Source organism: Pseudorasbora parva, chromosome 1 (genome assembly GCF_024679245.1).
Source record: "Pseudorasbora parva isolate DD20220531a chromosome 1, ASM2467924v1, whole genome shotgun sequence".
Classification (NCBI taxonomy): Eukaryota; Metazoa; Chordata; class Actinopteri; order Cypriniformes; family Gobionidae; genus Pseudorasbora; species Pseudorasbora parva.
Genome location: NC_090172.1, coordinates 41,133,211 through 41,256,114, shown reverse-complemented (window position 1 = coordinate 41,256,114; position 122,904 = coordinate 41,133,211). Strand labels below are relative to the sequence as shown.

Genomic DNA, 122,904 nt, shown 5'->3' with positions numbered 1-122,904 from the left:
CAGTGCCACCGGCCCACGTCGCTGACGACGGCCATCAATCTGGCGGAGGACCACCTGGTGGCGTGCCCGGGGGTCGGCGAGCCCCTGTTAACCTCTCCCTCTCTCTCTCCCCCCTCTGTCTCTCCCTCTCGCCCTGTCCCTCTCCCTAGGTCCCGCCCTCCAGGGCCCCCTCGCATTCCCCCCAGAGGCCGGGGTGGAATGGGCCCAGGGCAGTACGGGAGTTCGAGGGCCCCGCCCAGGGGGGCGGGGCTGCTGGGTTCCACCCCCCCTCCGCGCAGGGGCGGCGGGCAGGCCTGGGCTGGCCTGCTGGCGGTGCGGCGACCCGGACCATTTTGTGGACCGATGTCCGATGATGGACATCGGGACAATGATCCGGGTCCCGGACTTCCAACGGACCACCCCCGATCAAGCAGGAGAGTACCAAATTCCTGTGAGTATCAAGGGGGGTACATATCAGGCCTTGGTGGATTCAGGATGTAACCAAACCTCGATCCATCAAAGCCTGATGCAGCCTGAAGCATTGGATACAAGCCGCATGGTTAAGGTGCGGTGTGTGCACGGGGATGTGGTGGAATATCCGGTTGTCCCAGTCACGATACAGTTTAGGGGAAAAAAACATAGTGTTGAGGTGGCGGTTAGTCCCCACCTCCGGCATCCGCTAATTCTGGGGACGAATTGGCCCGCCTTTCCGGCATTATTGGGGTCGTTATGCGCGGATGCCGCTTGGGAGAACAAGGCTAGGAACGGGGCGGCGCGAGTGCAGGTTGGCGAGACTGATACGGGGCCCTTGGGAACAGCTTCAGAGGAACCGAGCGGGGTCGAGAGACTGATTCTCTCGGACCGCGATGACTTCCCTCTGGAGCAGTCTCAAGATGAGACCCTAAAACATGCATTTCAGCAGGTCCGCACTATCGACGGTCAGTCTCTCCAACCCGCATTGCCCGTCACGTATCCTTATTTTGCCATAATTAAGGATCGGTTGTATCGAGTGACCCAAGACGCTCAGACAAAAGTGGATACAACCCAATTATTAGTACCAAAGAGCCGCCGGGAAATGCTTTTCCAGGCGGCTCACTCGAATACGATGGCGGGCCACCTGGGGCAGGCGGCCACATTGAATCGCTTAATGACCCGATTTTTTTGGCCAGGCATTCATGACAATGTGCGCAGGTGGTGCGCGTCTTGCCCTGAATGTCAGTTGGTGAATCCACTGGCCGCCCCAAAAGCGCCATTGCGCCCCCTTCCATTAATGCAGGTCCCCTTCGAGAGAATTGCGATGGACCTCATCGGGCCATTAGAGCGATCCGCACGCGGACATCGTTTTGCGTTAGTCATCGTGGACTACGCAACACGATATCCGGAGGCAGTGGCTCTCCGCAACATCTCCGCGAAGAGTGTTGCGGACGCACTGTTTCGTCTAATCTCCCGAGTGGGGATTCCGAAAGAAATCCTCACTGATCAAGGCACGGCGTTTATGTCACGCACGTTGAGCGAACTCTACGGCTTATTGGGCATTAAATCCATTCGAACAAGCGTCTATCACCCACAAACGGACGGCTTGGTCGAACGGTTTAATCGCACGCTTAAATCCATGATCCGTAAGTTCGTGCAGGAAGACGCCAAAAATTGGGATCGGTGGTTAGAACCCCTCTTATTTGCCGTGCGGGAGGTTCCACAAGCCTCCACGGGGTTTTCCCCCTTCGAGCTTCTCTATGGACGGCAGCCCCGGGGGGTGCTGGACGTCCTACGAGAAACTTGGGAGGAGGGACCTTCTTTGGCCAAAAACGAAATTCAATACGTGCTGGACTTGCGAACAAAACTCCACACCTTGGGGCAGCTATCTAGGGAGAATTTGTTGCAAGCCCAGGACCGCCAGAGCCGGTCATATAACAGGGGTACGAGACTACGCAAATTCACACCGGGAGAGAAAGTGCTCGTCTTACTCCCTACATCGAGCTCTAAATTAATGTCAAAGTGGCAGGGGCCGTTTGAGGTCGCACGACAGGTTGGAGACCTCGATTATGAAGTGATACGATCCGATAGGAACGGGGCACGTCAAATATACCACCTCAATCTCCTTAAAAAATGGAATGAGGTGGAATCAGTGTTGTTGGCGACGGTGATCGGGGGAGAGGATGATCTCGGGCCGGAGGCGAGCATCAAAGCACAATCGGTCGCACTGGCCCCTGGGGGAGATCACCTCTCACCGTCCCAACTCACTGATTTATCAAGACTACAGGCGGAGTTCGCCGACGTGTTTTCGCCCCTACCGGGACGTACCAACTTAATTCAGCACCATATCGAGACCGAGCCGGGCGTGGTAGTTCGCAGCCGGCCGTATCGCTTGCCTGAACACAAGAAAAAAGTAGTTCAGGAAGAATTAGGGGCAATGCTCGATATGGGAGTAATAGAGGAGTCCAACAGTGACTGGGCGAGTCCGATCGTTTTGGTCCCTAAGACCGACGGCTCGGTCAGGTTCTGTGTGGATTACCGCAAGGTGAATGCAGTGTCGAAATTCGACGCGTATCCAATGCCGCGGGTTGACGAGTTGCTTGATCGGCTGGGCACGGCTCGATTTTATTCGACATTGGACTTAACGAAGGGCTATTGGCAGATCCCCTTGTCTCCATTGTCCAAAGAAAAGACAGCTTTCACCACGCCGTTTGGATTGCACCAATTCGTCACGCTTCCCTTCGGCTTGTTCGGGGCGCCCGCTACCTTTCAGCGCCTCATGGACAGGATTTTGCGTCCCCATGCCGCATATGCTGCTGCCTATCTGGATGATATCGTGATTTACAGTCACGATTGGCAGCGGCATATGCAGCATGTCAGGGCGGTCTTGAGGTCGCTGAGGGGAGCGGGGCTCACGGCCAACCCGAAGAAGTGTGCGATTGGGCGGGTGGAAGTAAGGTATCTGGGCTTCCACTTGGGTCATGGACAGGTGCGTCCCCAAATTGATAAGACCGCCGCAATTGCAACCTGTTCGAGACCCAAGACCAAAAAGGAGGTAAGGCAGTTCTTGGGGCTGGCGGGATATTATAGACGGTTTATACCAAAGTATTCGGACCTCACCAGCCCTTTGACTGACCTTACTAGAAAGGGGCTACCAGATACGGTCCAATGGACGGAGCCGTGCCAGCAGGCCTTCACCCGAGTTAAGGCTGCTCTATGTGGCGGGCCGCTTTTACACTCCCCTGACTTTTCTCTCCCTTTTTATGTTGCAGACTGACGCGTCGGACAGGGGGCTGGGCGCAGTCCTGGCCCAGGAGGTGGAGGGGGGAGAGCGGCCGGTGCTGTACATTAGCCGCAAGCTCTCAAAGAGAGAGGCTAAGTACAGCACCATCGAAAAGGAGTGCCTTGCCATCAGGTGGGCCGTTCTCACCCTCCGCTACTACCTTCTGGGGCGGGAGTTCACCCTCTGTTCGGACCACGCTCCTCTCCAATGGCTCCACCGCATGAAGGATACCAACGCGCGGATCACCCGTTGGTATCTAGCTCTTCAGCCTTTTAAGTTCCAGGTGGTCCACAGGCCGGGTGCTCAGATGGCTGTGGCCGACTTCCTCTCCAGAAATGGGGGGGGGGGGGGCTGCAGGCCGGACTTTTGTCGTCTGTGAGCCAAGAAAGACGTTTATGCATCAGGGCCACGTTAGTTTTTAAAGAGCACTGGAGGACAGTCCTTGCCGCCCTATTTTGTGCCACTTGAAGCTTACGAAGATGTTTTAGTGATGTAGACGACCATATAATTGGACAGTTTTCTAAATGGCACAAAACAAGAGACTGGACCACCTGTCTAGCAATGGACATAGGAATATATGACATACATTTTCTGGACATTGCAATACCCTTCTCCATTTTAGCTATCATTCTATCAATATGAGCTGTAAAAGCTCATTGACTTTTCTGAAAAAGCTCATTGACTCATTGAGCTTTTGACTTTTACTTTTAAAACATTATTTTTTCCTGAATGCTTCAACTGTGTTTAGAAAAACAAACTTGTTGGTGCAAAGCAAGCACAGAAAAAAATGTCTTTAGGTGTCATTATATTTTTATATTGGCATAATCATCATGTAGTTAACTGGGACTATTCTTAGCCCAATCTTTGATTATATTTATGTCACAACTAGGGATGCACCGAATCCAGGATTCGGGTTCGGATTCGGCCGAATATTGGGCTTTTTGACTGGGTTCGGTTTCTGCCGAACCTTAGAATTTTTTCCCACCGAACCGAACTCGCTTGCACTACGCAATACTGGTCGAACATGATGCCGCGGTTGATTATGGCAACGTGTTTCCTAGGTGGACCGTTCGAATGCAGTAGGCTGTGAGAAAGTGAAAATGGAACTTGTGAACAGAAAATGTGTTGTTTGGCAGTACTTTCAGTCACAAGAAGGCAATTCAAGTCTAGCTATATGTTCAATTTGCAATGCCGATTTGTCTCGCGGTGGCAAGAACCCTAAACAATAGCCACTGGATGTCCGGTTCACGAACGAATCGTTCTTTTTAACCGGATCTTTTTAGTGATCCGGTCGAACCAGTTCACCAAATCGGACTGAATGGTTCTAAACTGAATTCGCGTCTCAAATCAGCGCTGATCTCACAAGTTACTATAGTTACTCACTTTCTGACATGAGTGACATTCCCTCAGACTAGAAATAAACTAATATCTCGAAGTATATGTTGTAACTCCAACTTTTCACTGAACTGAGACATGTTTTGCCGTGAGAACTGGTGAGCTGAGATACTGCACGCGTGATAGCGTCGTCTTGAACAGAACTGTTTCTCTCGGAGTGGAAGACTGCTGTTTCTCTCGGACAGCTGATGCTGATAATATATGAGCACAGGTGAACCAAGGCTTTGTGTAAGTTTATGTTATGTCAATGTAAGTTTCTTTAATCTGTGTAAAACATCAGTGTTTGCACGACAGTGGCTGTATTGAGTGCTTTTGCGAAACATGAATTAAAAAACGTATCCAAGATGACGATGATTACAATAATAATTATTACTATACTAAGTTTTAATTACAGATACTTTACATGAATGTGTTCGAATGTATTTTCATCTGCCGGTATAATAGAAATGACGTATGATATTACGTAAGGACGTAAAAGAAGCTGTGATCTGGTTTTTTTGTGCATGAAGAAATCTACAGACAGCAATACGGCACAGTCATCCTGGCATAATGTTGCCCTTTTTTTAAGCTTTCGTTTTATTTTATTTCATTAAAATTAAATATAAAATACACTGCTGTGGACATTGTTTATGTCATTAATGTGTTTACTGTGATAATGGACTGAGGATGGGAGTTGGATTCGGTATTCGGTTTCGGACTCGGCAGAATCTTAACCAGTGGATTCGGTATTCGGCCGAACCTTAAAAATGTGTATTCGGTGCATCCCTAGTCACAACATAACCAAAAACACCTGGTTTGGATACATTTTCTCTTGGTTTCTCACAGACAAAATCTTATATTAAAAAATAAAACTAAAGCAAACACTGAACACCATAATGGTGACCTAAAAAGGTGGCTCTTCTCTTCAGGGATTCTGCTTGTTAACAGCAGGTGTTCATCGCCGATGGCCAATCATTACTCAATTAATCACTTAATTATCTCTAACTTAAACACTGTTTCAGTGTTACTTTTAACACTCCTGGGTGTGGACTCAAACACTGAGGAGTGTTAATTTAACACTGGGGTTTTTGATGTATAGTGTTGGTGGTTTCTGTGGTTCATGCATTGGTAGTCCATGTGCCCTGCAACTGCATTGTTGCGTTCGGCAGACAGTTGTGCAATCACAGTGGATCATTTGCCAGCAGCCATAATTTCCAAAATTTCCTCCAATTTCCAAAATTTCCTCCAGCAGCCAAATTTCCTCCATTGGCCCTTACCAATCATGGACTCCTAAAAAAAACCATCCACTGAATCGGCTCTATCACACTCTCTCCTCTCCACATATTACTGGTGTGTGGTGAGCGCACTGGTGCTGTTGTACTGTGGCTGTCGTCACATCATCCAAGGGGAGCTGCCCACTGGTGGTGGTTGAGGAGAGACCCCTGACATGAGTGTAATGTGCTTAGGGTGTGCAGTAGTACATATAAAAGCGCTATATAAATGCCTCATTGATTTATCCGTAGGAGACTTTCTGGGGCAGCAGTCTTACTGGTCATAACTGGCAGCAACCAGTTGTCCACCAGTTTCCATCCCCAATCCACTGTGTTCATGTCACCTTCCTTTCCAATCCACACCATGATCTGGAAGTAAACTCTTTGGCAGTGGTATTTGGTTTAGGACTCAATTGGAGGCAGACATTCTGGGGTAACAAATTATTTAGTGGTAACTATTTTATTGCTAAAAAGGTTGTAGCGCAAAGAGGCAAGTTAATTGGTACCCCTTTTGCCAAACAACAATGCCATTTCCTTGGTCCCATGGTCCTCTATGACATTCCTTGCTTGATGTGGGAGCAGAAACCTGTTTGTCATGGTCCTTTTTTCACCCTGTGATTGCTACTATGATTCCCATTCAGTGGAAGGTCCCCTTACCATACATAGCAGAGGTCTTCAACCCTGCTCCTGGGGACAGTCCTGCAGAGTTTAGTTCCAACCCCAATCAAAGACAGGTGAAGCTAATCAAGCTATTCAGGCTCACTTGTTGAAAATACATAGGCAGGTGTGTTGAAGCAGGTTGGAAATTAACTTTGCAGGACAGTGGGTCCCCGGGAGCAGGGTTGAAGACCTCTGATCAATAGTAAGGATGCTGTGGTCAACATTGTCCAACATTGTCCCCAGCAAAAAGAAGTGTCATGTCCAGCACATCTATGTCATCCGGTAACATATCTGGAGCAACTGAATCTGCTACATTCTTTTCATCTTTTCAAAATGCCAAAATTCCTTGAATGATAAAGCAAATACGATTCCATGAAGGGTATCCACCAGGAATTGTGACCGATCCATATGACGTGCCTGCACTGCAAGGCCAAGTTGTAATGGAGCTACAACAGCACGTGGTTGTGCTGCCTGGACAATTGCCTGTCAAATTCCTGCAACCTTTCGGCTTGTCTCCTTACCCACAAAAAGATCATTCAAAAGTGTACGGAGTGTCTCAGGAACAAACAAAATGGCAGAGTCAAGCTCAAGGGACTTTGTGCTCAGATACTGATCCATAACGGATGGGACATTGGACTTGATATCACTTTTGATCAGTCGCACAGCTGTTTGAATGATTGCTTGTTTCTGGGATTCCTCATCCTTTTCTTGTTAGCTGAAATAAGATTGTATAATTTGTGATGTCTTCTCTCTTATTGGCACTGTCATAAAGGCCTTCCTCTTCAGTGAAATGTACCTTTGTACTGTTCTCTCAATTATTCTATTGCATCATGTCATGCATGAATCGGTGGGCGGAGCTAAACAGGCAGTGATGAAGTAGGCATTGATATTCTTCTGCAGAGGCAGTGCTTGCCTCCATTTGAGGTAATTGAAAAACCTGTCGTTTGCTGGTCCTGGCGTCAATAAAAGCTTTTATTGGACTAACAAGGAAGTTTTCAGTTCTGAAACTTATATTATATTATATGACTTTATATTATATTATATAGTTTGATGACCTCTGATATGTCAGATGCTCAAGGAAAATTTTATTTCTCAGTTTATGACCCCTTTAACCTCTTAAACTCTGTGGACCCTGTACAGGGACGGGAATGACATCGTCATGTATATACTTTCCATTTTAAATGTCTGTGGAGGATATATGATGTTATAAGTGGTACCATTTGCTTGCCAAAGCTTAGAGTCTGTACTTTCTGGAGATATGCATCACTTTGGCATTTGTTTTAAACAAAGTAATGTATTTACACTAAATTACTCTGGTGCCATTTCCGCCTGGATTTGGCCTACCCAAATTGAAAAGCCTCCCATACACACATACAGTGGTCTAGGTTCAAAATGTTGGTGTCATTTTACAGGAAACCCTTTAAAGTTACTTAAAACACTGCTAAAAGTGATAAACATGTAAGTATATGTTGTGTAAGATAAAATGCACTTCTGAGCAATTTAATGCATCCAAGTACTCTGAGTATTGTCCCTTTAGTACTTCCCAACCTATTATGTTGGCTGGTCAGGACAATCCGGCTTTGCTACAAAATTCAGTTTGCAAGATTCAAGATACAGCGGTGTTCCTTTCACCTCTGTGTGAGGCAAAGACGCTGCTGTCCTGTGTCAGGACACTGCAAAACTTCTTATGAAGAATGCGATAGAGTCTGTCCCCCCGGCTAAGTTTAAGTAGGGTTTTTACAGCACTTACTTTATTGTACTAAAGAATTGTGGTGGTTTGAGACCAATCCTAGATCTATGTGTTTTGAATTGGGCCCTGCATAAGCTCCCGTTCAACACGCTCATGGTCAAACATGCTCACATATGACAGACATCAGGATTGTTTGCGGTGATAGAACTGAAGGACATGCACTTTCATGTTTGCCTTCCAAGGATGAACATGAAGGTCGCCAAAGGTTGCACAGGTTGCCCTTATTCCTTTAAGGGCATTCGCATTCTCAACTACCTCGACGACTGGCTTATTTTAGCTTAGTCGCAGGAGTCTATCTGCAAACACAGGGATCAGGTCCTTCGGGGCCTAGCATCACTGAGACTTCAAGTCAACTGGGAGAATAGCAAGCTCTCCTCTGCACAGAGCATCTCTTTTCTCTGTGTGGAGCTGGACTGTGCATCTCTCTTTAGACTGTGCTCAGTCAATGCTGCATTGCTTGAACCTATTCAAGCACAAGACAGGGATTTCACTGAAATACTTTCAGAGTCACGCTACTTGGATACATATAAGACCAGTGCAGTCGTGAGAAGGGCATAGTGCCGCGGCATATATCGCATGGCCATCACACTGATCTGATGTTGTCTCTTAACTATAGGAGTTCCCCTAGGCCAAGTGTCAAGGCATGTTGTTGTCACAAAAGAGGCCTTCAAAACATCAACTGTCATCGCCACATGTCACACCATCTCCTCCTCTGGAGTCAGCAACGACTGATGTCACTGCACAGACATTCATATCCTGGGCGACCTCAATTGTGCAGCCGATGCACTCTCATGACAGGTCACACACTGCAAAAAATGGAGACTCCATCCCCAGACGGTCCAGCTGATATGGAGTCAATTTGGTGAGGACTTGTTTGCCTCCCACCAATCCTCCCATTGCACTCCCTAGTACTCCCTTTCTTGCTGTTTAGTATAGGGGACCCATATATCAGTTTTGACACACGTTAACAGACAGAAAGGGAACGTCTCGGTTACATATGGTAACCCTCGTTCCTAGTTGGAATGGTGTCCCTCATGCTACAACTCAGTATTGACTGTATTGATTTAAATTGTTCAGCAGCCTCTACAGGTCATCCCTTGATGAGAATAGGTATAATAGGTAACAGATAGAACCCATTAAAAATCATTAGCGCAGTATACAGTATACAGATGCCCAGTTAATTTCCGACATACCCTGCCTACGCGATTGAGCTACTCCTGACAACAGGACAAATGGAAGAGTAAAATAATATTTGTTTTGCTGCATCCTGTTTAAACAGCTCGACTGTGTCTCTGTACAGACGTCAGAAGGACCCCATCTTCTGGAACAATTTGATGGTTTATAAAATAATATTTTTTGTATATATACAGCCATCTGACATAACATTATGACTATGACCTCCTTCCTAATTTTGTGTTGGTCCCTGTCTTGCTGCCAAAACAGCCCTGACCCATCGATGTATAGATTCCACTAGACTCCTAAGGGTGTGCTGTGGTATCTGGTACCAAGATGTTAGCAGGAGATCCTTTAAGTCCTGTAAGTTGCAAGGTGGGGCCTCCATGGATCAGACTTTTTTTGGTCACACCTCCAACAGATGCTCATTTGGATTGAGATCTGGGGAATTTGGAGGTGAAGTCAACACCTCAAACTCATTGTTGTGCTCCTCAAATCATTCCTGAACAATTTTTGCTTTTCAGCATTATCCTGCTGAAAGAGGCCACAGCCACCAGGGAATTATTTTTTTATGAAAGGGTGTACATGGTCTGCAACAATGCTTAGGTAGGTGGTACGTGTCAAAATAACATCCACATGGATGGCAGGACCCACGGTTTCCCAGCAGAACATTTCCAAAAGCATCACACTCCCTCTGCCGGCTTGCCTTCCCATAGTGCATCCTAATGTGCCATGTGTTCCCCAGGTAAGCGACACACCATCGACATGATTTAAAAAGAAAACTTGATTCATCAGAACAGGCCATCTTCTACCATTGCCTACTTCCATTTCTCCATGGTCCAGTCCTGGCCTTGACTGAGACTTGGATCTGTCCAAAAGACTCAGCAACCCCTGGTGCTCTCTCTAGCAACTTCTCTTTTGTTCACAACCTTTGCCAGACTGGAAGGGGTGGAGGCAGAGGTCTTCTCATTTCTAACAATTGGAAATACTCAACCCACTCCTCTCTATGCAATAATAACTTATTTGAGTACAATGGTATTACAGTTACAACTCCTGTTAAGATACATATTGTAGTCATTTACTGCCCCCCAGGTCAGTTGGGCAACTTTTTATAGGAGCTGGATGTGCTGCTGTCCTCATTCCCAGAGGATGGCAGGCCACATGTAGTCTTTGGTGGTTTCAACATTCACCTAGACAAACGGCTCATCACTACACATTAGGGGTTGCACCGACTAGTCGACTAATCGACTAGTCGACCTTAATGCACTGTCATGGCGCTTTAAGCTTGACGTCGACTAGTCACTGGCCTATAGAGGGCGCAACAGGATGAGCATTTATATACTTGAAATCATTATTGTGTTACTTTATCTGTATCTGATTCAAAACGAGCAGAAATCTGTGAGAAATATAATGACCATTAGACAAAAGAACTGATACAAAAGCTGTTATGTAGGACCAATAACCTTATGGGCAGCGCTGTGTCATATGCTATAGCTGCACAAGAAGACCCGTGTTCGCGTCTCAGCTCAAGGTTCAGGCTTATTTGCTCATTAATGACGTCATCAGCGACTAGTCGACATCGATTCGACTTTCATCACATGAATGTCAACTTTAAAAAAACGGAAGTCGTTCAACCCCTACTACACATACCCACAAATCTGGCAACCAACGTGATGTCATCTTCACACTCAACTGCATTACAGATAACATTTATTGCGGGCGGCAGTGGCTCAGTGGTTCATGTAGGTTGTCTGACCAAGTGTCGAAGTGTCCATGAGCAAGACACCTAACCGCAGCTGCTCCCGACGAGCTGGATGGCGCCTTACATGGCTGACATCGCCGTCGGTGTATGAATGGGTGAATGTGAGGCAAAATGTAAAGAGCTTTGGATGGCCATAGGGTCTGTTAAAAGCGCTATATAAATGAAGTCCATTTACATTTAGGTGAAACCTCTACACATCTCAGATCATTTCTTCATCACATTTAATTTACAACTTCCTACTTGTGCACCACCAGTCCCTCCTCCAGTTACTTTCAGATGAAACCTGCGCTCACTTTCAGTTTCATGTAAATACTGAAACAGACACTTTATGTTCCACTTTAAATTCTTGTCTAGATAGTATCTGTCCCCTCTTCTATGTTAGCATGCGCTACTCCCTCTAGCCCTTGGTTGTCTGATGTTCTTCGTGAACACCGGACCAAACTCAGGGCAGCAGAGAGAAAATGGTGCAAATCAAACAACCCATCTGATCTAAGTAAGTATCAATCTCTATTTTCATCTCAGATGAAGTCCATGTGGCTAAATCTTCATATTTCCACAACAAAATCAACAGCACCTCAAACACGTGCACACTTTTCAGAACATTCAACTCTCTCCTCTGTCCCTCTCCACCACCTCCAACCACTTCTTTTTCTCCAAACAACTTTGACCATTTCCTCATTGATAAAACAACAACCATCAGAGGTCAGTTCTCACCTCCACACACACAGGATTTTAGATCAGCCAAATCCACAGCTAAACACCTCTCCTCCTTTTCTACACTCACTGAGGCAGAAGTATCCAAACTTCTATTTTCTAGTCATCCTATCACCCGTCCTCTAGATCCCATTCCCTCACACCTTCTACAAGCCATCTCTCCTACACTCTTACCAGCACTCACACGCATTATCAACACATCTCTCTGCACTGGCATTTTTCCTACCACATTCAAGCAGGCTCAGGTCACCTTACTGATTAAAAAACACACATTAAACACATCACTTAGCTGCAGACCTGTCTCTTTTCTACCATTCATAGCGAAAACACTTGAACGAATTGTTTTTAACCAGGTTTCATCTTTTCTCTTACAGTATAATCAGCTGGTCAACCAATCAGGTTTAAAAAGGGGCCACTCAACAGAGACTGCATTACTGTCAGTCACTGAAGCCCTGTGGATTGCAAAAGCTGATTCCAAATCATCGGTCCTCGTCCTCCTTGATCTGTCAGCTGCCTTTGATACTGTAAATCATCAATCTTTCATCTCTGGCCATTTCACTCCACTGAATCCTATATCACAGGCAGGTCTTTTAAAGGGGTACTTCAGCGCTCGGAAGATGAATCTGTATTTAAACTGGGTCATCAATGCAGTAGAAATGTGAAATTATTTTTGAATTTGGTGTCTTCTAGACTGAGAAAAGACAGAAAATGTATTTTTGTGCCATGGGGATGAAAGACTACAATTCCCAGAATGCTTCGCTGCCCTGTGCCATTCCCCAACGCCACCAACTTGATTACTTTGACTGAGTTGGAGAAGACACTACAATTAAAAACTGAACGTGTCTGTTCAATATAATGAGTGAGTCACTGCGCGAGTATCACAGCACTGAGCACTAAATGCAGGAGTGATGAGAGCTGAGGTAATCGCGACTACACTCGCGGCATACATTCACAACGCGAGTTCAGTCTGGCGTGTTTCAGTTCATGCCTTTGCAAGCTTAACTTTCATAGAAATTAATTTGAGAAGTTAAAAGACTTACATTGCTCCCCATAGCTCCGTTTAAATGAGTGCCTGTAGCTGTGGGCTGAGCTCTCTCCCTGCAAGCTGAGTGTAATCTCCCATCCCCCATGCGCGGGTTCAAAACATGCGGAAATGGCTCCCTCTGCTGGCTGTAGTCTTTAGCCTTTGGGCAAACATTCCTCCTATGATGCAAAAATCGTCAATTTGCATCATAAGAGGAATTTTTCCAGAAATAAAATGCATAAATCTCTTGTCTCAGGGGGATATGAGGGGGGAAAGCACAATCATTTGAATATACTCCAGGGTTTCTACTGATACAAAGCCATATCCTAATCGCTGAAGTAACCCTTTAAGGTTGCCTGGAGATGGGAGGTATCTAAAGCACATTAGCTGACCACAGGGGTTCCTCGTGGCTCTTTGTGCTTGGACTTCTCCTCTTCTCCATTTACACTACATCACTGGAACCCATCATACAGGCACATGGTTTCTCATACCATTGCTATGCTGATGACACACAGCATCTTGGCATGGATGAAAAAACATCTCCTGTAGCTTGAAAAAAGTTCCCTCTATCCCCTCCCTATTCTAGCTTATGCTTCTCTGATAATGTCCAAAACCTTTTGTGATTTTTTTTGTCTCTTTGTGATGGATCGCTTCCTGTATTCCTCCATGGTAAGTCGCTTTGAATAAAAGCATCTGCTAAATTAATAAATGTAAATGTAAAATGCTCACATGCCCACTGTTGGTGTGGTCTATGAGCATCAAAGCCTTGGCCACCCATGACCCTGTCGCCAGTTCACCACTGTTTCTTCCTTGGACCACTTTTGGTAGAAACTGACCACTGCAGACAAGGAGCACCCCACAAGAGCTGCAGTTTTTCAGATGCTCTGACCTAGTTGTCTAGGCATCAAAATTTGGCCCTTGTCAAACTCGCTCAAATCCTCACGCTTGCCCATTTATTCCAGTTTATTACACATCAACTTGGGGGATAAAATGTTTACTTGCTGAGTAATATATCCCACCCACCAACAGTGCTGTGATGAAGACATAAGCCCCGTTTCCACCACAGGAACTTTACCCAGGAACTAGGAACTTTGGGTGGTACTTCGTGTGTTTAGACCGCAGGAACCAGGGTATAAATGAAGTTCCGGGTAAATATTTCCCCCTCCAAACGGCCCTGCTCGCGAGGTAGTACTTTTTCAAAGTTCAGGAACTTTCGAGGGCGGGACTTGGGCGCTGAACATGCTGATTGGTTGAGCTCACGCAGCATTTCAGTTCAACAGGCATTTTTAAAGGGGGGGTGAAACACTCAGTTTCAGTCAATCTCATGTCAATCTTGAGTACCTATAGAGTAGTATTGCATCCTTCATATCTCCGAAAAGTCTTTAGTTTTATCATATTTATAAAAGAAATATGGGCTGTACCGAGTCTTTCCGGAAAAAACCGAGCGCCTGGAGGCGTATCGTGTGGGCGGAGCTAAAGAATGACGAGTGCAAACAAAGCGGTGACGTCCTCAAGCGTGGAGAAACCCATCGCTATCTCAGCTAATACAGATAATGATCCACAATCAAATCTGAGGCTGAAATAAATTGAACAGGAGAAACGGCAACATCAGGATGTCCGTCTCTGTGGTATGTACTGTATTTAGGGGCCTTTGTGTGTCTTTACTCGCAGTTTATGAGGACATGATTCGGTTTATGGACTATTGTATGTGACTAAACCTTAGCAGTAGCAAGCAAAACGGTTTTGCACGTCAGAGTCAGACTAGTGTAACGCAACAGAGAACAGCAATGGAGTAACCGTTAGCGCATTTGAATGACGAAGCACGAGATCGTGTCGTTTACTGATGTTTACTCACGCGACGATAAGCAACAGCACAGACATTTGAAGCCGTTTTACTCACCGGCTGCTTCCAAAGCAGGACCGAACTTTATCGCTGGGACCGCTCTGTCAAAAACACACTTCTTTGGTATGATTTGGTGAAGTCCTGTGACAGCAGTGACCGTGGAAATCCACTTTGCGACGCGACTGAAGCGATGCCTTGAAGCTTCCCGTCATTTCTGCGTTCAAATCGGTTCAAATGCAGCGCTGCCTTCCCGGAATGCTGTGCTGAAGCGCTGAAGTCGCTTGAAGTCACCCATAGGAATAAAGTGGAGCGCGGTGCAACCATAGGGCGCGTCAGAAATGTTCACGGACGACTGGATCTGCACCTGAGAGACTGTTTACAGCGTGCATTTCCTCTCTCTCCCTCTAGTTACGCGCGCGCGCACCCTACCGGGAGAAGAGCCCGTACGGCCCATACAAGGACCTTCCGATCTATTTAACGTCAAGTAGACCCATACTCGAAAAAAACTCGCCGAAACTTGTGAGAAACCGGAAGGAGTATTTTTAACACAGAAATACTCCATCAAACGTCCAACATTAGTTTTTGAAACTTTGTCTATGTTTAGGATGGGAATCCAAGTCTTTAACAGTGTAAAAAGCTCAGTATGCATGAAACAGCATTTCACCCCCCCCCCCCCCCCCCCCCCCCCTTAAAAGTCTTTTGCGAGGTTCGTTCTGCGTTCAATAAATATCAGTCTTGCTCTCTGTCTGGTGGCGCGCGGTCGTCTCAGCCATCTCACGTTCAATGTCCGTAATAGCTGATAATAATATACATTGTCATTTTAAATCTAGCTTTACAAGCTTTCTGAATATGCTGCATGCTGCTGAATCTGCATATTAGTGCTCTTTTCTGTCGTTGTTAATTACCTCTTTAGTAAACCTATACATAACCAGCAAAAGCAGGACAGCTTGAATCTCTTCCATACTCGTTATTCATTTTTTTTCACCATGTAAACGACCTGACCGATTACTTTTAAGTGTGTGTCCTTACATGACGTGACGGCGTCACGGCGCGCGCCGCGCTCATGTTGACAAGAGAGGAAAGTGAATTTTTCTGAGGGGTAAACTTTTTATTTCGTGAGTTATGAAGATAATGTTGGAGTAATGACACAGCGTATATTGCCCCAGGCAGTTTTTACTTTAACTGCGCCTGACAGAAGATTTTTTTCTCTGGGATGATTATTACAATTTACAGCAAATAGATATAAATAATACTGTATTAGTCCTGGTGGCCGTTAAGAGTTGCTATGGCTACAGTTAACACATTCAGCTGCTGGAGAAAACAGCGGTGACATTTTTGATGCGGCAGACAAACTGCATGTGACAAAATGATTGCGATTGAAAGTCATCACATGTAAACATCAGATCGGTTTAGATAACGTCTCATGTAAACAGTCCTTTCAATCGGTACACTTAAAAATGATTACATGTCCTTCACTGATTTGGAGGAGCAGTCGCGCGCAGTCCTACATCACCGGACTAATTTGCCTAATCTTCTCGGAACTTTATCGCGGTCGAAACGCAGACAGCTGCAGGTCTGGGGGGAGAAAAGTTCCTGTAAAAAAGTTCCTGGTACAAATTGTTCCGGGTAATTTTGGTGGAAACGGGGCTAAAATCAGTGTTATTCACTTCACCTGGCCATAATGTTATGCCTGATCGGTATATACTTGTTTTTTGTACAACAAAACTTAACATTATAAGTGAAGCTCAGAGTAGCCTGCATATTACAATAATAAACAAAATCTATGTCATGACCCATTTAACATTATGATATACAGGCCATAAACATTCTGTAATATCTATAAACTTGGTTAATCATAAATCAACCCCTGATAAGATAATTATATAAATACACATGATTTCATTATGCCTCTTTAGACATCACACACAGACACAAAAAAACATTTGCCACTGCCTCATTTAAATGGTAAGTTAATATGCTGTCTTGTTCAGATAATTTAAGAGTAAAAACAGATTATACATGGTTGGATCATTTATTGAATGTAATTAATTAAAAATGTGCTGTTAATGTGTGAAACAGATTTGTCATCATTGGCTTTTAGTAAATATTCTTCATACAAAAATGTTTTTGTTTGTTTGTTTTGTAATTATGAAGATTTTTTCTCTTTTGTTTGCAGGCTGTCTCTCTTACAAATATGTTTTTAGGGATTCTTCTCAGTCTTTCACTGAGGTTATGGTTCAGTGACGCTAAATCAAGTACGTTTTTTACATTTTTATTCTAGCAATCTGGATTCCAGATAATCAATCTGTCTTTCTGACTCACATTACAGCAAAACCAGCGTTTACTCTTTTTATGCTCTTTCTACAGTGTATGTCATACAAGAAAGAGAAGCACCATGTATTAATATCAGTGACACCAACAGCAACCATGAGCTTGAATAACTTCTGGACAGAATTAAATATGTTGCTCGAAGCTGCAAAGAAATTCTTGACAAATATCATGTTTATGAGGGTATGATCTTTTTTATTTATTTTTATCTAAAGGAATAAGTAATAATTTAGATGAATCAGCAATTCTTCTGTTCACGCAGATGGCCTTTACTATCTGATCTCATCAAGAGGGGTCCTTTACCAGACGTTCTGTGATATGACCACTGCGGATGGTGGCTGGACGCTTGTGGCTAGTGTTCATGAAAACAACATGTATGGAAAGTGTACTGTTGGTGATCGCTGGTCTAGTGAGCAGGGCAGCAATGCAAACCGGCCTGATGGTGAAGGAACATGGGCGAACAGAGTCACGTTTGGAACTGCAGAGGCCGCTACAAGTGATGATTATAAGGTACTTTTGTATGACATTCAACCATCAAAACATGTTTATCTTAAATCTGATTTGAGAATCTGTTTCCTTGCTGTCATAGAATCCTGGATACTTTGAAATTGCGGCACAGGATGTGTCTGTGTGGCATGTTCCTAATAAAATTGATTTTGAACATTGGACCATTGCCTCCATCCTGAGATACCACACTGAAAATCGCTTCTTAAGCCTCTATGGAGGAAACCTTTTCAATTTATTCAAGGTTAGATTGCACCATATTTGAGTTTTAAACATTCACAGAAATAAAGAAATATTTAGTAACTTAGTGTTTTTTTATGGATGAAACAAGCTGAGCTACACATTTAGAACTTCATTTTAGATGAATACAGAATTCTTCTCTTTATTTTCCCAGAAATTCCCTGTGAAGTTTGGAATCGGGGCATGCAAAATTGATAATGGACCTGCTATTTCAATTGTGTATGATATCGGAAATGCAGATTACAATAAAAATCTGTATGGTCCCAATATAAGAGGTATGGGGATATTTGTTCAGTAGTTTTCAGAAAGTAGTTAGATTGATTGACAGTCATAATATCGGTATGCATTATTATTTCTTCTTCAGTAATTGTGTATTATTTACATGGCATCATTGTTGAGATCTGATCACTGAATACAGTGAAGGTGTGCATAAAAGATTTATTCTGTATTTCTTTTTCAGCACAATTTGAGCCTGGATTCATCACATTCAGAGTCTTCAATAATGAAAAGGCAGCCATGGCTATGTGTTCGGGTGTTAAACCAACCGGTTGTGACACAGAATATGTGAGTTAAAGATTATTTAAAACAACTTTTTAATCAACAGCATTTGTAAGCTTCTTAGGCAAGCAGAGCAGAGAATTTAAAAACAGAATCATGAAATGTGTAAATATTCAGTGAAAATATTTGTTAGGTGAAACTACATTTTGAGCTGGATATACTTTTGGTTATATACTTGTACTTGATCAACAGAGCTTAAGGATAGTTGTCAGTAATATACTCATATTTTTGCAGTTCTGTATTGGTGGCGGTGGACACTTTCCTGAGGCGGCTCCTAGACAGTGTGGGGACTTCACAGCTTTCGACTGGAGTGGCTATGGCACTCATACACTCTAAAAAAAAAAGGTTCTTCAGTGGTTCTTCAGCGGTTCTTTAGGGTGGATAAGGTGCTATATAGCACCAATACCATATAAAGAACCTGTAAAGCCCCTGTGTGGTTCTTCAGCGGTTCTTCAGTGGTTCTTTGGGATGGTTAAGGTGCTATATAGCACCACTGTCATAAATTAAAAAAAGCCCCTCTAGGTTCTATCTCTCTTTTAGTTTCTTAATTTAGTTGGGGAATTGATTACAAAACAACATTAAATAAAATAATAATATTCACATGAAGTTAACATGGTTCTCAACCTTTTTGGCCCAAAGGCCCCCAAATGAAATATTTCAGAGCCCTCAAACACAACACTTTTTGACCCCAGCAAAGTGATTCAAAACAGCTTTTTACCATTGGTATTAAAAATTAAGCTAATGAATATGGGGCCTGCCCAACTTTTTAAAATTAAAACACAATAGGTATTCAATACACACAAATTATAACTGTAGGCGGCTACCAAATCAAATCCACACTTGAACCATTTTCAAATCATCACCCATACAATCGCTTATTATATTAATACCCAATACATTATAAATAAAAATAATAAAAAACCTCTTGGAAAAAAAATTCTCAGCTGGAAACTGATTTCACTTTATCACACCACTATAAAATGTTATTTACAGCGCCAAAACAAAGTTATCTTAACATTTATTTTATTTTAATTTTATGTTTTGTTCATTTGTGTAGTCTAGCTTTAATAAAATATTATGATGTCCATACATACATATATATATATATATATATATATATATATATATATATATATATATATATATATATATATATATATATATATATATATATATATATATATCTGATTGGCGCGTTTATATATATAGAGATATACTATATATATATAAACGCACCAATCAGATGTACGCTGTTTGTGCGCGAGCGGTCCTACTCGAGAAACTGCGTCATTTGTGTCGTTGCTCGTTGGACCTTTGGCTTTGGAGCCGGCGTCGTTATGAAGAGAGACTGAGGAGAGAGAAAGAATCTTGCCCAGGTGAGTGTCATACCTCCAACTGTCACATAAATATGCTATTAAAGTTGAGTTACTTGTTAGGGGGAAATTTTGTTGGTATTTTAAAATGTTGTACCGTGTTTTGAGTAATGTTAGCCAACTGTGTGGAGCCTGACCAACTGTGTTGACTAACGTTAATTTAACTTAGTTAACGATTTTTTTTCCCAATAAACAAAGCGAATAACATCCTAGTGACGCTCAAAAAGAAAAAAGAAAATAATTTCTTACACTCGAGCCAGAGTTGCAGCAGTAACGTTTTAGTAACGTTAAGTTATTTCAACCAAATACACTGAAACGTCTTTGGTGTAACGTCAACCGACAAAGCTCGAGAGACAGAGGGGGGTTTAACGTTAACGTTAAGGAGATGCGGTTAGGGATATTTGTTGCTTAACTAACACTGAAGTGTAACGTTAAGTAATAATTAAGGCTAACGTGGTCGTTCGTTTCGTGACTAACTATTTAATCTTTTTTTTTTTTTTATCGCTGATAGAGATGACAGCCACGGTCCTAGAGGTGGGCTTTATATAGCTGCACCGTTCCCATGGATGCTGTGTCTAGTAACGTTAGTGAATATGAAATAAAAATAACATATGCACAACTTCTTAACTATTAAGTTAAAATTAAATGCTAGCCTACTTATGTTAACCGTTTAAAGCTCAAATAATGTATTTAATCTTCCATGCAAGAGGTGTAACATTACATAGTGTAAGGTTACGTCAAAGACTTCTATGCAAATGTAACTGGAATGGAAGCAAACAACAAATTCTTTAACGTTAGGCTAAAAGTTAACGTTAGCTCTATTTATTTAGGCTATTTATCATTAGCTTAATTATTAACATTGGCCTATTTCATGTCATGCATATTTGCATGTAACTGTTAATGAATTGGTTTGAAGATCATTTTCAGTTAAGGCTGTGCATCATCAATGTCACCATACGATACACATCACGATATGGATCAATTTGTAATTACATTTCTTTTTGAGCAGAGTTTAGTAACAGTAATATCTGTTTATTGAATAACCAGTGCCAGTGTTTCTGTTATAACAGTTGTGATAATTGAAAAACTATTTAGTTTATGTCATTTAAAAAAAATTAAGAGTTAAATTAAATTAATTGTCACAAGAACAGCTTGGTTCAATATCGATTATTTTTGGCTACATAACAGGTATGCCACATGCATGGCAAATTTTCTCAAGGAATAGGATACACATCTCTTAACTGATGCTGTAAACTATGGGAGTCAGTTGAAGCCTACTATAATATTGAAGGTAAAATTGAACAGATTTGTACAAACACTTAAATTACACAATGATTTTTTTTATAATAATAAAGTTAAAATATTTGCTAAACAAATTACATATTTCTACTCAAATTTGTTTTTTAAAGTATAAACATTTAAATGGTGGCTGTCAAACAAACTTTCTCAATTCACATTTGGTGTAGCAGCAGAACTTTGGTGTCTGTTCATCTAAGACACATTTTATGAATCTTTATAGATTCCTGTGTAAGTGTGTTTTGTATTTGTACCCACATTTGTACCAATTTCAATACCCCTATAGGTTGATGCAGGAGAAGATGAACAAAGTATTAGGGGACATCTAGAGAAGCTTCAACCAAACATAGAGCTCCTCAAAGAAAGGATGGTGTGGAAAAATTTTGTGTCCAACCATAGCACAGAGGAGACTCGTTTCAGACTGGTGAAAATGGTAAGTACAGTAGTGTGTTGATTGCCTCCTTATGTATGACTATTTTTTAATATGTCTTTTTTTTTACTTTAGCCAACAAATTCTTACACAGCTCTCTGCAATGGAACAGAGGCCTTCAAGTTTCACGGAGTCCCCTTAAGGACAAGTTCAGCCGAAAGATTGGCGACTGTGAAGATGGCAGGCTAAAAAAAGGTAATTAGGGTGGTGCTATAATTCAACAAAACAAGAAATTGGGTCTACCTACAGTTCTGTTGGTCTGGAGTGCATTTCCCGTATAACAAAGTAACGCAGGTGGTGGAGTAATAACTGCTTTTAATTAATTATTTTGAGATAGAATTCATGCTAGATCTTTTGCTATAAATTATGGACATGGCACCTGAGGCCTAATTCTTATTTTTCTCAGTTATTTTGCTTCATTTCCTGATTCAATCAAAGGCTCTTTCTTACGTCCTAGAGCGCGTCCGCACATGCGCACTCTTCAAAAAAGGTCATTTAATATGGCCTTATACATATACATAAAGGACATTTGTATGTATTCGAAAAAAGTCCCGGCTGAAACATTGTCCCTCACATCACCCCCTCCCCCTCTCATTTCTGGCAATGGGGGGAGGGGGAGATGTGAGGTAGGATGTTTGACCTGGGACTTTTTACTGCGCTGAGTACTAAGTGCTATTCCGCCATACATTATAGTTCTCCTTTTTAATCGGCTTAGAAAAGCACCACATTTTATTTTGTGTCACTATACTTGATCGTTCAACTATTTGTGTAACTGTATTTAAATAGGGAAACCGTGGAGGTGTTTGGAGGCTTCTAACTTGATCTCTGTTTGGTACCATAGTGAATGAACTGGGCTTAGTGGGCTAAGCTAAATGCTATCAGATCGTCAGCGCGCGTCAGAGAGATTAAGTGCACGCACTCCGACGAGAGAGGTATGCGTCAACTCGTCTTAGTTAAGGGAATAACATAGTTTAATGTGAAAAAAGCGGTAAAGTATCCTTTTAAGTCCACGTCATGCAAACAAGAAACTATGCTTCTAACCAAAGGTCTAGAGCTGTCGTTCCAACCACACAAGTTTACGATGCAGTTTGCGAACGTTCATTGGAACAATGGTGTCGGGAAACACCAAATCGTTGAACTATGTCAGTAACAACGGAACTTGCGACCATAGTTGGCTAATGATGGGGAAATGCACCCCGGATTGACTTGAAAATTAACATGCAGTTTCTTTTCTGGGCCTGTTATGAAGTTTTATGTAGCATCATTTCTCAAAGCTAAAGTCTGAACATTCTGTTTTTGCTTCAAAAGAGAAAAATTATACAATCTTATTTTAACATCTTTGTTGGGATTGTGATTAAAATGCAGTGGTTGCCTATCATTTTAAATGGGTACAGACAGTTAAGGCAGATGAACTGGCAATGCCAGATGAACTGGCAATCGCAATGTGCAAACACACAGTTTCTTCCTAAATGCTGTTTCACAGTAGCCTTGAAGTCTAGACGCACCCTTGCAGCAGCAAATCTAATTTGCAGCGAGTGTGGTCTATTAACTCATAAAATTGTGAACTGGAAAAAATAAACTCTGGTCAGGCCAATCACATTGTGTTTAAAGTTGGTGGGCGGGCTTAACATATTGACGGCACTCCAGCAGATGTGCGGTCTTGTGTAGGTTCCGCATGCAACTTGTAAACAAAGAAGCTGGCGAACGGCGGTCTTTCAAATCGGCTTTGGCCACGGCTCTGGAAGATTTGGAGTTAAGCTTTTCTTTGAGAAAAGAACAAAGAACGGCACTGAAATCATCCTTTAGAAAGGGAAGATGTGTTCAGAGTTTTACCGACCGGATACGGCGAATGTTTAATCAACTAGTTCCACTTCACGTTGCTCTGGTTGGTTGTAGCACTATCTTATTGCGTGCAGAGGGAATTTGAAAGACAACCGTTTATCACGCCCCTTGGATTGAGCCCTGTCAACGGTGAGTCTGAGTCAACATCTTGATGTGGGTTTGGCTTGTCAGGCCAGTTCAAAAGGGAAGTGCAAGTAGATGCAAAGGGAGCGGTACACAGTCAATACTCAGGCAAGGACCCCCTCCGCTGGTGTGGCGTTACACTCCGTTTATAAAAATGCCAGTGAGCGTGTGGACTAGGCCTAAATTCACTATCCCTCATTCTTCACTGGGTTCAGTGGTTGCACTTGCAAGCTATCACCATCATTATCACTCATTAGCGCACCAAACGTCAGCTCTCTTCACTTTACCACTTGGTCTGGTCTCTTCAAAAAGGACACACAACAGACCCTACCTGGTTTTGCACTGGAGTGCTTACCTATTATACTCACCTGATAAACCTACCTGTTGTTCCTGATCTGTCATCCGTCTTCTTTTTCCTGCGTTGTCTATTTGGATCTTCTTATCACTAGTCATTTACATCGCACACCACCTGCACAGAGAACCACGTATCACCACCAGCTAAGTCTTCAGTAAACCAGCATCATTGTTGCATTGCCACTTTGTTATCCTATCTTTACAATAAAGACTTGTTGTTTCACTTATCCCCCTTGTCTGGCCTCTTGCTTGTGCATGACAGAAGACCAAACCACAAAAAGAAAACATGAGCTGAAAATTCACTGGAGAGCGTTGTTCCCCAGTATGCTTTACAGCCAGCCCCAGAGTCTCATCCTAAGATGGGTGCCTTGTCAGAACTCCCTTCTTAAAATTACTTCTCGTCTGAACTTGTGTCCTAAAATGGCCAATGATTTCAATTCACTTCCTTTTCTAGGATCCAGTAGCAACTACCTTCCTTGTCCAGAGGCTCTAGTCCATGAGCCCACTCTAGTTAGTGAGTTTACTCTTATCCCAGAGTACATTTCTGTGCCTATAATGCAGCTAGCATATGTGTCTTGGCCACACACACATCGGCTCCAATCCCTGCACTGCCTTGACATCCCGAACTACCTGCACCTTCATGGCTTCCAGAACCGCATTCACCGTCATGGCTTCCTGAACCGCCTGCCCCGCCATGATCTTCCAGAACCCCCTGCACTGCCATGGCTTCCAGAACCGCCTGAACCACCATGATCTTCCAGAACCCCTTGCACTGCCATGGCTTCCTGAACCACCTGCACCGCCATGGCTTCCAGAACCACCTGCACCGCCATGGCTTCCAGAACCGCCTGCACTGCCATGGCTTCCAGAACCGCCTGCACTTCCATGGCTTCCTGAACCACCTGCACCGCCATGATCTTCCTGAACCACCTGCACTGCCATGGCTTCCTGAACCACCTGCACCACCATGACTTCCAGAACCGCCTGCACTGCCATGGCTTCCAGAACCGCCTGCACTGCCATGGCTTCCAGAACTGCCTGCACTGCCATGGCTTCCTGAACCACCTGCATCGCACCACCATGATCTTCCAGAACCCTCTGCACTGCCATGGCTTCCTGAACCACCTGCACCGCCATGGCTTCCAGAACTGCCTGCACTGCCATGGCTTCCTGAACCACCTGCATCGCACCGCCATGATCTTCCAGAACCCCCTGCACTGCCATGGCTTCCTGAACCACCTGCATCGCACCGCCATGATCTTCCAGAACCCTCTGCACTGCCATGGCTTCCTGAACCACCTGCACCGCCATGGCTTCCAGAACCGCCTGCACTGCCATGGCTTCCAGAACCGCCATGATCTTCCAGAACCCCCTGCACTGCCATGGCTTCCTGAACCACCTGCACCGCCATGGCTTCCAGAACCGCCTGCACTGCCATGGCTTCCAGAACCGCCATGATCTTCCAGAACCCCCTGCACTGCCATGGCTTCCTGAACCACCTGCACCGCCATGGCTTCCAGAACCGCCTGCACTGCCATGGCTTCCAGAACCGCCTGCACCGCCATGGCTTCCAGAACTGCCAACTGCGCCCTGGTCTCCAAATCAACCGGCTCCCTGTACCATCCTGGAGACAACCTGCTTTGATGAACCATAATGAGCCCAGGATGCAGACGCCCTCAAACAACCCCAGCATTCCTCTTGTTCCACATCTACACCCACTCCTCATTATCACCATCGTTATCACTCATTAGCATACCCTACTTGCGCTCTCTCCACGCCACCATATTCTCTGGTTTCGACAAAGAGAAGCATCACAGACCAGGCCTGGTTTTGCACTAGAGTGCAAAATTATATTATATACTTTTATACTCACCTGAGAAACCTACCTTTTGTTCCTGACCTGTCATCTGTCTTCTTTTTCTTGTGTTGTCTGCTTGGTTCTCCTACTAACCAGTCATCTACATCGCACACCACCTGCACAGAGAACACTGTATCACCTGACATTCATCCATGCTTGTTTTGCATTCCCGATTTGTTCTCCTATCGTTGCAAAAAAGACTTGTTTCACTTACCTCCCATGTCTGTCCTCCTTTGTTCCCTATGGACCCCTGTAGGCAAAGAGGGGTATTGCAACTTGTCCCAATGTGCATGTGATGAATGCCTGTGTATTTGTACTAGTCAAATTAAGTATACTTTGAATGGATGTGCGTTCGACTAAGCGTACATATAAAAAACTAAATATACCTTGGGCATTAAACAGTAATGAAGGTTAAAACAAACAAAAAAAGTATTGGCTAAAAGCATCCCCCATGTTATGTTAATCTAATGATGTTATTTTGTTTAAAGGCCTACAGTTGGAACCAACTGTTTTGCTTATGCCTGCACTGTTGAAGGATGACCCGAGGTTGCTGTTTGAAGTTGAGGTGAGCCTTGAACAGTTTACTAGTGTGTAAAGCACAATCTAATCAAAGCACTACCCTATTACTTACACTCGCATTTTATTATGCAAATTATTTTAATTCAAACATTATTTTTTTTTGTTTGTTGGTCTCTTCAAACTATCTTATTAAATTGAAGAGACAATTACATTCAATATAGAAATAAATACGAGAAGATGGTTAATGCTATTATTTCCTCTCCTCCAGGGCCATGCTCAGACCAGCCCTTCTGACATCCCAACACCTAAGATGGTGCTTAAAGGCTGCAGGGAGGGTCATCCCCTGCAGTATGACCACATTTTTACTCACTTTGGATGGCCAGGGAATCACTGAGGAGAGTGAGGACATCTCAATGGCACTGGGGCCTACTCTTGTGTGTGTGTTGTGTTTGGAGTCCAGTATTCTACAGGACTCAAAAATACATTGACCTTTTTGGACTGTCGTTTTAAAATAAAAGGATGGAGCCGGACTTCCTGTCACCATAAAAGATGTGTACAGTTCAATCTGTGACCAGATTTAAGTGATATATTCTCTCTTTTTTCCAGTTTCAGTTCCAGTTTATGTATTGTTTTTAAAATCCTGAAGGACTTGCAAATGGCTTGAAAGCTTAAAGGGTTAGTTCACCCAAAATTGATTCAAGCTGATAGAACTTTGACTGAAATAGCCACTCGTTACAAATGAGGTATGCCGCAAAGCATTTGTGAAGCCACAACACGCACAACCTTGAGGCGGATGGGCTACAACAGCAGAAGACCCCACCGGGTACCACCCATTTCCACTACAAATAGGAAAAAGAGGGTAAAATTTGCACAAGCTCACCAAAATTGGACAGGTGAAGACTGGGAAACGAACAACATTAGGGTAAGTAATTAATGACAGAATTTTCATTTTTCGGTGAACTAACCCTTTAACTCTGATTGCAAATGGTTGTATAAGCAGTTTTCTTGTATATAATAAGCTATTATAAATTAGTTAATATGAATGCATGAGTGTATGTATCATACATCTGTATGTAGAATGAATTCAAATGGTGAAAAGTAATCATAAGAGGTCTATAATACCTGTAGAAGGGTTTACAACTACTGTCTTTGAGTAGACTCTAGGGTTCTATGTTTTCTCTCGCTTTCTGCCAGTGTTCCAGTTATGTATTTATTTTTTTCAGTTTGCATGTGATTGTATTAAAGTTTTTGAGCAATTCCACTCACTCATTAATCTGTTACAAACTCAAAATTTTCCAAATAAATTTTTTTTGTAAAAAACACAACAGGTCTCTTTTTCAAAAATGTACATATTTCAAGTGTGTTGCATTTTTTATATGTGTGTACAAGGTATATTGTAATGTTTATATATAGTCCCTGACTTGTCAGCACTGATTTTATTTGCTACTAAGATTAATCAATTAAATGGTTTTGAAAGTGTAATTTATTTTGTTTCTCAGAAAGCATTTAATACAGTATTTTAAATCTTTAAAACCACAATTTGGTAAGAATTATCATTTACCTTTTAAGTAAAAGTTGTAATTAAGAAGCTTATTGACATCAGAAGCGTGTCTGACATGATAATGGACCCTACTATCTAAAAAAAAAACAATATATATAAAAAAAATATATATATATTGCACCTCTAATTTGACAAATGTGCTAGAAAGCTACTTGATGAATAGGTGCTATATAGCACCAAAAAAGGTTCTTCTGATTACGAACCAAAGAACCACTCCTGGTGCTATATGGCACCCCTTATGGTTCTATATAGCACCAAAAAAGGTTCTTCTGATTACGAACCAAAGAACCACTCCTGGTGCTATATGGCACCCCTTATGGTTCTATATAGCACCATTTGACAAAGGTGCTATATAGCACCTTTAAAGATAGGTGCTATATAGCACTGAAAAAGGTTCCCCTATGATTACGAGCCAAAGAACCATTTTTAGTGCTATATAGCACCATTTTTGTTTAGAGTGTACAGGCAACAGTGCTTCCAGAGAAATAACCGAAGCAGCTGTACTTATTTTTTATCGCTGACATTCTGAAACCAAAATCACCTGCTTCTTGTCCTTCTCTCTTGATATCGAACCTGATCACATGAAATGTGTGTGCAGTGTTTGAGAATATATAAGTGTTTATCATGCACGCAAAATCTGCGTACAATATACATTATATGACATTGCACACTCGTTTTCTCATGTGGTCATGTTGGATATATCACATTATTTAACATCTGATTGTAACATGCACAAAATGTATTTCTTTACAAAATATTATATCATTCTGTAATCTATAAATAGGTGAAGTTTGTTTGATATATTAGGAATGTGTTTTTAAATGTGTGTAACTAATGAAAAATAAATTAATTTAACAAGCATTTCACTGCTCCTTTATAAATCCATATCCATTACTGTATACTTTGACACTCACAATGTTTATGTGTTGTTTTTTTCAAATAGAAACACATTTTGAAATAAATCCACTGGATTTCAACACATCCTTTTTCCAAATTCTTTATTTCGATATTTATTTTTAATATCATGGACATATCTATTTATATTTAAATATAATAAAGCATTGAAGAATAGGGATCCCTGACTACATCTGCAAATGATAAGGATGTTTCATAGCACTGTAAACACTCAACAACTTTTAACGTTAGGGAAAATTTGATCAATATTCTTAATATTTGAAATGAATAAATCATAAGTCTGGTTGACATACTGTATAGGAAGCATACCCTTTTACAAAGGCTACTTGTTGAGGTGTGAAGCATATCATGGAAGCTAAACTAGGGCTGATGTCTTGCTAAAGATAATGCCACAATCATTATGAAAGCACACATTTGAAATTTGTTTTACAAAGATAAACTGCATATTTACAAAATTCAAGTTTGTATCACTACAATATAAAAAGTGCATCAATGTTTTAAAAAAAAATCAAATATTAAATGTCCACCTCTATTGTTATTTGAGATTGAACAATGAGCATATAGAGAAAAAAATGTTTTTGTATAATTATTTAGGGTATTAGAGGAGGATAGTTCATAAAATGTAAAAAAGTACACATTTCATTTTCTATTCAATAAATTACGACCACTTAAAAAAAACAGAGCTCTAAACTCCAGTGCCTAATATTATATTACATATAATAACAATGGCCATTACAATAAAGTGAACCAACTTTTGCACTTTTTTCCTCCAAGATGTCCCTTTTTTCAAGAAATAAAGAAGAAGCACCAGAAAACATGGCTGTTTTATGGAGTTACAGCACTTTGAGGTTTCTCTTGTATATTCTCTTGTCAGACACTGGATTTGGCCAAGGATCAAAGGTATTGACTGTGATTCCAAATACTTCTTTGTGACAAACTTCTTTCCTTTGAATACATCAAAAGTCAAGCTTTTCACTTGAATACATCTTCCAAAAGTCTCTCTTTTGAATCTGTCTCACAGAAGAACATCCTTTAAGAGGTTGTGAGCATCGTGTCATCTGAGGGTTTTGATCTGGAGTGAGAAGACAGATGGAGACCCACCTATGGGGTCGGCTCAGTAAGCAGTGCAGGCATGATGAGGGTCATTGCAGTGTTTTTTTATGGTTTGAACAACAGGTCGTCCAGTGCGCAGAGCATATCCCTCTCCTTTATTCATTGCCTCAAGTTCTGTTTTTCTCTCTTTCTCCCTTTCTGTCTGTTTCAGAGACGTCTAATGTTGCTGTTGGTTGGTCCCTGAGATGTAGGCCTGTCTGAACCCTCTTGAGCAGCCTGCGTTATCGCTCTTCCACCATCTTGCCATTAGCCTCATTCTGAGCCTCCTCACGCCTTTTCTGCCTTTGGAAAAACCCCAACTAGTTGAGTGAAAAAATACAACAAAGAAACATAAAATAAGAAATATATTTAAGATTCACTAATCAAATAATCTATCCACTCGCTGTCTGTCTGTCTGTCTGTCTGTCTGTCTGTCTGTCTGTCTATCTATCTATCTATCTATCTATCTATCTATCTATCTATCTATCTATCTATCTATCTATCTATCTATCTATCTATCTGTCTAGCTGTCTGTCTGTCTGTCTATCTATCTTTCAGTCTGTGTGTGCTTATAAATGTACAGGACATATTACCTTCCAAAGCGCCAGGATGAGAAGAGAGAGGAGTAACAGGCCTCCAAGTGTGCTTCCTATGATAATCCAAAAAGGAACACGGTAATCCTCCTCTTTCCTTATCTCTAGGATAATCTGAAAACATACATACAAAAGAAAAATATAAACACTATACTGCTTTATCAGATATGCCTCACCGTGCAATTATGACATAGGAACTTATGATTAGGCTGCTGGTTAGCTCTGTATATATTGTCACTGACACATGCCATGCTTTATTATAACTTTCATCTGCTGGAGCGGAGATCAGATTTGCTGATCTTAGTAGTTATGTCTATTTTCTTTCCTGCCTATAGAGGGCAGCACCACACAGCAAAACAGAAAAGAACAGAACTCAAGTGTGCTGCTGGTCCTTTCGGTCCCCTTGGCTCCAGGTTCTTTTACTGTGGTGAAACAACTCACACAGTAGCTCACTAAAGGACACACTATTGTGTAAAGGGAAGGTTCTGGCATGAGAGAACCAAATAAGTCAAAATTGCAGTAATGTTAGCATGAATGCCTTTATGTTTCATGTCTGTGTACAATTGTTCTTAACTCTTTCTGACAGATGAATGAAAATAAATAATTTGTCAGTGTTTTTCTCTCTCTAAATTGCCTTGGATTGAAAAGACAAAAGCAACTTCTCAAACCAACCACATCTTCACGTATTCAGTCATGGATTTACAGTATATTTACCTATTCTAAACATGTTGTCCAGCAATCTTTCTTTAATGTGGATTTCTGTAAATGCTGATGTGTACAGAGGATGACTCACGTGTCTGACCGGCTTCTCTTCAGGCAGAAACATGGGGCTGGAAGGGTTCAGCTCCACTGAGGCTGTCGTCACCAGCTCAAGGGTTTTGAACTTCAGCTGCCATGACAAGAAAAACAGTTTTTAGTGTCTCTGACATATACTTGGTCCAGTGGACGTAAGAAAGTGAGAGAGGACCCAACACAAGAAGTGTGATGCTAGAGTGGTGGTAGAAAGAGTCAGTGTATTTGGACATTTAAGACAGATTTATCACACAATGTCTAGATTTCTTTACAAAATATAAAATCAACTGGAATCTACAAACAATTGATGCTAGCAATATTTCCAAACAAACTGATTTCAAGGAGATTTTTACCATTGTTTTGTAATCTAAAACAAACATTTTTATAAACATTTGAACATAAAAGTTATATAAAATGTAAACAAAGCCAGATTTAGTTACAGTATGCCTATATGTATCATTTCTCTAATTACTGCTCTAGTTATAGGTTTGCATTGGTTTTGGGAGATCCTCCTCTTGGCCAAAGCCTTCATGGTGTGTGCAAACACTATGCCTTGATGTCAAGTTCCCTTTTTTCCCATATTTTACTTCTTCATCTTCTCACTCACCGCATGCAGTGCATCAGTACGAAGGGATCCGCCGAGTTTCACGCTGACATCACTGTAGGAAGGCAGGTTGATGGTACACTGCACTGGCACTGCCAGCGTGTTGGAGTAGTTCTGTGCAAAGGAACAAGAAACATTTCTCTCACAAACAGACAATCTTACTGATGAAACCCAGCTGCTTGTGGTGGAAATCTGACATGCGTTAGAGTTGCATTACGAAACTCCCCACCTCAGACATATGAGAATCTTCAAAAACATAACATTTTTAGAACTGATTGAACTGATGAACCACATTTACCAATAATAAGCTTTATTTATGGCACACTTTATTAAACTCAAGTGGATTTATTCAGAGAGTATAAACCAACTATTTTGCAGAGAAGTGCTTTACTGCTGTGGCATTAAATCAGCACATCTCATATATGAAACCTTTTAAATCAGGCAAACTATAAAATGGCATAAAGCAGACTTTTATAAAGTTCTAAAGTGCTAGTCTGAAATGTGGCACAAACTTTGTCTTTGATAACATGCAGATATTATAAGCCTGTGCAGAAAGGGTCTTACCAGTCGTGATGTTCGTGAGAGGTCCTCTGGAGAGGCCCGACTGTGCGCCACATGCTGAGGGGGAATACATTGACTTCCACCTACCTGATGAAAAAATACTTATAATATTAATATCATTCCTGTAGCTCAAACAGTAGACCATGGGGTTTGATTCCCAGGGAATGCATGAACTAAAAAAAAAAATCTACCTTGAATGATATGTTGATCACTTTGGATAAAAGACTTAAAGTTCCCCAGTTATGCTATTGTAAAGGTATCCTGCAATAGGCCTGCATGCATCCACATTTTGTGTACACATGCACATCATGTACACAACACCTAATTTCTCAAACAGTCTGAAAATGGTTTGTTCAAAGATTCAGTCTCTCTAAACTCCACCTTTACGCTAACCTACTCGGCTCTGATTGGTCAGACGGTGCAGTCGTGAACAGTCTACCACTTAAAGCACATTAGAAACAAACTGCCTATTATCATATCAGAATTTCAGCTAAGAAAGCTTCCTCAGAACTTTATATACAGTGATGCAAATGATAGCATTGGTTTTTCTATATCAATTCCCGATCTCATCCTCATTCTCATTGAGGAGCGTCAAAATTAATTTGCAGCTCTAAAAACAGCATTTTCTCGACATGTTGAAAATACGAACCAAATTTTTCCGGGCCTCAGCTACAACAACAGTTTTTGAGAGCGGGTAAAGTTGACATTGTTCCTCGGCAGCCAATGAAAACCATAGGCTGGCAATATGCACGTGTTACATTGGTACTGTTATTTAACAGGAAGTAAGACTATAATTGCTGATGACTCATTTCAGTATTTCAGAACTGATTCTTGCTTTTAGAAGACAATAACTTTGTTGTGCACTTTGATCTTTAAAATTTTGCAGACCTTTTACATTTACAAACAGCTATATTATACACTGCATTAAATGCAATATTTGAAAAAGCATAATAGGGGAACTTTAATACTTAAAAGACTTAAGGCTTGAATACACTGTGTGACTTTTTAAAATTTGAACAGATTTTATAAAACAAGGTATCATACACTTGCCAACTTTGTAAATGCTTACAGAGGACAAACAGAGTCATCATACATTAAACGACTAAGGATTAATAACACAATAACAATATTTTTGTAGATGAATTTAATCTGGATTGAAATTGTCAGCCCATTATACATGATGTGATTTTCTGTGAAATCTGTCAACTCAAATCTACAGACTGGCTATGACTTTTAGTAAGTGGCTTTGACTTATCCACTTTTAAAAAAGGGCAAAAAAAAGTGAAAGGGCAAACCTTTTTTTTTTTTAAATCTAATAAAAAAATATGATGTATTAATATTTGGAGTAAAACTATAGTTGTGTTCTCTTTACCTGATCAATATGGAAATCTCTGATCTGCAGGAGTTGATTGCCATTTTTCGTGACCTCAGGGATTGCAATGTACATTTGCAAATCTTGGACTGGAAAATAACCAAGGTTCTGGATCTGTGATGCATAAAAGAAACTTGTTTTTTTTTGTTTTTTTGAAACATCAGTATTTGGGGTCCTGCTTTCTTTAGTAAAAGATACCTCACCTGAAAGGTAAAGTTGAATGGAGGGTTGAAATCACTCGGTTCTTCTAGAGAGAGGTCAGGTTTAAGCTCATATCGAGTTGGGTAAAAATCCCTGCGAGAATAAAAATATAATTTGTAAACTAATTTCCATAACCACGCATATTTATTAGAATGTTTAAACAAACACATCTATCTCACCTTGTGAAGAGCAGATCAGCCTCATATTTCAGAGTGTAGAAAATGTCATTGATGTTATCGCGTAGGACAACTTCCTCACCCTCACTGTAAAAACACAAGAACATGAGAAGGGAGGCATGAGAAACCTCCCAGGCAGAGACACTCACCCTGCAATCCACTGTGCAGTGACGCTTGGCCGTGCATATGAAAAGATGAACTTCCAGCTCAGGCATTATTGTTGTCCAGAATTCTTTATGCTCAGAGTTTCATAACAATTTTAAACCATCAGCAATGCTCTAGATACTTTAACTGCAGCCACATCTAGCTGATTTCAATCTGATTGTGGCCATTTAGTAATCCAGTGATCCATGCATATTTTCTTTTTCTTTCTTTCTTTCTTTCTTTCTCTTTCTTTCTTTCTTTCTTTCTTTCTTTCTTTCTTTCTTTCTTTCTTTCTTTCTTTCTTTCTTTCTTTCTTTCTTTCTTTCTTTCTTTCTTTCTTTCTTTCTTTCTTTCTTTTGTGGTCCACAGGATAAAAGTGATTTGATTTTTAAACAACAACATTTTTAAAACAAAAACTGAGATAGATGTTAGACGGGCTGACTGTTAGCTGTGTCCTACCTGTTAACCTCCAGAATGAGCCGTACATGATCCAACAACACAGAGTGACTGAATTCAAATTCCAAACGAAATGTTACCTGTAGAGAAAGAGTCAGAGTAATATTAAATCACAACAGACACATGATATTAGCACAAGTGACTGTCTACTGTTGGTAGCTTTCCGTCGGAAACCTGATGACAATGAACAGTAATACACAAGAACATACACTTCTTCACACATATTGACACACAATCATGGTTGAAAACACAAGCTCCAGGACATTCCATAATGGTGTTTTGATTAAGATTTTTTTTTGAAAGTTAGTCACTTTATATAATTTCCTGCATGCTACAGTGTAGTTTATCTTTGATTCATCTAACTACATTTACATTAATTTAGCCATCCCTAGATTCTGAGTTCCATTTACTCCAAAATTCAGATTTAACACCAGATCACATCCAAAAACTTGAAAATGAAGAAAACTAAAGATGAATCAATATTTTCCAGGGCAAACAGCCTTTCTGGCTATAGGAGAATGATACAAACATGCCAAGACCCTGTTAGCCTACCCCTAGCCTTATTCTACAGACCAATAACATCATTTTTGTGGGAAAAGGCACTTTATCCACTGCAGCTGGTTGTTCTTTAACCACCACATGAAGTATTAACTTCCATATCCTGTATATACATCACTTAAAAGTGACAAAACACAGATATACAGGCTCTCCCAAAGAAAATCTGCTCTAGTTCATGATGCATCTGATCTAGCCAACAGTTATGATGGGATCTAAGTCTCTATACAGTTAAAAGAATAAATACTTTTTTTTCTGATAATATACTGTATGTGTAACAACATCCACCTCTTTGTTGCTCCAAAACTGCATGTGAAACATCTTGAAATGTGAAAAATCTTCTGTGAAAAAATGCAATATTTGACTTGTCGATAAAATAAAAATCAGTGGGGTCTAAAACAACAGTGGACCACACCGACTTTCATGATATGGAAAAACAAAAACACAGGAACATTTTTCTAAATATCTTCTTTTGTGTTCTACAGAAGAAAAAAAGTCATATAGGTTTGGAACACATGAGGGTGAGTAAATTATGACAGGATGAATTATGACAATGTTTATTTTTATGTGACTGATCCCTTTAAAGGAAATAAATTGGCATTTAGTTTTATTCTTGCTCAGAGAAATAGAAGCACTTGGACACCGCTATAACTACGTGGGCAAACTCTTCATTCCCTCTCGGTGAGTAGTGGCACAAATCAGCATGGAAAATCTTTTTTTACGTTCTCTCCTCCTGAGTTCTACTCCTTTTATTCCACTTCTGCCCCATCTCAAACTGTTCTGAGCTGAACCAGGCTCCCATGTGGGCCCATAAAATCTCTCTCTGTAGCCACAAGTGTAGCTCCAATGACCCCCAAACCTCAAGAAAATGAATCAGGACTCTGTGAGAAGCTGTTGACCCGTTTCCTATCAAAGCAGTGCCCTAGCACAGGACAGACTTCTGTGGTCCAAGCCATGTGATTGATGGGCTTTGCTCTGTACGGAAGTAGTAACCGTATTGCAGTATTCTTTCATTACATTCCTGCCTCATGATTTTTTTTTCTAGAGAGGCCCGAACAAAATCTTAAGCAAAAAAGGACACTAAGTGAATCATTCTGTGACTTCAGGGTGCTGGTGACCTTGTGAGTTTGTATATGCCCCATGGAACATTCCAGACATAAAGATTTGGTATGTCTGTGACAGATTCTGACAGTTCTACAGATGGTTAATGTGAAGAAGTCTATAGGGTTTTTGGCTGTGTGGTCCAATATGTCCGCGTAAACCCTTATAAATAAAGGTGCCAGGAAGATCCAAAAATGGGTTTTCACAGTGATGCCACAAGAAGAACCATTTTTGGTTCCCCAAAGGAACCATTTTGTCAAAGGATCTTTAAAAAACTTTTTATTTTATTGTCTAAAGAACCTTTTTTGCACTACAAAGAACCTTTTGTGCAATGGAAAGGTTCTTTGGATATCCTACCAAAGAACCATTTAAGAACTTTTATTTTTTAAGACTGTAAGCAAGGTTTTTTGGAGCACTGATGGCTAGAGCTAACCCTGGCATAACCTCTAAATGTCTAATGTTGTTGAACATGGCCATAAAAAATTCTCACATAAGAATTATACATGATATATTTTCGCATTTATGATAATAAGCAGTCATTGGCTAATTGTTAGCCGTGTACATGGCTGGAGAGCACTATGCTTAAAGTATGCTAAAAGTATTACAATATTAGTTGCACTAAACATCACACAACAAACCCCAAACTTCTGAACTGTTGTGTAGTTACAGTAACCTCATTAGGGAGCTAGCTTAGCACAAAAAGTGATTTATTAATTTGTCAGTATTGATTTAAGAGTTCATACATAGTTGTTGGTAATAGTTTTAGGGCTAGAGGTTTCTGATGTGGTTCAATGTAAGTGTCTAACTGTATAAATGTGGCAATGACAACTCACCTGTGACTTTGCTCTCATAAAAGGTGCACTGATATTGCAAGATTTCTCATATTTTCGCTTGTTCTCACTGCGGCAGTCTATATGTATATCAGAGTTATCCTATAAATAAAGACAGAGAGGTCAACCTGATTTAACTTACAGATTCAATTACTATTGCAGATACATTTCTAAAAGGTCATTTGTGTCAATCAAGATTATGAAAGGACAATGGAACAAATCAATCAATCCTTGTCATGTACCTTCACCAACAGGCTGGAAAAGCGTAGATTTGGTGTGTAAGTGATGTTAAGCTGGGCTCCATATGCGTTCTCCCCTCTGTTTTCTAGACGTACATCCACTACCATTCTCCTCCTGGATCCTTCCACAATGCGTTCAGAAGGTTCTGCTGCTGTTTGACTCCGACATAACAGGCTGCCTGCTCGAAATGCCTGGGCACAGAACTGCCTGTAGAGAATCAGATTGCGTATGAGCATGTGAATAAGTGTGTTAGCATGTGTGTGTTTGCCTTCTCTTACTTGCGATGTATTAGATCAGTCTGAGATTGTAACACCAAGTCTGGAACACAATGGTCGTCTTCATCACAGCCGTTCCAGAAGGGAAGCTGGAGAAAACCAGGAAGAAAAACAACAACAATGCATTTATATGTATTATTATACATGCAAAGAGTTTCATACTGTGTGTTAATGTTGTAAACAAAAGCTATATATAGTGTGACAATGAAGTTTTCTTTGACCTTCAGACACTCACCTGTGTTTTCACAGTAGTTGCCCAGCCATCATCCAGAGCTGGGCCTTCATCCAGGTCCAATAGCTCAGTCTCTACAGTGAATATAATGGGCCTGGCGTAGTCTGTAGTCTCCTGTGTCAACATTCCAATATCATAAATCTCTATCTAAATAAATGGCTATAAAAGAGTAACCTGGAAGAATATAATCTGCTGCTGTAGTGTTAGAAAGTGAACTTAATTAAATAGGAATGCTGTTATTGCAATGGAAAATCTGAATGAACAGACATGAAAGTACATAATTAACAGAAGCGACAAAGACTTAGCAGTTATTGCAGATTTATTATGTTATCATTATGCAAATGTACACTTATGATACTGTGAGAGTAGAGGTGAAAGCTAACCATGACGTGGAAGTAGATGTGTTCACAGGTCTCCTCTCCAGGAAGCAGTGTAAGATTCTGAGGCTGCTGGCGATCTGGATCATCAAACACGGCTCGAGGGTTAAAGCGCTTCTCCTCAAAGAAAGCACTATAGCTAAGGGCTAAGAGAAATGGAAGGAATACAGTGAACATACATATTTACTTGAATTGAATTGAAATATTTACTTATCACTTTACACATTATTTGCAAATAATGCTAGATAACACTCATTTAGATAACATACCATTTAAAAGTGAAAGAAAAAAAGAATGCACACCAAATCCTTATTTTTTGGAACTAAAATATATAAAAATATTTTTATATATTTTAAAGAGTAGGTTTACCTGATCCTTCAGAGATAGTTCTAATGTGCATATATGGTGCTAAAGAAACATGTATTATTATCATCAATGTTGAAAGGTGTAGTGCTGCTTAGTATTATTTGTGATTTTTTTTTTTTCAGGATTCTTTGGTGAATACATTTCAAAAGAACCACATTTATTTTAAAACTTTATACATCATATTATAAATGTCTTGACTGTCTCTTTTGATCAATTTAATGTGTCCCTTCTGAGTATAAAAAAGTATTAAATTCTTACTGACCCCAAACATTTGAATGGCAGATTTAAGACACTCTAAGGGTAAAATTGATGATACTCCAGAGATCTGAGAACGATTTTGGAGTTCTAAGGCCTTAAAAGACATAAAATCTAAATCTTAAGGAAAACCCCCTTTAAGAGACCCGCATGACATGAGGATGTCCGGCTATCTGACAAGGTTCAAAAAGAGGTTTTAAGCTGAAAGATACTTTAAAATACACTCTATAAACCTAAAGTTATCCTATTTTCTAAAATCTCACAAGTGTAAAAAATGTATACACAATAAATGACACATTAAAGGCTTAACATATTTATAAAGCTCCTCGGCACATGTGAGGTGAATTAGACAAACAAAAAAGTCTCCTTTTATAATGTCCCAAAAAGTCTGATTTCCCAGATGATCAAAGAGCGATGACATGTCTTAGTCTTTGAGACCATTACATTGGTTTCACACCCATGGCATTTTTCAGGGTATATGGAGGAATCCTGAAGTTAATTTCAATACCTTTTTAAGACTTTTTAAAGACCGTCTCAAAATATTAAGACCTCCTCGCACTTCAAGTTGTAATCGACAACAAACCTTTAATAAACATTTGTAGTCGAATGTAGAATTAAAGTCTCTATCGTAGGCCAATTTTGAATCATTTATATTGCATATCTGTTTCGCAACGTATGGAGGGCAACACATTACCCAACTGCGCATTTTGCAAAATACATGACACCCGTAGACAGCGCTCGCCAGGGATGGAAATTAACTTTTTTCAAAGTCTACCACTCTGTTTTTACCAGCCACTTTTTTGTTTTTAACTGACAATGTGTAACTGCATGTGAAAATTAATAGTACAAGCTCTACGATGGCTTCCAGTTTTATGGTTTTTAGTCCCAACAATGAAACTATTCGTTCTGGCATCTTTGAAGCATGTTGACAACATATGAGCAGAACATTGTCATTAGGGATGCACAAAAAAATCAAAATTCTTGGCCGAAACCAAAAAAGAAGAAACAAAAGCCGAAAACCGAAAAATAAAATTCAAACTAAAATGTTTAACTCGACCTCACTCATGTGTTCATTAAATAATAATGTACAGGCCTACTGGCCTGCAGAAAGGTACAGAAATTTAATAAAGTAATCAAATGTAAAATAACTGCATATTTAACTGTTTAAATAAAAGATAAGTCCTTATTAAACTAACAAAAGCTATTCAATCAAGAGCATTGCTTAATGTCAAACTAAATATAAGGACATCACTCAGGCAGCAGTAAAGGCTACTGCACCTTTAAGACCTGATGCAGGGATATGCTCGTCTTTCTCGACTGTGCATCCAATACAGTTCACTTAAGGCATATCAGACTATGACTATGTCTGCTTGGATACTCATCAAGATGGACATCTTGACATACTTCTTGTGTGAGTTTGTCCGTTTAAGCGCAAGACTTCAAAGCAAACTTCTCACGCAAGTCTCACAGCGCGTCTTCACGCGAGTGATGACGGTGAAAACGACTGGTTATATGCGAACATACTGCAGCACTCGCATGCATTGAACAAAGTTTACAAAGAGGTGAAACAGCTCGGTAGGTAAAGCGAGTTTCCCTTCCACAACTCAAAATCAGCCGCATTTGGCCGGTGCTAATTTCCATCCCTGGCGCGCGCGCTCCGAGCCGATCTCAGACTGAGCGCCCCATTGTTTTTTAATACTTATGGGGATGAAAATAAATATATTCATAAATAATTTGTGGAGTCAAACTCTTTTGACAAAGCTTGAACAAAATACTTTCAAAATTTAAGACTTTATAAAGCCGTGATAAGACTTTTTAATACTTTATAAAGGTCTTAATTTTCCCAAAATTGATTTATCACCTTTTAATACTTTTCAAGACCCCGCGGATACCCTGTTTTTGATGAAGATGCTCTGGGGTCATAAAGGTCGTGCTGCTCTGTTGTCCCACACATTACACAGGAACCTGACCTTCCAGTACATGACTTTCAAAACAACCTATGACGGTTACCGTGGCCTTAAGTCAAACTGCATGTGTCAAACACAAATTAAACCTTTCCTGAGGGACTGAGGCAGTTTTCCTTTAACACCATTCCGGCTTCTATGTCTATGTTCATGGCAAGAGCCAGGTTTACTTATTCAAAAATAAAACTAAAGTGTCCTATCTGGCATTGTGTGTAAATGACTTGACTGATCCCAGCAATTATTAAAATGGAATATATATAATGTAATTTGTTGTTTAAGCACTGATCCCATTCAAATTGGCAATTCTTTGTTGGTGCATGTATTTAATGTTGGTTTCAGATCTGTGAAAGGTATAGAGCATTTACTGGTTCTGTAGACAATTCTTTTTTTGTAGCACTGTCTGCCTGCTCATGACCAGAGATTACTAAGTGGCATGCAGGTACCCAGTAGAAAACAATATTTAAATTATTTGATTCAAGAGATGAAAATTTGATTCAACTCTTCACATTTGTTGGGTGATCCGTGTTTATAGATTCCTAAGCTTCAAGACATGATTTTGAATCCATTATTTTAAAAAAAAAATCCCTTTGTGAAAAAAAAAATCTCAATGAACTTCAATGCCAATAACTGAACATTTGCCTCTGCAGTGAAAATTGAGCTTTGGTCAGGGATGCATGCGTATACTCAGGCATAGTTGATGTGTTGCAAAAGCCATGCCACTTGACTTCCAGATTTGATTTAATTTATTTTCAGTATGTTCAAAATATACTGATGATAATTATTTGGGTGGGTTTTTGATTTATCACTAAATCCAGATATATTTGCGGCTTTTCGAGATTCCATGGATGAATTCTGCAAAAATGTGTCTCTTCCAAAATGTTTAAACCCACTTTTTAGTTTCTATGGAATGATGCATAAACCATTTTGATGCATATACCAAATGAAGAGTTTGATTGCATAATTGTAGAGACAATTTTAATCATCTGATTTCCAAGGAAGGTTCAATGGCTTCCACATATAAACTTTGGACTGGTTCTGTAGGCTTCTAGGGCCAACCATACACAATATTTGTGTACAGTATCCAAAAGTCATATTTATGATTTCCTGGCTGATCCATAAATTATATTTCCATTGTCCAGCTTTGAGCAAATTTCTGTACAAATTCATAAAAATTAACTGTCTGCTTTTGGTTTGAAACAACTTCAAACCTTAAGACAATAATGACTTATGACTGAAATATTTGATTTTAAGTGGTTTAATGTGATGAATAAGAGACATTTTGCTGTCAAAGGTGAAACCCAAGAAACCTGGTTTGTTTTACAACTTTAATGGGAAATCCATACAGCTCCAGTTCACTGTGCAAAGAACGAAGCTGACACAAATGCATACAGACCATTCATGAAGCCATTCTGCGTCGACCAAAATTATTTTTCTTGTTATCTTCATTTGGATTTTTTGCTCCATAATATTCATGTACTTGCTTCTGTAAAAAATGTAGATATACTCTACATATAAGCTACAGTGAACATCAGGAACAATGTATTTTGCAATGCTGTCTATTTTAATACCAAAAGGATATACCAATAAATGGCTTCCTTGAGGTACTCTAAGTTCCTGTTCATGCAGGCTAAATGGGTGTTTGCTACCATGACTCTAAAGATTCTGTTCGATAGATATCTTTCAATGAAGATTAGCAAACAACCTCTAAAGTTCATTCGGTACAAAAATTGCCTTTAAAATGTAAAGGTAATGTTCATTTGGTACCTCTAAAATTTGTTTTGTTTTGTTCAGTCCTAATAAAAGCATCACAAATATAGCTTTTAAGACAGAAAAGATGGTCTGTAAAGTTTCAACCTTCTGAGGCATTTTAAATCAATAATGTAGTCTGCCACACTTTGTCACTTCTACATAAGTGTTCTTGCACAGCAATGACTTCATGTGTAGGACCCATAAAACACAATATTCAAACCATTCACATCTATTATATCTGGACCCATTTATGAACCCTATTAGTTTAAATTCTTTAGGCTCCTTGAAACAATATTACACATGTTAAAAAGGCTTTTATACTAACTTCAGTTGTTGTTTCAGCAAGAGTCATCATACAATGTGTCTACTTTACTTCAAAATTTCCAGAGCTTAAGCAGTTTTTCTTTTCCCCTCCCAAAGGCAAATCATGAATCAACAAAGCAACAAAGGAAAGATCAAGAGATTACTGTATGTTGAACAATTCATCACAACTGATTTATTTTTCAGGCTAATACGTGGCATGCTTAGCAGGGAAACCTTAAATGAACTACACTAAATATGCAGCTGGTTGGTGGTATGGGAACCTGCAAGCTTTCAGCTGTTTAGTTTACTTCTAATGAAACTGTAACTAACAGATGCTGCATGATGAGAGGAAACTGCTGCTTTCAAAGCACTTCCATAACTTCCTGTTCTTCATTTCCAGTGAAGAGTGTGTTTGGGTGAAAGCTAAGTGTTATGTCATTTTTTGACCAAAGAACTGTTGCAATCCGACACTACAACAGATGGATTCAGTGCAAAAAGAACATATTATTTACATAAGTAGATAAATGATCATCCAATTTCATTTAAGATCAACAATCTACACAGAAATTAAACTTTTTATTTACCTATTTATTAATCTTCAGAAATTTAAAAAAAAAACATACAGTACATCCAGAAAGTATTCGCAGCACTTCAATTTTTCCCAAAAATTTTTTATCATACAGCCTTTTTCCAAAATTGATTTTTTTTCTCAATTCTACAAACAATACCCCATAATGACAACATTGAAAAAAGTTTGATTGCAAATCTTTTCAAATTTATTTAATAAATAAATTTAAAAAAAGAGGAAAAAAATCACATGTACATAATATTGACAGCCTTTGCCAGTACACTCAAAATTGAGTTTAGGTACTCCTGTTTCACTGATCATCTTTGAGATATTTCTTCAACTTAATTAGAGTCCACCTGTGGTAAATTCAGTTGATTGAACATGATTTGGAAAGGCACAAACCTGTCTATATAAGGTCCCACAGTTAACAGTGCATGTCAGATCACAAACTAAGCCATTAAGTCCAAGGAATTGTCTCTAGACCTCCGAGACAGGATTGTTTTGAGGCACAGATCTGGGGAAGGGTACAGAAACATTTCTGCAATATTGAAGGTCCCAGTGAGCACAGTAGCCTCCATCATCTGTAAATGGAAGAAGCTTAGAACCACCAGGATTTTTCAAAGAGCTGACCGCCTGTCCTTACTGAGAAATCGTGGGGAGAAGGGCCTTAGTCAGGGAGGTGACCAAAAACCTGATGGTCACTTTGACAGAGCTCCAGCGTTTCTCTGTGGAGAGATGAAAACCTTCCAGAAGAACAACCATTTCTGCAGCACTCCACCAATTAGGCCAGTATGGTGGAATGGCCAGACACCACATGGACTTCACATTGACGCTACTTCCGCCTGGAGTTTGCCAAAAGGCACCTGAAGGACTCTCAGACCATGAGAAACAAAATTCTCTAGTCTGATGAAACAAAGATTGAGCTCTTTGGCCTGAATGGCAAGTGTCATCACCTGGCCAATACCATCCCTACAGTGAAGCATGGTGGTGGCAGCATCATGCAGTGGGGATGTTTTTCAGCAGCATGAACTAGGAGACTAGTCAGGAAATGGGGAGATTGATGAATTCAGCAATCTACAGAGACATCCTTAATGAAAACCTGCTCCAGAGTGCTCTGGACTTCATACTGTGGAGAAGGTTCACCTTCCAACAGGACAACAACTCTAAGCACACAGCCAAGATAACAAAGGAGTGGGCACAGGACAACTCTGTGAATGTCCTTGAGTGGCCCAGCCAGAGCCAAGACTTGAACCCGATTGAACATCCGTGGAGAGATATGAAAATGGCTGTGCATTGACGCTCACCATTTAACATGATGGAGATTTAGAGGTCCTCTAAGAAGAATGGGAGAAACTGTCCAAAAATAGGTGTGCCAAGCTTGTAGCAGCATACTCAAAAAGTTTTGAGGCTGTAATTAGTGCCAAAGGTGCTTCAACAAAGTACTGAGCACAGGTTGTGAATACTTATGTACGTGTGAATTCTTTGCAATTATTATTTTTAACAAATTTGCAAAGATTTTAAACAAACTTCTCTCATGTTGCTATTATGGGGTATTGTTTGTAGAATTGAGGAAAATAATAATGCATTTAATCAATTTGGGTATAAGGCTGTAACATAAAATGTGGTAAAAGTGAAGTGCTGTTAATACTTTCTGGATGCAGTACTGTAAATGTACAGTATGCAATATATATACTATATACAGCGTGTATATATATATATATATATATATATATATATATATATATATATATATATATATATATATATATATATATATATATATATATATATATATATATATATATATATATATATATATATATATATATATATATATATTATAAAAATATAAAAACTGACCTATTTCTTGTGAAGGTCTGATTGGAGTCCGAGCTGTGACATTCAGACATACAATAGCCGACATGCAGGTCACATCTTTCCCTCCTCTCCGACAGTCTTTATTGAATATGTTGATCTTGCTGGGCTCAAATCGAACCGTGGCATGGATTCGGACAACACTTCTAGACCTGTAGCACAGAAAATATTATTAAGGTATAGTGATCCCCTGGTGTTAAGACTTGTATGGCTTAATATAACATAAATAATGTCTCTTACTGAAATATGTAGTAGAAAACCCATGAAAGATCGTTATTTAAAAATTATTTTATATTTGGACCATGGGCGGTGCCATTTTGTTTGCGTTCTAGGTGATGATGTAGAATGGTTGTACTCGGCAATCAACAAACAAAACCAATTTTTTGCGTTGTAATTGTACTTAAAACTAGGGCTATCAAAATTAAAATTAAGGGAAAGCAAATTCATTTTAACGGCACTAATTTTATTAAAGGGGGGTGCTGTTTCATGCATACTGAGCTTTTTACACTGTTAAATACTAAGATTCCCATCCTAAATATGGACAAAGTTTCAAAAACTAAGCTGGACGTTTGATTTCTGTGTCAAAAATACTCCTTCCTGTTTCTCACAAGTTTTGGAGAGTTTTTTTCCGTTCATGGGTCCACTTGATGTCAATAAGGCGGAATGTCTTTGTATGGGCCATACGGGGCTCTTCTCCCGGAAGGGTGAACGCCCAATGACGAGAAGCGTCACAACATCACGCTTCATTCGTGTCGCAAAAGTGGATCTCTACGGTAACTACTGTCACAGGACTTCACGAAATCAACAATGTTATCAAAGAAGTGTGTTTTTGACGGAGCGGTCCCAGCGATAAAGGTTCACGGTCCTGCTTTGGAAACAGGCGGTGAGTTAAACTGCTTCAAATGTCTATGTTGTTGGCTATCGTCGCGTGAGTAAACATCAGTAAACAACTCGATCGTGTTTAGTTAATTTATCAATGGAGTATGCAATCTATGGTATGTGTTTAATACATTTGTTTAGCTGACCACTATATGTGTCAGTTTGTTTATTGTAAAACCACCCAAACATAAACCTAGGGGACGTTCTCACAAAGCGTGCTTCTTCATTCAAACGCCCTACTCCATTGTTTTTCTATACCCTAGCCTGACATGCAAAACCGTTTTGCTTGCTACTGCTAAGGTTTAGTCGCATACAATAGTCCATAAACCAAATCATGTCATCATAAACCACGAGTAAACCCACACAAATGTTGACAGGCCACTAAATACAGTACATACCACAGAGACGGACATCCTGCTGTCGCTGCTTCTCCTGTTCAATTTTTTTCAGCCTCCAGGTCAGATTCTGGATCATATATTTATTATATGAATCTGATTGATAGCCATGGTTTATTAGGGTAACGTTTTCTTTTCCATGCTTGAGGATGTCACAGCTTTCAGACGCTGTTCTTCAGAGTCCGTGTTCTTCACACTGTTTGCGTGAATCGGCACACACACACAAAATACCGGCAGTTCAATAGAGAACGCGCATCTCTTAAAGGGGCCGCACTATATTCCAGCTCTTAAAGGGGCCACACTATATTCCAGCTCTTAAAGGGGCCACACTATATTCCAGCTCTTAAAGGGGCCGCACTATATTCCATCTCTTAAAGGGGCCGCACTATATTCCAGCTCTTAAAGGGGCCACACTATATTCCTGCTCGTGGAATATGGACCTCCTCCAGGTTTGGTGTGATTCTGGTGCACTCACAGGTCCACATGACAGCTTTCACATTACCAATTTTTCATACGAGCTGTGCCCTGTTCTGAATTAAACTGCCAGTGTAAAAACTCCCTTTATTTATATTCTTAAAATGAGAGAAGTCACTGCTTATTCAGAATTGTTATGCTTAGGCTTAAGAGACATGAAAAAGTTCTTTGAAAAACATATATAACCACTATGACATCTCTCATTTGATGTCATAGTCTAGTCATGTCTAGTCTCCATGCTCTGAGTATGGTTTCACTAATAATAAATGTACATTTGTATAAAGCATGCATATTTGTCCATAGGCCTACCCATGTTGATTAGAGTATTAAAAACTTAAAAACATATTAATTTAAGGTACATTTAGAACTGATAAAAATGTGCAATTAAATTGCAATTAATCGCGAATTAACTCGTTCATGTATATAATCAATATAATCATGATTATATTTTAATCGATTGACAGCCCTACTTAAAACACACTTAAACATACATGTGAACACAAACTCACCCACACAAAGTCAGAAACAGATCGGTGTATGCACGCATCTGACAGACTGCTCTTTCTTAATTGAGGTGTTATGGGCTGCTCTCATCAGTCTCCACGACCGGGGCTGAATCCGAAATTGCCCCCTATACCCTGAAATAGGGCATTATTTGAAGGGGCAGTCATTTGTAGTGGTGTCCGAAACCATACACAGCGGCTGTCCAACTTCATGCACTCGCTTTCATTCACTCCTTCAAATGAACTGTATTAGTGAACTAAAGTAAGGAATGTGTTATTTGTGTCTTAAAGATGAGAGTTTAAAGATTGAGGTCGAACCATAGACTGTAAAAAAATAGGGGGGGGGGGGGGGTGAAATGCTGTTTCATGCATACTGAGCTTTTTACACTGTTAAAGACTTGGATTCCCATCCTAAACATAGACAAAGTTTCAAAAACTAATGTTGGACCTTTGATGGAGTATTTCTGTGTTAAAAATACTCCTTCCGGTTTCTCACAAGTTTCGGAGAGTTTTTTATCGAGTATGGTTCGGCTTGACGTTAATAGAGCGGAAGGTCCTTGTATGGGCCATACGGGCTCTTCTCCCGGTAGGGTGCGCGTGCACGTGACTAGAGCGAGAGAGGAAATGCACGCCCATAAACATTCAGGTGCAGATCCAGTCGTCCGTGAACACTTGTCGGTTATAGTCCGAGCCGCGCTCCACTTCATTCCTCCACTTTGACATTAAGCGACTTCAACGCTTCAGCACAGCATTCCGGGAAGGCAGCGCTGCATTTGAACCGATTTGAACGCAGAAATGCTTCAGTCGCATCGCAAAGTGGATCTCCACACTCCAAGAAGTGTGTTTTTGACGGAGCGGTCCCAGCGATAAAGGTTCGGTCCTGCTTTGGAAGCAGCCGGTGAGTAAAACTGCTTCAAATGTCTGTGCTGTTGGCTATCGTCATGTGAGTAAACATCAGTAAACGACACGATCGCGTGCTTCGTCATTCAAATGCGCTAACGGACTTCATTGCTGTTCTATGTATAACGTTACACTAGTCTGACGTGCAAAACCGTTTTGCTTGCTACTGCTAATGTTTAGTCGCATACAATAGTCCATAAACCGAATCATGTCCTCATAAACTGTGTAAAGACACACAAATGTTGACAGGCCACTAAATACAGTACATACCACAGAGACGGACGTCCTGCTGTTGCTGTTTCTATATCAGCCTCCGAATTAGATTCTGGATCATATCTATTAGCTGAGATCGAAATAGAGGGTTTCTCTACGCTTAAGGACGTCCCCGCTTTGGGCATTCGTCATTCTTTAGCTCCGCCCACACGATACGCCTCCAGCCGCTCGGTTTTATCCGGAAAGACTCGGTACAGCCCATATTTCTTTTATAAATATAATAAAACTAAAGACTTTTCGGAGATATTAAGGATACAATACTACTCTATAGTAGACATGTGCCTATTTTCAATAATGCGATTTATCACGATAATAAATATGCACGATATTGTTATCGTGGGCACTTTAAAATATCGTAAATAATAATTTATTAACAATTTATAATTTTTTTATAATTCACTCAAGAATACTTTGCCCATCAACCGTATAAATGCTCAACACCGCTGTATTCTTCGTCAAAGGGAAGCACTCAGGTGTAAATGAGAAGCACATGAACGAGTGAAGGAGACGCGCTGCTGAAGTGCCGCTCAGAGACAGCAGAGGGCGCTGATGAACTGCAGAATGCAGCAGTTACCCCAGAAACCCCGCAAACAAACAAAAACCGCCTGTAGTTTTTAAAACAGCCATTCGTTTTTGTGATCTCAGTGTTGTTCATCACAGCACCAAATACTTAATACTTAAAGACTTAATAGGGTATTTATTTTCAAACTTAAACATTTTTATGTTTTAATCTGGACTACAACATGCCCTAATGATTAGAACTGTTCTAATTATTTATTGTTCAGTAAAACTTTGAGACATACGACTTCATTAGTTAACATGTTAATTCATTATTACCAAACTAACAATGAAAAACACTTATAAAGAATTAATCATTCTAAGTAATGTTAATTTCTTGGTTACTGTTTAATTACATTAAAATCAAAATCAAAATAACTTTTTTAATGGACCTAAGATAAAACTAACAATGATCAGTAGTTCTTAACTAACATTAACAAAAACATTATACTTTCTATAACAAATGTATCTATTGCTCAATCTGAATTAATGCATTAAGTAATGAGACCTTGTATTAATTTGTTACCTGTTGTTCTTTATAGCCTAATTCTTTTGCACTTTAATCTGTTTGAATTTTTTTTTTTTACAGCTCTGGAAAAAAAAAAATCAAGAGACCACTTAACATTGATTTCTCATTGATTTTAAGTGTTAAGTGGTCTCTTAAATTTTTTTCCAGAGCTGTATATATGTTTGGTGCATTATTGTATTTAAACATTCAGTTATTTTTGTTATTACAAAAATAGTTCTTAAAGCTGTTATGCTGTTCAATATCGTGATAATATCGTATATCGTGATAAAACTTCAGCAATTAATCGCAACATGAAAAATTGATATCGGCACATGCCTACTCTATAGGTACTCAAGATTGACTGAAACTGAGTGTCCCCCCCCCCCCCCCCCCTTTAAAGTAGGGGCGAGCTGTGCGTTGCCATCTTGCGAGTCACTCCCGGATAACAGAAAATGGGCAAAAAGGCGGGATGTGGGCAGAGCTGAGGTGACGCAATTACTATAGACGGCGGATAAATGGCTATCCACCTGTCACTCAAAGTAAGCACGCCCTTAATTATGCAGAACTTTAAGGCTTTATATAATGTAAAAAAAAGACTTAAAAAAAATTCACCCCCCTCACAGTTGTCATGAAGGTCAAAATTAGCCATATAGGCTAAAACCACAATTTGTACCAGACAGTAAACATGTTTTTTTTTTTTTTTCTGCTGTAAAGTTGGGAATTTTAACATGGGGCTCAATGAGATTCTGCTCCCTTCTGGAGCCTGTTCCTAGTGGCCAGTCGAGGAATTACAGTTTACATTACTTCCGTATTGGCTTCAAGAGAGATCGCGGGAGGTTGCCGCTTGGTACAAACCAACATCATCACCAAAACATCCTGCCTCTGCTCTTCCTCATGTCCCCCTCTCCAATGGTACTATGCCTAGATAGTTCCCTCTGCTGGTCACATTAGGTATTACAGTTAATCCACTGCATATCAACCATAGATATTATCAACAAAGGGAATAGTGAATGAAGGTGATTTCAGATTCAGCCTTGCTGGCCTGCTGAATCGGAAGAGGTGACAATGAAATTAGGCAAGTAGCCTCATGTATAACATTACTCCTGTTTGATTGTGTGTTTGTGTGTGTATGCACGCATGCAGTGCGTGTGTTTGTGTGTGCTCGCGCATAGCGTGTGGATGTGTGTGTGTGTGCAGGCTGATTTGCGTGTGTGTGTGTGTGTGTGTGTGTGTGTGTGTGTGTGTGTGTGTGTGTGTGCGTGAGAGTGTGTGTGTGTGTGTGTGTGTGTGTGTGTGTGTGTGTGTGTGTGTGTGTGAGAGAGAGAGAGAGAGAGAGAGAGAGAGAGAGAGAGAGAGAGAGAGAGAGAGAAAGAGAGTTTGTGTGCACAGGCATGTTTGATTGAGTGTGTTTTAAGTACAATCCCAAAGCAATTAATTGATTTTGTTTAACTCTGAACCAATTTTCGAGTTGCGTTATGGTTAAAACCAGCTGATTGCAGAGTGCAACCATTCTACGTCATCACCCCAAAATGGCGCTTCCCATAGTCCAAAAATAAAACAGATTTTTTAAATAATGTAGATCTTTCATGGGTTTTCTACTACATATTTCAGTAAGAGACATCATTTAGGTTCTATTAAGCCATACGAGTCTTTACACCAGGGGATCCCTTTAAGGAGAAACTGACAGTGTAAAGAACCCTGTGTTAGAGACTCACCACAGAAGTACTGCTGCACCGAGGGAGCCCACAGCCAGATCCACCAGGTCATCTCCATTCATATCCATCTTCCCATGGATACTACGACCAAAGTACTGCAGACCCGGGGCCAGCTGAACTGCAGCAATTCTCTGACAGAAAAAAGAGAAGGGTTTAAAAATAACTATTCAATGCAAACACATTCAAATAATGAATACACAAGAGAACTGCTGGACACTTATATAGCACCTGTTGATATTTCCTCAGTATTCTGTTGCGTTGGCTGTGATAGATGTAAATGGCTCCTTTGTGATCGTCTTCCAGTGGAGCTCCCACCACCACATCATTAAATGAATCCCCATTAAGATCAGGCACAGGGGCCAGTGCAGAGCCGAAACGGGCATTCTGACCTTGATCTAAGATCTCCAGCGAGCCCTCCAATATGAAACGAGGCTGATGGGATAACAAGCATAAAGAGCTAGCGTGAGGTAGGACACAATTTAGATACACTATGAACCTGGGTGCTCCAGGTTGATGGATTGTATACTACACTCGGCAGAATGGGTTTCACAATGCAACAATGTACAGATATTTTGCCCTTTATTAAAGTCAACTGATGCCACAATGCATTGAAAATGCTGTCATGCACTACGCTGTACAGCACTGTACTATGTGGGTTGGAAACTAGTACTGAATGCTTTGTAAACTCTATTATAAAATCCTGTTTGGATTGCTCATCCAACCCATAATTCAATTGTGCTTTTACTTTATGCTGAAAATACATTGAGAATCGCGGCTATATACAGGAATAAATATTATTGTTTAATAGAGAAATAAAACAAGCCTATTTAGATTATATTTATATTGCTTTTTTTATATTTATTTCATACACCAACTATTTAAAAAAAAAAGTAGAAACTCTGAAAAGAGGCTGTTTATTATGTAAATATTCACTTAGGCCATGGACAAGGGCTAAACATTTCTGTAACCAGAAACAATGTTTTGTGGATTGGGTTAAAGATCCAGAAACCACGATGACAACCCACCGTGTGTTTATGTGAGAAAATTGGAAACAGAAAAAACGAATTCTGCAAACTAGACTGCACTACTGTAACATGATTTAGAAAATTTTATTTAGCCTTTAATAAAAAGCAATTTCCACATGATTAAAATAAATAGTTATACGCATAAACATTCACCATAACAGTCCAAACCAGACCTTCAAGGTCAAATTCAAGAACTGCTCCTGTATTATCACTTAAGGTGAGGTCAGCGAGAAGGCATTTGTGCCTCTGAAATCAATTAGTCTCAAATGAGTGGAAAGTTTGAGGGAAAGGTGCAATTTCTCAAAGCAAAGACTGTTCACATAGGCCAAGTATTTGGGAGAGTAATTAGCCATGCACATCACCCTCCTCCTAAATTCCTAAATCTTTCACTCTCACTGAAAATAAATGGCCATAGACGACAGACACAAGAAATCAATGGTTTTCTCACCCTTCCTAAAATAGCATCAGATTACGAGAGGAAAGGAGAGGAGAGGAGAGGAGAGGAGAGGAGAGGAGAGGAGAGGAGAGGAGAGGAGAGGAGAGGAGAGGAGAGGAGAGGAGAGGAGAGGAGAGGAGAGGAGAGGAGAGGAGAGGAGAGGAGAGGAGAGGAGAGGAGAGGAGAGAAGAGAAGAGAAGAGAAGAGAAGAGAAGAGAAGAGAAGAGAAGAGAAGAGAAGAGAAGAGAAGAGAAGAGAAGAGAAGAGAAGAGAAGAGAAGAGAAGAGAAGAGAAGAGAAGAGAAGAGAAGAGAAGAGAAGAGAAGAGAAGAGAAGAGAAGAGAAGAGAAGAGAAGATTGTTGATGTTGATGTTGATGCACTGTGTCTGGCTGCAACCTGAGGTATAACACAGATTGTGGTCCCCTGGTTACGGCCACAAGGAAATGGCTCATAAGAGCTAAATGAATAAAGATGGAGGTCTGCTTTTTTTTCACAGCATTGCACTTGCATGCACTCCAGCTTTTTCCATTTATTAAAGCAGCTCTCTCTCTGTGAGATTCACATAATTACATTTCAAGGGGGAAATATTTTCCTGCTGAGTTCACCCTCTACTGCTCTCTGATGTGAGGTATGGCAGGTGGCAAAAGCCTGTCAGTATTTATGTTAGACCATTAATGAGGAACTGCATTAATGCACAGGCACAGATTTCAGAGCTTGGATCCCTCAGCTTTAAGACAAAAGACAACATCTGTAGTGTTGCTTTCTTGGCAAGAAGTAAACAGGAGGTAATATAATAGCGAGTCAGTGCTAATTAACTTAAGAATATGCTGAATGACTGAAGAAACTTTACCTGCTCTGTGACTCTATATATGTAGACTTTTCCCTTTTCCCAGCCTCCACTGAAGAACATGGGCGCAGCCACCAGCAGGTTATCAGTCACTCCATCATCGTCTATGTCCACCGGCGCAATCTCACTGCCATAGTATGACCCTATCTGCACAAACACATCCATCAAAGCCAGACTGATTGCTACTGGTGCACAAGGACATGCATTTAGTGCCTATAAAGCACATCACTTGGATATGCACAAGCTGATATAAGCATAAAATCCATGAGCACATAGGGAAGAGTGAGTTAAGCTGTGTTAAGGCAGTTTACTGTGGTGATAATCACCTGTTAAATGTTTACCTCCTTTAAAAATATTTAATATCTCTGTGCTTTGTTTGTGAGAGTTATTTTATTTGCATGCTTTAGGACTGTGATGAGAAGCACATGGATTTGGGTTTTTAGTCTAGACAGTCAACTCATCACAAATGAAAGCCAGGAGAAATATGTAGCAAATTGAAAACATAATGACCAATTGATTATTGCCGGTTGTACATTGTAGCTGATTTTCCACTCACAGGTCAAACCGTTCTCATTGCTTAACCGTTCCATTTAATGCTGAAAGGTGGATTCTGAAATCCACTGCTGCTTCAATATACCTTTATATATCCTAATTAAAATCATAATCAAAGCCTTATTCAATATTTATCCTCCTATATTATTATAATAATTTGTAATGATTCTTTTAAGTTATGATATTACTTAATCAATTGGACACTGATTGTTTCTTCATATATATTTTCAAAAAATTATATCTGGTCTCTGAGTGGTGACTGGGAGTCTGTCCTAGGGATGTGTGATGTAAACACAAGTAAACACTTGATTTCAGTTATGTGTTTGGATTTTGGAGGGATTTCACACACCCCTAACCTGACAGGAGTGCAGTAACAGTGCTTGCTCACTTAGCTTCCAAGGATGAAATGTGGGGTTGTCTTTCATTTTATTCATTTTTTTATTCATTTTCTATTTCGTTTGACACAATACAGAATCAAAATGAATATTGCATTGCATGTACTACTGTTTGTATCTCTCACCAAGAGAAAGCATGCTATGCTAACATGCTAACTTTCTGGTCAGAACTGGAGCTCAATCAGCTCCAACCTTGGAGAGAATGTGTATCTGTGTATGTTTTCTATGTTACAGATCAGTGTTGAGAAGGTGTACAATGGGCATCCTAGGGAGAGTGACAGTTTGTTGTTCTGGACAAGCTGGTGCCTAATTCCAGGGTGAAAGCGTGATTTATGAACATGTGCATTTGATTTACACTTGAGTCAATCATAATCATTAAAGGGATAGTTCACTTTGAAATTAAATTTTGATATGTTTTAGCTTACCTCATGGGCATCTGAGATGTAGGAGTATTTGTTTCCCCAGTAGTTTCAATTTTGATCATTTTATGTCAAACCGTTCTTGTCTGTGCCTCACATAATGCAGGTCTATGGTCACCACCTCAAAGAGCATACACAGAGAAGTCCAAATTAAACAATACCCCATCATAAGTACACATTGACACATTGATGCTCTTTGAGGTGGTGACCATAGACCTGCATTATGTGAGGCACAGACAAGAACGGTTTGACCTAATATGATCAAAATTGAAACTACTGGTGAAAAAAATACTCCTACATCTCGGATGCCCATGAGGTAAGCTAAAACATATCAAAATTTAATTTCAAAGTGAACTATCCCTTTAAATTTGCAGTAATGACATGGATATATCTTGAAAACAGCATACTGTTAGGACAATTGTATGAACGATAGACGAGACGGGTAGAGAGGAAGCACAGCCTACTAACTCCTTGTGAGACTTGAAGCTGGCTTCTGCTGATGAAACTGCAAACTATTCTTTAGTTAATGTTTCTTTAATTAATTGCACTCCTGACTCTTGGTCTTCATTTTCCACTACCGGACTTGGGTCATATACTGTTAACCTCTAAAAGTGCCAATCCGGCCCTGCCAATACGGATATGGTTTCATTTTACACTGTGGGGCTGATAATGGACCTCTTTGGAATGTAATACAAATGTGTCAGTTGTTGCATTGGTAACACAAGGGTCTTTTGTATGTTGTATGTTGTAATTGGCAATCGCGTTATGGAGGATGATTAAATATTTATTTTTATTATTAACTTGTGTTTACGTTGTTCAAATTGCATGCCAGGCAAGCTACAGAAAAACTGGTAGCCAGGCAACAGACAAGTGACCAATCTTGAGTGGTGATGTCACCACACGCATTCTACCAGCACGGTTCAGCACAGCTAGCCAATCGTGCTGAGAAATCCAGGCAGAGAACGGTTTGTAATTGTGCCATGCCATACTTAAGTGTGAAAAATTGAGTCAGAGCAGCAGAATGCTATTGGAGAATGCATGAGCATTGTATACAAACACTGTGTGCTGCAAGTTTTTGTAAACTTGTTTTTAAGTGCTTTACCTGCTGTCCCTTGAGTGAGTGTAATATAGTGAGCTCTCCAGTATTTTTCAGGGTAAAGATGATGACCTTGCCCGTGTGGTTAAAACGTGGAGCTCCTGCTACATATAACTGGCCACTGCGAGCTGACACCACTGATGTCACTGTGTAACCTACAAACACAAAACGAGAAAGATGATCAAATAAAATGCTTATCACTTTTAAAACCAGTATACTGGATGTATCACTTTGCTTAAGAACACAGTGAAGTGGAGATACAATGAGACCAAGAAAGTAAAAAAAAATTACACAGACCCGAGAATGATTAAAAACAATAATAATGAATTTAGATGTCGACATATCACACTGGGTCATGAGTCTATCATTCAATGACAGCCACGGTTCAATGTATAGGGTGAATTACCCAGGTAGGCTCCATGGTTCTTCAGTTCATCTGGGAACTCTTGTTCATAGGAGGACTTTGGTGGGACCACTTTACCCTGACGAGTCTCCTTCAGAACAGCCCCATTCCAGTCATAAGCTCCCACAGCTCCCACTAAAATACCATCCTGCAGACAGAGCAAACAAATATATTCACTTTTACATCAAATTCTGGATTTTTACATTTACATACAATTCACTATTCTTCATTTCTATCAACTCTTAAGGCATCAAACTACAGACTTTGGGTATTTTAAAGGGATGAATGGAGGCATTTATTGTTTTAAGTTGCCAGTTATTCTGACTTCCAACTCTTTTTGATAAGACTCTAGAGCATCTGCAGTGGCTAATTTCACATTGATGTGATTTTGCTTCCAATGGCACTACATTAAACATTAGTCAAAAATAAAAAATAATACAAATATCAGAGCTCACAATCTCCAAACCCTCTTTATATATTATCCAATGCATCAATCATGCACGAGGGCAGTAAGACAACATTTAGATTAAAAGCACAGTTTCCAGTTGTTTGTACAGAACGTATTGTAGCTGCATTCGTGACCTCATTTAGCTCTCAGTAAATTCATAATACAGTGATTTACACATTTTTATTCATTCAGTGTCCATCCAGCTCCTTCATAATTTCTCTGGAAGTGCTTTGCATTCAATTGCCATGGAAACCTCATAAACAATTTATTTCCTTAGTGATGAGTTTATTCTGCTGTAAATTATGGACAAAATGCTTGGCATCCCACACTGTTAATTATGTAGACAGTAGTCAGATTGAAAACAAGTGGAACGGGTTCATGTTTAGAAAGAACTTAAATTCCCGGGCGGTTGCTTACATATAAACAAACAACAACGTTCCGAGCGATCCCAGCCCAGACGGAACATTCTTACCGAACTTACAGGCCACTGAGAATGCGCTGCTCAAGCTCAGTGGATACTTCAGAACTCAAACATAAACACAGAGAGCTGATAATCAGGACTTTCTGGTTTTTAATCAGAGAACAAAATGCACTGTGGATGAAACCACCAAAGTTTTCCAGAAAGCCTCCATTTGTGTGTGCCATTTTAGTGTGACCTCATCCTTTCAACAACTTCAGCTCTACTGCATCCTGGCTTTCACAGCATACAAAGAGTCACATCTGAATGGTACAGTGCTGGCTGTGTGTGATGTTGAGCACCTGGTGCCCATTGCTTCTTAACACAGCTACTATAAATCCATCATCGCTTTTCTTTTCTACTGAACCAGCTGCACATACGCAGGCAGAAGATGTGATAAGGGAGTGATGCCACCAAGACTGCAGTGCTTTACCTTTCTCCCATGGCCCATTTTATTATCTACCCCTGGATTTCATCACTTTAAAGGTCACTTTTACTGGACATTTTTTCTTTTTCTTTTCTAATTTTTACCAGTTAAACATTTGTTCATGCTAACACTATGCACTGTGCTAATACCCACACACACACACACACACACATGTTGGTCTATGTGGTTTACAGGGACTCTCCATAGGCGTAATGGTTTTTATACTGTACAAACCGTATTTTCTATCCCCTTACACTGCCCCTACCCCTAAACCTACCCATCACAGGAAACATTCTGCATTTTTACTTTCTCAAAAAAACATCATTTAGTATGTTTTTAAGGCCATTTGAATTATGAGGACATTTGATATGTCCTCATAAACCACATGTATAGTGTAATACCAGTGTAATACCCATGTAGTTATACAAATTTGTGTCCTCATAAACCACATAAACAGGCTCACACACACACACACACACACACACACACACACACAGTGGACGCTGAAATATGGCCAAAAGCACTGCAAGCCTGTGAAGCCTGTATGAACAGCAATTTGAAAGCGAAAACAACAGTGTCAAGAAAAACTGCAAAGCAGACTGACCGTGTATAACCAATCTGTATGTGTAAAAAATAAACTGCTGGAACTTGCAAATATCTAAATGACTTACTTACAGTTTTGTCACGACTCTCTCATTCATTAAAATGTATGAATATATATATATTTATCAACTCTAATGAATGAGAGGTCATATATTTAAACCTAGACACATCCTGCTTTGGAGAAAGAAGTACCATCTGGATTTTGGGTATGATTTTTTCCTAGAGTGCAAACATTCTTTCCAGCGACTTATCCCTCCTCTCAACACTCAGGATGCTTTTGTTGCAGATGCTCTTCCAGGCATCTAGAGGCCTGATGGACTGGATTTCCAGTCATCACAACGGCCATCTGGAGTTTTCCTATCCATTTCTTCCACAAAATAAGACTAGATATTAATAACTCTCATGGCAGGTTTTGCTTGCCTTCAGGGGACGGAGTGGAAAAATCGGAGGGGTTGCATCAACAAACTGTGCTGCCTGGACAGAAATGATTAGTGTTACAGTTGGGAGCAGGTTTGGGTTGGATACAGACCCACCAGGTACAGTTTAGGCTGATTTTTGGAACGACCGTAGCAGAACAGCAGGTACAGTAAGGGAGTGTCAGATGCTGAGTCTGTGCAAGCCTGTTCTAATATCGGCTCTGGGTTCAGACAGAGAAGAAAAAATGTTTCTTCTCCCATGAGGAGCAGCTCCTCCACACTTCTCACCACAATAATCCCTTCCCTGGGAAAGCCTTGACCTTATATTCATTTTTTTGGAATGAGAATCAGAAAGAGGCTTGATTTAATTATCAGGGAGGAATATTATCTGCTCACCATTGTAAAGGTATAATATTTGTGGTGTATCAGATTACTGACAGCGACATATAGAGATGACCTAAAGAAAGAGAAGAAAAGTGTTTAAGGAGACAGAAAGAAAGAAAGGCAGAAAGATAAGGTTTGAGTTCAAAGAAAGTAAACCGAAAACATTCACTGAACGTCTGACTTTTGGTTCAGACAAAGTTCTTAATCTGATCTCGGTTAAACTGTCTAGGTTTTCACTTTCAGATGAGATGAGATGAGATGGGGAGTTTTCAAACTGAGGAATAAGGTCAACAGAGAACTTACAAAGCACATTTGTATATTTACACCAATACACTGATAACTCGCAAAACCCGGCTTATTGAATTAACTCATTGTTCAGGTTTACATGCAGGTCACTAACCCGGCAAGGCAGGTAAACCATGTTTAGAAGACTTTATTACAAAATCTGGTTATTACTCAGTAAAAACTAACCATTTGGGTATCTGGCTCTGAGTACGGTTACACTTGTTATATGAGATGTGATGTACATGAATAAGCAGCAAGCAGTATTTTGACTGTATCATTTCTACTTCAGCTGCAAAAGATGAGAAAATTTTTATAATTTCTTGGGTCAAGAAATAGTCCGATTTTTTGCAATATTTCCTCCTCACCTACTGTGAAACGGTTCTCTTTCTGGATGTGCTTAAATCTGCAGGACGCTTTCCTGTCGCATATAACACATGCACAATTCAATAAGCTGACAGAATGCAGGCTAATGTGTTTACATCAGGGTATCGGTGTAAGGGTAAAAAAAAATATACCTGTGTCAATTGGTTTATGCTTAAGCCGTTTATGACCTTACTCTGTTTCCAGGTAAAAAGAGGTCAACACATTTACATTACCACATGTAAAAATGTGCATGTAAATGTGCTCACAGACAGATGGACACACAGACTCACCTCCACTGTGTGTGTGGAGAAGCCAGCCTGAGACATCTGGAGACCAAATGCTGTCCCGTTCTTGCTAGTCCCTGCAGACAAAGACAACATGAACATTGAACACACATGAGAAAAGAGTCCACCATTTCCTACAACAGAGCATTGCAGATTTCATTGATCTTAAAGAAAGAGTTGGCACAGAGAATACAGCAAAGAGACGTGGTATAAATTTGAAGATTTGGTCCAATGCAATTTACAGTGTGGTGCTGCGCAGAGATTTTACAGGCTGAGGTTTCGGGCTGTGTTATGGATATGATGCAATTTTGTGTGTGGTGCCATTGCGGTAAAATTGCCAACCCTCTAAACTGAAGATCCTCTCTCCGAGAGCATCCACAATGTCCTTTAATGCTGCCTCGTCTGTCACGTTGAAGAAATGCTTATCATCAGGGTCGCTAGCAATGTACTTGATCTCATTAAGGAAAGCTTCAGGGTTGATGCCTCTGCGGTTGTAGTAGCCCAGTACCTGTTGTGAGGAAGAACAACAAGAATCAATCAGCCTGAAGAGAGCTCAAACATAACACATTTCTCTTGAGAGCCCAAGACAACATCTCAAATCTAAGGCTCAATAAGGGAGAAAGCAATGGGCCTTTTTTACTGGTGTCAGCAGCTGAATGTGACCTCAATGACTGGTTCAATGCCCATTTTAAAATAGGTCATCAAGTATTTTCAGCATTAGAATGGCCATCAATGTAACAGCAAAGAAAGAAACCAGGAAAGAAAGTGAAGTAAACTGGAAGCAAGGAAGGCAATACTTACAGCGATGGCATATCTGGTGATGCCATCCTTCTCGCTGTCCTCAATGACCTGCTGCAGGTCAGCATTGTCATGTGATTCTCCATCTGTGATGACGATCATGACCTTCTTTGCTCCTCTTCTACCTCCCTGCTTAAAGGCCTCTGAGCTGTGAATATCCATAGATAATAACTTATGTTATAGCTCTGTAAATATTCTTGGACTCAAAATGTACAATGTCGTTCAAAAGTTTGTGCTCAGCAAGAAACTTTTTTTTAATTAAATCAATACTTTTCTTCAGCAAGGATGCATGAAATTGATCAAAGGTGATAGTAAAGACCTTTATAGTGATACAAAAATTTTTTTTTTAATAAATGGTGTGCTTTTGAACATTTTATTCATCAAAGAAAAAACATCAAATTTCCACAAAAATATTAAACAGCACCATTGTTTTTAACATGGATAATAAGAAGAAATGTTTATTGAGCAACAAAACAGCACATTAGAATGATTTCTGGATGATCATGTGACTAAAGACTGACATTTTTTACAAATGTCAGAAAACAATTAGTTTAAATTAATACAAATATTTCACAATATTATTGTTTCCATAAATGCTGTCTTGCGACTTCTTTCAAAATCATGAAAACAATCTTACAGATCCTAAACGTTTTCATGGTAGTGTACTTAAGTAGCAAGAGCTGGATGATTATTACATTTTTTTTGTTTGTTTGTTTTTTGCATTTATGTGCAGTACCGTGCAACACTGATTCCTAGCGCAGTGTTGGTCTCTTCTCCTCCTCGCTGTCCTATTTTACGGGCTGCTTTGACCACATCCTCCACAGAGCGGAAGTCATTTAGCTGAAATTCTGTCACCACCTTTTCTCCATATTGTAGTACTCCAACCTGAAAAGCACATAATCCGTTTCACGTGACAAAAAAATGAAGAAACATTTAATACTTCGCACTGACATTATTCAGAAAGTCTAAGACACCTGAATCTGTCCTGGTCCAACGTAGAATTTCCGCAGGATGTTGATAAGGAAGTCTTGAACTTCATTCCAGGGGTAGATTGAATTTGAACCGTCCAGGACTATAACTATGTCCATGTATGTCTCACACCCTGATAAGGGAAATTAGAAGTTTTTTATGCCTTTGGCAGATAAATCGCATTAATTGGAAGTGATTCTGTTTTAGGGATTTAATTATTTAGGTCTGTGATTCTTTTGTCAAAAAATATATATATTCTCAGATCTTTCTTTATGAGCAGTCATGATAATTTTCTTTTTAAAAAGAAGATTAATTCCACAATATATAGCCTATGACAGATCCAGAAACTGTCATGGCCAAATTCAGCATAAAAATAAAGTCAACGGTTAGGACAGAAAATGGAAACATATTACCGAAATGTCACTGCAAAAACTGTCCTAGTTAAATCAAGGGTGCAGGTGCATTGTGTTTACTTTGGAAGGCAGGAGCGATAGTACGGGAAAACTTGAAGCTGGCGTTGACTCTGGAGCAAATTCCAGTGCTGTAGTACGAGCTACCACATTCGTACGACCAAAGGGGACCACAAGCCTGTGAATTATCACAAAGAGTATTAAGCGCACCATTAATAAATTAATTTAGGAATTACATGAAGATCATGGGCTCATTTGGCATAAAGAATTATGATTCCATAGTGTTCCACAGGGAATGGATGATGTTTAAACACTTAACAATATTAGTGTTGTAGACCGTTTAAATGCCAGATTACTTTAAAGGGTTAGTTCACCCAAAAATGTAATTCATGTCATTAATGACTAATGTCGTTCCACACCCGTAAGACCTCCGTTCATCTTTGGGACACAGTCTAAGATACTTTATATTTAGTCCGAGAGCGTATGCAAGTGTATGCAAAGGTAATAAAAACTAGCCTGGATGACAGCCAAACTTAGCCCCAAATTCGGTCTGGCCTCGCTCCATAGAGGAGTAATTATCTCCGAACAGAAACTGTTCGGACCAATGAAATCTAATAATTTAATTTGTTACATTTTTCTAGGCATTCAAAGCGCTTTACATAGAAGGGGGAATCTCCTCAACCACCATCAATGTGTAGCATCCACCTGGATTATGCGATGGCAGCCACATTGCGCCAGAACGCTCACCACACACCAGCTAGTTGGTGGAGAGGAGACAGAGTGATGAAGCCAATCATTATATGGGAATTATTAAGAGGCCATGATGGACAGAGGCCAATGGGCAAATTTGGCCAGGATGCTGGGGTTACACCCCTACTCTTTATGGAAGGATCTTTACTCCCTGGTATTTTTAACGACCACAGAGAGTCAGGACTTCGGTTTAACATCTCATCCGAAAGACGGTGCTCTTTGACAGTACAGTGTCCCCATCACTATACTGGGGTGTTAGGACCCACACAGACCACAGGGTGAGCACCCCCTGCTGGCCTCACTAACACCTCTACCAGCAGCTACCTAGTTTTCCCAGTTGGTCTCCCATCCAGGTACTGACCAGGCTCAGCCCTACTTAGCTTCAGTGGGAAACCAGTCTTGGGCTACAGGGTGATATGGCTGCTGGTATTATCAGGGTGGGCTTTAGATGATGACGGACATATGATAAACAGTAACGTAATCATGCACGTCATCAAAGGAGCTTGGATTATATTTGTTCAAATCTTAAATGAAGAGCTTGTTTGTATATGCATTCACCTTCACAATTTCATTCACCTTTCCAGGTTCGGTTGAAACACGCCCCATAATCACAGCCCAATGGAGCAGTTTCAGACTCATATTCTGACTAGAATTGAGTATGACCACATCAGGCTAAATAAAAACATCATCAAAGTAGTCCATATGTGACATCAGTTAGTTAATTAGAACCTCTTGAAGCATCAAAAATACATTTTGTTCCAAAAATAACAAAAAATACGACTTTATTCAGCATTGTCTTCTCTTCTGTGTTTGTTTTCAATCCGCAAACAAAGATTCAAACGGTCATGAATAAGCATTTTGATTCATGAGTCGGATCGCCAATGTCACGTTGTGATTTCAGCAGTTTGGCAGTTTGACACATAGACATAATATACGTAGACGTCTCATAGACTGACGCTGCCTATTGGAGCGGACGTATCAGCGTGGCGCCATCTTGGATGGGTCCCCAATGCGCCACCCCCCGCATTTATTTCTACTGAGGAAGATGTATTCTCAACTACAATGATCATAACTCCCAGAGTTTTTACCGGATTTTCACACGGTTTGGTTTGTTACAAACTGCAAAGACTTAGTTATGATACAGGACACTGTCACACATTGAAAAATTCTGCACACACACACACACACACACACAGACATACACATACACATACACGCACACACACACACACACACACACACACACACACACACACACACACACACACACACACACACACACACACACACACACACACACACACACACACACACACACACACACACACACACACACCTTCTGTGACACATATACAAACAAACTCCTATATATACTGTACCAGCTCAGAATTATTATTTTTTAAAGGCCTAAAGTAAACGTTATAATTCCAGTTCATACCAGCATCTTCCTTTACCCTGTCAGGCTTGCAACTGGGACTCGGGAGTTGGGAGAACTGTTTTGCACAACTTCTTGCGTATGCTTGCACTCTGTAACTCCAGGGTAGTTAATTTTACACGTAAGTAATGTTAGTCACGATGACATAATTGTATAAATTGTAAAATAACCTAAATTATTGTTCAATCTTACTTGTGAAATGTAATCCCATGTGATCTGTTATCAATATTGCGTTATTGAAACCGTAAGCTGCACAAAATACGGGCATAATTGCTCGCTCTCCGTTGACTCCGATTGACTCTGAATGCTAGCGTTGAGTGGAGAGACCCAACTAATATGGTGGTTGGGTCACGCTCCAGCAAGTCATGAGGTGTCTACTTATATTATGTCTATGGTTTGACGTGCGATACAAATCATGAATCAATATGCTGATTCATGACCGTTTGAATCTTCATTTGAGGTTTAAAAACAAACGCGGAAGAGAAGACAATGCTGAATAAAGTCGTAGTTTTTGTTATTTTTGAACCAAAGTGTATTTTCAATGCTTCAAGAGATTCTAATTAACTAACTGATGTGATCTTATGGGTGTGGAACAACATTAGGGTGAGTCATTAATGACATAAATTAAATTTTTGGGTGAACTAACCCAGTAACACTGAATATGCATTCGTATCTAACCAGACATGCAAAACATTCAACTCACCACAAAGCTGTTGTCTTTTGGGTTGGACGAAAGGGTCATTCCAAGTCTCATCTTATCCTTTCGTTCAGAGACATTTGTCAAGGATATCCTTCCTTATGAAAAAAAACAAAACATTAACAAATGTTGCAAATGTGGAAGCAAAATAAAATGCTGTGCTGTAAAATCTGACCACAGTCCATATGTAGCATATGTACTTAAAACAGGGACTTCCTCTAACAGTAAACATATTTGTTAACTCTGTCTAGACATTCCTGACTTTATCTGCAATCCGCATCTGTTATGTGTGTGCATCTATAAGCATACACATATTGAAACTGACAGAGAGGTTGTATCGACACAGTTAACATTATATAGAACACATATGCTTGACATACTGTAGATGTTGTGCTCTGCAATGAAAAATCCAGATGTGTACGTGTAAACTCAAGATGCAGGGGTGTAATTGAATGAATCAATCTGCCTCCCTCTCCCTCTCCCCACCCTACTTTGCTTTTCACAAGGCATGCCTGGTAACACTCTGCCCAAACCACAACTCTTACCCGTATTGTTGAAGCTTTGTGAAGTAATTATTTGGTGCTGGTAAATAATTACAGTTCCTTTTTAAGTGTGTTTACAAAAGTATTTACGCTAAGTATATACCTAGTATTTATAATCCACAGTCATCCAGTGTTAATCTCATAAATGAAATTTAAAAAAAAAATTACCATACCAAGATTGAGTTTGGAGCAGCTGGGTCCTCCAGATCTCCTACTTAAGGGACATTTGTACACATCTCCTGTCTGATGCTGTCCATTTGTTTCCAGTGGGGCTCCTACCAGTAACCTAGGAACATCCACAATCCAAACATTTAAATATTATCTTTGACATAGTCATCTAACAGAAATGTCAGAAAAAAACACATAAGCACAAAGCAGGTGTGTGATCCACTTCCCTGTAAATAATACAGCCAGAAGCCTGTTGATTTAAGCTCCCTATGAAAGCAGGGGCATTTAAAGGAGGTTAAAGAGAAGTGAATCAATGAGAGATGGCAGGTGAGTGGAATCTAACGGCAAAGGAATGTTTAAACAGGTTTAAGCTGAATGTTGACGTCTGAGGTAATGTATCGATGGAAGCGCTCAGGGCGGTTAGGTATGTGGGACTCTGCTGAGATCTGTTTGTGTGCGTGATGAAATATGTATCCTATGACCCAGACTGACTAAACACATTGCTCCATTAACGCTGGCATGCTTTACACGTAATTCTGCTCCTACAGAGAGCAATCAGGGACACACACATCATTCAGGTGCAGTAGCAGTAGCACTGTAGGGAGCAGTACGTACTTTTCACGGCTCTTAGAAGCATGCAGCTTTTAAAAGCAAAGGCCGTCACTTTCCCTAAGTAGCCGTGGAGGACTCATTTAACTAGCCACAGATCACTTGAATACTAGGCGTCCTTAAACACAGCAAGATGTGTACTTTCAACTATGCAAGAGATGCAGAATTCTTTCATGCTGATAGTGGTCTGAAGGGAGAGAGAAAACTTGTTTTACTTCACATTTATGTCCCTGTTTCAGGTCATAATGGGCTCTTAAATGTCATTCAGAACTTCATAATTAGTTAATGGTGAGCTGGTACTATTAAATAGCCTATCAGATGTAAGGCAGTATTTGCATTGGGGTCAGAGAGTGAAAGTAAAACTAATCATGGGAAACAAACGTCTATTTATTACAACAAAAAAAAGCTTTTTTTACAATCCATGGGTTATTTGTCTGCCTTTTTAGGAGTAGCTCTCATGTAAAATGCTACATTTTCTCATGAGCTGCATAGCATTACAACTCAGTCCGTTCAAATACAATTCAGAAGAAGAAGAAAAGACAATTTATTTTTGATATTGACCAATAAAACACTTTTTTTTTTAAACAGCTATGCTTCACACACAAGACTGGTTCACAATCTTTGTGGGAACTCTTTAGAGATGTAATGGTTTTTATACTGTACAAACTATATTACACCCCTAAACCTGCCCATCACAGAAAACTTTCTGAATTTTTATATTTTCAAACACACTCATTCTGTATGATTTATAAGCGTGTTTCCTCATGGGGACCTCAATTTAGGGTCTTGCATTTAGACAGGGTTAATGCAGGAATCCTGAAGTTAATTTCAATACCTTTTTAAGACTTTTTAAAGACTACTCAAAATATTTTAAGACCTCACCGCACTTCAAGTTCTAATCGACAACAAACCTTTAATAAACAGTTGTAGTCGAATTTAGACTTAAAATCTCTATCCTAGGCTAATTTTGTATCGTTTATATTGCAGATCTGTTTCGCAACGTATGGAGGGCGACACATTACCTAACTGCGCATTTCACAAAATACATGACGTAACCCGTAGACAGCGCTCGCCAGGGATGGAAATTAACTTTTTTCAAAGTCTACCACTCAATGTTTTTACCAACCACTTTTTTGTTTTTAACTGACGATGTGTAACTGCATGTGAAAATTAATACTACAAGCTCTACAATACTTACGCAGTTTATTTAATCTCAAGTCTCAATGAAATACTGACATTTTCACGATGATTCGTGGTCTTTTATGGCTTTCAGTTTTATGGTTTTTAGTCCCAACAATGAAACTATTAGTTTTGGCATCTTTGGCAACAAGCCTGTTGATGACATACCGAGCAGAACATTGTCAGTATGGATGCAACGAAATCAAAATTCTTGGCCGAAACCAAAAAAGAAGAAACCAAAGCCGAAAAAACGAAAAATTTAATTTAAACAAAAATGTTTAACTCGACCTCACTCATGTGTACATTAAATAATAATGTACAGGCCTACTGACCTGCAGAAAGGTACAGGAATTGAATAAGTTCAAATGTAAAATAACTGCATATTTAACTGTTTAAATGAAAGATTAATCCTTATTAAACTCACAAAAGCTATTAAATCAAGAGCATTGTTTAATGTCAAACTAAATATAAGGACATCACTCAGGCAGCAGTAAAGGCTACTGCACCTTTAAGACCTGATGCAGGGATATGCTCGTCTTTCTCAACTGTGCATACTACACAGTTCACTTAAGGCATATTCAGACTATGTCTGCTAGGATACTCATCAAGATGGACATGTTGATATACTTTCTTGTGTGAGTTTGTCCGTTTAAGCACAAGACTTGAAGGAGAACTCAATATTTGCGCGCTGTGAGACGGGCGTGCGCGCTCTCGGATGATGCACAGCGTAAGATCTTCTCACAGAGCGCGCAAGTCTCACAGCGCGTCTTCCCTCGAGTGATGACGGAGAAAACGACTGGTCATATGCGCATATACGGCAGCACTCGCATGCATTGAACAAAGTTTACAAAGAGGTGAAACAGCTAGGTAGGTGAAGCGATTTTACCCGCCACACCTCAAAAATCAGCCGCATTTGGCTGGTGGCGGTGCTAATTTCCATCCCTGGCTCACGCGCTCCGAGCCGAACTCAGACTGAGCGCCCCGTTGTTTTTTAATACTTATGGGGATGAAAATAAATATATTTATAAATACTTTTTGGAGTCAAACTCTTTTGACAAAGCTTGAACAAAATACTTTCAAAATGTAAGACTTGGCGCCATGATAAGACTTTTTAATACCTTATAAGGGTCTTAATTTTACCAAAATTGATTTATCACCTTTTAATACTTTTCAAGACCCCGCGGATACCCTGCTAGAGTCTGCTAGGGGTATACTAGGGGTGCTCCGATCGATCGGCCGATAATCGCTTTGGGATGATTGATCGGCAGGCTCTAAAAAGGCCCAAGTCATAAAGCGATCTCTTACTGACAACATAAAGACGCGCGCCTGCCGTGAGAGCGGGCATGACATGCAGCGCCACAGTTCTCTTTGCGGCTTTCTGCCTCATTTATTTATTAACTCATTCTGCCTCATGAAATATTCAAAACACAAAGGCACTAACACAGCCTGCCACAATAAAAATATGTAGAAGCACCACATCTCACACACAATCACCACATCTAAAGCGGATTCTGACAAGTGCTAAAGGTTAATGCTCTGAACAGGAGCAATACCCACTCAGGGACAGTGCGATTCAGGGAGCGATATCTGACACTAGTTTACTGCAGATCCAGACCTCCATGAGTGTTCTGCCATAGGCCAGGGGTCAACATCATGGGCCCCTCGAGAAAATATTTCTCTGTTTGGCAAGCTTCTCCAGTGAAGCATTCCAACAAAATCTGGATCCATCTCCCCAAACAAATGGATTTTACATATTACAGTTAAAATATAATTATAAGACACCCACAGGCTATTTAGAGTGAAATTAGGGAATGCAGAAGAAATATCTCTGCAGATGTATGTTGTTGACTGCTACGCCTCACTTTAGGTCATTCAGTCAATACAGTGAAATAAACAAAATGAACTGACAGTGACAGTGTATCACTGTTTCTTATGTAAATATGAAATATAAAAGATATTTGGATAAACAAACCCTCTACGTTTGACATGGGTTTGAAATCAGCATGAAATAAGGAAATACGTTTAAACATAAAAAACAAACAAACCAGAGTCTCCAGTTAAAAGTTCATCTAAACATTTTCAAATGTCTCTGGAAATGGCTTTGCACAGAAGGAGCTCAGACTGTGTGCATATTTTCCCTGCTATTAATATTGTGAATATCACTGGTGTTATAGCCGCTTTTGGCACTATACTTTACACTTGAGTTCAGCTCGGGACACACTTACCTAAACAAAAAATTGGAAAGAAGGAAGTATGAAAGAAAGAGAGAGATGAGCATGAGAAAGAAGGCCATTGTTGCAGTGATTTAATAGTCTAGTCAAACTTCCAGGGCAATGACACAGTGAGCTGTTAAAACAATCAGGCTCAGACTCATTAAGTTCATACTTTTTTTCTCTGCAGCAGAGCTACACAAGGCTAATAGCATGAATGAAACATCCTCGCTAATACACAACCTTTACATATCCAATCTCCCACAAAACGTTGGACTAGCGGCCCAAGTCCTTTGGAAAAATCTAAGAGGAAAGGGTTTGACATTAATAGACAAATGTTTTTCACATTTGGAGAGTTAAAAAACTTTGTTCATGGTACCATGGTGCTGAGGTTTATGAAGTGCCAGTGAGTCCACTGATATGTTGTTTCATTACTTTTATATATAAGAGGACAGAAAAGCAGAGATGCTTCTGAAATCACAGCCTGTGTGTTACTGATTTAAAAAAGAACAAGTTAAACATCACGGAAACCTCAGTGTGACATTACCATTACCATGAAACACATTTGTGTTGTTACTTCTTCATTGTAAAGGTAGCAAAGCTACACTGTAAAAAATTATTTAGAAAAAAAGTTACCTGGTTGCCTTAAAATTTTGAGTTCATTGAAATTAAAATTTTGAGTTAATACAATGAACATTTTTTGAGATTCGACAACCTTTATTAAAAGATTTTGTAAGCATATTGGGTAATTATGTGTGTTTTATTTCTGATGACGCAGTGAAACATGCTAAATTGTGCTATTTTCATGATTTATCACATTTTTTATGTGGTTCAGGTACAAAAATATTTTGAGTTTCTATTTATTAAACTAATTTCCTTCATTGTATCAACTCAAATTTTTAATTTCAATAAACTCAAAATTTTAAGGCAACCAGGTTACTTACTTTTTTAAGTTAAACCAATAAAAAAACACCACAAATTTTTTATAGTGTAGTAACCTATAGCAACACACCTCACATAAAAACCTATAAAACTATACTGGGCATGTTGGTTTTATCTCATCCTTTCTGCTTTGATAACCAATACATTCTTGAACAGATGAAATTTCACAAGAAGTGTAAAAGATGGTTTGTGGTCCGTATTTTTAGTTTGAGTCTAGAGATAAAGAATGCTTCAACCCTCCTGCTGCTTGTGGAATTCACAGGTCACAGGCCAGACAAAAGTCAAAACTCAGCAAGAAATTCAAAAGGCAACTCTCAAAAATAAACAGGCTGTGCGTATGTGTCCACGTTTGTCTCTATGTTCATCCCTAGGGATCTGTCAGGTCAATTCTGTGGATGGATGTGCAACTGTCAATGGCCACCCAAGGAAAAATCTCACTGGCAGCCAGACATCAGAAAAACAACTCAAGTATAATGAACATCTTACGCTGAGAGATTTTTGCTCTACCAAAATAGAACAAATTCTCACTGATTGCATTGCAAATGTCAACCAAGAATGTGTGTCTGTTACATAACCACATTTCCGTTCATTTGATAAAGTCATTATTGTACGCTTTCAACTTTGTCCATAACCACAGATGATGGACCAGCACCCTCACAGACATTATAGTAATGCAAAAAAACAGTCATTCTAGTTGTTTCCTCTTTTGTATTGTCTTACAGTTGTAAATGTTTCCTCTCCATCTATGAGTTCTGACCATTTTTCTATCCAAAAAGCATTTACAATACTACAGCAGAAAGTGAGCGATGGTAAGAAATAGCAATTGAGAGTTTTTATAATATAGAATACTGTTCAAACGTTTGGGATCAGTAAATTGAAAGAACATTGAAAGAATACTTTTTCAGGCAAGGATGCATTAAATTGCAAATTACAAAAGTATTTCAAATAAATGCTGTTCTCTTTAACTTTCTATTCATAAATGGATACTGAAAATGCATCACGGTTTCAAAAAATATTAAAGGGGGCATAACACACTGCCAGCATGAAATAAGGAAATAAGTTTACACACATAAAAAAAAAAAAACTCAAACGGAGTCAAAAGTTAATCTAAACATTTTCAAATGTCTTTTCCATTGAAATAGAGGAAGCTGAACAAAGTGTTCTTTCCCTGATACACACTTCTTTAGTGAAACTCTGCTCCTGATGAATATAATCTCACCAGCATGCAAATCCTTCCCAGCTAATACAAGTAGTACAAAGTTGCTCTTTATACAGGTCCTTCTAAAAAATTAACATATTGTGATAAAGTTCATTATTTTGTAATGATAATGTTATGTAATGATAAAAATTCAAATTTCATATATTTTAGATTCATTGCACACCAACTGAAATATTTCAGGTCTTTTATTGTTTTAATACTGATGATTTTGGCATACAGCTCATGAAAACCCAAAATTCCTATCTCAAAAAAATTGCATATTTCATCCGACCAATAAAAGAAAAGTGTTTTTAATACAAAAAAAGTCAACCTTCAAATAATTATGATCAGTTATGCACTCAATACTTGGTCGGGAATCCTTTTGCAGAAATGACTGCTTCAATGCGGCGTGGCATGGAGGCGATCAGCCTGTGGCACTGCTGAGGTGTTATGGAGGCCCAGGATGCTTCGATAGCGGCCTTAAGCTCATCCAGAGTGTTTGGTCTTGCGTCTCTCAACTTTCTCTTCACAATATCGCACAGATTCTCTCTGGGGTTCAGGTCAGGAGAGTTGGCAGGCCAATTGAGCAAAGTAATACCACGGTCAGTAAACCATTTACCAGTGGTTTTGGCACTGTGAGCAGGTGCCAGGTCGTGCTGAAAAACCAAATCTTCATCTCCATAAAGCTTTTCAGCAGATGGAAGTATGAAGTGCTCCAAAATCTCCTGATAGCTAGCTGCATTGACCCTGCCCTTGATAAAACACAGTGGACCAACACCAGCAGCTGACATGGCACCCCAGACCATCACTGACTGTGAGTACTTGACACTGGACTTCAGGCATTTTGGCATTTCCTTCTCCCCAGTCTTCCTCCAGACTCTGGCACCTTGATTTCCGAATGACAAGCAAAATTTGTTTTCATCCGAAAAAAATACTTTGGACAACTGAGCAACAGTCCAGTGCTGCTTCTCTGTAGCCCAAAAGTGGCTTGACCTGGGGAATGCGGCACCTGTAGCTCATTTCATGCACACGCCTGTGCACGGTGGCTCTGGATGTTTCTACTCCAGACTCAGTCCACTGCTTCCGCAGGTCCCCCAAGGTCTGGAATCGGTTCTTCTCCACAATCTTCCTCAGGGTCCGGTCACCTCTTCTCGTTGTGCAGCGTTTTTTGCCACACTTATTCCTTCCCACAGACTTCCCACTGAGGTGCCTTGATACAGCACTCTGGGAACAGCCTATTCATTCAGAAATTTCTTTCTGTGTCTTACCCTCTCGCTTGAGGGTGTCAATGATGGTCTTCTGGACAGGGTCGGGTCGGCAGTCTTACCCATGGTTGCGGTTTTGAGTAATGAACCAGGCTGGGAGTTTTTAAAAGCCTCAGGAATCTTTTGCAGGTGTTTAGAGTTAATTAGTTGATTCAGATGATTAGGTTAATAGCTCGTTTAGAGAACCTTTTCATGATATGCTAATTTTTTTAGATAGGAATTTTGGGTTTTCATGAGCTGTATGTCAAAATCATGAGTATTAAAACAATAAAAGACCTGAAATATTTCAGTTGGTGTGCAATGAATCTAAAATATATGAAAGTTAATTTTTATCATTACATTATGGAAAATAACTAACTTTATCACAATATGCTAATTTTTTAAGAAGGACCTGTATATATAGGAACTGATGTATTGAAGGCGCTGGCGCATTTTTGCGTGCAATTGAAGAGTGTACACCACGAGCGCAGTATAACATCTGACAGGACAGGAAAGTTACAAAAACAACGTTAGAATAATGACCAACACATAGCCTGACAACATCAGCAGATACTGAATCAGGACAACACATTTTTCTCAGGCACTCTTTACTTAAAATGTGCCTGACAGAAGAGTCAACAGCTTTTAATGCACGTCTTTCAAAACAAAGTTTTCATTCAGTAAAAACATGTAGTTTCTTTGACAGCACACTCTGTGACCCTCCAGCACTCTAACGATGGTAATATCAGATCTATCTCTATACAGCATTGCACAACTCGCAGGGAGCATGTGGGTGTTTTGGGGCACAGGATATTTTCATGGGTGATGAATATTTGAACTATTCCAGGAATCTGTTCTGGTGTACACATGCCTCTTGGAGCTCTCAGAAATATGCAATTATGTGTGTTTGTGACTGTTTCATATTGACTTGTATGTGTTTTACACTTATTTTCCTTCCAGGGTTATTCAAAAGTTTGGGGTTGGCGAAAGCTGTTTTTTATTTGAATATTTTTTTTAATTGTAAGTTACTCCAGTGATGTTAAAGCAGAATTTTCAGCCATTGCATCCTTCGGACAGCTATTTAATAGCCTTATTCATATTTTTGGAATTAGGTAAAAAAAAAAAAAAAATTGGTTGCGGCCATGGGATAATGACCATGGGAAATGTGGGTCCCATGGTCAGACCAGTTGAGAACCACTGCTCTGTGATACTAGTAGTGTTCGAGGATTAAAGGGTTAGTTCATCCAAAAATGAAATTTATGTCATTAATGACTCACCCTAATGTCGTTTCACACCCGTAAGACCTCCGTTCATCTTCGGAACACAGTTTAAGATATTTTATATTTAGACCGAGAGCTTTTCTGTTCCTCCAATGAAAGTGTATGCACACTATACTGTCCATGTCCAGAAAGGTAATAAAAATATCATCAAAGTAGTCCATATTTCAATCTCTTGAAGCATCGAAAATACATTTTGGTCCAAAAATAACAAAAACTATGACTCTATTGAGGATTGTCTTCTCTTCCATGTTTGTTTTCAATCCTCAAACAAAGATTTGAGGGGTTATGAATTAGCGTATTGATTTAGAATTCATATTGCCAATGTCACGTGATTTCAGAAGTTTGACACGTGATCCGAATCATTAATCAATACGCTGATTCATAACCAACAAATCTTTGTTTTCACGTTATTTTTTACACATTGCAGCTATGCGCACACTAATGGCTAGTCTAAATTTAGACTACAGACAAGAGAGCGCAGTGCGGACAACAACACGTATTGGGCCCATTTGAATTCTACACAGAATGCTGCATTTTAAAGTGATATGGAGGAGATTATGATGATAATCAGTTAGAGGAAACTGGCTTTACCAAACAGAAAGGCTCTAGTCAAAATGTATATTAATGAAACACTATTGGCTGTTTCAAAAAAGCTGAGGAGCTGCTAACAGCTGGAGCCGTTTAAGGGGAAATGACGTCAACACATTGAATAATGACGTCAACACATCGTCAACACATTGACACATCGGCGTCAACACAAATGACGTCAACACATCGACGCATTCCAAAGCACTTCAGTGGGCCTTTAAGTCTGAACCTAAAGAGGAAAAAAAGGCATATTTTTTGTGACCTACCTTTTCAGGGGTCTCGGTACACTTGTTTGGTGCATTAACTTTTTTTCATAAATATTAAGATATACTGTACTGTCAGTTTTGGTGACATGAGCAGAGCCCCCCCCCCCCCCCCCCAAAAAAAAAATGTATAATTCTGATTTAAAATAAAATTAAACATGCTTGTTTAGCGGTTTACATGGCACGGAAATATAAGGTTTAAATAACTGCAGAAAAGTTGGACACTAATTTGTGGAACATAGGCTTGTTTTAACATGATAATTTTAAAGTTTCTAGCCTGTAATTATGTATCTGCTATTAAACATGGTAGGCAACTGCTGAAATTATTCCAATATACAGTATACAGGGCAATGTCTGTGTCTTGGAACATGTATAGTGAACATTTTTCCAAACAATCCTGGTGTATTGACCTAAAATAAAATACATATGTTAACAAAGTATTAAGACTCAGAGAGAAAAATATGAGAGAACAGCAACTATGTACTCCCTTTTAGTCCATGGTTTCAGTAACCACAGCTGATGTGATGTGTGTTTCCAGCCCCTTTACCCATTTTCCTACACCCCTAAACCCCTTCTGTGCCTATGAAACTGGGATAACACCTTTTTCCACGGCATGCTGCTGTGATAGGACCCTCACTGCACCCGAGAGAAAGAGAAAGAAGAGTGAATGATAATATAATACTCATTACATTTTTGCAGCCGACTCATTATTTTATATTTATATAAAAATATTTTCACATAACAATATTAGGTACTATATACTATGCAGTAATCAGTACACTATTATTCTATATCAAACATAGCCAAGATAAAAAGACAGGAATGCATAATTGAATGATAGTCTTTTGCTGTTATCATTATTCCATTCCCCTTTCCTGATTAGATTTCAGATATGAAATTATGTGGTATATTATACGATATTAAACCATAATGATATGCTAACCGAAGCCATTGGCCAAACAGTGACGCTTAATTAGTGCTTCATGCACTTGATGCATTTTGACCATGTTAGAGTCTATTTCTGCACACAGAGTGAATAAGCTACAACAGGTAAAGATGTCAGCTGTATGAACACACTTCACTGTGGCCAAATTATTTGGGCTCGTTGCTAAAGAGCTTTACAACTGGTTAAATGTATTACCTCCAAACATGACACCCTGAACAGCATTATTTTCAGTATAAAAAACAACAACAACAAAACACATGTTTTGTGTGCAACATTAAATTAAATTGATATGATATATGATAGATATGATATATGATATGATATATGATAGATGATATATGATATGATATATGATAGATATGATATATGATATGATATTTGATAGATGATATATGATATATGATAGATATGATATATGATATGATATTTGATAGATGATATATGATATGATATATGATAGATGATATATGATGTGATATATGATAGATGATATATGATATGATATATGATAGATGATATATGATGTGATATATGATAGATGATTTATGATATGATATATGATAGATGATATATGATGTGATATATGATATGATATATGATAGATGATATATGATGTGATATATGATAGATGATTTATGATATGATATTTGATAGATGATATATGATATGATAGATGATAGATGATATATGATGTGATATATGATAGATGATATATGATATGATATATGATAGATGATATATGATGTGATATATGATAGATTATATATGATATGATATATGATAGATGATATATGATGTGATATATGATCGATGATATATGATATGATATATGATAGATGATATATGATGTGATATATGATAGATTATATATGATATGATATATGATAGATGATATATGATGTGATATATGATAGATGATAGATGATATATGATATATGATAGATGATATATGATATATGATATATGATATATGATACATGATATATGATGTGATATATGATATATGATATATGATATATGATAGATGATATATGATGTGATATATGATATGATATATGATAGATATGATATATGATATGATATATGATAGATGATATATGATATGATATATGATAGATATGATTTATGATGTGATATATGATAGTTGATATATGATGTGATATATGATAGATGATATATGATGTGATATATGATAGATGATATATGATATGATATATGATAGATATGATATATGATTGATATATGATTGATATGATTGATATGATATGATATGATATGATATGATATGATATGATATGATATGATATGATATGATATGATATGATATATGAATGATATGATATGATATATGATATATGATATATGATTGATATATGATATGATATGATATGATATATGATAGATGATATATGATATGATATATGATAGATATGATATATGATATATGATAGATATGATATGATATGATATGATATATGATACAAATGATATATGGTGGATATGCTGTGATATATGATATGGCTGATAAGATATGATATTTGATATGACTGATATGATATGGTTAATATGATATGATATATTATATGACTTATATATGATGATATATGATATGACTCAGATTTGATAAGACGTGATATGGCTATGATATGGTGAATAGGATTTGATATAATAATATGACTGATATGATATGATAAATGTTATGGCTAATATATGATGGTATATGACATGACATGATTGGAAATGACATGATATTGATATGCACTGAAATTTCAAAAACATTTGTCGAAAAAAATGAGGTCAACGGACTATGACCCTGCCTCAGAAAGTCTCAGCGTACCCCGTCAAGCATCATGTCAAAGCTTTTGAGTCATTTCACTGAATATATGAAAAATACGTTAAACTGTCAGAGTGTATTGTGTGCTGTCCATGCTGAAAGGCTTGAGGGTTGTGAGAGAGGTGAGACACAGCTAGACTCCATTACTGTCTTGGACTAAAAATTCCCCTCTGAGGATCTGACTGTGCTAATCAAGACATTTCCTAACTCAAACTGTGTGAGCACCAGTACACACACGCACACACACACACACACACACACACACACACACACACACACACACACACACACACACACACACACACACACACACACACACACACACACACGTCGTGTTTCCATGTTTTATGGGGACTATCCATAGGCGTAATGGATTTCATACTGTACAAACTGTACATCCTATCCCCTTACACTGCCCCTGCCCCTAAACCTACCCATCACAGGAAACATTCTGCATTTTTACTTTCTCAAAAAAACTCCTTATGTGTGATTTATAAGATGTTTTCCTCATGGGGACCTAAAAATGTCCCCACAAGGACAAGGATTTCAGATATTGCCATCTTTGTGGGGACATTTTGTCCCCATAGCGTAGGGATTACCAGGTCACACACACACACACACACACACACACACACACACAAAGACACACATCTCAGATCCTGCTCAACCCTTTTCCTCTCCTAATGCCTAGTCATTCCATCATAAACAAAACACAAGTCTTTATCACATAAACACATGGGAATGAGAGAAGGCATTACTGGCATCAGACAACATTATATTAAGTTTGACCATGAGGTAGTGTTAGCTTTCCTATTAACTCAGCACAGGTATATGCTTGCAGTGCTGCTCAAAATATCAGCTACATCTAGCGACATTTGTTCATCGGGATTTCACTCAATGTATCTTGTCTTTATGTGTAGTTTTGTCTTGTGTAAGTGCTCATTCACAACACACATCTCCCAAAAACACAACTTCAGTATGATTTAAAAATAAAAATAGAAGTGACACAAACAAGAGCCAAGCCAGATACACGTGCCACACTGAAAATGTCCTCTGGCCTGTTAATGGTTTCCAGATGCTGTGTGGATGGGGCAGAGACAGAAAGGGGGTCTGTTTGGCAGCCGCTTAATTGAGAAAGTCTTTGTTGATATCACCCCACATCATTCCAGTTAAACTGACAACATACTCACATCTAAACTACAGACCATACCATTACCTAAGGAATGTGAGATAGAATATATCATTTTCACGATCTAATGTGAAAATGTCTTCATTACAATGAGAAGCAGATGAGCTTAATTCTCCTGCAGGCTTATACTAAACAAACATGAGGTCCTTAGTTCTTCTGTGGTATAAAGACAACAGGGTGAAAAAGGTTTTTCTTTGCAGGCACACACACACACACACACGCACGCACGCACGCACGCACGCACGCACGCACATGCACACACACAGTTATGTTTTTGTGAATTGTGGGGACAATTCCATAGGCGTAATGGATTTTGCACTGTCCAAACTGTACATTCTATCCCCTTACACTGCCCCTGACCATAAACCTACACATCACAGGAAACATTCTGCATTTTTTTTACATCATTTAATATGTTTATGAATCCATTTATATCCATTACAACGTAGGAGTCTCAGGTTTTTATTACATTCTGGGGACATTTGGTCCCCAGAATGTAATAAAAACAACACACACACACACACCTGGCTTGGTTTCAGGTGAGCTGTGGCCAAGCAGACAAAATGGGATGCCAGATTTGAATCAAATTGCCAAAGCAAAGAAAGATGATGATATCACAATGATGGACGACAAATGTTAAACTCCTTTCACTTCTCATAACCCCCTGAAAAGCATCATAGGTGGATTTTCCTTTTACAAGATACCTAAATTTACTTGTGAGTAAAACTTAATAAATCATGAGGAAATGAGATCTGAGTTTGGTTTGGGAGATGCAATGAAAAAAATCACTATTTTCTTGGACATCTTTCTGAATTACAATTCCTATGCTTCCTAAGAGCTGCACACACACAGTTTTGTTTTTGTTCTGACAGATGAATGTAAATAAGATTTCAGACTATGATTTTGATGCATGATGTATTTATGAGGGTGAGTAAATGATGACAGAATTTTCATTCTTTTTTTTCATTCTTGGGTAAACTATCCCTTTAAGATCAAGGAAAGAGGAACTCAATGAGCGCTTCTTACCACTTCTGTCCCCCGGCCATGTGTTGTTGTACAGTGTAGCCAAACTGCGTCTGCCTGGGGCCCTTTATGATCCTGTGATTTCTGGTGTCAATATTGAAACAGTCATGGAACCCTGTAAACAGACATAGACAATTCAAATATGAATATCATTCACAGCATGCTTGGAAAAAAGACTACACTTACTGGCAATGACAATAGATTCTGTGAGCCAAGAAGTCCAGCAATGACCCAAAAATAAGAAGCAAAATTTAATTGTGGCTAAATTGTGTTTCTGCCAGCACAAAGAGTCTTAAACAGTAGTGCTTCATGAGACCACAGGATGTAATCTGTTCTTACGGACAGTAAACAGAGAAGAAAGTAGACACAGATTTGCAGACAAATATGCACAAACTTAAGACGTGGTTGCATGCAATTTCACTTTTATTAACTTTAGTTAGTGTTTAATGCTGCTGCTTGAGCATAAACAGTATCTGCAAAGTAACAGCACTGAAAGTTCAATGCAAACGGAGATATTGTCTTTTAAAGTTACGGCAGTTTATCACCTACAAAAACGGCCGGTTTGGACTACAGCGAGCTTCTTCCCGGGTTGGTGACATCATAAACCCTTACTAGTCACCGCAGATGTGACTTCTGCCCGTAATGGTAAGGGACGTGGTGTTTCCGGAAAACCTGTGCTTGGCACTTCAGCCAATAAAAATACATGAACCTACATTTGGCCATCTAACCAATCTAAGACCATTGTGTTTTACGGAGAGATGGGCTTCATAAAAGCAGAAAGCAAACGAGCTGTTCAAAGGTCAGTGGAGACAGATATATGGCATTTAAAAAAAAAAAAAGTATTAAGACATGTTATACTGTGTCCCAGAAACACAACCAAGCCTAGAAAAAAAAAACACGGAACCACCCCTTTAAAGAAAAGTGTGGAAATGTATATTCAAATGTAAGTAACTTTATTCAGAGATGGCTTATTTACTGAATTCTGACTTTGTAGTGAGTATTGCCTATAATATAAATGACTGAACAGCAATGAGTAACCCTATTTATTAAAGTTTTGTTTTGTTTTCAGGATTCTTAAAGATGTGGTCCAGAAATCTTCCTTACATAGAAAATAATCACTTTTTTTAGACACTTTGGTGTTTTGAGGTTCCATCCCATTCTGAATACAGACTTGTGATAGCTTTTATCTCCATCCATCAAAGTTCAAAGGTGTCTCTGTTTGCACATGACAAGCCTGTATGGCTTATGCTTATGTTCTGATGGGCCTCTTAAAGACTACAAGAGCCTGGTCACTGGATTAGCAAACACCTTCATGGAGGTCCAATGCAGAAAGCCCTTCATAATCAGTCTAATGCAGAAGAAAGCCAGCATGATTTTCACTGCTTGATCTGACAATCTCCAACTCTGTCAACAGACTCCGGTGTGGGAGACACAGGACTATTGGAACTCATTATGGATGAGACTAAACAATAATGCTGTCAATCACCACAACAGTTTTGACTGTCTGTCAATCCAAAAAAAAAAAAAAGGAAAAAAAAGACATAAGTAAGGAAGGTACAGGCAGAGCCAATTTCAGTCAAAATCAAAAGACTATTTTGTCTGTTAAGATGCATCATCTCAGCATCATACGGTTTACGGTTTAACTTAAAGTAAATACAGATTTATATAGATCCTTTTTTTAATTAAAGGCAGTCCACCTAAAAAAATAAAATAATCTGTCATCATTTACTCATGCCATTCCAAACCTATAAGACTTACTTTATTCCCTGGATCAAAAGAGAAGGAATAAAATGAATAAATAAATAAATGAATGAAATCAAAAATCTTCAAAATACTTTTTTTTTTTTGTTATCCAGAGGGAAAATGATGACAGAATTTTCAGTTAAATATTCTATAGATATTATATATATATATATTCTATATATTCAATATTCTAGCATGTATCTTAAACTAAATTTAAAGCAGGTGCTGAATTGAGAAATATCTTCGATTAAAGTGTAAACGCAATGGTTAATTTATTTGAGAATTACATTGAATTACATTGTTAATCTTCACTCTGAACGACAACATATGGATGTCACAACCGAGTTGAGAGAATGTGTGTGTGTGTGTGTGTGTGGGGGGGGGGGGTAAAAGATACATTCTAAAAAAATATTTTTTTTATTTTTTAATAAATAAAAAGGCAAGGACACAGAAAACATTCAATGGGTTCTTATGAAAAGCCTTATTCTCTCTGGTGGCCTCAGGTCTCCTTGCCTCCAGTTTGGCCTCTGTACCCATGGAAAAAACAGAGGGAAAACATCCATCTCCTCTGGATTCAATTAAAAGACTTTTAAAGAAAAGGTCTTTCAAAAAAAAAATATATATATATATATATGTAGAGATTTTTTTTTTTCAGCTGTCACCAGTTAAAATGAAATAATGTATTGATGACAGTGCTGATAATGTCTGCTTCATGCAGGGATATAGTTATTCAGCATATTATATCTTGCAGAGGATTGATGGATAAGATGAAGAGATCTTCCTATTAGTAGAGGGGAGAGAAGAGAAGCAAAGTGCTTTCAGCATCTTTTCTCTCTCTCTCCCACGTTCTCTTTTTGTAGACAAAAGCAGAATGATGACAGGCTACTGTAGTACTAGGGATGATGTAAAAGCATTTTTGCACATTAATCTGCTCAGGCACAAGAATGCACAGGGAATAATGTGAACCACATGTCTTTCCTAGCCTCATTTTTGGTCACTGCCTTTCACAGAAAGTGATAAACAGTTGAGAGTTATGATGCCAGTTACTGATGTTTTATTCTGAGCAGCCGTACTGTATGTCCCACTGTGAACTGCAATGAAGGCTTATAGGGAAACTAAAAGTGACCTGGTTCACACACACATACTTATTCTCATCAGATCCTCTGTTCCATGCCCTTCTTTCTTCAAAAGAAAAAAGATAAAAATGTGTATTTGACAAACAGATATCCTAGTTATGTCAGGGCCACTATCATAAAAGATGATTGATTGACTATTAGCATATAGTTTGGATTGGCGCTATCTGGGCAAGAACTCCCTGCGCACCCATGCAGCTTATCATGGAGAAAAGAGCAGGGAGAGCAGCGATAACCCCCCTTAGGGTAAACAGAACAGAACCAACATAATGTATTGCAGATATCATTAATGTTCATATTAAATGTACAAAATAATTCAGATATTTAGTCTGATTCAAAGAGGAATAAGAATACAAAATCATGACTGACGAGAAGAGGAACTGGGGATGGAGGAGGGTAAATGAGCTCCGGAGAAGTGTGATAGCAGCTGATAATACTGAAAGAGCTAAAATATGTATGCTGTGATAGAACTCGTATTCCTATAGGTAGACGTGATCAGCAGACACTTAGCTGATGCTAGCTGAACAAATGTGACCTGTCAGACCTGAACTTGAATTTCAGGCCTCAATCGAATTTGAAAAGTGTAATGCATCTTATTATGTATATATATATATATATATATATATATATATATATATATATATATATATATATATATATATATATATATATATATATATATATATATATACTTTTGCACAAATTGCAACACTGTCCAGACATCCTTTTGATCTTTGTTTATGAATAGCCACAAAAAATTAGAACCTGCATGAATCTAAATATAGATCCATTGGCTGACCAGTGAAGAGGAAAAACCTAATAACACCTGTGACAGTTTTACTAAGGTCTGACATTTTTTTGCCTCACAAATTCCCTCCCAGTCATTGATCACTTTTTCCAAAGTGCTGGTTTAAATACAGATCTAAGCCATCCAGTCTGTTTCTGAAACCAAATTGTCCCAGACACCATCTGAGAACAGCTTTAACCTTGAAAAAAAGAAAGAAAAAAACCTAAGGGAAAAAGAATGAGAAAGAGAGGGGAGTAGAAAGGTTCTAGTTTCCATTTAAAATCCCTAACGTGGCAGACACTTTAATATTCTCTGTAATATCAGCAGGTCCTATAGAGTGGGTTTCCTGTGTGTGGATTTCTTTGCCCAGATAAATAAACCTCAATACAGTGGCTGCAAGGGTTGCGCTGTGTGTCCAGGCCAGGCCTGCGCTGTTTTGGACCACAACCAAGCTACAGGAGCCACACCACACTCATACTGACAGAGAAGCTCCAGTCTAGGAGAATGTCCATTCTATGCTCCAGTCTATGAGAATGTCCATGAATCCTGAAGTCTAGCAAACAGACCTTGAGCTTGACAGACCCATGGTATAGTTGTCTGGATGCAAAAAAAATCAAATAATAAAAAGCTGTTCACAGAGATGCAAGTTCGAATGTTCCAGTCTCATTCCCCTATTTCTATACATTTGTCTTTTAAATACCAATCTTTCACATATGAAGAACGCATCTTCACTGAAAACCTAAAATACATACTGAAGCAGAAATGTATCTGTTGATTATGAGCATTGTAAAAATACACACAATGTCATCTGGCAAAAATAGAGGCATTACATCGTGTTGATATTCTGAAGAAATAATTTGTATTATGGTACATGCTTAATGTTCACCAGACAAAAATAAGCAGATGTGCTTGAACTGAGTACAGTTTCTTAGAGATCATAAAAATATAAAATCAAGTTAAGTCAAGTCACCTTCATGTACAGTGGAGCAAACAATTGTTTAGTCAGCTACCAATTGTCCAAGTTCTCCTACTTAAAAAGATGAGAAGCCTGTAATTTTCATCAAAGGTACACTTCACCTATGAGAGACAGAATGAGAAAAAAATCCAGAAAATTTCTGTTTTTAAAGAATTTATTTGCAAATTATGGTGGAAAATAATTATTTGGTCACCTACAAAAAAAAGCAAGGTTTTTGGCTCTCACAGACCCGTAATAATTTCTTTAAGAGGCTCCTCTGTCCTCCAGTCGTTACCTGTATTAATGGCACCTGTTTGAACTCATTATTAGGGATGCACCGAATGTTCGTCAACCAAAATTATTCGGCCGAAAATAGCCAAAAAAAGCACTTTTTAACTTTGAATAAGTAAAAAGACCGAATCATTTTTGCCGAACAATGACGTTTTTAATGACGCGATCAAATAGTAACCCACGTAGAATGAGAGGCGGGCGCTTTATGCAGCAAACATATCAGCAGTGTGCAAGCACTGTTTAGTGCTGCATCTCATGTCATCGATGAGAAGAGGAACCAACTTTCATGTGAGAAAGCAGAGAAGCTACATTTCATAAAGAAGAACCTGCCAATTTTCCTGAAGAAGTAGGCTAAGTAGGCTTATGTCTAGGACAGTTATTTATTTGTTGTGGGTTCATCCACCTTTTTTGCACTATTCAATGCACATTTGATGTTGTAGACATACAGAGTGTATTTTTGTTATTTGATTTATTTCTCTAAAAAGCAACACAAAATAGTAAAATGCAAATTTTTACTATTTAATTATTGTAATGGTAAAAAAAATGGCCATTTTCATTTCGGTGCATCCCTACTCATTATCAGTATAAAACACATCTGTCCACAACCTCAAACAGTCAGACTCCAAACTCCACTATGGCCAAGACCAAAGAGCTGTCAAAGGACACCAGAAACAAAATTGTAGACCTGCACCAGGCTGGGAAGACTGAATCTGCAATAGGTAAGCAGCTTAGTGTGAAGAAATCAACTGTGGGAGCAATTATTAAAAAATGGAAGACATCCAAAACCACTGATAATTCCCTTGATCTAGGGCTCCACATTGAAATCTCACCCTGTGGGGTCAGAATGATCAGAAGAACGGGGAGCAAAAATCCCAGAACCACATGGGGGACCTAGTGAATGACCTGCAGAGAGCTGGGACCAAAGCAACAAATGCTACCAAAAGTAACGGACTACGCCGCCAGGGACTCAAATCCTGAAGTGCAAGACATGTCCCCCTACTTTAGCCAGTACATGTCCGGGCCTATCTGAAGTTTGCTAGAGAGCTTTTGGATGGGATGATCCAGAAGAGGACTGGGAGAATGTCATATGGTCAGATTAAAACCAAAATAGAACTTTTTGGTGTTTGGAGGAGAAAGAAAGCTGATTTGGACCATACCTGTGAAACATGGGGGTGGAAACATCAAGCTTTGGGGCTGTTTTTCTGCAAAGGGACCAGGACGACTGAGCCGTGTAAAGAAAGGAATGAATGGGGCCATGTGTGGTGAGATTTTGAGTAAAAACCTTCTTCCATCAACAAGGGCATTGAAGATTAAACATAGCTGGGTCGATTTTCTGGATTTTTTTTTCTCATTCTCATTCTCATTCATAGTTCAAGTCTACTTATGATGAAAATTACAGGCCTCTCTCATCTTTTTAAGTTGGAGAACTTGCACAATTGGTGGCTGACTAAATACTTTTTTTGCCCCACTGTATATAAGACAAAAGTCCAGCCTACAACCAGCAGCTGCAATATATTATAGTCCACTTCAAAACAATCAGTGCCACATGCCCAGACACTGAAATCTTGATCAAGTAGCTATCAGAATCACAACATTTCTAAAGAAACATTTAAGCTGGTGTTGGTGGCCACATCTATGGCACATCTACTGTGTTCATGGTCAAATCCCACATCGATGCCACCAATACTGAAGTATTAGCAGACTTTAGTCAGACATGCAGCTGTTTATAAAGCCCACATGTGACAAACACCCCCTTCTAAACATCTGCTCTCCCCTCATCATTCCTTCCCTCCTTCACAAATATTTGCGTGAGGAACTGCCCTAATGCTAATGAGCCTCACTGATGCCCACTGGCGAGGATTATGAGCCAGCAGATTGACTTTTAATAAATTCCACATGCCGGAAATGCATCTTTCAAACCATTGCTTTGAAATGCTATTCTGCTTAAGATCTCATGGACTTTATGCTTTTGCTATATGTGCTGCACCTCAGGGACTGATACATTCTGTTACACTCACAGATCAAGATTTAAATGACGAGACATTGCACATTTCATGCTGACTTTCCAACTGTGAGCTCTGTGGTCTGGAAAGCTCATTGAAGGGCTGCTGAGAGATGGCTAGCAGGGGATGAGCCTGGTGGCCTAGGACTGGGTTCAAGGCCAAAGAAAACTATTCGTGAGGCACGTGGCATCAGCAGACAGATATACACCACAGTCAGTCATTACTCACTAGCTCTGGAGTTCCTCACACACATAAACTAACCTTCTTCCATAATTATTATTTCCTAAGTAGTACTCCAGGTAGAAGCATCTGAGATCACAATATTTCATCTTTAATCTCAGCCTAAATCAGCTGCTACTAACATCAAAGCTCTAAAAAACTACAATGATAAATAGATAACAGCTGTTTCTTTACACCATAAATCTGCCAGGAAACAAACATTTACCAAAGGACAGCTATTCAAAAGACATTTTCACATATTGTTCCTATAATGGAGATCTTCAGCATTAAAGGAAAACAAATCATATTTAAAGGGTTAGTTCACCCAAAAATGAAAATTCTGTCATTAATTACTTACTCTAATGTCATCCCAGACCCATAAGACCTCCGGTTATCTTCGGAACACAAATTAAGATATTTTTGTTGAAATCCGATGGCTCAGACAGGCCTTCATTGACACCAATGTCATTTCCTCTCTCAAGACCCATAAAAGGCCCTAAAATGTTGTTACAAAGCCTATTTCACTACAGTGATACTACAATAATTTTATGAAGTGACGAGAATAGTTTTTGTGCGCAAAAAAACGAAATAACGACTTATATAGTAATGGGCCGATTTCAAAACAAAGTTTCGAATGGTTATGAATCAGCGTATTGATTAATGATTCAGGTCGCGTGCCAAACCGTTAAACTGCTGAAATCACGTGACATTGGCGATCCGAATCATGAATCGATACACTGATTCATAATGTTCAAAACTTTGTTTTGTAATTGGGCCTATATTGTCACTTTGCAAGTTATTTTTTGCTTACAAAAACTATTCTCGTCTCTTCATAAAATTATTGTAGAACCACTGTAGTAAGATGGACTTTTTAACTAAGTCTTTAGTGCCTTTATGGGTCTTGAGAAAGGAAATGGCATTGGTGTCAATGAAGGCCTTTCTGAGCCATCAGATTTCAACAAAAATATCTTTATTTGTGTTCCGAAAATGAACACTTACGGGTGTCTTACGGGTGTCAAATGACAATAGAGTAAGTAATTATTGAAAGAATTTTCATCTTTGGGTGAACTAACCCTTTAAATCATATTAGTAGTGAATGCTAGCCTGGGAAAACCCAGACAACTTCCAGCAAATTTAGATTTGCTCTTCAAGTAGTCTGGCAAAGAACTCATTCAAGATCATTTCTAATCCCTCGAAATCGAAGCATCAATCAGAAATGTTGGGGCAGGCTTTACACGATGACGACAGCGCAGTGATGCTGAAGCAGGATACCGCCTGCTGTTCGAATCAGCTATCGCCTCTGTTTTAAGCGATTTAAACTTTTTCTTTTTGTTAAAACCCGAGCAAAGAACAACACTCGGCTACCAGATGTGGATTACACTGGCTACTTTGATAAAGGGGATGGGGAGTGTGATCATGTGCAGCTCTGTATCTGGCCTTTCTGTGCTTGTTTCCTCTATATCTGGTAATCATGACTAGACATGGTAATCATGTAAAAAAAAAAATAATAATTGTAAATTAATAACTTGCGTAACTATGCTCAAGTCTGAAAATATTCTAACACATCTGAAATGACTGAATTTGAATAAGATTTGTGAGACACAATGTTCCAAAGACTCATCAAAATTAATGTATTTCCAAAATATTGCAAATCGCGTTCTAATCGCAATACAATGCCTTACAAAGGGGGCACATGCAAACAGAGCTTGATGTTTTCTGTTCGACCGTCAATCCGAGATGTTTCAGTCGGTCTGAGATGCTATTAAGGTTTTCAAATTGTGAAAAATGTTGATGGAGTGGTGGTGGTCACAAGCTATTATCATATTTCTTTTACAACAACGGCAAAAGTTGTCAGAAGCCACTGCTACATCTTCCTCGAAATCACAAACAGAGAATTGCTGTCTGAAATGTTTCTCCGTGCTCTGCATAGGCTACGTCATCGTCCGTTGGTGACGCCCCTTTGGAAATTATTTGTTTATGAAGCTTTGCCAGACCATAACTCAGTTACTACTGAGAATGGTCTGGTTTTAACCAGGCTAAGTGAATGCAAGTTTTTTTTTAGTGTGGGGCAGGGACTTGATACAACAGCTCCACTCCAAGATGTCAGCACATATTTGAACGTTGGGGGCTTCACTTTTCCACAATGGTAGAGAGTGAAGGTGCGTCTTTTTTATAGTCTATGGCTTTCCCTGTCAAACATGAAGCCCTAATCAATCACACTTGAATTAATTACCTCAAGAAATTTAATTTAAATTTAATTTAATTTAAATTCCAGATAAGAGTATTATCTGGATTAACCAACCTTTTCTGTCATAGTCAGAAGGTTATTCAAACATGGAATTATACTATTAATTGGATGGAAGTGTGAACAGATTAAAGGGGTGGTTCTGTGTTTTTTTTTTCTAGGCATGGTTGTGTTTATGGGGTGCAGTATAACATGTCTTAATACTTTTTTTTTTTTTTAGCGCCATATTTTTCTTATATTTTACCTTTATTCCACACTGCTGTCTCCACTGTCCTTTGAATGGCTATGAAGTTTGCTATGAAGTATCGTTTGATATGTTTCTGTGAAGCCCATCTCTCCGTAAAACGCAATGGTCTTAGATTGGTTAGATGGCCAAATGTAGTTTCATGTATTTTTATTGGCTGAAGTGCCAAGCACAGGTTTTCTGGAAACGCCACGCCCCTTACCATTACGGGCAGAAGTCACTTCTGCGGTGTCTAGTAAGGGTTTATGATGTCACCAACCCAGGAAGAAGCTTGTTGTAGTCCAAACCGACCATTTTTGTAGGCGATAAACTGCCGTAATTTTAAAAGACAATATCTCTGTTTACATTGAACTTTCAGTGCTGTTACTTTGCAGATACTGTTTATGCTCAAGCAGCAACATTACAACATTACACACTAACTAAAGTTAAAAAAGTTAAAAATGCTTTAATATTTCCTTTCAGTATGAACAGGTTGAATTTCATGCGGTTTGAATGTCCTTCCACCATTCCATCCAACATTTGTCACGATTGTCCACCTCTCTTGAGTCAGAATGGATTTGAGTGCAGCTCAATTTAGGAGCGTCTGATGAGCCATATTTAAAAGGTCATGAGAACTGGTTTGAGCAACAACAGCAAAACAAAAAAAATCAGGCTACATTCAGCTGCAAAAGAAAGGTTAAATGTGTAACTGCATGTGTTAATGTAATGTGAACAGGGAAGCACTGAAAGGAGTACAATAGACAGTAGTTTTACAGTATTGCCTAGTGTAATGTTTACTTTGCTGGACTTAATTAAAATTGGCCTGGGTCACAGCTGGCTTACTGGCAAATGGTCAAGATGAAAACAAAAAAAGCATGTTTGAACATACCAACACACACACACACACACACACACACACACACACACACACAAACACACACACACACACACACACACACACACACACACACACACACACACACACACACACACACACACACACACACACACACGTTGGTCTATGTGGTTTACAGGGACTCTCCATAGGCGTAATGGTTTTTATACTGTACAAACCGTATTTTCTATCCCCTTACACTGTCCCTGCCCCTAAACCTACCCATCACAGGAAACATTCTGCATTTTTACTTTTTCAAAAAAACATAATTTAGTATGTTTTTAAGGCCGTTTGAATAATGGGGACATTTGATATGTCCTCATAAACCACATTTATAGTGTAATACCAGTGTAATACCCATGTAGTTCTACAAATTTGTGTCCTCATAAACCACATAAACAGGCTCACACACACACACACACTTTCTTACACATTAGTCCTTCATCAGTATTAGTTCCATCAGCAGTTACACAATTATTAGCCAATCAAATTACATGAAATAAATATTTGGATATTCTCATTTATCGCATTCTTCATTTTGCAGATGGATAGACAGACTAAATTAAATGAGACCTAAAACACGACAGGACTGGGTAGGAATGGAATTTTGATTTCAATTTTCCCAGGGACACTTGACCCATGACAGCAGTGAACTGCAAAAGTCCTTGAATATGCTGTCAAGAGTGTCATTTCATAAGTGAACTTTAATCTGGCTGCTCACCAGATCTTTCCCAGACACTGCAAACAATGAACTCCCAATATATTCCTGATAAAATCTCTTTGCATTTCAAAGTATGTGAGTGCTAGAATGGAAATTGGAGCAAGGGTAATCTTCAACCATTCCACAGCCAATCCAGCATCCCCATCTATGACAGGAGGTCAGTGTAACAGCGCCTGACATTGGAAAGCAAACGTGGGAGATGCACGGTACTGGGATATTATCCCATGCACACAAATCACATCCATGGCACTTATTCAACTCTCAAGTTGCAGAGTATTTAATTCCATTTGGTAGTATCAATGGAGTGTTTACTTACCAATTTGCCTCTGAAATGGTTTTTTAATTGAAAACAGGCAACACGTGCAAACACACTCACCTGGCATCACGCTCCAGAGAATCCAGAGTAGGTGGGTCCAGTAGTACTCCATGTGCATGTGCGTGACGGAGAACGTGGCCGAGTGTATGTTAGTGTATGTGTGTGTGTGTGTGCGCGTAAGTATGGAATATCCTGACAGTGTGCTCTCCTGTACACCCAGCTCTGATTGACTCTGCTGCTCCTAAAAACACTCTATATCTGAGGCAAAGAGGAGGAGACTGTGGCCAAACTAAAAGGAGGTGCTCATGCAGCCAACAGACAGATCTTCACTCTTTTTCTCTCTCATTTCCTACTTTTTTTTGTCTCTTCGTCCATCTATACTTGATTTGGGTCACTTATGAGCTCAAACATTGCTCCTGGAAATGCTTTTTTTGGTGATGAATATGGAAATTCAAGTTTCAGGGATCATTGTACATCACCTCTACGGCAAAAAACCAACTTCCTTAAGCTTCTAATTTGCTTAACATGCAGTTTAAACTGCATACTTTCGGATAGATGCCCTCCAACTTGATTGATGCAGAGATTTGTGGTTAACATAGCAGCATGTTGCCTTATAAAGCCCACTGACAAACTCTCAGCAGAACCTCAGACACCATCCAAACCACGCTACACAAGCATATAATTACAAATTATATAATAACTAATACTGACGTTCTGACTGCTCTAATAGTGAAATATGGCCCACCTCCATTTTAACTTGACCTTGAAAATAGCAAAACCACAGTTACTGAGTTTCGGTCAAAATGAACATGCAGTGTAAATGTAATTGTACACATCACTAAAGGACCAATAAAGTTCACAATGGCAAGTTTAAAATGAGCAATATCTTCAAAATTGTGCATCGAAGAAAGTATATGATACTAAGAAATGCATTGATTTATGAACTTATGATTCACTAGTCTGTATTATCCACAATAATAATAACAATACTATTTTTGGGGCTTGTTGCTAATACACACATCTTGTTTAATTAATTAATCATGGTGTGTATTAATACATTTCCATGTTTTTTGGTATAAGAGTTAAATATATAATTTGGCTACCAAAGAGATGGTAAAACATCTGAGGAACATTGAGCTGATTTTACTTTAAACATAAGTGACCAAAGTAAAGGGTGCTGCTTTCATTAAGAGTACTTAAAAAGCCATCTTTCTTTTCTTTCATCAAATCTTTCTATCAAAGACAGGCATACAACTTTGAAGTATAATTCACAAAAAAGGCAGCTGGGAGTTTTACGTTATTTAAAATTCTGCAGAGAACTGCATTCAAACCATTGACCTTAGTTACTCCAACAGACACAGGCACAAAGTAAGAGAAAGAGTGAGACAAAGAGATGTGATTTTTCTGAACTGATTCATCCTCCAATACTGACAGCAGTGGGCAGACCAGAAGCCAGTTGCATAAACATAGCAATGTTAAGACTCTGTCTTAAAGGGGTACTTCAGCGCTGGGAAGATGAACCTGTTTTTAAACTGGGTCATCAATGAAGTAGAAATGTGAAATTATTTTTGAATTTGGTGCCTTCTAGAATGAGAAAAGACAGAAATTGTATTTTTGTCTCATGGGGATGAAAGACTACAATTCCCAGAATGCTTCGCTGCCCTGTGAGGCCATTCCCAAAGCCACCAACTTGTTTACAGTGACTGAGTTGGAGAAGACACTACAATCAAAAACTGAACGTGTCTGTTCAATAAAATGAGTGAGTCATTACATCCACAACGCAAGTTCAGTCTGGCACGTTTCAGTTCATGCCTTTGCAAACTTAACTTTCATAGAAATTAATTTAAGAAATTTAAAATACTTACATTGCTCACCATAGCTCCGTTTAAATGAGCGCCTGCAGCTGCAAGCTGAGCTCTCCCTGCGAGCTGAGTGTAATCTCCCATCCCCCATGCGCGGGTTCAAAACATGCGGAAATGGCTCCCTCTGCTGGCTGTAGTCTTTAGCCTTTGGCCAAACATTCCTCCTAGGATGCAAATATTGTCAATTTGCATCATAGGAGGAATTTTTCCAGAAATAAAATGCATAAATCTCTTGTCTCAGGGGGATATGAGGGGGGAAAGCACAATCATTTGAATATATTATTCAAATCCAGGGTTTCTACTGATACAAAGCCATATGCTAATCGCTGAAGTAACCCTTTAAGAACTATGACCAACTAGCAGAGTTAGGCCTAATCAGTCTCACTTTTCGATCTCCATTTTTATGTAACTGGGCCAGATTTACTAACAGCTTGCCCCAGCACAAGCCCTCTTTTGCCGTTAAAAAACTGTTAGGATTTACTAAAGAGACACCTTATTGCATTATGTATTTGTAGGAGTTTCCCTTTCAGACGCAAAATGTATGGGAGGAGAGTATTTAAATTAATTATGCAACGTGATTTACTAAGGTTTGCACTGGTCAATTTACTGTTATTTGCACCATTATTTAACAGCCAAAAAAAAGCATGTCTGAAACCAGACGCAATTTCACACTGCTCTTGGTAGAGATTATTGGTCATCATGGAAATTATCTGGCAGTGTTTGTGTTCTTTAATTTGCACGTCATAGACAGTTGTCAGTAGATCATGTGCAAAACTTTCCCCTTCCATTTGTGCTTTTTGGAAGTCTTTTGAGTCAGCAAAAATAATCATCTGTTGTTTGAGATTCAAACTACACTGGTCAGACTGTCTGTTCCGCAATGTAGATTCAGCAGCAGTGTTACAGCGCCACTTAATAGCACAGGAAAGCTCTGTCAGAATATGTTAGTGCAATATTATGTCCATATCTGCTGAATAATGCACATGAAAGAACACATTTATTTATTTAAAAATAGGAATTCCCTATCCCTACTATCTATGACCATCAGTGAACATAAAGTAGCTAACTATAGACTTTATCAAAAAAGATACGGATTAACTCTCTTCTTCTTGCAATCTTCTGTCCTCTATAAAAATGGATAAAGACAAGCAGACGAGGAATAAAAAAGTGGATAAATGGATAGAAAAGAGGCTATTTGGTTACACAACACAACATAAGGCAGCTTTTACCAGTATTGTGAGGTTGCAGCTCATAGCTAAAGAATCCCCACTGTCAGTTTGTAAAATGTCAACAGTCTAAACAAATGATAAATCGTAGAGTAACCTGCAATTAAAATTTAAGTCTGATTCTTTCGCTAAAAAGAGAAGAGGGGCCTGAGAAGGAGCTGGTTGCTTCAGTCACTGTTTCCACATGGAAGGAAAACACTTTCGACCAAAATTGCCATGCCAATACTTAAACTCAGAGAAGAATTTAGTAAAGAGAGAAAGAGACTAATGCACAGAATGAATTGCAATAATGAGTTTCATTCCTTCCTTCGAAAACATTCCTTCATTCTTTCCACCAAAATGTAAGGGTTCTATAAGCTCCTTGTTGAGGAGAGTTTGGAAATCAATACATATACTCAGCAGGAGCAACACTTACCTCATGACCACAAACCCTCTAACAGCAGTAGCAACTGCAAACAATTACCCCAGTAACCTCCACATTACCTGCTGCATGATGTATGACTGACCCTTTAGAGAAACACAAGCCAAAAAACAAATCTAGCAACAAATTTTGTTAAACTTATAATGAAAATGTCATTATTCAACAATATGAGGCCATTCACATCTCCATCATGTAATGGAGAAATAATGGACTTGCACAATCTAAAACAGCAGTAATAATAATAATAATAGCAATACTTTTGAATAATGGCTCTAATCACGATGGAAAGTAATTAAATAAAAAAGTGGTGTGTAATTTTCCAAAGTCCTTATTTAAAGTTTTTTTTTTTTTTAAAGAAACATTTAAAGAGACATTTAATTAGAAAATAAAGCATACTATATAAACAGATTCTTTTTATATCTATCAATAAAAAAACCAATACATATTTTTATCGTCATATATTTTGGGAGCTGGAAAAAAAATCCTATTTTCCTTGAGCTTTCAGCCAGGTTGTGTTGGCAAGGATTTATAGAGCAATGTCAGTGACAGCTCTGCTGTGGTCAAACCCAGAAGTCACCACAGTGTCAAGTGCCAGTCAGATCATCCAAATTCTGGACCCTTCGACTGTTGCTCAAAACATGGCAACCACAATCAAAATGCTGAACTGTGGTAATATCTAAATGCCAACTCCTGCTTTGTTGTGTTGCCTTTACTTTCCACTTCCAGAATTTCAAATAGAAACTGTTTGAGTGCAGATGATGGTTGACCTATAAAACTCCATGTTCAAATGTAAACGTTCCACAATTCTGGCAAATAACATTGTGAAGTTACCAGTATGGATATAGACAGTTGCCATAAAGGATTTTTTTAGAACCAGTGCTATTAAAATAGGTTGTTCTATAGCTTTTATATAAAATTAATGCTCCTTCATTCAATTAGTACACATTACTTTCATCTCTATGACATGACCCTCTAAGTCCCAACATAAATGTGTTCATGAATCATATGAAATCATCTTAGGAATCATAGATTTTGTGGTTAGGCCATGGAAGCATGAGTCAACCAATCAGACAAGAGTGTGATGTACTTGGCCGCTTGACTGACAGGCAACGTTCAACTGGAGGAATTCAGTGGTTTGGGCAAAGACGCCGGTGTCCTCGCACTCACTAGCAAGCTGTGATGAAAGCTTTGCTTTCCCAATATACAATATTTTACCAAGAGCTCAACTTGTGTAATCTCGGTATGCTAAAACCCGAATCAACACTCGCTGTGTTGAAATCCAGCGGTTTGGACTGTAAATTGTGATCTCATAGCCATTTACATTCCAGCTGCTCTTCTCTCTCCATGAGATCTGCCATGAAAGGGCTATTTTTGCTGGTTATGCTGTTCAGTTCAAATAAAAACTATCATAGAACTATACAAATAAACAGGTAAATAATATTCTTGAAAAACAATGTCAGAATTTCATAGTTTCTCATAGGGTCAGAGTTCCTTTGAGAACGCAGTATTCAATGTTATGTTTGATGGTTGAATTGTGGCTTTGTTCTTAATTTAGTTTACTGAACAGAAACATATTTATTTTGATATGTTGTTCTGGAAACCAGGCAAAAAAGATACAAATAATCATCTCAGCTGTGTGCTACTGTTCCATTAACAGTAGTGCTGAACTGGACGTCATGCACACTAAAGTTAAAAATAGTAGCTTAGATGCTTTATGATGTGTGAGAGATTGAATTGCACCTGCAGGATTAAAAGGGAATTTAGGGTTTGCAGGACCCAAGATTTTCCAGCAGAACATTGCCCAAAGCATCACACTGCCTCTGCTGGCTTGCCTTCTTCCCATAGTGTATCCTGGTCCCATGTGTTCCCCAGGTAAGTGACCCACACACACCCGGCCATCCATGAGACGTAAAAGAAAACGAGATTCATCAAACCATGCCACCTTCTTCCATTGCTCCGTGGTGCAGTTCTGATGCTCACGTGCTGTTGTCGTTTTCAGAGGGGGACAGGGGTCAGCATGGGCACCCTGACAGGTCTGTGGCTTTGCAGCCCCATATGCAACAAACTATGATGCACTGTATATTCTGACACCTTTCTATCAGAACCAGCATTAACTTCTTGAGCAGTTGGAGCTACAGTAGCTTGTCTGTTTGATCAGACATCATGGGCCAGCCTTCGCTCCCCACATGCTTCAATGAACCTTGGCCGGCCATGACCCTGTCGCCGGTTCACCACTGTTCCTTCCTTTGACCACTTTTGATAGATACTGACCACTGCAGACCAGGAACAAGCCACAAGAGCCACAGTTTTGGAGATGCTTTTGGGACCCAGTTTTGTAGGCATCACAATTTGGCCCTTGTCAAACTCGCTCAAATCCTACGCTTGGCCATTTTTCCTGCTTCTAATACATCAACTTTGAGGACAAAGTGTTCACTTGCTAGCTACCTAATATATCCCACCCACTAACAGGTGCCGTAATTAAGAAATAATCACTTTGTGTTATTCACTTTACCTGTCAGTTACTGCTATGTCTTATCTTTTGATAATGTGGCAACAAAAATTGTTAGAAAAAATACGTCACTGAGTGCATCTTCAGGACAAAAGTTAAAAATATGTTAGAATAGGATACTGCATATAAACTATGAGTATACAAAAAATAAATATTGAAAAAGAAGATTATTTATAACGGCATAATAATGATGTCACATGCCTGTCCTGTCTTGTGTGCACGTGTGGGTTTTGTCATTCTGAGCATGTGCTCCTGTAATTGTCTGATCCCCCTCTTCCGTTCCCCTGTGACTTCTTCGTGGTATGTGTTCAGTTCCAGTTTATGTATTTTCTAGTTTACGTTTTCCCCCTCGTGGGTTTTGTTTTGCACTTATGTTTTGTTTGTTGTAAATAAATATTATTTCTTCTTGCACTTGAGTCCTCACACCATCTTCCCTTGTCTGTGACGTGACAAATGATTGATACAAAAATAATATGTTTAAAGAGATTAATTATATAGAGACAACCATAAAAAGATAACAATAAGAATAATCTAGTTTTTTTTTTTTCTTACACCATATATACAGTATATTTGGGTTTAGTGGGTGCAGAAATTAATTTTAAGAGAGGCAGAGAGGACGTTGCTAACTTATTATTTTGGATCCTGTAGATTAATACACACTTTAAAAACTGGAGATTAATGTTATCTTAAAGCTACACTGTGTAACCTTTTAAGTTTATTCTTAGCTAAAAACATTTAGTTCTTTCAAAAATATATGTGCTCATTAATGTATATTTACTTCTTTCTAGTAATAAAGTATTCTCGTAAGTTTATAATATGCCATTGAAAATACATACGGGTGAGGGGTTCGAATGCTGGTCGCCATGTTGCCCCTCCATCTTGAAAGTATATTAGCCAAAGAGGGACATAACCGTAAATTCAAGCTTCGCCTTTTGCATTTTAACACTCGATCGCACCGTGTCGAATGTGAAGAGGGGGATTGCCATGTTAATCTTGGACTAAATCGGCCACCGTAGGATTTAAAACGAAATCGGAATTGAGAGGAACAGAAACTAATATTCACTGGATGGTCATATACCTTATTTAAAAAAGTTATTTAAAAAATATTTTTAATTTTTGATGAAAATTACAAAATATTTTCTGACTTAATGTAAGTTATCATGATACAGTTCAAAACCATCCTCATGAGAAAATATAATTTGTCATTCAGTTTGATTCACACATAAACTTTTTTTTTCTTAAAAAAGAAAAAGCATGAGCAAGAAAATGCCTAACCCAATCAATCCTTAAACCAAGGATTTCTACACTGTAGAAAGAAAAAAATAATGTCTCCAATTGAAAATTGTCTAGTGACTGATCATCACATTTAAATTTTTCAGTTGGCCAAATTTAATTTCTGTGAATTAAATTGCACCAATTCACAGAAATTCAATTTGGCTAACTAAAAAATTTAGATGTGATGATCAGTCACTAGACATTTTTCAATTGGAGACATTCTTTTTATTTATTTATTTTTTTACAGGCATCATCTAAGATGTATTAATGATAACGAGGAATGTTAACAATAAAACAACTTTAACAATAGCAACAGCAAATTTAAGGTTGGCGGTATGGAACTGTTCTGGGCAAAAACTCCCCGCTCATTCAAGCAGCCATGCCTGGACAGAGCAGAGAGTACAGCGATACATTCCCATATGCTATACACTTGATTGGGGTGTAATATCATATGAGACTGTATGAATCTACCAACAATTTGCCAAACCGCAAAATATTTACAAATTGCTATGAGATTGTGTTACCATTCTTTAAGGTTACAAGAAGGTTACATGAAAAACATCATTCTTTTTTAAAATGAAACTTGCCAAAGTGTAAACACATACTGTAAGCTTTGAAAGCAACAATTTGCTACAGCACAGCACTGACAATTAGCTCTTTCCTCCATGGAGGTCTGTTCTACTCAAGGAGCACCAAATTGTCAAAAGTGTCATAAAATCTCAATATTTCTGATGGAACGCCTCCATGTTTCCATGTTCCAAGACCCTTTAACGCTCTAAGCCCTCGCTTGTTTTATTATCGCACATGATGTGGTTATTCACATATTGCTGAGAGAATGGAGCGCGGTTTAATTGTAAGCAAGGCAATAGTGTACCAATAGAAATGCTCATATAAAGTGAAAGATGGCAGAGGCCTTTAATATAAATACTGAAAGCAAGCGAGCAAATTGTCTCGCCTGAGCAGTGACTCATTCTTACTTTTCCAGATATCTGGCAGCTGAGCTGACTGGCGCTAAGAGCCAGTAGCAACATCGGGATATGTGGAAACTGAAACCGCACACCACAGCAGGAATAGCCGCATGATTTGCACCCCGTAACACACACATGCACACGCACAAAGTACTCAAACATGCAAACAAATGCAGAGACATGGAGACACACAACCAGAAACCGACCAGGGACAAAACAGCTCCGTTCAACCTTGCGATTTACAACCACTCACCTCGACAAATTATACACTCAGGTAAACTCAGGGTACACTTTAAACCACTAGACTAACAAAATCCCTGACACCATCAATTCAGAATTCCACACTATAATCTACAGCAAAACACGGAATTTGTGGACTGAAACAGTCCTTCGTAACCTTTAAGTTGCAATGACTTCTGTGCCTGAGCTTCGGCCATGGTTTGTTCCCGCTTGAGTCAGCCCTTCGGTGACCGCTCGAACACAGGCAGTTGTTTCAACTTTGACCAATTAGCTCATAATGTGGTCTAAAATCACCCGATGCCTTGTGCGTGCCTGCTAAAGGGAAATGCTCCTGTTTCATAGAGCTTCCGCATCACTTCATATGAAACGGAATGGAAAAATGTAAGAGAGGGGGAAAATCGTATCTTTCTTTTCTCCTACATCACCATGGAAAACCCAAAGCTCCGTCATTTCCAGCATGTAATTATTAGGTTTGAGGAGCCTTATACGTAATTATTTATTTCAGGGTTGACCGCTTAAACGGCGAACTGAGCCCCTGTGAGCAGGCCCTGTAAATGCATCCCATATGATGACATATTAGCAGGAGAAAGAATAATACTTTTTGCGGCTGAGAAGATTTTTGCAGCAATAACGCAGAGTCATTTCTTTCTCGTATAAATGTTTTTGTTGTCCTCTTATTTCCTAGCAATACAGTCATTTAAAGGGCATTTCACTCAGTGGCAAGTGGAAACATTGTGATCCCAGCATACATTTTCAAGATTTATAAATAAACTGTTAACACTTTAGAAAAATGGTTATTAATAGATAACTATGCATGAAGTAATGCAGGACTAATAAGTAGCACTACATTAACACTTCAGCTACTACTATTAACTAATATAGAAACAAGCTGAACTAATCAGTAAGTAATATTGAATTTAGGACTAAGATAGTTCCTTATTAGGGTAATTAATAGTTACTGAATGAGACTGGCATCACTAATACCTAATACGTAACAAGGAAAAAATATAAAGAATTACTAATTAATTACTAATCACAATATTAACATGTCTGAGATGAGAGAAATTGTCTTCTTTTGACTCTCATTGTGGTCATAAAATGCTTCACTAACTACTTAAGTGTTACCTATTCATTATTCAGGAACTTCTAGTGATCTGGACCATTGTTTTAAAGTTGAAAACATTTTTAGATCACCATTAGTTCTTAAAAATTGTCCTTTGTTACTCTGAATAAAGTAATACAATGCATCACTAACAGTTAATAGTTATTAATGAGACTAATCTCAGTCAGTAATTATTGATTACTTAATAAGGTACTATCTCCTAAATTCAATATTACTTACTGATTAGTTCAGCTTGTTTCTATATTAGTTAATAGTAGTAGCTCGAGTGTTAATGTCGTGCTACTTATTAGTCCTGCATTACTTCCTGCATAGTTATCTATTAATAACGGACTATTATTCTAAAGTGTTACCAATAAACGTTACTTTGAGATACATGGTATATGTTAACATTTCAAATATTTACATTAAACATAAATTTGTTAAACATTTTTTAAATAATATAAATTAGCACAGTAAATTTAGTTTTAACAAAAAAAGTTTAACTGATTATAAAATAGAAAATCGAAATTTCAACTATAATAACCCTGGTTTAAGCATTAAGCACATCTCATTCCCACAAACACTGTAACTAATAATAATTTCATATACTATAAAAACTTAAACAAAGGCAGTTATTCTCGTGAGAATCTAAAAAAGAGCTATTTGAGAAGATGGGAAGTAAACAGTGAGCACTTCCCTATTTACCATTTGTTTCTCTGATGTTTGGCCAGGTCAGGGGTTGCTGGACAGTCTTCAGAGAAATTAGCTGCCTTACAATAATAAGGCATTGTCCATAACGTGGGCAATGTCACATTTTTAAACTGCAAATGCAGTTGCCTTTTAAGGAAACTATAAAATGGAAAATATTAACAATCTCAGATTTTTTCCTAAAGTAACTTAATCCCTTAAAACTGATTTTCACTTTTTGCTTCATCAGCTTGTATGATAATCACACCCAGAAAATTGTATTTCATTGCAAGGCATTTGTTAGGAATGAACAAGCCAGGGATTAAGCACTCAACAATATCAGTTTCCTGGACCTAAGGCACAGACACCGCAGAAATTGCAAATATTCTATGGACAGAAGTGAAAATAAACACATAATTGCTCTACAAATGGGTATGACTCACTTCCTAAGTCTTTGAAAAAGATCTGGAAAAATCGCATGGGAATCTTTACAAAGCATACTAAAATATAGCTGGACGGCTAGGTTTGGGTCTGGCCAAACAGCTGGGGACCTGGAGCGAGTATTCAGCTGGAAATACCAGCTCAGATTTTCAGCTGGTTGATTTTACATACTGCTTGGTGAATTAGAGGTAAAGATTATTCCAGACGCATAGAAGCACCACTCCATGGAAAGAATGGAAAATCCCACAATGCCTGCATGTATCAAATAACGGTGATCTATATCTCAAAGTATATAATCTGGCATATAAAGACAAAAAACTTTATCCAGCAGAACAAAAGTCAAGCACAACATAATGATTAATTATTTTCAATCCGTCTGCCCTAGTGAGAGAATCATCCGAAATTTAGCAATTCTTCCTGTCACACATTCCACGAATAATAAAACAGGAGCTGTTTAGAAAAGACATCTGAAAGTATATTTACATTTTTTAAAACATTCATGAGGTTCAAATATCAAATATAGGGATTTTCCCAACATTTTTCCACAGGTGTAATGGAGGATAGATTTGAATATAATAATAAATACTACTACTACTAATAATAATAATAATAATTTTTAAAGTGGTTAAATTTTTTTCCTCTTAAAGGTGCACTATGCAACTTTCCGTCCACTAGAGGGCGCCTATTCAAAACAAATACGTAGTTTGATGATGCAAAGGGACATGTGGTCTTCACCTCACAGCCGGTGGAAAATAGGACTCGGGCAGAAATCATGTTCATGCATGCGGTTATTAACGTTATTGTAGTGTGAAGCAGAGCAGGACCGAGTGTTGTGGAGCTGAGTAAGGCCACTGGATCGATTGTTGGACAAATACCCGCCTTGCGAACACCGGGACATTTATTATGACGGGACGGGACACATTCGCCGGGCGCCTGCACTGATCCGCTCTTCCGGTTATGATTATGAGGTAATGCAGCTCTGTTTATCATATTAGATACATTTAAGTGTGTTGAAAACGATGTTATGACGTTACTCCGTGCGTTCACTTGTTCACACTGCTAAAAGTAAAGCGCTCCTGCCAAATAAAACCCGAAACCGAGGGTAGCGCAGATATGACACAATTGACAGGCGACTTCCTCAAACGCTATGCTGAAACGTCCCAGTCCTCTCACAATTTACAAATAGTTGGAAACATTTGGGATATTGTAGGTACTCAACTGAACAAAATATATAACACTGGCCTAGTGGTTTTTGGATATTTTACTGCAAAAATACTACATAGTGCACCTTTAATGAGTTCATTATCTGGGGTAAATATACTGGATTCATCAAAAAACATAGGCAGCTGCCTCGCTGCCTTATCAGGCAATGACTTATAAGGCAGTTTTTTCATACGACGTTACCTCAAAAAACTAATTTTGGGCAGACTTCTTAGGCAGTGTAACAGTTTAAAACTTTAAATGATTCATAACAAATACAGTTTCTACTAATCTTATGCTAATGTTGAGTACATAGAGCATTCTACACTCTCGAAGAAGATGTGTCTTTTTTTACACATTTTTTGTGTTAGGGCTATTTTAACCTTCACACTGGGATATTTGGGAAGCTGAAAAAGGTTATTTTTCCCTCACAACCAAAAACATACTTCTTTAGTGACATAGTTGATTTTGTGGTCTAAAAATTAAAATTACAGTGCTGCCGACAGCTTTCATAACCAGAACGAACCTAGCTGATGGGAGCGCTCTGCATGCGGTCACCGGGTAGAAGTGACCATACAAGGAATTACGCCCTTAATGAAGTCATACAGGGCCATACTCGGAAAAACTAAACTTATACAAATAAGTATACTTTGAATCTTTCTTTTTGTAGCTCAACTATCATGGAATGGAATGCATAGGATTGTGTGATAGAAGGCAGTGAATGATAAATTTATACATGTTTCGATCAGATGAAGTTATCTCCCGAGACAGGACGTGAATCTAACATTAGGCACGTTTACATGCACACTTTTTTGTCATTCCGATTAAAATAATTCCGACTGAAAGATCCAATGGACTGTTTACATGAGACGTTATCTAAACCGATCTGGGGTTTACATGTGCTGACTTTCAATCGCAATCATCACAGAGCAGTTTTTCTGCCACATCAGAAATGTCGACTCTGTCCTCTCCAGCAGCTGAAATGTTTTCACGGATGCCTCGACGGCCACCAGGACTTATACGCTTTTATAAAAGCTATTTATTTGTTGTAAAGTGTAATGATAATCTCAGGGGAAAAAAACTCTTCTGTCAGGCGCAGTTGAAGTAAAAGTGCCTGGGACAAACGCTGTCAAGATGAGAGGATGTAGCCATGCTATGTCTGTGTCATTATACCAACATTATCTTCATAACTTCTTACGAAATAAAAAGTTTACCCCTCAGAAAAAATTACTTTCCTCTTAAAGGTGAACTATGTAGTATTTTTGGAGTAAAATATCCAAAAACCACTATGCCAGTGTTATATATTTTGTTCAGTTGAGTACCTACAATATCCCAGATGTTTCCAACTATTTGTAAATTGTGAGAAAATTGCTATTGTAACTAAGGACAGGGACGTTGCAGCATTGCATTTGAGAGAGTCGCCTGTCAATTGCGTCATATCTGCGTTACCCTCGGTTTCAGCTTTTATTTGGCAGGAGCGCTTTACTCTTAGCAGTGTGAACAAGTGAACGCACAGAGTAAAGTCATAACATCGTTTTAAACACACTTAAATGTATCTAATATGATAAACAGAGCTGCATTACCTCAAAATCATAACCGGAAGAGCGGATCTGTGCAGGCGCCCGGCAAATGAGTCCCGTCCCGTCATAATAAAAGTCCCGGTATTAGCAAGGCGGGTATTTGTTTAACAATCGCTCCAGCAGCTTTGCTCAGGTCCATAACACTCGGTCCTGCTCTGCTTTAGACTACAGTAACGTTAATAACCGCATGCATGAACGTGATTTCTGCCCGAGTCCTATTTTTCACCGGCTGTGATGAGAAGACCACATCACCCAAGATGCTGCGCTCACACTTTGCGTCATCAAACTACGCATTTGTTTTGCATAGGCGCCCTCCAGTGGACAAAAGCTGCATAGTGCACCTTTAACATTATAGCTTGCGTGTGAGCGCGGCACGTGGTCAGTGGTGAAGGCGCGTGCTGTGTATCACGTCATATAAGGACGCACACTGCAAAGTAATCAGGTCAGGTCGTTTACATGGTTAAATTTTTTAGGACAAATATAAAAGTCCTTCGGATTGGGCTTTTAAACCGATTAAAGTGCTCCATGTAAACGCACCTATTGATTCAGACATACCTTGATACCTTCCTAACTTGAAATGTGTCCTCTGAAGGCAGCATTTTCCAGTTTTTGGTCATAGCCAATGACTGCACTATGGTATCAACAGCTCAACAGTAAGATTTTTAGCGCTTGTTTTTACTTTTTTACTTTTAGCAAGGTATTTATACCCCTTACAACTTTGACATTATACAGCAACGGTATAAATACAAGATCATCAACACACTTGATGGAAAACAATGCCATATGATTCAAAACATTATTGATTGGTTTGTAATTTCCAATGCCTTCCTATTTATCACATCCTTTTTATTGTTTTGACAAAGCCTCACATTGGGCTTAGGCCAGCAGACTATATCGTTATTTTTCACCCAATGCTATTTTATTTTATTTGTTCATTTATTTTGTATTGTACCAGATTCTGTCAACATTTCAACATTTATATATTAATGTTTCTTTATAAACTGAATAACCTCATGAGATTTTTCATTTTTCTCTGGTCTTTGTTTGGCACAAGTACTCTTTTCCCACAGACACACACACACACACACACACACACACACACACATAATGGTGAAGGAAACACCATCGTGCTTTGACAGCTTGACGCCTGCACATTTTTTATAGACTTAAGTAGAATTTCCTCTTCTTTCATTCTAATCTCTGGTGTATCAATAAAGCTTTGCAGTCCGAGTGCCATGCACCTCTGTGAGAGGTGTAAGCGGCTCACAGCACTGTTATAATTGAAGCAAGACCACTGGACTCATGGTTAAAGCTTCATTGTGCTTCAGAGGTAAGGTAGCAGACAGACCACACACATACACACACAGGCATGTCCTCGCACATATACACAGCACATATTGTTCTTTGGACTGTCAGTCCCACAGAAGACACACACACACACATCCAAGTGCTGACCTGTGACACACATTACCTGGCACTGGATCAACCAAGCATACAAAGAGCTTAACCAAACATCAATGCATAGATAAATGAATCCCTGACCACATCAAAGCATTTGTGACCACTGAGTTCAGTGCAACACTAAACTATTACAATTTACTATCGCATTTAAAAGCAATGTCACACTTTGAAATATGAACAGCGTATCCATAAAAATCATCTATATTTTATACTACCACAGCAGACTTAACCCAATGAATACATCCAAAAAGACATAATTTAGCTCTTGTGTGTCACTGTTATTTCTCTGTAGTTATTCTTTCAATTATTCTAAATATTTTTCAGTAGAAGATACAGTAGATCGTTTATTTTTAATGATACCCTGAGGGACACATAATGGGATAGCTTGAACTCACATTTATTTATGGGTCAATGACGTGGCGTGTCAATTCTGGTGTCCCAAGCATATTAATAATATAAAAAATTTATACATTTTTTAATGCACTTGATTACATGACTCAGCTTCCCCCTCTTTAATTACTCATGTGATAATTCATTATAAATCATTAATCTTTAAGGAACTATTGAGCTCAAAATCCCCAAAATGTCATTCCGGGTAACTGTCCCGGCTTAAAATCTGAATACAAAAATACAACAAAAATATACAAAAAAAATTAAAAAGTATTTAAAATCTTCTTGGGCATAATTGTATTGATGTTTTCAACGATTCCTATAAATATAGTGATAATACTAAGCTTATTTACATTTTTATGGCGGAAAGACTTTTGTCCCCAAATTGTGATTTCTCTAATGTCATTCCTGGATAACAGACATCAATGACCATTTTGGACCATAATGCACTTTGGTATGTCATGTGACATAATATTGTATCAAAAAGAAGACCCTGAAGGAGCACCAGAACATGTCCAAAGGTCAGTAAGCGTCTCTTAAAATGTTGATATTTTTACCTTTTCGGTCACTGGTGCACTTTGTAGTAATATCATGTGTCTTTTTGGATAACACCAATAAAACATTTATGATGTTTTTATATTAAAAAACTATCTATTTAATCTAAAAGATTACCTTAAGTGATGATAGCTAAGTAGTAGTTTTCCATAGGTGGTTAAGTTAGTGCCTGATTATAAAGAAAAAATATTTGTTTTGTCATTCCTGGATAACAACTTGTCATTCTTGGATAACAAAAAAACTCTGTTAGCCAGGACATGTCATCCGTTATCCAGAATGACATATGCTTAACAATCTAGTTTTTAATTAACATTTGTAAACTTTTAGGCATAGTTATTATAGTTATATTATTAACATTAACATTATTTACATAATTAAAATGTTTTTGCCATATTTTTGCTGTCATTCATCTTGATTTCATGATTCAATGAGTCAAATGGGTCATTATCATTTAATTGAATTTTGTAATGTTAATGGTCAAATCATGAATAATGTAATCATATTTATTAATATATCAACATTTTATTAAAGCTTTAGTATAGCTTCTGATGTTTTAAGGTCAATTCTGTCCTTCCAGATGCCTCTGTCTAATAAAGAGAGGCAGAGACGGTTCAGAGCCAAGATAAACGGAGATGCAGAAGCAAGGGCTGAGTATCTTGAAAAAAAGAAACCAAGGTATTATAGTGATGACTCAGTGGAATGATAATGTGTCAGTAACAAGCATTGTTTATGATGCATTATAATTTTACAGATTTACTGTAATATTTAGAAAATATGATTGTAAGGAAATTGGTGTGATTACAACCTGCATCTAATACTCATTATTATTGTGTGTAGCTACAAATCAAGGCCAGTTCCCAAAAAGCCTGTACAGCAGATGACCCCTTCTGCTGTAAAGAAGAAAAGGGAGCAGTGGAGGGTAAACCAGAGGAATCGGAGGCAAAGATTAAGGGTGCTTTCACATCTCTAGTTCGGTTCATTTGGTCCGAACCAAGGGCAAACAATTATACATTGTTGCATTTTTCAGCTTTTTTGGTTCCTTTTCACACCACACGGATTGCTTTGGTCCGAACCAGTTGAAACGAACCAAAACGCACACACGTGACAACATCCACATCACTCATTGGCCATGGCGTATTTCCTAAACTGCTTTTCGATTGGTCAGAATTTACGTGTGCGAAAATTCCAACAGAAGACGCAAAGCCAGCAAACAATAATAACTCTATGGAGAGACGACTGCGTGGGCCAGTTTTGTCCCTGGCCATAATCTACTACACTGTGTGTATTTACCACAGTATGCAAACAATACATTTCTATAATGAAGCGCGGATGCGACGTGAAAACAACGTTCTAATGCACTGCAGACGGCGACCGCGCATCGCTCGTCACTTAAAGAGGAGCCGTGCATTAATTATTAACTCTTGACATGCTCATCTTCCCAAAAATATTGCCAACGATTTATCAGGTAATAATATCATGCACACAATGTCAGCGCAGCCGACTACGGCAGCTGGTTCAGTCCAAAAATGATCAGTACTTTTACAGTTGGTTCTGTTCGAGGTCGGATCACGTTATCACCACAAACAAATCGCTCCAGAGTTCGTTTGAAAGTGTACCAAGACCACCTCTTCAAGGTCTCGGTACGCTTGTTTGGTCCGCTTTTGGTGCGCACCCGAGTGCGATTGCTGCTTTCAGACCTGACCAAACGAACCGCACCAAAGAGGGAAACGAACTCTAGTACGATTCAACCGAACTAAATGAGGCAGGTGTGAAAGCACCCTTAAGCAGATTAATGAATTAATGAACGACACTCCAGTCTCGAGTCTAATATAAATTAGTCTAATCCTGAAGAACCCCAACCCAGAGAACCAGATAACCCTCAAGAGACAAATGGTTACGTACATGCTTACAGTTTCTAATGTTGGTAATGTTATTACCAAATCAAATGTACAAAATGTATGAAAAATGTTAAGTATTAAATGTTTTATTACAAAATGTATGAAATGTTGTTGCATTTAAGTGTTGGCTGAATTAATCAATTTACATAAAAAATGTTGATTAAAACTTTTTTAAATCATTAAAAACTTGTCAGTGTCTTTTACTTTGTTTCAAGTTTGAGTGTTGGAAAGAAAAATGATACTGAGGATGGTTTTTATGGTAATCCTGAAAAAAATTGCAGAATGTCCTTCCGTCTAACAGCATGTCATTCCGGCTAACAATGACATAGGTAATTAATTTAACACATATTTGTATGTTAGATTACACAATTCTGTTTTTTGTTGAGTTCATGATAAAACAAGTCTTATTTACTTTATTGGAAGACATTTTTAAACAATTTCCAGCTTTTTTTAAAATTTGGTTCTGAATTTTGAGTTATCAGCTGCCAAAAATGAGTCCATGTCTATATGAAATTCTAAAATTAATTATACTCATTGTGATTAAAATGTGGTTTCCTGAGCAATAATTGTTTGTTTAGCTCCAATTATGGATGTCAGTACATTTGTATATGCCAACAATAGTAGAAATGTAATTTATTTAAGAATTCATTACGTTACCCAGGAATGACATTTTCATGGGGAAAAAGATCTGATTCACCAAAAAAATGGTTAATTACATTTTTTAAATGTGTACATGTCATTGCATTACATACCCAACACGCTAATAAGTATAGAAAGTCCTAAAAATTTTACTTTTTGCCAGTTTAATTTTTTTTCACATTTTAAATCCTTATCCGTCATTCACCCTTATATATTATTCATATGATTCCCAGTGATCTAAAAACTACATCTAAAATCTATCTTTTGCTTACACTTTCACACATATGCAATGAATCAGTCAAATATGACGTGCAAAAGCTTGTAATTCTTTATGAGAATTTTACATGATGTTTTAAACTTGTTTAAAGTTATCAGCTAGTGAGACGGCTCTATTTCCAGAAAGTCAGTTAACCCTCTGGACAGGAGAAGCGGCAGTAACTCACCAGAGTAAGCCTGTAATGATGTGAGGGGGTTAACAGGCTAATGTCTTTATGAGGGGAAAATGCCACGTATGCAATGCAAACCTTAATGTATCACTCTGAGGAAACATGCAGAGAGCGTTATGGTAGATGTGGGGGGTGGAGTCACACGGTTCCTTCAACTTCTCATGTTTTGAAGGAGCAGCTCTATGGACACTAGGTAAAATCATAGTTGGGAATTAAACCTTATAAACAAGACTACTGCAGCTAAATACAAAATTATTTAGAGCTAATAAAAATACATGAACTGTGTTTATAACTGTGCATATCAACTTGTAGGGCACTTAAAATCTTAAAAGTATTTAAAAAATGTACTTGCATATTATATAATTATGAAATAAAAGGCCACTTAAGTGAATAGTTTTATGATTGTTTCTTATATTTAAAAGTATACTTTAAAAAGGGCATGTTGTAATTGTCTCAAATTAAACGTTTACTTTAAAGTATATTTTAAATAATTGTTTTATTATTTAAAGGGTTACTTCAGCGATTAGCATATGGCTTTGTATCAGTAGAAACCCTGGAGAATATTCAAATTATTGTGCTTTCCCCTCTCATATCTCCCTGAGACGAGAGATTTATGCATTTTATTTCTGGAAAAATTCCTCCTATGATGCAAAATAACTTCTCAAATTCATTTCTATGAAAGTTAAGCTTGCAAAGGCATGAACTGAAACGCGCCAGACTGAACTTGCTTTGTGAATGTATGCTGCGAGTGTAGTCGCGATTACCTCAGCTCTCATCACTCCTGCAGTTAGTGCTCAGTGCTGTGAGACTCGCGCGGTGACTCACTCATTATATTGAACAGACACGTTCAGTTTTTAATTGTAGTGTCTCTAACTCAGTCACAGTAATGAAGTTGTTGGCGTTGGGAATGGCCTCACAGGGCAGCGAAGCATTCTGGGAATTGTAGTCTTTCATCCCCATGGGACAAAAATACATTTTCTGTCTTTTCTCAGTCTAGAAGACACCAAATTCAAAAATAATTTCACATTTCTACTGCATTGATGGCCCAGTTTAAATACAGATTCATCTTCCCAGCGCTGAAGTACCCCTTTAATAATACACATACCATACCATACATGCACAGTACTTGATTATAATTTTAACTCTAATGTCATTAAATATTAAAGAGTACTTCAGCACTGGGAAGATAAATCTGAATTTAAACTGGGTCATTAATGTAGTAGAAATGTGAAATTATTTTTGAATTTGGTGCCTTCTAGACTGAGAAAAGACAGAAAATGTATTTTTGTCTCATGCGGACAAAGACAACAATTTTGTCTCAATGACAACAACTCCCAGAATGCGTCGCTGCCCTGTGAGGCCATTCCCAAAGCCACCGCTACTGGATTACTGTGACTGAGTTGTAGCCTGACAAGCTCACCATAGACAGGGCTCAATCCGAGGGGCGGGATAAACGGTTGTCTTTCAAACTCCCTCTGAACGCAATAGAATAGCTCTACTACCAACCAGAGCAACGAAGGGGAAGCGGAGCTAGTTGACAGATTAAACTTTCACCGTATCCCGTCGACAAAACTCAGAACACATCTTCCCTTCTTAAGAATGACTTCAGTGCCGTTCTTTGTTCTTTTCTCAGAGAAAAGCTAAACTCCAAGTCTTCCAGAGTCACGGTCAAAGCTGATCCGAAAGACCGCCGTTCACCAGTTTTTGTGTTTACTAGAAGCACGCAAGTGTCATTATGTTAAGCCCTGCCCACCGACTCTATACACGATGTGATTAGCATCCAGAAATAAAATGCATAAATCTCTTGTCTCTGGGGGATATGAGGGTGAGGAAGCACAATCATTTGAATATACTCCAGGGTTTCTACTGATACAAAGCCATATGCTTATCGCTGAAGTAACCCTTTAAAGTTAATTAAGTGTAGGGAAAGATGGGGGAAGAAATCACAAATTTAGTTTTAAATTGTAACATATTTTTATGAAAATCGGTTTTCTCTTTAAAATCCGCCGACGCTCCCTCTGGGCTCCCGTAATGGCTCAGCCCTCCCCCGTGCGTTTGCCAGTGCCACAGAGATACACAAACAACAAGGATAGCGTATAACAACATACAGTGTCATTGGTTCAGTTTTTCACAGAACAATTTGCAATACCCCACTGCAAAGTGTGTTTGAAGTCTGAACGGAACTGCGCTTATTTGAGCTGCGCGAACAACGAATGCAGCGCGAGCTCACACACAGGCCGATCTCATGACAGACACGATACACAGCGCTGGAGATCCAGTGAGAGAGAGTGTTTAAATTCACCACAGAATTAATAACATCGCTACTGTGATCAGCGTTCGCCGCAGAATTCTGTTATAAACCACAGATATCAGATCAAACACAAGCTGACATGGAGACAACATGAGCGAAGGTCAGGGGTTTCAGTCACAAATCACCAACATTCACCATGATTTACTGTAGTAAAACCACATGGATTTAATGTTGTTGTCATTATCTCAGGATTCGTACAACCTTTTGAGATTGAAATCCAAGCGCTTTCCATTGGTTTCGTACACTTATTTGTACACTTACAGCACTTCAAAGCTCTAAATATCCAAAATAAGCTATTTTTAATGTGATGGTTTGTAAAAGTTTAAAGGGGTCTTGTGAAAGAAATAGTCTTTCAGTTTATTTTTTTAAATGTTTAATCCATTTTGTGGCAAACAAGCATTTTTTATTTATAAAAGCTATGCAGTGCCTACCACTATAACCAGCAGAAGAGCACTTATTGATTTATTAGCCATTTCCACTCCCTGATATAGTGAGAAAAGTACGATGTCACCAAGTCTCAGGAAAAACTAAATTACACAGAAAGCAAGTAAAGAGCTCATTTTATAATAACTGAAGCTGTCGGTCAGTTCAGTGTGAGAATATTGAAGAACAATGGTAATCTATATTTAATAATATCATTAGCATATTATTAAATAGCATAACATTTAAAAATTTCCCTATACTTTTTTTGCACATTACTGTTGTTAATAAAAGTTAATTTGATCTGCATATCAATTAATAAACCTTTGATATGTATACTGTATATTGCAAAAAAATATGGTGCTCTACCAAGCCGCAAATATTTTACCTAAACAAAATAAAGTTAAAACTTGATTTGAACAATTTATTTGTCATGCAGATTGATTTTAAGTAGGAGAAAAAAAAGAAAGTAATCGGTTAAAATCGTAAATCGAATTTTTTGGAAAAAAATATGGGATTTTATTTTTAGGCCATATCGCCCAGCCCTAGTTGTAAGTGCTGCTTCAAAATGCCAAAAGAAGAAACAGGAGCAAGCGACAAAAAATAGAGAGTAGGCAATTTATTGAAAACTGCATTTAAACTCAAACAGGCCGTTCATCAGCTGATCAAAAGTTTAAGACCATAGCCATAAAAAGGTCAAATCTGCACAAAAATATGGCTTTCATGGCATTGTCCTTCAAGCAGTCATACTGTCAAGATCTCTTAATGGCAAAGGCAAAAAGGCGTTCTCTCTTTGAATGTGGTAGGATTGTTGAGCTGCACAAGCAAGGCCTTTCGCAACACGCCATCGCTGCTGAGATTGGACGCAGTAAGACAGTCATTTTACATTTCTTAAAAAATCCTGAGAGTTATGGGACAAAAAAGTCAAGTGGTAGACCCAAAAAGATTTCACCTGCACTGAGCCGCAGGATCCGACGGGTTGTCGGTGAAGACACAGGTCGATCCTCAATCCAAATTAAGGCCCTTACTGATGCTGACTGCAGCCCAATAACCATAAGACGTCATCTGCTAGAGAAGGGCTTCAAGAACAAAAACATCTTCAAAGGCCACGTCTCCTCCCATGACACAAACTTGCCCCATTAGAATTTGCAAGGGAGCACCAAACATGGGACATTGAAAAGTGGAAGAAAGATTTATTCTCTGACGAGAATTTTTTTTACCTGGATGGTCCTGATGGCTTCCAACATTACTGGCATGACAAGGAGATCCCACCTGAGATGTTTTATACGTGGCACAGTGGAGGAGGCTCCATCATGATCTGGGGTGCTTTTTCCTTCAATGGGAAAATGGAGCTTCAGGTTGTGCAGGGGCGTCAAATGGCGACTGGCTATGTGGATCTGTTGCAGCGGGCATCCCTCTTGACCGAGGGCCCCCGTCTGTGCGGTAATGACTGGGTCTTTCAACAGGACAACGCCTGACGAAGGACTTCTTCCAGGAGAATAACGTTGCTCTTTTGGACCATCCTGCGTGTTCCCCTGATCTAAATCCCATTGAGAACATTTGGGGATGGATGGCAAGGGAAGTTTACAAAAATGGATGTCAGTTCCAGACCGTGGATGCCCTTCGTGAAGCCATCTTCACCACATGCAGCAACGTTCCCACCAGCCTCCTGGAAAAAGTCGCAACAAGCATGCCGAAACAAGTTTTTGAAGTGATCAACAAGAACGGTGGGGCTACTCACTACTGTGTCCTTTTTTGACACTTTTAGTACTGTTGTGCATTTATTTTTGGACTATGGTCTTAAACTTTTGATCAGCTGATGAACGGCCTGTTTCAGTTTAAATGCAGTTTTCAATAAATTGCTGACGCTCTATTTTTTGTCTCTTGCTCCTGTTACTTCTTTTGGCATTTTGAAGCAGCGCTTACAACCTGGTTATGATCCACAAGTGCGAAATATGTAAAACTTGCAGTGCATCCCCTGGAGTGTATTTATATATTTTAAATGTGTACATTTCTAAATCAACTATTCTATTTAAAATTGTGGTTGACAATTTAGATGAACTAAAAAAATTATGACAGACAAAGCTAAATCTCAGTAAAAAATATATACACACACACTGAACAAAATTACAAAGACAATCCTTTTGTTTCTGCCCCAATTTTTCTGTGTAAGTGAGCACTTCTCATTTGCCGAGATAATCCATACAACTCACATTTGAAATATCAAGTTGATTATTGCACAGGTGTTTTAGGCTTAGGCTGGCAACAATAAAAGGCCACTTTAAAATGTTATCACACAGCACAATGCCACAGATGTCACAAGTTTTGAGGGAGCGTGCAGTTGGCATTGCTGACTGCAAGAATGTCCACCAGAGCTGTTGCCCGTGAATTGAATCCAATTTCATTGGACCCATTTCTGCACCATAAATCATCTCCAAAGGCGTTTCAGAGAATTTGGCAGTACAATCCAACTGGCCTCGCAACCGCAGACCACGTGTAAGAACACCAGCCCAGGACCACCACATCCAACATCTTCACCTCCAAGATCGTCTGAGATCAGCCACCTGGACAGCTGCTGCAACAATCGGTTTGCATAAGAATTTCTGCAAAAACTGTCAGAAACTGTCTCAGGGAAGATCATCTGGCATGCTCGTTGTCCTCATCGGGGTCTCGACCTGACTGCAGTTCGTCGTCTTAACCGATTTGACTTGGCAAATGTTTATGAATCTCGGTTTTCACTGTACAGGGCAGAGGGCATGTGGCAGACAGTGTGTATGGCGTCCTGTGGGTGAGATTTGCTGATGTCAAAGTTGTGGATCGAGTGGTCCTTGGTGGTGGTGGGGTTATAACATGGAGAGGCATATGTTATGGACACGGAACACAGGTGCATTTTATTGATGACATTTTGTATGCACAGATATACTGTGATGAGATCCTGAGGCCCACTGTTGTGCCATTCATCCACGACCATCACCTCATGTTACAGCATGATAATGCATGGGCCCATGTTGCAAGGATCTGTACGCAATTCTTGTAAGCTGAAAACATCCCAGTTCTTGCATGGCCAACATACTCACTGGACCTGACACCCACTGAGCATGTTTGGGATGCTCTGGATCCGCGTATACGACAGCGTGTTCCAGTTCTTGCCAATATCCAGCTTCGCACAGCCATTGAAGAAGAGTGTATCAACATTCCATTGGCCACAATCAACAAACTGGTCAACTCTATGCTAAAGAGATTTGTTGCACTGCCTGAGGCAAATGGTGGTCACTGGTCACACAAGATACTGACTAGTTTTCAGACTCCCCCCCCCCCCCCTCATGTCATCAAAAAAATTGTATCAAATATTTGTTTCCATACATTTGTGAGACTGAGAGAACTACCCCTTTAATACTTTAAAGTTTAACTATAATTTTCCATATCATATGTTACACACTTTATTTCTTATGTTTTCTATTCCATAAAGCCATCAGTTCATCAGCTCCTCTCCTGTCTCCTTCCTGGAGGCCCTTACTTTTTCCCTTGTCCCCTGACTTCAGAGGAAGTGGTTTCTGTGCAGACAGCGTGTAGCTGGAACATTGTGTCATGTACATGGGGATCTGTAACTAAATAACTGCACATTAAAAATTCCACTAGAGTAACACTTTCTCTGCAGACAGATCTGGTGGACAGTCAAGCCAGAATTGGGGGTCTGCCTTGAGTATGTGCTCTGGTGTATAATACTCCCCCCTGGTGTTAACATTCTGTTAGTGAACAGAGAACTGAGAAATATTACTGAACATGCATAAATTCACACCCAAAGAATACATTGTTAAGTTAATGCACAACCGCACTCTGTAATATTATAAAACAACAATTCCAAGAAGTTCATGTAGAACTTTGCTTCCAGATCCAGTCAAAATTATAAAGGCCTGTTAGGAAGAATTTCATGAGCAGGTAAGATATTTAATTAATTTTGTGTTCGTATCTCTGCTTCTTTTGTAGGTATAATTCCAGTATCTCTTTTTGAAGTTCAAAACCATGACTTATCTCAGTCTTGTCTCTTCATTGTTTTAATGAGCATACAATGTATACTCTGTCTTTATAGTTCAATTATAAATAATTTTGTCCAACCATGCAATGTTGGATTTAAATGGATCATGAAGTGGCTTTTTAAATATGTTATACTGTAGACTGAGGTCAACATATGATGTTTATGTGGTTTTTACATTCAAAAACATCATAATGAATAAGTAATATATATTTTCTTCGCTGTTTTGAGCCTCTTTCCTGAACGATTGGTTCTTATGGGCATGCCACACTGAAGACTGTAAACACCCTCTTCTACGGTTGGATTATATGCATATTTAAAGCTACACTGTGTGATATTTCCCCCCATCTAGTGGTGAAAAGGTATATGACCATCCAGTGAATAATAGTTCCCTTTCGAAAGGGAACTCGAGCTGCGTCAGCTGACGCTATGGGGAACGCCTCCAGCGTGACCGGTGTCTGAGCTACTATCAAACCACAGCAATCCTATTGACCGGCGACAGCCTATGATGTCATCAAGGTGCGACCAGGAAGTATATAAGGGCGCCTTGCAAACATGACACCAGCATCTTTGTCTTCAGGGACTGTTTTTGTCTGAATGCTTCAAATCAAAGGTAATCCAGATTCATTTATTTTCTGCCTGGGATTAAGAGCATGCACAGTCAAGCTCTTGTGGAGTCATTTGTTCGATTGTGTGTAATGTGAGCGAAGTTTTCAATCCGAGATCGCTCCGTTCTCGTCTAGCGCTCTTCCTGAGGGAAGAGCGTTTTTGCATCTGAGATTAGTGATGTGATCCCCGCTCACGCTGAGGCTGAGCGCGGATGCACGTCACATTCCCTCGGATGGGGTCGCCGATCGCCGCGAGGGGATGTTTCCCTCCGGCGATCTAGCGACTGACGAGACTAATCACGAATGCTCGTAGGGATGGCTGGTGAGAAGGGAAATTAATTTCTCAGCCATCCTGACTGTGTATGCTGAGCCGATGGCTGTTATGAGCGCGCTGCATGCAGGCTGCGGCCGTCATGTGGGCGCATTAAAGGAGAGATCGCTCGTTTAAACGGAACGATCGATTTCTCCCCGGCCATAAAACCGTCGGCTCAGTTGAGCTTTTCCATTCCTTCCTGATCTCCTGACTGAGATCGTGAGGGTATGGAAGAACCCATATTCAGTGTATTCACGGACATCAGCGGGTGTTAAATGCTGATGTTTGGAGGATGGGTGTTCTAGCTCCAACCCTGCCATCTGAGCTTCTTTCAACTATGTTTCAAGAAGTTTAGATGGCGGGGCATACACGGCAGCGGGTCAGCCTGGTGCTACTTTTACGCCGTGTCGGTGTTGCAAGTATACTGGGAAGACCTGCTGAGGGATCTCAATCAGGGAAAATACCCTGACCAGCGGCGCAGCTGTGCGCCATATCAGCGATAGCAGGGCCTGAGGGCCAGTGTCACAGAAGCGCGGGTGGTGGTGTCCGAGGACCCGCACACCGCTGAGATCCGGGTCCCAGGCAGGCGGGAGGCGTCACGGTATACGGACCAGTGACGGGGCCTGAGTGCCAACATTGCCTCTCATGCTCCCCGCGGTTAAGGGCGGGGCGCAAAGAGGCGGACTCCCACATAAGAGGAATAGTATCACAACGCTGTTGGCGTGAATGAAATATCCCTCCCTTAGGTGGGTGAGTTAAGAATTACATCTCATTTACTGCTCTTCTTCATTTTCTCCCCAGGCGCTTCTTACATCCGGCCCTGAGGGGGGCCATGACGATGATACTCTAGACCCCGCCTGGCTGGGCTGTGAGAAGCGCACCCTCAGGCGGTTGCGCTCCCAAACATGCATACTGTGAGTAAAACTTATGTGTGGATATCGTCGCGCAGGAGGCGAGCTGGTAAGTCCCCCTTGCGAGGGAAACATTTATTATTTATGTTGTGTGAGACTTCATGCTCCCCGCCAAGGGTTTGGGGATCACGGTATCGATGGAGGACACCATAGGGCCCTGTAGTTCCCCTGTCCGGTGGCTAGAACGATTTTTTAGATGCCGTTATGTGGTATGTCTAGAGCTAGCTTTGCTAGGAGAGAATAGCCGCCATTGTATGTACAGCTGTGCGAACAGTTTTTTTGCCTTCTCTCTGTGTGATGAAGCAGTATTGAGGCAACCGCTCATTCTTGTAGGAATGTGCTGTTGTTTTAGGCGAGTGTGCTCTCCTAGTCAAACAGGAAGCTCTTAGCCACCCCAGGGTAAAGCGGTCAACGTTGCCCCTCGTGGAATTTCATAGACGGGAGGGTGAGTTTAGGCTTACGCACGAACTACAGATTTATGTCTAGCCTCGCAGGGCTTAGACGGAGTATTATTGAGGTTTTTTCGCTTCCCCGAGCCGCGTATAATACTCTTATGTAGGCTGGCCCTCTCCGGGCCACTGCATCGGTTGGCCTAGGCTTTTGCGGGATGGGGGGCATTTCTTTCCAAAGAAGGAAAGTAATTATCGCCCGAGGCCCTCGGTTTGAATATTGCAGGGCATTTTCTTTCGCATCCCTAGTCAGCCTCCTCTTACATTAGAGTCGTCCGGCCAAGGCCCGCCCCCTTCTCTGCGTTTTGGGGTTTTTAGTAATGCAGGTTGGTGTGAAGCAGAATGAACAGCGACTTAGCCAGTGGTCGTGGGGCGGGGTTTGGCGTCCCACGCTTGTACGCAGGTGGGCTATTTTTGCGAAAACCCCGCTTTCCAGAGCTTGTTGTGGCTGCCACCTTCTGGCGGCCCCTGGCCCCATCCTGGAGGATGTTGGGCCGGTGGGTAGCATATTTGTGAATTTTTTTTTGCCCTCTGCTCTGTGTCTTCTGCTCCACCTTTTAGGGCTCAGGTTGAGCTGCACTCGCAACCTGCGTGCTTCTTAATGGTTCGGTCGGATGCTCCCCTGGAAGCCGAAGCATTGCCATGGCTGACGCCCTAGCGTGAACGGTAGGCCGCTGCATGAAGGAAGAGCGGCCGCCCTGACGCAGGTGACGTAAGTTGTACTCCCCTCGCTTTGAGGGTCTAGGTACTTTCTGCTGAGTACACTGCTTTTGGCAATGTGTTTAGGCTATGTCTGTAGGCACTGCCGGATGGGACTACGTCATCGCATGGAGGACCCCGTGAGCCTCCGGGATGAAGCCAGCCCCGGGAGGGGCATGGGCTACCAGCTGGCTGTGAGCAGCCAGCTTGGGCAGTCCTGGCAGTGGACTCTGAGCAGGAGGCCTCAGCAGGCCTCCTTGCGGGTGAGTCGCGACATCGGGCCAATGTGCGCCTGGGAGGAATATCCCCGACGATGTCGGCTTCAGCAGTACCTCGTCGACAAGCAGGACCATCATGGCCTCCCTGGGGTGATTCCCCAGGTGGTAACTGGATGTCTAGGTCTTCGTCAGCCAAGCAGACAGCCACTGTCAGCCCGACTTGGAGCGGCCAGCATTCATCCGACCTGCCAGCGAGCATTCGTCGCTGGCATGGCTACAAGCCCAGTTAGTAGGCCTCCCTAGGCCTCCCTGAGGGCCTGCTTGGGTGCAGCAGGCCTTGCCGGGCTTCCCTTGAGGGGGTATTCCCGTGCTTCAGGTGTTAGACGGCAGGTAGTAGGCCTCACCAGGCCTCCCTGAGGGCCTGCTGTGGTAGCAGTAAGCCTCGTCTGGCTTCCCCCAAGGGGTCGTTCCTGGGCTTCAGTCACTGGATGATAGGTAGTAGGCCTCGCGGGGCCTCCCTGAGGGCCTGCTGGGATGCAGCAGGCCTCATCTGGCTTCCCCTGAGGGGGTACTCCAGGGAACTAGCGCTGGATAACAGTTCCTGGGCTCCAGTCACCAGATGGCAGGTAGCAGGCCTCCCGGAGGGCCTGCTGGGTTGCAGCAGGCCTCATCTGGCTTCCCCTGAGGGGGTGGTCCAGGGCCTCGGCCACTGGGTGACAGGGATTAGGCCTCGCTAGGCCTCCCGGAGGGTGAGCCCCGGTTCCCGGTTCCTATGACAGTGAGCATGGTTGCTAGCCAGGGCGGCTAGCATGATCTGCTATCAGGTAGCAGGCCTCACCAGGCCTCCCTGAGGTCGTTCCCTGGTCTCAGTGCCGGCTACGAGTAGCCTGGCAAGTAGTAGGCCCTGCGGGGCCTCCCAGGGGGAATGAGTTCCTTGGACGGAGACACATAACTGGCTCAAGCTGACAGCTAGTGGTTCCTGCCATCAGGCTTCGGTCCTAGCCGGCAGCACCTGATGGCGGGCGCATACTCTAGCACGACGAGTTTACACTGCTGCTATGCGGTCCTTACAGGACAGGGACTTGCATAGGTTGCCTACAGCATGGTACCTACCAGGCAGGCTTAAGAGCTCCCCTCTTAGGAGGGTTGTCTGTGAGCTTACGGCCGCCTGGGCCTGGTCAGTTGGTCGTAGGCCCCTCGGGGCCTCCCTGTGAGATCAGCCTGTAGGCCTTCTCAGGCCTCCTGAGCACCCCTGTAATGTATGTGCTCGGTAGATCCTAGGATCGAGCAGCTGACTCCCCTCGCTAGCAAGGGTGGGAAAGCACTACGCTGAGCGCTGTTCTCCAGGATAGCCCGTCTCTGAGTTCCGGCCTGAGGCGGACACTGCCAGTTCGCAGTCCCTCAGCTTGATGCCTCTCCAGAGGCGAGTTTCCAGAGGCTCTGTTGTTAACAGACTGGGCTGGCAGACGGAAGCGTCCCGCATAGTGACGCCAGGTCAAGCCTCCCTGGTGGCATTCGGTGAAGTTCTTCCCGAATAGTGACTGGCTGGGGCGCCCTCGGGTCCCCTAGCCACATTCCCTTAAAGGAACCCCTTCTGTCGAACAGGTTGGTTCCAGGCCTTTGAGCGGCCGGGGTAGGGTACATGAAGGTGCCCCAAGGCCACAGCTCGGGCTATGACCGTAGGGAATGCTGTCACTGACAGCCTAATGTGATCAGAGGGGGAGTGGTTCAGGCATTTCAGTTGAATTTGCTTGTCCTGACAGTTGTCACTGCCAGTAGGCATGCACTCCCCTCGGCATGGCGGCGT

The 122,904-nt window shown here is 39.6% G+C and overlaps 1 protein-coding gene, 2 long non-coding RNA genes and 1 pseudogene across 7 annotated transcripts; 3 read left to right on the top strand and 1 right to left on the bottom strand.

Moving 5' to 3' along the window:
* The first annotated feature begins 16,603 nt into the window (after positions 1-16,603).
* LOC137072804 (intelectin-like) lies at positions 16,604-28,512 on the top strand (annotated as a pseudogene).
* On the top strand, positions 19,741-27,846 carry LOC137072811 (uncharacterized). 3 transcript variants are annotated; one of them, XR_010904684.1, is made up of 6 exons: positions 19,752-19,812; positions 20,998-21,100; positions 21,392-21,538; positions 21,611-21,730; positions 26,201-26,277; positions 26,500-27,846. It is a non-coding gene; the product is annotated as an uncharacterized lncRNA (long non-coding RNA). The 3 variants fall into 3 exon arrangements; XR_010904682.1 differs by lacking the exon at positions 20,998-21,100 and having other exon boundaries at positions 19,741-19,812; XR_010904683.1 differs by lacking the exon at positions 19,752-19,812 and having other exon boundaries at positions 19,970-21,100.
* A 315-nt stretch (positions 28,513-28,827) lies between the features above and the next one.
* Positions 28,828-92,441, bottom strand: itga11a (integrin, alpha 11a). Of its 3 annotated transcripts, none has more exons than XM_067440677.1 (30): positions 92,299-92,441; positions 80,711-80,822; positions 66,208-66,320; positions 65,499-65,590; positions 62,674-62,788; positions 62,206-62,333; positions 61,968-62,116; positions 61,235-61,379; positions 60,776-60,941; positions 60,440-60,510; positions 56,770-56,914; positions 56,370-56,518; positions 53,905-54,048; positions 51,822-52,025; positions 51,594-51,724; positions 45,374-45,540; positions 38,315-38,454; positions 37,935-38,045; positions 37,703-37,788; positions 37,427-37,631; positions 37,188-37,286; positions 34,702-34,778; positions 34,102-34,185; positions 33,925-34,015; positions 33,722-33,835; positions 32,353-32,436; positions 31,792-31,902; positions 31,186-31,281; positions 30,393-30,506; positions 28,828-30,119 (listed from the first exon to the last, which is right to left on the bottom strand). In XM_067440677.1, the coding sequence occupies exons 1-30, from the start codon at positions 92,354-92,356 to the stop codon at positions 30,042-30,044; spliced, it is 3,579 nt and encodes a 1,192-aa protein (XP_067296778.1). In that variant the 5' UTR covers positions 92,357-92,441; the 3' UTR covers positions 28,828-30,041. The 3 variants fall into 3 exon arrangements, with proteins under 3 accessions (XP_067296778.1, XP_067296785.1, XP_067296792.1); XM_067440684.1 differs by having other exon boundaries at positions 28,828-30,102; XM_067440691.1 differs by lacking the exons at positions 80,711-80,822; positions 92,299-92,441 and having other exon boundaries at positions 65,499-65,586; positions 66,208-66,289.
* A 15,174-nt stretch (positions 92,442-107,615) lies between these two features.
* LOC137084568 (uncharacterized) lies at positions 107,616-110,039 on the top strand. The gene is made up of 3 exons (XR_010906767.1): positions 107,616-108,118; positions 108,730-108,827; positions 108,990-110,039. It is a non-coding gene; the product is annotated as an uncharacterized lncRNA (long non-coding RNA).
* Positions 110,040-122,904: the final 12,865 nt, after the last annotated feature.

Excerpts from the sequence above, each read along its gene's own strand:
- itga11a (XM_067440677.1), bottom strand. The coding sequence starts at position 92,356 with ATGCACATGGAGTACTACTGGACCCACCTACTCTGGATTCTCTGGAGC. Across the intron at positions 34,186-34,701 it reads CTCATTCTGGAGGTTAACAG|TGAGGGTGAGGAAGTTGTCC; the intron begins GTAGGACACAGC and ends GTGTTTTTACAG. Across the intron at positions 30,507-31,185 it reads AAGAGAAGCCGGTCAGACAC|ATTATCCTAGAGATAAGGAA; the intron begins GTGAGTCATCCT and ends GTATGTTTTCAG.